Source organism: Camelus bactrianus, chromosome 2 (genome assembly GCF_048773025.1).
Source record: "Camelus bactrianus isolate YW-2024 breed Bactrian camel chromosome 2, ASM4877302v1, whole genome shotgun sequence".
In the NCBI taxonomy this organism is placed as follows: domain Eukaryota; kingdom Metazoa; phylum Chordata; class Mammalia; order Artiodactyla; family Camelidae; genus Camelus; species Camelus bactrianus.
In genome coordinates this window covers 135,511,371-135,620,554 of record NC_133540.1, presented here as the reverse complement: position 1 = coordinate 135,620,554, position 109,184 = coordinate 135,511,371, and the positions used below count along the sequence as shown (strand labels likewise).

The 109,184-nt window shown below is 54.0% G+C and overlaps 2 protein-coding genes, 2 long non-coding RNA genes and 2 other non-coding genes across 12 annotated transcripts; 3 read left to right on the top strand and 3 right to left on the bottom strand.

The window, feature by feature from the left end:
• Positions 1-11,104: 11,104 nt before the first annotated feature.
• On the top strand, positions 11,105-81,682 carry NSD2 (nuclear receptor binding SET domain protein 2). 5 transcript variants are annotated; one of them, XM_074351877.1, is made up of 22 exons: positions 11,105-11,251; positions 32,056-32,681; positions 33,496-33,658; positions 41,725-41,891; positions 42,347-42,832; positions 49,317-49,461; positions 52,024-52,142; positions 54,061-54,142; positions 55,204-55,328; positions 64,670-64,801; positions 65,240-65,363; positions 66,140-66,340; positions 67,101-67,280; positions 67,585-67,741; positions 67,872-68,077; positions 69,072-69,175; positions 70,246-70,515; positions 71,325-71,441; positions 77,116-77,257; positions 77,497-77,603; positions 78,096-78,297; positions 78,728-81,682. In XM_074351877.1, the coding sequence occupies exons 2-22, from the start codon at positions 32,145-32,147 to the stop codon at positions 78,997-78,999; spliced, it is 4,038 nt and encodes a 1,345-aa protein (XP_074207978.1). In that variant the 5' UTR covers positions 11,105-11,251; positions 32,056-32,144; the 3' UTR covers positions 79,000-81,682. The 5 variants fall into 5 exon arrangements, with proteins under 5 accessions (XP_074207978.1, XP_074207992.1, XP_074208006.1 ...); XM_074351886.1 differs by lacking the exon at positions 11,105-11,251 and adding an exon at positions 28,688-30,592; XM_074351891.1 differs by lacking the exon at positions 71,325-71,441.
• LOC123618286 (U6 spliceosomal RNA) lies at positions 13,582-13,687 on the bottom strand. Its single transcript, XR_006726698.1, has one exon. It is a non-coding gene; the product is annotated as a U6 spliceosomal RNA (small nuclear RNA).
• LOC141574775 (uncharacterized) lies at positions 75,011-75,445 on the bottom strand. The gene is made up of 2 exons (XR_012501883.1): positions 75,308-75,445; positions 75,011-75,197 (listed from the first exon to the last, which is right to left on the bottom strand). It is a non-coding gene; the product is annotated as an uncharacterized LOC141574775 (long non-coding RNA).
• Positions 76,881-77,005, top strand: LOC123618287 (small Cajal body-specific RNA 23). Its single transcript, XR_006726700.1, has one exon.
• A 364-nt stretch (positions 81,683-82,046) lies between the features above and the next one.
• NELFA (negative elongation factor complex member A) lies at positions 82,047-107,846 on the bottom strand. Of its 3 annotated transcripts, none has more exons than XM_074351906.1 (11): positions 106,796-107,846; positions 88,501-88,672; positions 87,142-87,303; positions 85,866-85,955; positions 84,921-85,051; positions 84,760-84,829; positions 84,425-84,516; positions 83,683-83,794; positions 82,969-83,246; positions 82,783-82,882; positions 82,047-82,677 (listed from the first exon to the last, which is right to left on the bottom strand). In XM_074351906.1, exons 1-11 carry the CDS (start codon positions 107,003-107,005, stop codon positions 82,493-82,495), a joined length of 1,602 nt encoding a protein of 533 aa, XP_074208007.1. In that variant the 5' UTR covers positions 107,006-107,846; the 3' UTR covers positions 82,047-82,492. The 3 variants fall into 3 exon arrangements, with proteins under 3 accessions (XP_074208007.1, XP_074208013.1, XP_074208020.1); XM_074351912.1 differs by having other exon boundaries at positions 84,425-84,513; positions 106,796-107,680; XM_074351919.1 differs by lacking the exon at positions 106,796-107,846 and adding an exon at positions 106,382-106,658.
• On the top strand, positions 85,045-86,936 carry LOC141574774 (uncharacterized). Its single transcript, XR_012501882.1, has 2 exons — positions 85,045-86,116; positions 86,364-86,936. It is a non-coding gene; the product is annotated as an uncharacterized LOC141574774 (long non-coding RNA).
• Positions 107,847-109,184: the final 1,338 nt, after the last annotated feature.

Sequence of the window (109,184 nt, the reverse complement as noted above, 5' to 3'; positions counted from 1 at the left end):
TGAGGGACGCCAGCGGCCGGGTTCGTCTGGCCCGGGGCCGCCGCCCGCAGCCCCGAGGGCCCCCGGTCCAGGGCGGCGCCCGCTGGGGCTGGGCCGAGCGCGCAGGTCCGCCCCGCTGACCCCTCAAGCGCTTGCCCTCGGGAGGGAGAGACCGGGCAGTCGTGGCCTTCGAGCTCCACCTTCCCTTCCCTAAGACGCGGTTGTGTTGGCGGTGGTCGTGGGGAGATCGTTGAGGTGGTGCCCGGAAAGCAGGCCGGGGGAGTTGGGGATCCGCGGCTCTGGGGCCCAGGGAACACGGCCTTCCCCAGCAGCTCGCTCCCACCGGCCTGTGCCTCAGCCCGTCCCCGGACTCCCCACCCTGCTTCCCACTCGCCAGCCTGTGCTCCTCTCAGGTCCTCTGCCTGGACGGTCTTTGCAGTCCTTCCCGCCCATCTGCTTGTCTGTCTTGTTCACTGCTGTAACCCCAGCAGTTTCCTGCAGTGCACACTCAGTGCGTGCCTGTCCTCTGACGTGCAGGAGCGTGGAAATCCTGATTACAGCAGGCTCCCGTCTTCAGGGCTGGTTGAATAGCACTTCTCCCTAGGAGGCTCCCCCAGCACGCAGCCTTCTCCATCTGGAAGAAGTAGCCTGCCTGTGGTGGTTTTCCTGAACCTCCCTGAGCCAGAACCACCAGGTGCTGGACTGGGATGGGGCTGGAGTCCCCATCACAGGTGGGGAGGGTGGCATTCGTTAGTGCAGGGCACTTTGTAGATGATGTGAAGCGCTTATATTGGCACTGGGCAGTCAGTGCCATAGACATCAAGTGCAGGGTTCATTGAAGCTCTCCATATGCCTGAAACTGAGATTCCACTGCCCACAAACTGTAAAGCCATGTTCCTTCCCTGCCCATCCCCCAGGAGACAATGGGGGAGGGACAAGGAAGGATAGTCCTTGTCCCCTGGCCCTGGGCCAGGCCTGAGGCAGGGTCCACAGGTGCTCAGGGTTGGACAGGACTGGCCTTTTAATACCCAAAGTGTAGGAGTACACTTGTCTAAGTACTAGTAGCTGACATTGGCCCTGAGCGCCTTAGGGCCCTGTCCCAAAGCTGTTGAGGGGCAGAGAGGGAGACCCTAGAGATGGGAAAGAATCAAAGTTGGTCCCTGATGATGCTTCAGGGTCCCAGCTGGCCAGAGACAGGGCCGAGCAGGAGGCAGTGACCAACCAATGGGCATGAATGTCTGTTTGTAACAGGACTTTGAAGGACACTGCAGGGGTTGGGTAGCAACACTGCTCACCTGCACTTGGGATGCCTCACCCCTGGGCCAGCCAGGTCGGTGGAAGGGAGAAGCCAAATTAGGGTCTTCATAGAGGAACAGGGATGCTGCGTCAGGAGATTCTGGACACCACCTCTGATGCTCTCTGCAGCCTGGGCAGGGTCAAGTTTTAGAGAAACTCATTTTCAACCATCAGTAACTTTACTGGGTTTTCTGATTATCTGAAGAACATGTGCTAATTGTAGCCATTTCAAGTTTATAAAAATAAGTAAAGAAACAAGTGGACATCTGGTACAAGGCAACTTACAGGGCAAGTTTTATTTCTACCCCAATTTTGCAAATAAGTAACAAACTCAGAAAGGCTAATACCAGATGTGTGGCCGCCTTCCTCCCGCACATCTGTCTCTTCATGAAGCAGTCTGAGAACACACAATTGTGGTGCAGCAGGTTGTTTTAAAGTCGTGGACTCCTTCTGCCTCTTTCTTTTTTCTCTCCTTTGGCAAGGCTCCCTTTTCCTCTTCCCTGTGCTTCCACATACTGTACATAACCTTCCACAGTCACTGTGCATTTACACAGATGACAGAGTCTAGAGTAACAGGGTGGGATGTCCAGGCAGCGGAAACGCCCCAGTTAGGGAGGTTAGAGAATCAGGTTAGGAATCAGGTTAAGGAGTCAGGTTAGAGATCATGCTAAAGAATCAGTCAATCAGAAATTAGGGTCTGATTAGGGGGTCAGATTAGAGATTGGCTTAGGGAATCAGCTAAGGCGTCAGGTTAGAGGTTGGGTTAGGGGTAAGGGTACCAGAGGAAGACTGGGCAGAACTGTGTGCTATACTCCGGCCACGCTCAGGTGCAGGACAGGCAGGAATGGATAGGACCAGGTTAGAGTTTTACCCAGAAGTGTGAAGAAGGAAGAGAGGGACCATGGAGTCAGGGTGTGCACAAGGGAGCGGCTTTACATAAGTCTTGACTGGGAAGTTTGAACTGGGGAAGAGGTGGGGGGGGGCTTGGGATAGTGGAAGGTGGCAAGATCACTGACCTGTGGGGCCTGCTAGGACTAAAGGGAGTTTGGAGTTGGGTACCAGAGCAAGTAAGCTGGCAACAGAGGGATGCTTACAACGGGGGTGGTGGGCATGGCTTGTGCTCTGGGCCATGGCAAGGGCAAGGGTGTGAGCCCAGGAGAGGGGCCTGAGGCAGGGCTGGAGGGTAAGGTCCTTGGGGAGAGGCGCCAGGTGCCTTTGAGCACCATGGGGAAAGGTATGTCTTCCTCCAGCAGCCTTATGTATGCACAGGCATGGAACAACCTGCACAACCAAGATGGTGGCTGTGGGCTGTGATATGGGAGGGACATGCGTTTGATTCTTGAGACCCCAAGGATGGGGTCTATGGGACTGAGGTTGTGCCTCCTGGCTTCCTGTTGCAACCCACCTCTCTCATTGCTTCTTCATAACAGAACCCTGGGTTTGCTGGAAAACCTTTTTGTAAACCTTTCAAATTAAAAGTTTTAATTTTAAAATTAACTTTCACTTTTACTTCAGTGTATGTGAGGTGAAGTGGCCAAGTCCCAAGTATACAGTGTGAAACATTTTTCCATTATGCACACACCTATGCAGCCCCCACTCCAACCAAAGCAAAAGGCTTACAGAGGAGGAAGAGGGAGGCAGAAGAGAGAGGCAGAGGGAGATGTGACTACAGAGGAGGTGGTCAGAGTGATTCCGTGTGAGAGGGGCTCAGGCAGCTGTGGCTGTCTTCGAAGACTGAGGAAGGGGCCTTGTGCCAAGGGATGCAAGCAGCCTCTAGAGGCTGGAAAAGACAAGGAAATTAATTCTCTCCCAGAGCCTCCGGACGGGAATGCATCCCTGGCAACACCTTGATTTTAGACCAGCGAGACCTGTGTCAGATTTCCGACCTACAAAACTTTAAGATGATAAATTTGGGAGGTTTTAAGCCACTGAGTTTACAAGAATTTGTTGCAGAAGCAAATAACATATCCCATTAACTGCAGCAGTGCTTTTGTTGGAAGTCAGGTGGCCAGGTGTGCATGGGACTCTCTTCTGTTGCTTGTTCTTTTTGTTTATACTTGAGCCAATAGTGAGCGGTTTTAATGACTGCAGCTTGTAATTGCACTTGGAACGCGGCACCGTCAGGCCTGCAGCTTGCTCTCCTTCAGGCTCGTTCTGGGTGCTCTTAGTGTCTTTCGACGAACAGAAGGTTTACATTTTAGTGCAAACAGATCTTCCCTTTGACAGCTAACAGGTTTCCCCTGGCCTTTTTAGCAAGGTCTTCCCTAACATAAGGTCAGGAAGGTATTCATTTATGTCTTATACCAAAGGAGTTAAATATTTTCTTTCACTGTTTAAGACTTCGATCCATCTAGAGTTTCCAGGAATTTTTGCATGTAGTGTGAGGTACAAGCCCAGATTCATTTTTTGTGTTTACTTTGTTTTTGTTTTTTACCTTATGGATAACCCAGCATCCCAGGCCTCCTTATTGAATTGTCTCTCTTTCCCCCCAATCTGCCATGTCCCTCTGTCACATGTCAAAGTTTCATCCATCCTCTTCTTTCATTGGTCAGCTGTTCCCTATTCCATGACCCCCCTCATGGTGGGTCCCAATCAGAGGCATAGTTGCTTTGAAGCTAAGGAGACCCCTGCATGAGACCTGGGCAAGTTAGTGTATTCACAGGACTGTTTTCTTTTGAGGGTAAGTTTGTAAAAGAGTGATATTTGGATTGCCATTGTTTATGACCACTGTCTCTGTCCTTACTGCCTGCCCCTCTGGTTTGATGATATGGGGTGCTTACGTGTGGTTTGCATCCAAGCAGGATTCAGCCTGCTTGGGTTTGCTGAGCTTCTTAGATGTGTAGATTAATGTTTTTGTCAACTGTGGACAAATTTTGGCCATCATTTTGGCAAATATTTTTTATCAGTTGCCTTTTCTCTGCGTGCCTCATGACTTTTTTTTTTTTTTTTTGTATATTGGTTGTTCTAGATGATATGTTACAACCTCTAGATTCTGTTATCATCCTCTGAAAATGACCACGTGTGCTTTTGAAGGCCAGATCACAAAAGACTGCTATTTCTGCCTTCCTCCTTTTTGGATTCCTGCTCTGAGGGAAGGCAGCCCCCATGTTAGGGGAACACTTGAGCAGCCCCTGGAGAGGCCCAAATGGGGAAGAACTGAGGCCTTCTGCCAATGAGCAGCACCACCTGAGTAAACCACCTTGGCGGTCCATCCACAGCCCCAGGCAAGCCTTTAGATGCCAGCAGCCCTGGGTGTCATCTTGTCTGCAAGCTCATGGGAGACCTTGAGCCTTGAGCCAGAACTATCCAGCTCCCCCACTTCCGAATTCCTGACAAAGAAATTGCATGTGATAAGCAGTGTTGACAGCTGTTCTGAATCACTAAGCTTCGGGGCTCTATGACCTCAGCAATAGGTGGCTGAGACGATATGTCCGGAGAGTGTTCTGCTCCAGGGTGCAGCATCAGTTCCCAGGGCGTGCACCTTAGGGTCTCAGCTGCATGTCCAGGGACGTTCATGGGACTCCATGAGGCCTCCACTCTGGCCAGGCCAGAGTCCCACAGAAGTTGTTTTCTGGTCAGTCCAGGATCCTCACCCTAAGCACGTCCTCAGCCAAGGACAGTGGGACTCCCCTCTACACCTGGCCTCTTCTCCAGGGCCCTCCCCACAGCTTCCAGCCGCATCGCTGCCCTGTTGGACTCCATCTCCCTGTGCCATGGGAGGAGGCTGCCCACAGGTAGAGAGCCGGGCTGCACGGTGTCCAGGAGTGCCTCTGGGAGGCCCCTTCCCTCGGGATCGCAGTCCTGTGCTTGCCTTTCCTCACCACCTGAGAACCATCATCTCAGCTGTTTTGTGCATGTAATGGTGCTTACGGTGGGAGGCTGGTCTTGTCCCAACTTCTCTGTTACAGCCCACAGCAGCAGCCTTGGTTAGAGTTTCCTTTTAAAAGAGATTCTTCTACATTTGTGGGAAAACTGGCAAGCTCTGAATCAAGTCTGGGGTTTAGTCACATTGGTTTCTTAGTTTTGACAAAGCTACTATGGAAATGTAAGGTCAGTTGACATTAGGGGAAACAGTTGGGGGCAACTCTGCTATATTTGCCTTTTTTTCCCCTGTAAATTTAAGTTTATTCCAGTGAAAAAAGTAATAAAAAGGATCTGTCTGGCTGGGAGCAGGAAGTGGCTCCTAGTGGCCATTCCTCCTGTCCCTGGTCAGTCCCCAACTTAGGTCAGTGAAGCTGGTCACCTATCCAGAACAGCAGTGGTCCACAGCACTCCCCAAGCTCTTAACAGCGCTTACATCTCGCTGCAGGCCCAGGGCTTAGGAAGAACTTTTATTTTCTTCTTTCTGCTGTCCTGGGTTTTAATTTCCTGAAATTTTCACAATTAGAAAAAGAAGCGCTACTGTAGCACAAAACAATGTTTCTTTAGCCGAAGCCTGAGTGAGTGGGCAGCGCTGGCCGCGGGCCCTGCCCAGGCTGGTCCTGGATCTGGGCAGTCTCGGTGAAGAGGGGGGGGTGCAGGGGCTGCAGGAGGGGTGCGGGTGGCATGGTGGAGGTCGCCCGTCTTCTCACCACTGCTGTCCGTTCTCAGGCATCGCTTGCCTCCCTCCAAGAGAGCCAGAGCGGCAAAAACCAAACAGCCTTGACGCGGGGCGGAGAGCCGACATGACCGGTGCGAGCGAGAGCAGAGCGCGGGCACAGGGCGGGGCCGCTAGGGGGCGGGGCTTTGAGGAGCGTGACCAATGAGCGGCGGGACTGTGTGGGGCTGGGCTCGGAGGCGGGGTCAGGGCGGAGGGAGACCTGCGGCCGGCTCTCCCCGCGGGTCCCTAACCTTGGGAGCCCCGCCGCCCGGCCAGGCCAGGCCAGGCCAGGGCTCCTCATCGTGTGAGCCTCCCTGTCCCAGTCGCTCCGCCGCGCCTGGCTCGCACCGTCCCCACCCTGCGCTTTCTGGAGGGCGGGCGGCCCCGCAGGTGCGCGCTCGCTCCCTCAGCGGAGGCGGGCTCTGACTTGACACAGCCATTCCTGCCTCGCAGCCGCTCCCAAAGCAAGTAATGAGCTATTCTTGTCACCCTTTCACATACAGAGGCCTCACAACCTGCCCAAGGTCATGCAACTAGGAAGAGAGGTGTTGTGGGTTGAATTGTGACACCTCCCGCCAAAAAAGAGATGTGTTTAAGTACCAACTCCGGTGCATGGGAATGCGACCTTAACTGGAAACAGGGTCTTTGCAGATGTCATTAACTTAAGACGGGGTCATTAGGTGGGCCCTAATCCAATGACTAGTGACCTTATAGGAAGAGAAAACAGACAGGTGGAGACGCAGGGAGAGGGCCCTGTGAAGACAGAGCCTGGGAGTGAAGAGATGCTGATAGAAACCAAAGACCACCATGGACTGCCAGCCACCACCAGAAGCTAGGGAGAGCCTTTGGAGGGAACGAGCCCCTACATGCATTTTGGTTTCAGGCTTCTGGCCTCCGGAACTGTGAGAGAAAGACTTTGCATTGTCCTGTGGTACTCTATCAGCAGCCTGAAGCTGCTAGAACAAGGGGAAACCAAACCTGGAAGCCTGGCACTCAGTCCATCATGAGGTCGCACGGGCACCTGGAGATAAACGTGGGCTGCGTGTGCCCCCAGGGGGACTCAGCCAGCCTGAGAGGGGGTAGAGGAAGGCTTCTGGAGAAAGTCACATCCCAGCTAAGACCTGGCATGGGGAGAGGAAGGGAAGAAGTCCAGTCTGGTACCCTGCCCAGGGGTAGGTGCACGTGTCTGTCCAAGGGGTGTAGTCCAGTGAGGAGTGAGCTTTATTGACTGGGAGCACTGGGGAGAGGGCTGGTGGAAGAGGCAGAGTGTGATGGCCTCCTCATTCCTGCAAGTCTGATGCAAGGCTCGCCAAGAAGTGGGCTTTGTGAGGGGGCACTGGGGAGCCATAGCAGGATTTCTAGCAGGTGGGTGACATGATCAGTTTTGTGGTTTAGGAAACTTCCCTTGGCTGGGTGCAGAGAATGAACTAAAGGGGGAGAAAGTGGTGGGGAACCAGTGAGGAGAAAACTGCTGCCCAATTCCAGATAGGAAGCCGAACTAAGACCCTGGTAGGAGCGGGGCAGGGTGGCAGGAGAGCAGAGGCTGGCTTAGAGGAGGTTTTAGGAAGTGGAATCCTGGGGAGGGGTGAGCCCCAGGCTGGCTGGGGTGGAATCTCCAGGACGCAGCCCATGGCGGGGTGGGGAGGTGGGGAAGATGGCTCTGAGGTTGCCCTTAGGAGGGGACTATGGTCCGGGGCTGTGGTTTGTTCCTGCAGGTGACCACTGAGATTCTGATGACGGGCACCTCAGGCCTCCGGGGCTCCTGTAGGTCAATCTTGAGGCTGATGGAGAGAGGGGCGGGCAGAGAAGGTGGGGAGGCCTCCTGTTCAGGCCTCTCACCTGGGATTTGGGTGGGGGTGCGTGGTTTTTCAGCAAAGCTTCAGTCTCCACGTCATCTCCCTGACAGGGACCCTTGCTCAATGGAGGGTTGGCCCATGTGACCCTGAGAGGCCTCACAGTACTGCCGCTAACTCCTGTGGGCTGGCCCAGTGAACGGAAGTGGTCCTTGGGCTAGGCAAGAACTGAGGAAGAATTGAGCCTTTAGAAAGGCAAACTTCCAGCCTGGGGAGCAGAGCGGTCAGGGCTGGGAAGGGGCTGCCAAGAAGGTCTGGGGGTGTGAGGCTTTGGCCACTGCTTGGCTTGGGCTCTGGGCCTCCCCCACTCCCCTCCTTGGAGGCAGGGGCCACCTGGGGCATGGGAGGAGGGGCGGCTTGAGACCACTGGTTTCCACTTGGAAGCTCTCTTTATTTGGCCAGGGATGGAGAAAGGCTGGGGTCAGAGTGCATGCATCCCCATGGAAACAGCAATGAGCCTGGCCCCTGGGGGACCCTGGCCCTGGTGGGGGATGGGGAGGCCAAACCGGGGCTCAGGGGCTCCTTTGGTTAAGGGGCCTGGGCTTTGCCTTTGGCAGCAGCTCTTGCAGGGAGGTCTCAGCCATGAGCTGCAGGGCCTGTGTGGAGGAGGAGCAGGGAGGCAGAGTGGGCTTTGGCTAGGACCACACAGAGAACATGGAGTGGACTGTGCCCCCTAGAACTGTATGCCCTGAGTGAGCGGTTAATGGCTGCAGACTTTGAGACCAGGGGACTCCCAGCTCCACTTGACCCCTTGTTCTGTGGCTGCATGGCTGGCCTTAGAGCTAGCAGGCAGGCCTGGGGTTCTCTGATTCTAAATGCCTTACCTAGTTCGGCCTCAGCCTGAGAGGCTGATGGGGGCGGGGCAGCAGGGGGGAGCTGAGATGGAGAGCAACTGAACCCCAATAGGCCAGAGCAGGGCAGCCATTGCCCTTGGAATGCCTCTCCTCTGTGGTTGCTACTTGATATCAGTAGATTTCCAGTCCCTCGGTTTCCTGCAATCTCCTCTCTAAGTATAGTTTTCATTCTGAGAAATGTTAAGACTCTCAAAGAGACCCAAACAAGGTTCGGCCCCAGCTGCTGATATCCTTGAGTGCCCTGCACCTCTCTGTGCCCACCAGGCTTGGGTCTTCCACCATCATGGCCCTCCCCCATCTGCAAGGGGGCAAAGGGGCAGATGAGAGTCTCCTCACCCAGGAATCTACCTGTCCACGGCTTCCTTCAGTCCTGTGAGGGGCTCCTGTTCCTTGCACTGATGGAGGGAGTCCTGATCATCAGAAATATGGTCTCCACAGGGTGAGGACCCTGGTGTGTGCAGGGCTGAGGCTGCCCAAATGGCCAGACTGGATGAAAAGGGCTTAGGGCCCAGGGAGGCCTGCACTCAGCGGGAAAATATCAGCCAGCACCAAATAACTTTCTTCAAGAAAATTTAAACACACACTTGCATGTTTTGAATAAATTTACATGTTGATTGCACTATTCTAGAGTTTTTTTTTTTTTTTTTTTTTTGAAGAGGAGCCTAATTCTAAATCTGTGAAATCAAATGAGATCTGGTGGTACTTGTCTTGTACTGCAGGGATTTAAAGATACTGGGGAGATGGGCAGTTTTCAGGCTTGTGCTGCAGAGGGATCCAGGGCCCAGAAAGAGTACCTACTCTCCCTACAGCCAAGAGATGTGGCAAAATGCAAATGTGAATGGACCACCACCCAGCTAGACACCTTCCAGTGGCACCTGGTGGCCGGAGGTGAGTCCTGGCAGTGACTGATAGGGGAAGGGCTTCTCTTCTGGTCGCTCAGGCTCCAGTACCCTGCAAGGGTGCAGCACACACAGTAGGATCTCACCATATAGCCTTGGATGGGAGGGTGAGCAAGTCTGTAATCCTTTTCCCCTGGGACACTGCGGAGGGCCTCTCATGCTCTGGGGAAGCAGAAGCTTGCCCTGCTGGAGGTAGGGAGTCTGAAGTGCCAACTTCTCTTAAGTGAGTGTGGCCTACCAGAGTCCTGCACTGGCAGAGCTGACCAGGCCTTTGTATTCCATCCCTTCAGTTACCAGATGTGGCTGCCCCAGGAAAGAGAGACCAGCAGGGAGGTGGCTCTCTGCAGCTGGCGTAGACCTTGTAGGAGCTGGCAGCTGGAAGCTGGGCAGGAAGACCTTCCTTGAATGGGCACTTGAGGGGCACATCTCTGTGTCCACCGTAATAGTCCACTGTCCTCACCATAAGCCAGGGTGATCTTCTCAAAGCTAGACCCTGACCACTGGTTGGCACTCCTAGGCCTGCCCTGGGCCTCTTCCCCACCCCAGCCTCACAAGAATGGCATGAACCCTAGCAGTTTCAGGGGCTGGAAGTTCTGCCTCTGACCACGGACTCCCCACTGCACCGAGACCCAGGCCAGATCCCAGCTTGCGAGGTGCGGGGAAGGCTGAATCCACGCCCTGCAGATATTCTGCAGGAAGACCTCACTACCATCGCGACGGCCAGCCTCTCTCCGGCCTGCTTTCCCCTCTCCCACTTGGTGTTTGTGATGCAGGTTCCGGGAGCGCAGGTATGGGGGCCGCTGCACCCTTTTCGGCAGTCCTGGGAGCTCCCCCAATATTGCTTTCCTGCGAGTTCCAGCTGTTTCGCGTCCAGGGGCGGTTGGAACCTGACCTCCGCCTTCCCGGACTGGGGACCCGCGCCAGAGAGCCTCCTGACCTGGGAGCCCTCTTCACGCACCGAGGCAGGGGCGTGTGGGTGACCAAGTGGGTGACCACTTGGGTGTCGGCCTGCGGCTAGCACAGGCCTAGCCCGCGCGCGGCCTTGCGGGCGTAGGCCACGCGGGGAGCCAGGGCGGGAGCGGCGCCGCTGGCCCCCTATCCCGGCTCCACGGCCGCGCGCCCCGAGCTGGGGCCGCGATCGCGCGGGCGGCCTCGCTGGCGACGATTGGGCGCGCGACAGTGACGTCACCACCCCGCGCGCGCGCGCTCCGGACTCTGGCTCCGGGCTTTCGGTTGAGCCGCCTCCTGTCGCGCGCCTGGCCGAGTAGCGGGAGCGGGGCGCGCGCCCGGAGCCGGTCTGAGGCGGCTCGCGGGGTCCCGCGCTCCCCGCCCCGGCCCGCGCCCTCGACCCTAGGCCCCGGCCAGCGCCCCCGACCCCAGGCCAGCGGTCCCCGCCCGCGTCCCCGGCCGCCGCCCGCAGCCGCCCCGCCCCGCGCGGATTTGAAAAGCCCGGCCGCAGCCCCGCGAGCGCGGCAGCCAATCAGCGGCGCTCACTTTCCCGCGGCTTCTGCGAGGCGGCGGCGGCCCGGCGGCGGCGGCGGCGGGCGGGAGGCGCGGGGGCGGGGTCGGCGCCGCGCGCGGAGAGCCTCGGCCTGGCCGCGCTGCGCCCGCCGCCGCCGCCGCCGCCGCCGCCGCCGCCGCCGCCGCCCCCTCCCCTCCCTCGGCCCTCCCTCCCTCCCTCCCCCGCGGCCCCGGCCCCGGCCCCCTCCCCGGCCGCCGCCGCCGGAGCCGCCGCGCCGGAGAGCCGCCGCCGCCGCCGCCGCCGTCGCCAGAGGATGCGCCGCACAACAGGTCACTGGCGCCGCCGGCCCAACCGCCGCGGGTTGGAGGGGCGGAGGGGCGGAGGGGCCGGGGCCGGGCCGGGCCGGGCGGGCTAACGGGGCCGGGCGGCGGGCGGGCGCGGCCATGTTGGGCCCGGGGCCGGCGGCTGCACCTGTGCCGGCCTCCGGGCCGGCGGCCTTTGTTCGCGGCGGCGCCGAGCGGGCCGGGGCCGGGGCCGGGGCCGGGCCGGGCCGGGCCGGGCCGGGTGGCGGTGGGAGGGGCGGCCGGGGCCGGGGGCGCTTTTTGTCTGCGGAGGGTCCGCGCTGACACCCGGACGCCGGCCGTTGGTCAGCGCGGGCGCCCGAGCCGCCTGGCCTTGGCAGGTGGAGGCGCGGGGACCCCGCCCGGGGCTGCGGGCCCTCGGCGCCCGCGCTGGGCGCAGACAGCGGCCCGAGGCCCCCGGGCGCGCAGCGGTGCGTCCCCGGGCCGAGCGGCCGGCTCTGCCCGACTCGTGAGAAGGGCGGTTTAAAATCTCGGCTTTTAAAAAAACTAGTCCGAGTTTCGGCCGAAGGAACAGGACCCGGTGCAGCGTTAGTGTTTTTCTCCTTGTGTGCCAAGACGCGAGTAGATTTGACATGCGAGTGGAAACTTAGTATCACCACGGCGTTAATCACTCCTGGGCTGGTGGTTAGAGCGCGTGTGTGTGCGTGTGTGTCACAGAACCTGTGAAAGGAAGACCAAGTCGGTGAGGGTGAGTGCAGAGCTAGGGTAGGGAAGTTCTTCAGTCCTGACAACCGCGCTCAGACGTTCAAGGCCTTGACTTTTGAATGACTTAAGCGCCAAGATGTGTGTTCCCTAATCACTAAACAACTTAAAAACCTCACGTGGGTACCACGCGTTGAGTATACTGACTCTTCTTTTATGTACTTTAAAATAAGATTATTAAGATGGAAAATAAGTTAGACACCATCCCATCTCATTTATGTAACCAGGACTTTAACTTTTTTATTTTCTCAGCTGTTTTAAAGGTCCTGTTACATATTTAAATATGAGAGCAACAATGAAAAAGCACAGCTCTGATATGCAACGTGAAGGAAACAAGTCCTGAGAGCACAGGCTCTTGGCGGTGTGCTTGCTGTGCGCTCCTGCACCCCACAACCGCCCTTAGTTCAAATCTAAACTGCCGACTGGAAGTGCAGAGGACTCATGCCCTAAGCACGATTACTTTGAGTCATTTCCTTTTCTTTTCTTTCATTTTCTCAGACGCCCAGCAGCCTTCAGTCTTGGGCCGATGGTTGGTAAAGTGGTACAAAAGTCCTCCCCCCGAGACTGCATGACTACCGTTGAGGCTGGCCTCTGATTCCAGTGGTAAACATTCCAATTTAGGAAAATCAGATAAATAACTTTATGAATTTCAGAAAATCATGAGCTTATTATTCTTGTGTGTGCACATGTATGATAAATGCAATGTGGTTTGTAAATTAACATAATTTGAAGTTATGTGGAGAAACATAGAACAAAACAGTAAGGTAAACAGGCTGCCACATGTGGCTACTAAGGCTCATGGTTTTTATTTAGCTGATTTACACTGGGCTGTTAAAATAGCATTTACTTAAATGTGAGGAATCAGATGAAGATTATGTCAGAATTGCAGGAATTAGAAATGAGAAATTAGAGACCCGTGGCTTAGTTTCGGAGGAGTGAATGGAGCCTTCCACCTGTGTGGGACCTCTCCTACAAGTAGTCCAGTGTTAAAAAGTTTACTCAAAAAAAAGTTAACTCACATGGCAGAATGTAAACTAATTAGTTACTCCCTTTTTTATGGTTTGCTGCTTCAGTGTAAATCATGTAAAAGTAGGTGGGATTAGACTCACTGAGAAGTGCTGGTGAGAGGGTAGAAGACACCAATAGAACGTGTGCTATAGGAGACATGGGATTGTCACTGAGCATGCGTCAAAGGGTGTGCGAAGATGATGCTGAAGTTCATAATCCACATTTATTTTGCCCTGGTCTTTAAATCTGGCAAATAACCTTTCTCAGTAAGTACTATAATTAATCAGCGGGAACTGAAGATGCAAGGCTTTCTACTCACGTATTCTGGTACGCAGGTTTGCTTTGTTTTGATGAACTTCCTGGCTGCAGAGTGTATGCAGTTTGGGATAAGCGTCTTAGTGCTCTGAGCTTCACTCTTCTCCGCCAGACTGAATAAACGTGCCCTTGTCCCTGAATATGTGGTGCCCTGTCCTGGCCCGAGCCTCTGCGTGGACTTTTTTTTTTTAACAGTTCTAAAAGTTTTATTCCTGGAGATTTGACTCTCAAAGCTTTCAAAAAAGAATTCACTGCTTTTAACTAAAGTAATAAAATGTACGGACCGCTTTGCAAATTTGCGTGTCACCTTGTACAGGGGCCGTGCTGCTCTTCTCTGTGGCGGTCCAGTTTTGGTATTTGTGCTGCCGGAGCGAGCACTGTGTGGACTCTTGTTGGGTGTGGACCAGCTGTCTCCCTTTTTGAGCGCAGAGGACCCAGCCTTTGATGGCTGTAAGTGACCTTTCTCCCCTGTTGTATGAGCTTTTGGAGGTAGGATTCGCAAAACCTTGGGCAGCCTGGCCTGCACTGGTGCCTCCTCAGGGCAGGCCTCCAGTGAATGCTGAATAAATGGGCGTATGATTTAGGATAAACAACACATTCTAATACCAGCATCTGGCCTGTTTGTGTTTCTTTTCCTTAAGTCATGTTTGAGGGGAAAGGGACCCCCTGGAAGAAGCTGAGTGTGAAAAGTCAGGGGCTGGCTGTGGCCACTTTACCTGGGGGAGCCAAGACCCTGTTGGCCAGGCAGGGCTATTTCCTTCCTTTTCCTTTTTCCATCATAGTCAACTCAAAGGTTAAATAAAAATTAATGATGAAAAATTGCAAGCATATGAGTACAACAAATAATTGAACAGACCTGTACCTACCACTGAGATGTTTCTGCTGAACCTCTCTGCGTCACTGGGCAAAGTAAAAAGAGTGTAAAATATACAAAATACAAGAGCAGGCAACATGGAAGTTGTAAAGGATTATGTTTATATTTTACAAAGTGTTTTTATGTGATCTGTTAATTTCCTTTTCAGGAACTGTTATTACGGTAAGCACTTTGGGGAGAAAAAGACTTAAATTGGTTACCCCGGGGACTTGTCAGCATTTTGCATTTGTCTCTTGGTTTCAGTATACAAAGGAGCTGATTGATTTGATGAGATTTGGTTGCTAGTTAAATAATTCAAGACAGACCTCAAATTAGTTTTGTTCTTGAGTCTGCCTTCCAAAAAGCAAACGGCCAAAGCTCAATTTTCAAAGCATCTTAATTTTTTTTAATACTTATTGGTTTCAACAAGGTATATGATGATAGAAACTGCTAAATGCTGGCTGAGCTGAGTGCTGGCCTACAGCTCAAAAACCCTAGTAGTGAGACTTCCCTAGTGGGTTTGTAGAGAGACAATGTTTGGTCTTACTGGAAGGAGTTGGGAGCTCAACTTTTAACTTGACTGGTTGTCATTGAAAGAGTTGATGATATGAATTGTTTGTTGTGCTGTTAAGGGTGTATTATATCAGCCGTGTTTTCACATTTTGATTAATTTTTCACGTGTGTTTGCTGTTGTGTTATGGAGGCTGGCAGGTCGGAAAGTGTGTTTCTGTCTCCGGCTTTACTAACCTCAGTCAGTACTCCACACCCTGCCTGGTCTTTCTAGAATGTAGCTGTGATCATGTGAGGCCCCACTCTTCAGGGATCTCTGCTGTCCTTTGGGGTTCAAGACCAGTCTGTCATTGGGCTTCTTGTTTTGACCTCCCCTGACCTCTTCAGCCCGTCTTGCTGCTGAGCTCTTCCCTTGGGCCTCTGCGTAGTCAGATTTTGTCCCTGCTTCCCACTCCTCCCCTCCAGTGCATGTGTGGGCTCAGCTGGCTTTTCCTGTTAATTCCTTCTCATTCAGCTCTCGGCTTGGACCTCCCTGCTAGAAAGCAACCCCAGACTCCCTGCCTGTCTGGAGAGCCCTCATAGGTATGTCTTGAGCACATTGTGTTTCGCCTGCTCCATTCTCACTCTGCTCCGGCCACCCTGGCCTCTGGCCTCCTGGAGCACCGAGGCCATTCCAGGCCCCAGGCAACTGCACCTGCTGTGCCTTCTGCCGGGACACCTGCCTGGCTTGCTCTTTACTGCCTGTAAGGCTTTACTCAAACTTCCCCTTCTCGGCCCCTTCCCTGACACTGATTTAAGACACCCTGCTGCGTCTGGCCCTGCCCATCTGCCTTAGCTTCTATTCCACAGCACTTATCCTCTGACATTCCAGGCATTTTCCTTTTTTGTCTCTCTGCCTGGCTTCATCGAGGTGTCTGTAAAGGCAGGAATTGCTCTTCTTTTGGCTTTGATTACTGTCATATGCCTCGTACCTGGAACAGTAGGTGAGTGACTGTCAGTCAGAGACTGTTTGAGTGAACAGACTCTCAGCCCTCTAGTGTGATGTCTGGCATGGCACAGTGTGTCTCAGCGGTGGTGTGGATGAAGGGAGTGGCATGAGGGTGCTTCCCTGGAGTGAGGTTGGAAAGGTGGAGGGCCATGGGTAGTGACAGGTCAGCGAGGAGAGCTGTGGACCAGTGCTAGAGAACAGTGTCCTTCCCAAGGCACAGGAGATGGGGTAGGAAGAGTGGACAGATGCAGGAGGTGGGGACCGAAGTCTCTTCGGTGGGCTGGGGCCCACGTGGGGCCCAGAATAAGAGGGGAGGGTGGCCCAGGTGCCCCTGCTGTTCACAGGGTGTGAATAGTATGTGAGGAGACTGGGTGGAGAGGGGACCATTTTATCTCACCGTGAACCAGTGGAAGGGAAGGTAGGCCTTGTTTCTGATCTGCCTCTCTTCCTTCCAGAAAGAAACTCTGATCTCACCTGCCAGCTGAAAATGTGTCTGTGGTGCATTCCTCTTCACCCAGAAGAGGAAGCCCTAGGTCCTGAGCATGGCGTGTGGTCCCTTGTGTTTTTCCAGCATCTTCACTGGCCAGCCCCTTGCGGCTGCTCTGTGATCTCATTGTCATGCCGCTGCCGCTCTGGTGAGGAGCTGCGCTGGCCCCACGGGTCTTCCCTGAGCCGTGGCTTCTTCCCAAGCTGCCCTGCTCCCCTTGAGCCCGGCCTTCGTCTCTGTCTCTGCCAGCGTTACCGCCCCTGCACTGTGGCGCTCAACGTGTTGGTTTTCTCTCCCCGGCGCTAGGCCCTGCCTCGGGCATGGGGCTCAGGCTCCTGCCCCTCTGTGGACTGTGGGTGTTTCAAGGCAGCAGCCCTCTGGGCTTTGGGCAGTGCCTGGTATTCACTGAGAGTTAACACATGGAAGAGATACTTTGGAGTCCTCAGTATTCCTAAAGAATTTCGGTTTGTAAAAATTGAATTCCTAGATTTTCAAAGTTAAAATATATCTTAGAAATAAGAGCCTTCTGTGTTGCTTCCCCCAGAAGATTTGGAGTGGGTGCCGTCTGTGCAGAGCTGCTCCCTCTGTGGCTTTGAGGAAGAATCCTCCTTCCCTCGCCTCATGGAGTCCTCACAGCAGGGAACTGATCCCTGAGATGCGAAGTGCTGACCCAACTCACAAGGCTGTAAGCCCTGGGGCTCCTGCAGGGCCTGACCTCTGCTTCTGTGCTCTGGGGACTGACTGCTTGTCCTCTTGGGGGGCGTTTGAACATACACTGTCCACATGTGAATAGGATGGTGTGCCGTTATATTTTTGTTCATCAGTATGGCTTCTGGTCACATTTCTTTGTTCCTTGGGAATTAGCTGTGTGCCAGCGATGGGCCATAACCTGTGTCCTTGGTCCCAGGGACTTTACAGACCTGAGTGGGTGAAACAGGAGAGACAGCAGATGAAAGACTGCATCTCTGAAAAGCCCGTGAGTAGTCTTGCCAAAGGGTTGACCTGAAACTGATCAAGCCTTTATGCCCCATAACCAGTTTACAGGAAACGCAGGGGGAAAGGAACACATGAACCTACCCTGCAGGATGGCCGTTGGCAGAACTTAGGATTTGGGCAGTAACCAGGTCTCTTCAGCAAGTAAAACAGGGAGTCTCTGGATGATGGGAGGTTGGAGGCACATGGACTGACCACACTATGTAGGGCTTATTTGCATCCAAGGCAGGCCAGCTAGGTAGAGATGTAAGTAAACATCACTTCCACTATTTGAGACAGTTAGAAATTGGAACACTGGCCGGATTTGTTATTAAGGAATTCTTTATTATGCTTTTTAACTGCTATAGTGGTTTTAAGAAAAGCATTTATACTGTGTAGAGCTGCGTACAGAATTTGTCAGTGAGCGGGGAGGGTGTAAGTTCAGTGGTACACAGAGCGCACAAGGTCCGGGGTTCAATCCCCAGTGCTGGCATTCTAACTAGCTAACTAAAACCTAATTACCCCCACCAAGAAAAAGAATGAAAGTAAAAGAATTTGCCAATGAGATGATACAGCAGCTGGGATTTGCTCCACAGTTCTATGAAGAAGGGGCAGCGAGGGTGTGACTGGATCAGGACTGGCCTAGGTGGACGCCGGGCTCTACCTTTACGTGTATTCAGAATTCTCATGACAAGAAGCGAAAAGAAAGTCGTGAAGGCAAGGCTGGGCACAGCCAGCAGCATCTGTAGGGAGGTCAGACCTAACTGGGGTCTGGTGTCGGGAAAGGCTTCCTGATGGGATCGCCTCGGGCGGGGCGCAGAAGAGGCCTGGCAGAGGGCGCGTGTGAGGATTCCGGACGAGGGCCTGAGACGGAGCGGACCTAAGGCTGAGTGGCTGGAGCAATGGGTGTAAAACAGGGTTGCGGGGCAGGGGCGGGTTGAGTTCTTTTAGCTGTATTGAGAATTGTCATCCTAAGAGCAGTGTGAGGCCCTTGAAGGGTTTTAAACAGGGGTGTGGGGTGTGTGTGTGTGCGGTGAATCTCTGCTCTGGGAAGTGCGCTTCTCTGTAAACTGGCGATGGGAGGATTAGGGGAGTGAGTGGTGGGCACAGGAGGCCAATCTGTGCTTGCTGTCTCTTTGGGTTAGGGTCTTCCCGGTTGTCCCTGCTTTGGGTGCCTGGGAGGCTGACCAGCCCTGCCCCCTTGAAATCTGGTGTGGCCATGTGACTTGCTTTGGACAATGAGGTGACATGTCGCTTCTGACGAAAGCTCCGAGAGAGACGTGTGCTTTATCACGTCCTCTTTTGCATCTGATTGCGGGAGCACACAGACACGTGCTGTGAGCGAGAAAGCAAGCTCTGGGTTGAGCCGTTACTGCTGCACAAGCTTGCCTAGGGGTTCTCGAGGTCCGGTCCCCAGAGTGGCAGCACTGGTCACCAGGAGCTCCTTAGAAATGCCCGCTCCCGGGCCCCCCCTTGAGCTGCTGAGTCAGGCTCTGGAGTGGGGTGCAGCGGCCTGTGTTCTCACAAGCCCGCGTGGTGCTGCTCCCTGATCAGCCAGTTAGGAGCCTGTGGCGTCAGTCCTTGTGGGGGGTGGGCCCGAGGGGAGAGGTGGTCCGCATATCAGCGGGAAGAGATTCTGGACAAAGCTGATAAAGCCTGTTGTTGGGATAGGAGGGAGGTGTCAGCGAGGCCCTGAGTTTTGTTGGACGAAACCAGATGGCGGAAGCACAGTTTGCTGTCCAGACTGTAGATTTTTGTGAGCGTTTGCATTTACTTCCCTTTCAAGTTTCAGAAACCAGGAAAAGCCGAGCAAGGAGATTTAAAACTCCCACTAACTCCTCCACTCAAGGATCAGGTCTCGGCAGAGCCCCCATTTGTGATGGTGCCCTCCCTGCGCTTCTGACCCTCACTTGCTGTCCCCACCTGCCCTCCCACGTGAGTGGAAGCATGACGCAGGCAGCACCCTTGCCTTGTCCCGGCCCCTGCCGCAGGTGTGCCTCTGAGGGTGAGCTGGTGGTGTGCTTGGGACTGGGGTGGCGGGCAGGGCCTGTGCCCGTCGGTGTGGCCTGGGTGCTGAGGACCCTGCTTCTCCAGGTTTGAAGTCCTCCGCGGTGCAGGCCGGAGCTGGCCGGAGAGGTGGAGGAGCTGTCTGACTTCACACAGCTTCCTCTTCCTCCTGGAGAGAAAAGGCGTGTTTTGGGGGGGAGCAGCTCTTCCCGGAATGAGAGCTGCAAGAACGCTGCTGTTAGGGTTCTCTCCTGTTGTTCTGTGTCTGAGATTGTGTACTTTATTTGTGGAAGAGGAGTTGAGATTAAGTGTCATATTAACAGTTTATTGGATTCTTTTCTGTTGAGTTCTGAAATCCGTATCAAGTATTTATTTCTTTAAAATTCAACTGCTTACAACTTCTTAGAGAAAACACTAGCAGTTCTTGTCAGTCCGGTGCCTACCTCTGGAGGCCAAGCTTGTGCGGTTCCTTGGACACCGTGTTAGGGCTCTCTGTGAGCGAGCAGGTGACACCAGTCAAGGGTCAGGACAAGTCACAGGTGATTACCCTCTCCACTTCCTTTGCAGAGGGCCCTGTTCATTTTTGCAGGCTGATAAACTTCTGAGACAGAGGAAACCTAGGTCTTGCTGGCCCACTAGAAATGAAATGTTTCAGCAAGATCTTGCCCTGGCTTCACTTTTCCGTCTCTTGAAGACTCCAAGGTGACTCCTTGGGGCCAGGCATAGCACTGGTGTGTGAAGGACACCCTGGGTGCTTGTGGGGAGCCTCTGCACTCTGTCTGGTCTGTCCCTGTCTTCCAGAAGCCACTGCTGCCTCCCCTGGTCGGTGCCGACTGCTCCTCTCGTTCTTGCTGTCGGTTTCAGAGCTGGTTCTCTGTCCTGACCGGATTCTGGCACCATCCCCACTGCCCTCCCTTTGTGAGTTCCCAGCACGAGGATGATGTAGCAGAAACTTAAGTTCTGAGCTTCAGCCTAGAGGCTGTAGAAATCTTACTTTTATATGTGTATATACTTTATTGAAGTATAATCAGTATACAATGTTGCGTTAATTTCTGGTGTACAGCACGATACTACAGTCATATAGGAACGTATATTCATTTTCATACTTTTTCACCATAAGTTATTGTAAGATTTTGAATGTAGTTCCCTCTGCTATACAATATAAACTTGTTTGTCTGTTTTATATATATTAGTTAGTATCTGCAAATCTCGAACTCCCAGTTTATCCCTTCCCACCCCCTTCTCCCCTGGTAACCATGAGTTTGTCTGTGGGTCTGTTTCTGTTTTGTAAATAAGTGCATTTGTGTGTGTTTTTAAGATTTCACAGAAAAGTAATATCATACGGTATTTTTCTTTCTCTTTCTGGCTTACTTCACTTAGACAGTGATGATCTCCAGGTCCATCTATGTTGCTGCAAATGGTATTATTTTATTGTTTTTTATGGCTGACTAGTATTCCATCGTATAAATATACCACAGCTTCTTTATCCATTCATCTATCGATGGACATTTAGGTTGTTTCCATGTCTTAGCTATTGTAAATAGTGCTGTTATGAACATTGGTGTGCAGGTGTCTTTTTGAATTAAGGTTCTCTCTGGATATATGCCCAGAAGTGGGATTGCTGGATCATATGGTAAGTCTATTTTTAGTTTTTTGAGGAATCTCCAAACTGTTTTCCATAGTGGCTGCACCAAACTGCATTCCCACCAGCAGTGTAGGAAGGTTCCCTTTTCTCCACACCCTCTCCAGCATTTATCGTTTGTGGAGTTTTGAATGATGGCCATTCCAACAGGTGTGAGGTGATACTTCAATGTAGTTTTGATTTGCATTTCTCTGATAATTAGTGATATTGAGCATTTTTTCATGTGCCTATTGGCCATTCTTATGTCTTCATTGGAGAATTGCTTGTTTAGGTCTTCTGCCCATTTTTGGATGGGTTTATTTTTTTCTTATTAAGCTGTATGAGCTGTTTATATGTTCTGGAAATTAAGCCCTTGTCAGTCTCACCTTTTGCAAATATTTTCTCCCATTCCATAGGTTGTCTTTTTGTTTTGCTTATGGTTTCCTTTGTTGTGCAAAACCTTATAAGTGTAATTAGGTCCTATTTGTTTCTTTTGCTTTTATTTTTATTGCTTGGGTAGACTGCCCTAGGAGAACATTGCTGAGATGTATGTCAGATAATGTTTTGCCTATGTTTCCTTGTAAGAGATTTATAGTGTCTTGTCTTACGTTTAAGTCTAAGCCATTTTGAGTTTATTTTTGTGTATGGTGTGAGGGAGTGTTCTAACTTCATTGATTTACATGCACCTGTCTAGTTTTCCCAACACCACTTGCTGAAGAGGCTGTCTTTACTCCATTGTATGTTTTTGCCTCGTTTGTCAGAAATTAATTAACCAAATGTTTGTGGATTTATTTCTGGGCTCTCTGCTGTTCCATTGACCTATATGTCTGTTTCTGTATCAATACCATGCTGTTTTGATTACTGTAGCTATGTAGTATTGTCTAAAGTTTGGGGGGGTTAGAAATCTTATTTTCAAGGGTGTGTAGTTTTTTTGACACATCATTAAGGCAAAATAGAAAGCTTGATTATTATTAATAATTTTATAATCAGAAAATACATTTTGTGAAAAATTTGTCTGAATCAGAAAAGTAGAAGGCAACTGACGACTCTGATCTTGCCAATCTAACAGTTAGGTCTATTTCCGGTTGACGCTTTCCGTCATCAGACTGGGCCATGCGCCCTGAAGACAGCCCCTCTGCACGGCCGCGGCAGAAGGTGGCCGGCCAGGCTCTGCTCTCGCAGCTGTTGCTCGTGGCGACTGTCTGTGTTTTTAAATAACTTGCTTAGTTTGCTGAGTTGAGGACTTTGAGGTTTATATACTATGTGTCAAGTTCTGTTGGCGGGAGATACGGATTTAGCTTTCTCATCCCCTGGCCTCCCACTTCCCCCTCCCCACTTCCAGGTACTGTGGCGTCTGGGTTGTCTCTTCCTACCTAATAAGCTATTCCAGAACTTAGTGGTTGAAAACCTGACATTTGTTTACAGCTTGAAGTTTGGACACGGTGTGCCTGCGTTAGCTTGTTGCTGCTCTCTGCTGCCGAGAGCCAGGTGGTTTCATTTGTGCTGCCCGCTGGTATTGGCCACAGCCCACCAGTTCCCTGCCCAGGGCCTCCTGTGAGGCTGCCTGGGCCCCCTCCCAGCATGGTGGTGGCTTCCCGAGGGAGGAGGAGAAGATGCCAGCGCTCTTTAGGGCAAGACTGGCTGCGGCCAGTCATTGCGTTTGCCGTATCTGCTGGTGAGCGTGGTCACGGGCCCAGGCCAGCCTCAGGGTGGAGACATAGACTTTATCTCTTGGTGGGGGAGTGGCAGAGTGTTTTTGGCTGCCTTTAGTCTACCACAGTTTTAAAAGAATTTTTGGTTTAAATGAATATTAATTGTTCTATTATTCAGCTAAACCAAACACTGAGTGCTCTGCAGGATGAATGCAAGAGACCACATGGTTTCGAATGAGGGTGGATAACAGGTCACTTGCAAAGAATCAGAAACCCTGACAGCATCAGCTCTCTTAAATAGACAAAATGTACACAGAAAACCCCAAAGTAATGAAGCAATGCCTTCAGATTTTTGAGAAAAATCATTTCCAACCTAAATTATACCCAGCCAAGCTATCAATCCAGTGCAGGTACAGAGCAGACCATTTTGGCATGCAAGTTTGCAGAAAAGCGCTGCCTCCCACACCTTCTCCAGTAACTTCCACCCCCACTAGAAACCATGTGGGTCTCTTGCATTCATCCTGCAGAGCACTCTTTGAGTCTCTTCTACCTTTTGATTCTGGGATGTCTTGAGTAATTTCTTTCACAATTTAAAAAATCTTGACTCCAGTTGTTTACATTTCTCCCCAGTTTTATTGAGGTGTAATTGACAAATAAGATTGTACATATTTAAAGTGTACCATGTCTAGAGACCTAATGCACAACATGATAAATATAATTAGCACTGCTGTACGTTACATATGAAAGTTAAGAGAGTACATCCTAAGAATTCTCCTCACGAGGAAAAAATATTGTTTCTGTTTCTTTAATGTTGCGTCTGTGTGAGGTGATAGGTGTTCATTAGACTTCCTGTGACAATCACTGCATGAAGTGAGTCAGATCATGGTGTGTGCACCTTTAGCCTGCAGTGCTCTGTGTCGGTCGTGTCTCAGTAAAACTAGGGGAAAAGGCATTAGGAAAACTGGAAGAATGGAGTGCGCAGTGTAACGATTGGACGTGTTGTGAAACAGTCTCCACAGGCGGGTTGATTAACACGTCAGTCCTCTTGCCCAGCTGCCTTCCAGTGGGAGTGTGAGCACGTGCAGGAGTCACCCTCTTGGTTTGTTTCAAGTGTGTTATTAATTGCAGTGACTCTACAGTGTATTTTTAGAACTTACTTTGTCTTAGAGATGAAAGTCTGTATCCTTTGGCCAACAGCTCCCCGTTTCCCCTCCCCCCAGCCTCTGGCAACTACCCGCTGTACCCTCTGCTTCTGTGGGGTGGACTTTCTATTTTATATTCCTCTCTCTGTCTAGCTAATGTCATGTAACATAATGTTCTCTGGGTTCGTCCATGCCTCAGATGCCAGGACTTCCTTTTTGATGACTGAATCATGTCCTTCGTGTGTATAAACGACATCATTTTCATCTGTTCGTGCACTGACGGACACCTAGGTTGTTTCAGTGTGTTGGTTCTTGGGAGTCGTGCTGCGGCGAACACAAGTGTGCAGATACCTCTTCAATACCCTGTTTCTTCTCCACTGATGTGTCCCCATGGGTGGGGTTACTGCATCACCTGTAGTTGTTTTTAATGTTTTGAGGAACCTGCACACCGCCTCCCACAGTGACTGCACCGTTGTGTCCCCACCGGCAGGGCAGGAGGGCTCCTTTTCGCCGCGTCCTCACCAGTGCTTGCTGTTTCTCGTCTTCTTGACGACAGTCCTTCTGGCAGGTGTGAGGTGGTGGCTCACCTTGGTTTCCACTTGTGTTGCTTGAGGCAGCAATGAGCATCTTTGCGTGTGCCTGTCGGCCGTCTGCATGTCTTCGGTGGAAAAATGGTCAGGTCTTTTCCATAATTTTTTAAATCTTCCGTTTCTGGAACTCCTATTATGTGGATATTTTGTTGGCATGATTTTCAGATTTTCTTCCTTTTTCTCTCCTGTGTTTCTCCTTTCCTTTCCCCTTCCTCACTTCTCTTCCCGTCTCCCGTGTCTCCCCCCTCCTTCCTGCCCTGCCCCTCCTTTCTTTTCTCCTTTTGGCAGGACTGTAGTAACGTATGGTATCTGGTTTTCTTTTTGTCCCCTTGGCAGCTGTGGAATGGAGTTACAGAGAGTGCAGGGATTTTTAATTATTTTGGAAATATTTTTACAGTTTCACAATATTCCTTTGAAAATTTGAAGAACTTTAATTAGATACTATATTCACATGCTTCAGAATTAAAACCTTTGGTGTCAAAAGCTCTCTACTTACCTCAGCCCCGGCCGCCGGTTCCCCTCCTGGAGGCGGCGGTGAGGCAGGGGCAGCCCGAGCCCTGTGCGGAGCGCGTGTGGAGCTTCCCTGCTGGTGGGCATGCGCCTGGAAGCTTCTCTCACTCCCTGTGCTGTGTGTTCCTCTAAGCTCCTAGTTCTCTTTTGCTTTAAAATTTTTGCCTCTTACAGTAAGTTTTCCTTGGATGCCTGATGGCCCTCAAGTGCAGCCTCATTGTTAAGCTTGGGTCTTGGAGCTGATGGCTGTGTCTGGGGGGGTCTCCACTGAGGGCCCAGGGCTCGGGACCACCATCAGTGTCAGCAGGTGTTTCCCCGAATCTGGGTGGAGGTCCTCTGGCCGGCGTGTCTGGCAGTTCACTGCCTTGAGTGGCCCTGCCTGGAGTGTACCCTGTCCTTGAACTGGACCCGTCTTGCTGTTGCTGGGGCGGGCTGGCCACCAGGCCGTGCGGAGGGCCAGGCCTGGGACTGCACGTTAGTGGACTGCAGTCCCGGCTCGTAGGCTTCACGTCCCCAGTGTTTGCTGTATGCGGTGACTTATCGTGCTTTTGTGCATGTCTTAGAGGGAAAATAGGAAAACACTCTATAGATACAGGAAAGATATGATTTAATATGTTTAATACCTTTTCATTCAACAAAAGATTTGGTATTTTTAAAATTGAGATAAAATTAGTATCAAATTCGCAAGTTAAACCATTTAACAGTGCGTAGTTCAGTGGCTTTTTGGTACGTGCCTGGTGTTCGTGCAGCCATTGCCACCACCCAATTCCTGAGTGTGTTCGTCCTCCCAGGGAGAAGTCCCCCTGCTCCCCTCAGCCCCTGGCGCCCCTGTTCTATGTTCTGCCTCCGGTTCGCCTGTCCCGGACCCTTCGTGTAAACAGCGTCACATAGGACGCAGCCCTTGAGACTGGCTGCTGTCACTCGGCCTGTTTTCCTGGCCCACCCACGTTGCAGTGTGTTCCTTTTTGCAGCTGAATGCCCTGCTGTATGGATGGATCCCATTTCTTTTGTCCAGTTAGCAGTTGTTGGATGTTGAGTTTGTTTTGCTTTTTTGAATAATTCTGTGAAAATTCTGGTACAAGTTTTTGTGTGAACTTAATGTTTTCAAATCTGTGCTGGGAAGATCCTTAGGAGTGGAGCTGCTGGGTTGTGTGGCAGCATGTGTGCGTGTGGCTTTCTGAGGAGCTGCTAGGTGGTTTCCCGCTGCATCTGCATCATTTTAGACCCCCATCCCCACCGTGTGAGACGCGTTGGAAGATTCGACACATTACACTAAGAAGACAGGGAGCGACGGGTCATGGGGCCAGGGACGATACCAGCTCCTGTGTCATCGTAAGGTTAAGGCTGGGACTGTGGGGGGCTGGCCTGGAGTGTGCCTGTGGCTCTAAGCTTCTTTGCAGGGAAAACGAAACAAGAGATAGGTCAGTTATTAAGTCCTTACTGTCACAGGTGCATTTCTGCAGGAGAAGCAAAACTTCGTGAGTAAATTCCAGATTCTAGAAAATGAAGCTTCTCAGGGAATTCTTGTGGAGGAAGGGGGCCCTCAGCGCCCTCAGCCCCTGTTCTTAGCACGCTCTGTCCTCTGTCACTGTTGTTCACAGACTTCCTTGATTCAGTCATCATCCGGGAAGGCAGGACCAAAATATATTCGAGGTGGACGAGTGTGACACATTAGAAAGCAAGGGGACAGTAGAGAATGTGTGTTTAAACCGTATTTGCAGACTTGACTTTTCCATTGTAAGCCTCTCTTCTGCTGCTGGAAGGACGACTTGGAGCTTGGTTCCCTCCTGGTGTGGCTCTGGGCGATATCCTGAAGTCATTACTTCAGTGTCCCGGCATTGAGACTTCTCCACAGGGACTCTCCTCAGTTTGGTTTACAGGGCGGGCCCCGCAGCCTGCGGCTGGACATCTCGGCAGCCTGGAGAGCGGGGCAGTGGGCAGCATGTGCCTGCGGTCGGAGCCTGGGGAGGAGGGCTTTGGGGCTTGCTCAGCTGGGCCAGGAGGGACATTCTTCCCACCAACTTCCCATCCTCCACCCCATCTTTCTCTTTCCTCTAGAATGAAGCTGCTGTAAACATCTGTGTGCAGGTCTCTGTATGGATGGCAGTTTTCAATTTGGGTAAACACCAAGGAGTGGGATCGCCGAATCATACGGTGAAAGTGTGTTTACTTCTGTAAGAAGCCGCCACACTGTCGTCCAAAGTGCCTGCACCAGTCTGCGTTCCTGTGCACAGTGGTGAGGGTTCTGTTGCTCCACATCCTCACCAGCACTTGGTGTTGTCAGTCTTCTGGATTTTGGCCATTCTGATGGGTGTGGAGTGGTGTCTCACTTTAATTTGCATTTTCCTGATGACATGATGTGGAGCGTCTTTTTATATGCTCATTTGCCGTTTGTGTATCTTCTTTGGTGTCTGTTAAGATTTTTGGCCGGTTTTGTTTGGGTGGTTTATTTTCATACTGTGTTTTAAGAGTTCTTTGTATATTTTGGATAACAGTCCTTTGTCACATAATGCCTTTTGCAGATATTCTCTCCCCATCTGTGACTTGTCTCCTCATCCTTTTGACATTGTCTTTCATAAAGCAGAAGGTGTTTTTTTTTGTTCGTTTTTTTACTGAAGTCCAGCATATTAATGATCTCTTTCATGGATTTTTGCTTTGGTGTTTTATCTAGAAGGTCTAAAAGGTTGCTGCTAGACCCAAGGTTCAGGTTTTCTCTGGAGGCTTTGTGCTTTTGCATTTTACGTTTAGATTTATGATCCATTTTGAGTTAATTTTTGTGAAGGGTGTAAAGTCTGTGTAGATTCATTTCTTCTTGCATGTAGATGTCCCATTGTTACAGCACCATTTGTAGAAAAGACTGTCTTTTTCTTGAGGGAACGTTGGCTTATAGTACGTTTCGTGTGTGAATCATTATAATCCTACTTCTGTCTGCCACAGTGTGCTCACCACCAGAAAGTCAGTTTCCATCTGTCACCATACAGCTGGCCCCTTTACCCGTGTCACCCTCCCCACCTCACCTTTTCTCTGATAACCACTACTCTTCTCTGTATCTACATGTTTGGTGTGTTTATTTATTTTGTCTTTAAAAAAGACTTATTTTTGCTCCAGTGTGTCGTCTTTGCTCCTTTGTCAAAGATGAGTTGCCTCTATTTGAGGGTCTGCTTCTGGTTTCTCTGGCCTGCTTTGCTGACCTTTTTTTCTGCCTGTCATCTTGCCGACATGACACCGGCTCCGTCACCTTCACGGTGCCTGGAGGCCCAGCGTGCCAGTGCTCCAGCTTGTCCTTCTCCAGTGCTACATCGGCTGTTCTTGGTCTTCTGGTTCCCCACCTGAACTTCAGGGGCAGTTTTGGTATCTACAGGACAGCTTGTTGGGATTCTGAACGGGGTTGCGCTTGACCTGCAGATCAAGTTAGGACGAACGGACATCATGATGGTACTGAGCCATCCTGTCTGTGAATGTGGAACGTCTTTCCGTTTGTTTAGCTTTTCTTTGCTCCCCCTCACCAGGGGTTTGTAGTTTTCCGCACTGGGGTCTTGTACGTGTTTTGCTGGGTTTATTCTCAAGTGTTCCACTTTTTTGAGTGCAGATTGTACCCGTTCACCACTGTCGTGTGGGGAAGTGGTTGCCTCTTGTGTGTCATTAGCCTTGTCTCCCGAAGCCTTGCTACGGTTGCTTGTAGGTTCCAGGAGTTGTTCTGTTCTTTCAGATTTTGCACACAGATGCTGATGTCATCTGTGAACAAAAGACAGTTTTAGTTCTCCCTTTCCAATTTATATACCTTTTATTCCCTTTTCTTGTCTTATTGTATTAGCTAGGATGGCAGAGTATGTTTTATCTCATTTTGACCAATGCTGTAACTCTAACACCTAAAATTTAGTGTCTGGCACTTTTTAGGTGCATTATAAATTTTTGAAAGAATGAAGTATGAATGTTATGTCTCTTAATCGCTCAAATACTTTTCCTCTCTTTACCAGTCATAGGCCTTGGTGATTTGTTCAGATTTATCTTTTACTCTATTAATTATACATTTAGTTGTATTTAGTCTGCTATATTCAACTCAGCTGTTGAATTTTTTTTATTTCAGTAACTAGTTTTCTTTTTCAAATCTGCGAGTAATGAAAAACTTCCTATGTTATTCTGTGGAAGACCTTGCGTATCGCTCTATGCCTAGCTCTGTGGGCGGCCCTCCCGGGTGGTGGCGGCTGTGTGCAATGTCACCTCTGTCTCCTGGCTCACCTCGGCAGGGAGCGCACCCAGGCTCTGGGCTGTAGAACACCCCCTGAGCAGCTTCCCAGCTGCCATGCAGGGCCTGCCAGCGCCACTCATTTTAGGCCCGTTTTTATCTGGGTTTCTTGGCTCAGGATTTGGGGCACCACGGCCTTGTGAGGCAAGAGTTCTCTAGGGTGATTCTGTCTCCCCAGGGGCGTCGGGTGGATGTTGCTGTGGCCCAGCCACCCGTGGGCTGGCCAGTGGTGAGGCTCTGGTGACAGTGCTGTGACAGCCGACACTCTGGTCTTCTCTGGGCGGTGCCTGTGGGCTGGCCCTCGGTCCCCAGGAACCGGAGTGCAGGTGAGAGGGTGCAGTCCTATGCCACCGTGAGTGGCGGCGGGGCCAGATTCAAGCGCGGGCTGTGGCCTTCATGCTGTGCTCCGAACCGCGGCAGCCGTGCTCCGCCCTGCCGACCGGCCGCCGCCGCGCAGGGGCCCTCAGCTCCGCACTGGCCGCCGAGCACAGCCTTGAATCCTGTGGTCCTGTCCTGGGCAGCCCGTGCCCTGTGAGGCTCAGTGCTGTTCCTTCTTCGTTTCTGGACCTGAAGATTTCCCCTTTCTTGTTTTGAATTAGGCGATACAGCTAACCTCTTTTTTGTTTAAAAAAATAATTTGGCCGCCTTCACCAGAAATCTCCTGCGATGTGTTAACAGGTGACAGAACGTTAATGGAGTTCCTGACGTTGAGTCGTCATTTCTGGGTAAACCCTCTTTAGTCTTAGTGTCTTACCACGTAGCGCCTGGTGCTGGCAGTCACGCTGCTCCTGGTCTGTGGCTCTTTTCTGCGTTCATTTTCCTGGTTTTGGTGTGAAAGCTGTGCCAGCCTCATGCATCATTTTGGGAAACTCCATCGTTGTCTGTGTTCTGGAAAGACTTAAACAGTAGGAATGGTATGTTTGCGTGCTGGATGGTACACAGCAGCTGGAGAGACCGAGCTGCCCCGTGTGTTGACGAGGGGGATGCGAGGACAGGGCCGTCGAGCCACTGCTGTGAGGGGCAGGAGTGGCAGTGGGTGTGACGTGACTTGTGCGGGGACTTTCCGCCGGGGTCTCACCCTGGTGCCGGGATGACCCGCTGCAGACGTTCTTTGTTCTGCTCAGTGGCATTAAGTACACTCACACTGTGCAGCCGTCACCACCACCCGTCCCAGAACTCTTTACATCTTGCAAATCTGAAAGGCTGTCCCCACGAAAGCCACAGCTCCCCATCCTCCCCTCCCCTGGCTCCTGGAGCCGCCGTTCTGCCATCTGTCTTTATGGACTTGATCACTCACACAGGTGCAGTCACACAGTATTTGTCCTGTTGTGACTGTCTTATTTCACTCGGAATGTCCTCAGAACTCATCCAGGTTGTAGCAGGCGTCCAGAGTGTCCTTCCTGTTTAGGGCTGAGGCGTGTCCTTTGTGTGCATGGACACTTGGGCTGCTTCCGCCTTTGCCTGTTGTGGACGGTGCTGTTCTGTACACGGGGTTCAGATATCTTTGAAACCCTGCTTTCAGTTCTTCTGGGTAAGTATCCAGAAGTGGAATTGCTGGGTCATATTAATTTTTTGAGGAACTTCCGTAGTGTTTTCCACAGCAGCCGCGCCATTTTACATCCTATCAGCAGTGCACAGGGGTTCAAGTTTCTCCACAGCGTCACAGGCACCTGCTTTCTGTCTGTCTGACGGTGGCCGTCCTCGGGTGAGAGTGTTGCTTTGGTTTGTTTTTGTCTAGCAGCTGAGTCTTGCTTCTGGTATTCCCTAAGCTAGGCTGTTTGGACTCTGCCCTGTGCGTGTGGAGACCTGGATTTATTTGGGCGGGGCTCCCCTTCCCCCGCACACCCACTGCGCTTGCCTCCCGCCCGCTCAGGGGCCGGCCCAGCCGCTCCCCCAGCTCGCTCTCTCCCTAGTGCCTTTAGGTGCTCGTCTCCTACTTTTGTCCAGTTAGGCTGATGTGAGCCAGAATAGGAAGCCGCACCGATTTACCTGCAGAAACAGTTCTGCGGAGTCAGAGCTCTCGTGTGTGTGCGGCTAAGCTGGACTTAGGGTGCTAAGTGGGCTCCTCTCCCCGGGCCCCCCTCAGCTGCGCGGCTGCCACCCTGGCTGTTTCCGTGGGCACCGGGGGTCGCAGCCCGGACAGCTCCTCACTGCTGCACATTGCACGCCAGCGTTCTCTGCCGGATAGCTCTTTGCTGGGAGGCCGCCATGTGTGCTGAGGATGCTTAGCTGCACCCTTGACCCTCCCCAGTAGGTGTCACTGGCAGCCCCGAGGCAACGCCACACGTCTCTGGGGGCAGAGCTGTCCCCACGTGCGGCCCGGCTGCTCCCCGGGTCTGATGCGCCCGCGTGCCGCCTTCTTGGAGGAGTTTCGTTGGTGGCTGTCGTGCACTTGGTGGGTGTCATCCCAGCTGGAACGGTGCCTGCCTGTTACTGTTCCAGGCTGCCCACCGGGTGTCCCCAGCTAGGGCTGTAGCTGTGCCGGGAAGATCCCATGCCCCCGGGCCTCCCTCATCACTTGGTGAGTTGTGCAAAGTAAGGCCCTGTGGTGCCGCCCCGGACCAATTCGTCGTCACAGGAACGGTAACTGGACTTCACTGTTGACGTGGTGCTCCTTGTCAGGGCACTGACTTTGGGCCTGGTGTGGTGGGGGTCTGGGAGGGATTGGCCAGACTGAGCCGTCTCACCGTCCCCGCCAGGGGTGGGAGATGGGTCTTTGAGCTTTGCCGACTGGTTATCTCGGGTGTATCCTGGTCCCCCTCAGCTGTGACATGAGGAGCTGTGTTTGGTCTTCAGTGCCTCCCGTTAATCCTTCTCACGGGCCTGGCTTTGTGGTCGCTGCCTCAGGCACTGTCCCTGTGGCAGGCGGCCTGCCACAGGTGATCTGGTCTCCCAGGTGAGGGAGCAGATGGGTGGGCATCCATGGCCCACTGCTGGTCAGGATGGCAGCCTGGCCTGGTGTCCGTCCCTTTCCTTTCACTGCACCGTTTTGTGATTCTTGTCATTTTTGTGATATTTGAGTTGCCTCCTGTGACCTAACTCATTATACAAAACACCATAAATTGCCTCGATAAACCCCACAAAGTGGTGGAGAGCTTTGTTGGCATGCTCATTTCGGGATTTAAATGTAGTATGTTTCTCTTTCTTTTTGTGTTCCTGATACCGCAGTGTTCCAAGAACGGGAGCATCTGGGCTGAGTGGCGTTTAGCCTCGGAAACAGTTGTCTTTCTGCTGGGAAGGCGGTCAGGGGCGTGAAGATGAAGCAGGCCCCGGAGGTCGTTGGCGGCACAAATGGGAAGACGCAGAGCTGTGAAGTGAGCCGTGAGTGTTCCGTGTTCCTCGGCAAAGGCCCGCTCTCCGCAGGCCTGCAGGAGGGGGTGGTGCCCAAGTTCAACGGCCACGAGGCGCTGCCCTTCATCCCGACTGAGAAGCTGAAAGATCTCACTTCCCGCGTCTTTAACGGAGAGCCCGGTGCTCACGATGCCAGGTTGCGTTTTGAGTCCCCGGAAATGAAGGGACTTGGGACACCGCCTAACACTACCCCTGTCAAAAATGGCTCTCCGGAAATCAAGCTGAAAATCACTAAGACGTACATGAATGGGAAACCTCTCTTTGAATCTTCCATCTGTGGCGACGGTGCTGCTGCTGGGCCCCCATCAGAAGAGAACAGACACGGTCCAGAAAGTAAGGCGCGGAGGAGCAGGAAGAGAAGCATGAAGTACGACTCCTTGCTGGAGCAGGGCCTTGTGGAGGCAGCCCTGGTGTCCCGGATTTCGAGTCCCTCGGATAAAAAGGTATTTGAGACGAGGTCTGCCTGGGGCGGGGTGGTGAGCCTGGGGAGCCACGAGGGGACACTCTGGGTATGGAGCACTCCTGGCGGGAGGCCCGAGGTCACGCTGACCGTGCTTGTGCCCCTGGATAGGAATGGGGCCTGGTGTGCGGAGGGCCCCTCGTCAGGCCTCCAGCCTCCTGGTTGGCCTGGGCTGTCAGTGGAGGCTGAGGCTCCTAGAGCCTCGAGACTCGGATGGTGGAGCCGAGACTCGCTGCCAGGTCCCGCCACGTCCTCGCCACCCGGGTCCTCTCTCCAGAGGAGCTTCAGCAGACTGGGGCTCAGAAGGGGTGGGAGGGTCAGAGTACGGATTCTTTGGCCGGTGGATGAAGACACCCACCAGGCCAAAGGAAATAGGTTTATGTAGAGATCTTTGCAGTGTTGGGCACCTGCCCTGTGCCTTTTAGCTGAGGGCAGGAGACAGTTTCGATGCAGTGGTATCGAGGCTGCCACCTAAGAGCCAGTGAGGAAAAGCACCCTTTGTCAGAGGTGTGTGCGTGTGCGTGTGCGTGTCGGACCCCAGCCTGAGTGAGCCTCTGTCTTCTGTGGACGGAGGGCTGGTGTAGGGGCGGGCACTGGATGTGTCTTTTTTTAAGGTTATTTTTGTTGTTTGTTTTTTGGGAGGGGTGGGCAAGGGAGCCGGTAATTAGGTTTATTTATTTATTTACTTTTTAACAGGTACTAGGGCTTGAACCCAGGACCTCATGCGCGCTAAGCACACACTCTGCCACTGAGCTGTACCCTTCCCCCTGGATGTGTCTTTTGTTGTTCATTGTCAGGTTCCAGCTAAGAAAGAATCCTGTGCAAACACGGGCAGAGACAAAGACCACCAGCTGAAATACACCGTGGGCGATCTGGTGTGGTCCAAGGTGTCCGGGTACCCATGGTGGCCGTGCATGGTCTCGGCGGACCCCCTCCTGCACAGCTACACCAAGCTGAAAGGTACTGCGTGGGCTGCCCTTCCAGCGCTCTGCTCGGCCTCAGTTGTCTGCGTCTCTAGACTTCTCTTAAGTAGCCTTCCTTAAATAGCCCTGCTTTGGTTCTTTCTTTCCTTTTTTTTTGGTGTTAAAATACACAAACATAAAATTTACCATCTTAACCATTTTGAGTGCACAGTTGAGTGGTGTGAAATGCGTTCCCATTGCTGTGCAGCCATTCCCGCCATCCATCACCAGGTTTCTTTTCGTCCTGGGACTCTGAAATCCTGCCCTGTGAAGTGGGGAGCCCTCAGTCCCCCCACCCAGCCCTGGCAGCTGCTCTGCTTTGCACCCGCTGCCTTTCCCTTAAGACTGGTGATGTTGGACGTCTTTTCATGTGTTTACTGGCCATTCATACATCATGGTAACCAGGTTGTTTGGGGCTTTTGTTGTTAAGTTTATTGTGGTTCATCTCGCAACTTTGCCTAAGGTTGGTGATTCAGATGTGACACGTTGCCCTTTCTTTTTATGTCCAAGTCAGGTATGTACCTTATCTGACTGAGTACTGATGGGGTAGCAGTCTTTGCCTTGTATTGCTCCTCAGGTTTTATGATAAGTTTACTATTATTTAGATAGCCTGTGATTGCTTATGTCAGCATGACTTTCAGAAATAGTATTTTATACTAAGTTTGAGTTATAAAGATGTCCCAGTTTATTTTATTAGGTCTGTGGGATGAAGGAAAAAAACTTGAAATAGTCATCTTTGGTGTCAAGGAAACTTGGGAATGTAAACCAGTACAGGACACAGCTGAATAGTATATTGAGAATGTGATACGTTATTGACACAGATTAGAGCAGACACCAATTTAAATGGTAATTAGACAGGTCATGAAGCACATAAAAGCTCACGTGTGTTTGCAGGAGAAAAACAAGAGGTGGTGTGAGATTCTTGTGGAAAGTTCTTCTAGAGGAAAGTTTGCATTTGGTTTGAGGAAGGTGAGATGGGCTGACCCAGTTGGAGCCGACCCGTCACTGCCCAGGGGACCCGTGCCCCCAGAGCCGTGGTGAGCAGAGCTGTTGGTCGGCCCAGTGCTGCCAGCCGGTCAGCCTTGCTTGGCTCTCGCCGTGAGTGCGTGTCCCCTCTTGATCTCGGGCTAGAGGCCTGAGCTCTTACAGGGGCAGTGCTGCTGGGAGTGAGGTACGGCGGTGCCTCTCCTGTAAACAGACCTGTTGGGCATGGATTCAGGAGGAAGAGGACCTTGCCTGGGTCCTAGGGGCCCCTCCCTGAGTCCTGGCCTGGCCTCCTGCCCCTGGGGGCGTTGGGTTCTGCCCGCAGACCCAGGCATGTGCCTGTGGGCCGGCTTCAGCTCTCACTCCATGGAGGACCCCAGAATCATGGGAGTTCTGTCCCAGGGCCTCAGGGACCCCGGGATGCACCCCAAGGTCTAGACTTGGTTGGAGCATTAGAAATACCCGCTGGGACTGAAGCGGGGCTGCTCTGGTGTGGTTGGCGTGGGCCTCTGCCTGCGCAGCAGGGCTGTGCGAGGGGGGCCCTTGGAACCGGGCGTGGGCCGCACTCAGCCAACACAGGTGGAAGCTAAGTGGGTTTCGGGCTTCTCACCACTTGTTCACGTAGCACATCGCAAGCAACCTCTTGTGACTCTTCTAGTGTCTGGGATTTCTGCTCTGTGCATGTGGACCTCTGAGCATCTCAGACCCCTGTGACTGAAGGAGGCCCTGACATCTCTTTGCTCCAGCTACTGAGATTAGTTACCTAGCTGATTGCATTGTGTGTGTCCCCCTGCTTTGGGGTCAGATGAGTCCTGTGGTCTACGCCAGCTGCTCCGAGTGATGTCCACACGACCACCACTCTTACCCAGCTCTCACTTCCCGTTTCTCCCCGCCAGCCCTCACTCTGGCTAAGTGCCTTCACACTTCGGCTTACGGCCTTGCAGCAGTGGCCTCTGAGTGGAGGCGCGGGCTCTGGGCCAGCTTGTTTGGGGCCAGCTCAGCCGGCTGCTCTGGTCGTGAACTGCTTAATGTTTTTAAACCTCAGTTTCCCTTTGTCCGAAGAATGAAGATACTAACATTACTTTTTTGAAACGACCTTAGCGCGGTGACCAGTGAGAGTCAACCATTGTCATTATCGTCCTTTTTTTTTTTTTTTTTTAACTTTTAAAGCCTGAATTTTTATTGTGTCCACCCCTCTGCCCTGGTCACCTGTAAGGCTTTTTCCTGTGAACACTGCTGTTTGAGCAGGTGTTTCCCCTGCAGGAGCCTGGTCTTTGGTGATTTAATTTTAATAATTTTGGATCTATTTTTAGTGCTAACGTAAAGTTACCGGGTGCTCTCCCAGTTTTCATAATGCCAAGTGGTTACACCTGGGGTCTGTCTTTTTAAAAAATATTTTATTTATTGTTTGCTTGTTTTTTCACTTAAGAACTTTTCAAGCCCACTGTTCAAAGTGGACAGTGCGTGGACACCTGTCTAGCCTCAGCTGGGTTGCCAGCCTTAAACCCTTGACCTGCCCCATCGCTGTCTTTCCGCACATGAACACCCCCCACTCTGCCAGCCCGTCTGAACGCAGGCTGCAGACGTCGCAGCGCTTTACCTCTACACGTCAGCGAGAGTCCGCTAAGAACAGGGGCAGCAGCCCGACCACACGTGGGAAGCGTCGCGTCGGCAGCTTGGTCCCTTGTGGGGTCCTGGCTTAGGCGTCCCAGGAGTCTTCAGTGTGTCCTCAGGCCTGCTCGCTCCTCCCTGCAGGACCGAGTCGGGGCTGCATCGCGTTTGGCTGTCACGCCTTTTCCAGCCTCTGCGGCCCAGAGCGGCGCTCCCACCCCAGCCCCGCTCTTTGTGGCCACACTGGCCTTCTGAGCAGACTTGAGGCCACCCGGCCTGGCAGGTGCCTTGTGGGAAGGGCTCAGACTTGGCCCCTCACGGAAGCCCTTGCAGGAAGAAGGGGTGCGGCTCCACAGCGTGCTTCGCTAGGAATGGTGTCAGGGCGCCAGCTAGGGCGCCCGTGTGATCACAGTAAGATCAACTGCAGAAGACTGATAATGTGCATCTGAAAAGCAATTCGAAAGGAAGAGAGCCAGGGTAAGCACCTTCCAGGCGAAGGAGGTTCAGATGACCTTTGAAAAGAAAAGGGGTCCGAGGAGCCTATGAGAACAGGGCGGTGGCAGAGGACATGTGGGCCGCCGCACCCCAGGAGGTGGGGGCAGCAGGGCTCTCCGGCCCCTTTTGTCCTCCATGAGCCATCTGTGGCCGCGCTGGGAGACAGGCTCCCTGACTGCCCTGCTGCGGTTGTGGCTCTTCGTGACGACCTGCTGGCTTATCAGGTGGCCATTGTTTGCTTTATCATGTTCTGTGTTGAAGGAGCATTTCTCTTGGAAGGTGAGCTCCCCCTAGAAAGTAGCTCATGCATCACAGTTCTCACTCCTTTTAATGCTCAGATTGTCCCAGGTTTGGCCGGGGCAGCCCATGAAGCCCCTTTCACCTGCGTCCTTTCTGTGCGTCTCCATCCCTCTTTGAGCAGTTCCTTACGTGGGACCCAGCTGAAGACGTTCTGGGCTTCTGTGGCACTTTCTTTGTCTCAGTCCTGGAATTGGCCATTTCTCAGAGGACACCTGGATCCTCTGAGTGGAGAATGGCATGTAGAAGCCCAGGTCTGGGCTCCGGTTGCGTCCACGGCCATGGGAGACGGAGCAGTCACAGGGGTGTGTGAGGCAGGTCTCCGGCAGCGCTGAGCCCGGCTCCCGGGGTGCTCTCAGCCCAGGTCTGATTGCCCAGCCCGTGGTGTGCCGCGCCTCTGGGGAGTGGGAGTGAGGCTGGCCGTGCTGGGGAAGAATGGGGACCTGAGGACAGTTTGCCCCTGGCATGGAGCTGGCTCGTTGTGGGCTCCCTTAAAGCGGGGACTTTTTTCCTCCTCACCCCAACCCAGATTTTCTCCCTCTTCCTTCCTTCCTTCCTTCCTTCCTTCCTTCCTTCCTTCCTTCCTTCCTTCCTTCCTTCCTTCCTCAGTTCCTCCCTCCCTCCCTTCTTTCCTTCCTCTCTCTCTCTCTCTCTTGCGGTGTATGGCTACTTATTATTTTTCATACTTGGGATTGTAGACAAGCTTGAATCTGGATCAGTAAAAGCGCACTTAAATTTAAAAATTGAAGTATAATCTACATGCAGAAGGGAGCACAGCCCAGCCGCTGCGGCTCAGGCAGGGCCCTTTGGAGAGGGCAGCTCTCCTAGTGGCGTTTTTTGCGACCAGTGGCGGCAGAACTCGCCCCGGCTGCTGTCCACCAGGCGTTGAGGTGGGTGCGCCAGCGGCTTGGAGGCCTGACCCTGTAGCTGGGAACAGAAGGTCAGTGTGTGTTTCGGATGTTAGGCTGTGAAGAAAACTGGGTTCTCTCACAGCTGGGAACGTCCCTGTCTCCCTGGCGCCCTGGGTCCTCCCAGTCTTCTCCGTAGATACTGGCGTCTGGAAGCAGATCATTTTGTGTTGTGGAGATTTCTGTTTTCACCTTTTCTGTGTTGTGGAAGGGAACCTTTATTGCTTTATTTTTAAATTCCAGAATTTTCTAAAAATATTAGAGGTGATCTGGCTTTCTCATGTTCTGGGTTGTTTGATCATGTAATCTGATTGTTCTTCTTCTCTGCTTGTTACATCAGCTACGAAGAGAGATGTGTTAGCATCTCCCCTGTGATCATGGACGCGCCTTTCCCCCTGCTTGACGTTCTGTCAGTTTCTGCTTTGCCTGCCTGGGGGCTCTGCTGACCCCCCCGGGACTGAACCAGGAGACTCGGGCGTGGCGGTGCTTGTTCTCTGTTCTGGGGAGCTCTGGGACTTACCTTCTTGTGGTTTCGTCCCTGTGCTCTACTCTATCTAGTCTTGCTTCTGTAGACCCCTGGCCTCGGCCAGGTCCTCGCGGCTTCTATTCCTTCCTGGAGCTTCAGCTCTGAGGTAGCCTTGTCTCTCTGTGGGTCCCATTCTGCATGTGTGAATGGCTGTTGTCAACTGAAAAGCCCCACAGAATCTGGAGAGAGACTCTGGCCCAGTCTGGCCCAGAGGGTCAGAGCCACCTTGAGTCCAGTGGGCCACGATGGGGGGGAAGGGAACATAGCACAAAGTTAGGGCCCCGGGCTGCTGGTGGAGGCCAGGTTCTCCTAGAAAGGAGCGTGGTGGGGCACCAGTGATGAGGGTTTCCTGCCAACCATGATTGATGGACATCAGAAATCAGCACAGGAAGGAAGAATTACTAATAAATGGTGCTGGGACAGTTGGTTACTTATGGTGGGGAAATAAAATGAGTAATTCACCTCTCAACTTGGGCCAAGATAAAATTCATATGGATTAGAAAAAGCCTTAAAAATGTGAGAAAATTGGGTTTTATATGTATATTTTTTGTTTTGAAAATGGGGTTATATTGTTACCAAATTTCTGGGCAGGAAAGAACTTCAAAAATGTTAAATTAATTTTATAAAGTTGGGTTCAGACTGTCATATTCTCTTCTGCTGTTTTCCAGCTGACATGTGAGGAGCATTTTTCTGTGTTATTACCTGTTTATTTTAAAAAGTGATGTGAGTTTGTATTACTTTATCATACGTACTGTGACAGATTCTCTTCGTTACCCAAACGTTATGACATATCTGCATTCACTTTTACGAAGACGGGAAGTTCTCTCAGGGTGTGAAAGTAGTGAAAGAAGGCACAAATCTCTGGACGTGGTTTTGAATCTTAGCTGTTTTCGAATCAAAGAAGTGAACACACTCACAAACAAATCGAGTTGCATGAGAGGTTACCAGTAAGGAAGAGGCCCCTCCTCCCCCTGGAGGTAATTATTTTTGACTCTTTCAACGTTTTCTCCAGCTTTCACTAGTATTTTCTGATTTATGCTTTAGATGCTTTCTGTTGACTTTCTGTTATGGAAAATGAAGACTGAGCTCTCCGATCAGTTCCTGTTTCCTTCCCTCCCGTCTGACCCGTGTGACTAACTCATTGCCTTTGCTGCATCAGACGCGTGTTCACGTAGTTCTGACTGTGGACGTCGCTCCGTGAGAGCTAAGCTGTGCTCTGTGCCTGTGTTTTCTTTCCTGTTCACCCTTTCATTTCACCTCCAGTTAATTATTGCCTTTCTTCTGAAACTGTGCACCTTGCTATTCATACAGCTTGAAGTTTTTTCAAGACTTTATTTCTCTGTCCTTTGAACTCATCCTATTATATAGTTTGTTTCTCCTGTTGGGCAAGAAAAGGAAAACCTGTGCTTGATTCCCGTTTCCCTTCTCTGCTTCTTGGGTCTCCCTGTCCACCCCTTCTTCCTGGCTGCCTAGACCTTCTCTCGGCATAGGAGGCCCTCCCCGCTCCTCCTACTTGTCCTAATCTGTGCTGCCGGCGCGCTCGACCTTCTGCGTGGCAGCGGCCGCAGCCTTTCTTTAAGGTGCTCTCCGAGTTATGTGACGTTTTCTGTGGGTGCGCAGTGCTCTCTTCCTGCATCAGACTTCCTTTTTTGCTAGAGTGCATTTTTGTCACCCTAAGAAGGCGTGTGGGAGACAGACTTGAGTCCCTGGATTTGGAGGACGCTGCTTCTCTGTGCTCACATTTGATAAATGGTTTGGCTGGGTATCAAATTTTATGTTGAAAATCACCCTTCTCAGAATTTTGAAGATATGAATCCATTTCCTTCCAGCAGCCAGAGTTACTCCTGGAGCACCCTGCATTCTGTTTCTCGTTTCATCGACGTGGAAGCTGTCCCCTTCCCCTCCGCCAGCAGCTGGAATATCACCAGTGTGCCCTGATGGGGGAGTGGGATGAGGCGCTGGGGGGCTCAGTTCTGAGGCGTGTCCTCGTGGGAATTCTCTGATGAGCGTCTCTGCTTCTCCCTCGAGGAGGCTACTTACCTGGGAATTGTACATTCTGGACGGACCCTGTGGCCCTTGTGGAAGTGGATGTTGTTCCTTGTAATCTTTTTCTTCTTTCTGGAAGATTTCTTAACTTTTCATCCTTGCTTTCTTACTGAGTTTTATTTTCATGGTGTATTTTAAACTTTCTGACAGCCCTGCTTTTTCTTTGTTCTCTCTTCCTAGCAGACTAGAGCGCCGTCTGTGGGGTGCCATTCCTTCCGGCATCGTGTCTGTGGCCCTGCAGAGACGCGACTCTGTATTTTGGAATTGCTGCGTAGACGCCTTTCTGGGCCTTGCGGGTCCTGGGCGCCGGGTCCTCAGAGCTGCCTGCAGCCCGTGTTGGGGGGCTGTTAGCTTCTTTCAGAGGGTCTGGTTGGCCGTTGGCTGCTTACCTGGGAGTGTCTCCTCAAGACTCAGTGGACAGGTCTCTCCTCCGGGCGCCTTGCTTCTCTAGGAAGTGTCTTGACTCCTCATGGCCGGTGCTCTGGGTGAGGGAGCAGGGACTGGCAGTTCCCCACTGGGGCTCCTCTTCTCTCCCCTAGCTCTGGCCTGTGACCAGCTGTCTTTAACCTCACTCCATACCGGCCGAGTCTGGCTCCCCCTTCTGTGGGTTTTGGGACCAAGCAGACACTTTCCTCACTCAGATTCCCCCCCCAACCCTTGTCGGATGCGGCAGAGTGACAGCAGTGGACATCTGGGGGTTACTCTGTGGCCTCATGGCTGCCCTTGGAGGCCATCGGTGCTCTTCCCCCTCTTCTGGGCACTGTGAGTGAGTGGCTGGCTCAGGCTGCCCAGCTGGTGGTGGGGGGCTGGGATTTGAAGCCAGACTGGCGACAGCAGCCTGCCCCTCGCTGCTGGGCCCCTCTGTCCAGTGGACCTCCTGCCGACGCCCTCTTGTCTTACTTGTTGGGCGCCTTCTCCAGTGGACCTTGGAAGGGGGGAGACGAGGGCTGCATCTGGCCAGCTTCCTCTCCCGGTCAGTTTTGAACCTTATCTAAGTCTTATGAGCGTGTGTCCCTTTCTGGCGTGGAGCGTGGTGGGGAGAAAGTGCAGGCTGTGTTCCGAGGCTAACAGATTCTGCCGCACCAAGTAAAACAGCCTGAGAGCACTCCCCACTTTGTGCTGTGATGATGAGTACAGTTGCCTAATCTCGCCCTAGGTTCTGACTTTCAAGTTCTAATGTTTTATTTTGAAAACTAGGTCAGAGAAAGAGTGCGCGCCAATATCACGTCCAGTTCTTCGGGGACGCCCCGGAAAGGGCGTGGGTGTTTGAGAAGAGCCTTGTCGCTTTTGAAGGGGAAGGACAGTTCGAAAAATTACGCCAGGAAAGTGCCAAGCAGGCACCCACGAAAGCTGAGAAAATCAAGGTGATAGATGTTCCTTAAGTACGATTTTAGAGGCGCGCTTTTACTGTTGCTCATCACGTGTCTTGTCTGAAGCGCTGTGACGCGTCTCCCGCCTGCCGCTGCCTCTCTGCCGAGGGCGCCGTGCCGCGCAGCAGGACGGGCTTCTGTGGAGACGCAGCTTATCCTTTTTATCCTTTGATAACTTGCAGAGATAATTTGTTTTATAATTTTGTTTTCCCTTGTACATATACAAATGTGTATAATGTATATGTGTCTTAGTTAAATGTGATTGGAATTGATTTTTAAAGAAACAGGAGGGTTATATTGGGCTGGACTTCATCTAAAGCCTTCAAGTTAACTCTTTTTTATAGTTTTTGATTTCTGAACGTATCTGAAATTCTGAAAGGATCCTTCTTTAACATGGGTTAACGTTTATGTTTGTCATGAAACTTAGAATGTCTTATGTCTCTTTCCAGCTGCTGAAGCCCATCCCAGGGAAGCTGAGGGCCCAGTGGGAGAGGGGCCTTGCGCAGGCGGGAGCGGCCGCGGGCATGCCTGCCGAGGAGCGCAAGGCCAAGTTCACCTTCCTCTACGCGGGGGGCCAGCTGCGCCTCAACCCCCACGTGGCGAGGGAGGCGGGCCTTGCCACGGAGTGTGTGGGGCCAGCGCTGGAGGCCTCGGGAGTCGTGGACGACAACGACACTGCTGCCCCCGCGTCCACAGGGGACCAGGGTGTTCCCGTCAAGCGGAGGCGGGGGCCCCGACTGTGTGGCCCTGCCGAGGGCCGGGCTAGCGACCCTGGGGCCGTGAGGAGCAGCCCGCAGAAGGCGGCGGAGGCCGGCCCCAGGAGAGGGCTGGGCTCGCCACCGGGGAGGAAGAAGGCAGCGGCCTCCACGCCCAGGGGCCGGAAGGGCGACGCGGCCTCGCAGTTCCTGGTCTTCTGCCAGAAGCACAGGGACGAGGTTGGTGTTGCGAGGGCTTGAGGGGTGGTGTTTTCACGGGTGGGGCTTCTGTGCTTGAGGAGTGTCAGTGCAGGGCCTCCTGTTTCCCGGCGGTGCCCGCACAGCTCACAGTGGGGAGCCTCGTAGACTGGAGGTGTGATCAGCGTTGGGGAGCAGCCCCTTAAACCCTTGGGGGCAAAGCTGCTTGCCTGTACCCTCTGGGTGACCGAAGTGTTCCTCCCAGCGCCGGGAAGAGGGTGGGGTGCAGGTCGGCGGGGTGGGCGTCGGCGGGCCGCTCTTTGCTTGAGGCTCGGCCTGGTCCTGAACACCGGGCCCGGGTAGCGCCTTCTCCAGGGGGCGGTTCTGAAGCGGCCCGTAGACGGTACCCTCATTTACAAACCTAACGTGGCCACCAGCACTGAGTATGTTGAGCATTTATTTCTAAGATGTTTGAAGGACAATAATAAGAAAATTACTCAAATGACTAAAGCATTTGAATAATATTCTTAATCGTTTTCGTAGAATAAATGATCTCTTCAGACTCAAAGGCTTGATTCCGGTGTAAGAGCTGAAGGGGTCAGGGCCCCGTTTTCGGTCTTGTTCGCTGTCACTTGGAGCGAGTGGGCTGGGGGACTTTTCTCAGGAGTGCAAGACGTGTGACGTCAGAAGATCTGACACTGCGATTCGCTGTCGCAGGTTAAGTGATCATCTCAGTAGGCAGGGAGAAGGCATTTGATAAAAGTCATTGCGTTTTGGTACAAAGTGAGCAAGCTAGGATTAGAAGGGAGCTTCCTTAAGTCTGCCGAAGGATGTCTGTTGGAAACTTGAAGCAGCATCACACTTACTCATGCAGCGTAGAGGCTTCCTTTCTAGACTTGTGAGCAAGGCGGGTTGCCCTGTGTCACCACGCACACGTGTGGTAGGGAAGCGCCCGCAGCGCCGTGCGAGGAGGGAACCGCAGAGGCCTGGCTGCAGCAGGGCAGGAGGCCCACGTGGGAACTGGAGGGTCCACACGAGATCCCCCCGGTTAGGAGAAGTCCGCAGCGCTGGTGGAGAGCAGCAGTGACGTGGAGGGCGGGCGGTGTTACCAAGGCCCTGCCTGTCACAGCAGCGAAGCACGAGGCGCTGAGGAACAGGTGCAGCCGCAGAGAAGAATGGCTGCTCTGGCTGTCGCCCCGTGCAGACGGGTGCGTTCATGTGATAGGAAGGCCCGGTGGTCTGAGGTCCCCCTGCATTAAACTGCGAATCCAGTATCATCTTAATAAAATCCTAGTAAAACTCCACCAGGAGTTTTGGCCCTGGGCCCCAGTGGTGACTTCAGAACTCAGCCGCTGAGGGAGAAGAGTGTTGTCACTTTGGGGGAGGGGAGGGTTCCTTGAGCTAAGCTGGTCACAGAACATGTGGGGACTGTGTTAACACGAAAGGACGAGCTGTGTGCTCAGCTCAGACAGAGCTGAAGGGAAGCGGGGGAAGTCTGTGAACATGACGGCCCAGAGGAGCCTGGTGGCCAGTGAGTCCACAGAGAGAGGCTGCTGAGCCAGCCCAGGAGAGCCCAGGAGTCGCCGTCCTGGCGAGGCGAGCAGCCAGCCCCAGTGCCTTTGGGGTCGGGGGTGAGCGACAGTGGGCGTCCTGCCTGGGCAGGCGGGGGGTCATCCCGTACACTTTGCTTCAAGAGAAAAATGCAATATCCAATGAGACTGAAGGCGCACGTTGTTATAACTTCACTCCTAGGTGTTCACCCTAGAGAAATTTCAGCCCTGCACCCAAAAAGACAACACAGTGTTCAACACCAAGAAGTTAGAGGAGTGACAGGCTTGTATGTTCCCACGGAGTGACTAGACGGCAGTCAGGGTGGACTCACTGCATGTTCAGGAGGCGAGCAAGTTGCTGAAGGACGTGCAGGTCCTATTGCTTAAAGTTTGAAAAGTGCAACATACCTACTATTGGCTTTACCTACCTGTCTACCTGTCCATCCAGAAAGGGTCCCTGTGTAGCTCCAGGTATGTACCTCCGCCCAGGAACTGAACTGTCCGGGGTACCGAGCAGGGCGCGGCCACCCTGTTGGGCCTGCTGTGCACAAGGGCACGAGGGGTCAGCTCGGCGCGTGCACTACGTGTGTCTGAGCAGGACGGCGGTCACGTGTGGGGAGGAGCACCTGCGCTCAGACTTCGGAAGTGGGGCAAGGCTGTGACAGCAGAGAACCACAGCCAGCCGCACTCAGCCTCATCCTCGTCTGTCTCCGTGGCCTTCCACTTGTTTGAAACTATGAAGGAGAGTGGGTACCTGAGAAGTCACACCTTTTTCCAGGGCCACCCTTTTTGCTTTTGGGGACCCAAATTGCTCCCCATCAGTCCTTCTAGCACTAAGAAATGTGCCCAGAGCAGACAGAAGCGTATCGCCCCCAAGGTCGCCAACACTGTGGGCCAAGGGCGCCCTGGTGGGGGCCGTGCACCCAGAGCCCCCGGCTCGCAGCATGGCCTCTCTCTGGCTCCGAGTCCCTGCCAGATCCCGTCCTGCACAGTTCTGCTGTGGGCGTTAGGCTGCATGCAAACTGGCTGGAAGGCCACGATGAGCCCAGTTCCACGTTAGAGACCAGCGCCCCTGCCCGCCCCAGTCTCTGTTGGGTGAGGCCCTCGAGCCCCTCGCTCTCATCTGGTTTGGTGCTGGTTGCGTTTGGTAGTTATGTGTTGTCCGAGAGTGTTGGCACCAGGACGCCTTCTGACCGTCACGGCCAGTGGGCTCCTGCTCCCAGTTCCTCCCTGAAGGATGAGCTCGGTCTTTCTAGATGGTTTCCTTTTGGGCTGGTGCACGCAGGAATGGTTTTTGTTTGGGTGTTAACTGGTGAATCAGTGGCTAGCCCTTGAGGGACGGAGTGGACGGAGCCTCCTTTTCTGGGGACACTCCATGGATAGAAGACCGGGACTCTCAAGGGCATTTGGTTTCCACTTGCTGACTTTTTTTTGAGGTCAGTTTCCAGCTTTTGTCTTGCAAGTGAAGAAGAGTATTGTGCTTCGTGAAATGGTTGAGTTCTTCACTAATGTTCTTTGCTTGTTGGTCTTTGTCCAGCAGACTTACCTTAGACAGGCAGCTCACAGCTGTATTTTGTGATGCTCCTGGAAAACCACGAGAGGGGTGGGGGGCACACTGGGAGCCAGAGTCTGCCGGGGGTGGGGATGGTGGCAGTCCTGGTTTGTGTGCGAGGAAGTGAGAGCAGCTGGGGGTGGTCCACTCGGAGAGTTTACTGAAAGCACCAGTGTTCGTAGCAGTTTTATTGGATGTTTTTCGCTTCAGTTTCCAAATTTTAAAGAATCTTTCCCACCTTCTGTGATCCTGACGTTTGTGGCTCCATGAGAGTTGAACCAGTGTTTCACGACTCGCGTTTGCACTAGGTGTCTGCTGTTGCCTGACAAGTCACTGCACAGCTTAGTGGCTTAAAGCAACAGCTGCATTGACCGCCTCAGTGCCTGTGGGTCAGGAACGCTGGAGCAGCTTCATTGGGTGGTTCTGCCTCAGGGCCTCACGAGGTCGCAGTTAAGGTGTCCCCTGGGGCTGCAACGTCTGAAGCTTGACTGGAGGGTCTTCCTCCAGGGGGCCTCTCCACGGGCTGCCCGGCCGTCCTCACGGCATGGAGGCCCGCGTCCCCCGAAGCAAGTGGTCTGCGAGAGGGCAGGGCGAGGCCTTTTACACCCTCGACTTGGAAGACCTGGACTGTCCAGAGGCTGCACCAGCCAGCGCTGTTCAGGAGGGAGGCGCGAGGACCAGGCGGCCGGGCTCCGTGGAGGCCGCCTGAGGGCGCTCTTCCCGAAAGCTCGCTGTGGGGGGTGCCAAGCGATCTCTGAGGAGCACACGGAGTCTTAGATTGTGCTGGTGACGTTTTAGCCAGCTGTGTGGGCTTGTGGGTATTTGATTCTCCATATTTTTGTCTGAAGTGGTTGATGAAAATAGAGAGGTAGCCACTGTTGAGTGCTTACCACACGTGAGAGACGTTGCCAGTATGTTATCGTGGAAAATCGCGTTCAGTTCTCACAGTAGCCTTTTAAGGCTGGCGTATCCCTGTCTCCCAGCTGGCTGCACCGAGCTTGAGGCTGACAGCCACAGAGGCGGCACAGGCAGGAGGTAGTGCTGGGCCCTGCCCCTTGGCCGGCGCCCTCACGCTGCGTGGCGGCGTTATGAGACCTGCAGACTTGAGCGAATGGTCGTTGCTTTATTAACCTGGGATGGTGATGAAGCCACTTCCTCTGCCCCACGTGGGGGGCACGGTGTGGGTGAGGGGCGGAATCAGCTGCTGTTACAGATCTATCTCCTGTCCCACGGCAGAGCCCTCCTTGAACAAGGGCACGCAAGCAGCGTTGTAGCTGGAACCTAACAGGTGCCCGGAAGTCAGCCTGGCGGAGGAGAGTGTCTCAGGGAGCGTGCGGCCTGTGCAGGTGTCGGGAGGTGGAGCCCGCCGTGTCTGCAGCCTGCGGGGAACTGTCCGGTGTGTGGCTCGAGTGCAGAGGTGCCCAGGGTGACGCGAGTGGGGAGAGAGTCTGTGCCGGCTAAAGAGGAGCAGCGGGGGGTCTCAGCCCAGGCGGGGATGGGCCGTGGTTCCCTGGTCACACGAGCGAGACCTTTTGGTGTGGGAACGTCAGCAGGTGGACAGACTGGAGAGCCGGGGGAGTGGGTGAGCACAGATGAGCAGATGCAAGGGGAAGGGTGCCTCCAGGGGCGTTTGGCAGTCCTGCTCGAGGAAGCAGCCATGGACATGGTTACACTTTGTTCTGATCCACAACGTCATCGTGCAGGCTGGCTGCCTGAGGGCAGCAGGCCCACAAACGTGCTGTGCTTGGGGGCCTCCGGTGGGAGTTCCGGGAGGCACGTGCTCTGTGTGTCTGAAGCTTTGCACAGAAGCCTTTGCTGCCAGGGTTTCAGACCCTCCATGCTGGAAGTGTAGGGGCCAGGGCAGGGCGGCAGGATAGCCTGCGGGGCTGAGCGTGGAGGGAGCCCTGGGTTGAGGGGAGAAAGCAGGTGTGCGCAGGGCTGGAAACACCCAGGCGGGCACGGGTGGGAAAGAGCACGTTTTCACGTGGCAACTCTCAAGGGACATGGGTGAGGATGCCCCGTGGAGGGTCGGATGTGGAGCCGGACCGCGCACTGCAGAGTTGGTGGGATGCTGGCGTCCAGCAGGGCCAAGGAGGACGTGGTGGAGGTGGGGCACCGGAGGCTGCACGAAGCTGTCCAGGTGACTGAGATGTGAGCTGAGGCAGAGGCTACCTGTGTCACAGGCAGGAGGCAGGTCTCGGTGGTCGTGGTGACCACTGACTCCTTCCCACCGCCAGGCAAGTGTTGACTGTCGCCATCACAGAGCGAGTGGACGCCCCCCCACTGCCCCGAGTTCTCAAAGCTGCCAGGTGGACGAGCCACATTCAAACCTGGGTCTGGCCCCCATGCCGGCAGCCAGCGCGCTGCCCGGTGGGCAGGCCTCTTCTGCAAGGGCCTGGGGCACTGGGGCCCCTGCTGTGGCAGCGTGAGTGAACGCCTGTGGCCGAGTTCCAAGAGACCTCTACTGTGGACACCAGTGCTGGAATTCCCTTTGATTTTTATGGGCTGTGAAATAGTTTTCCTCTGATTTTTTCAACATTTAAAAACAGGAGATCAGTTTTTAGTTCATCGGGTTGTGCGAATGCGGGAGGCGGGTCAGGTCTGTTTTGCTGCCGTGCCTTGTTGACCCACAGCCCCGCTACCGGTGGTTCTCAATCGTGGGGCGCATTGGAAGCCCCTGGGGAGCCTTCAGAGCAGTGCTGCCGGGCCCGCCGGGCTGGAGTGGTCGCGACCCCAGGTCACTGCGGTGGGCAGTGGAGGCCCAGCCCTCAGCCCTGCGCACACGCACGTCCCTTGGGGCCCTTGTGAGGGCGTGGCTCCTGGTTGTCGGCGGGCTCCTCGGGGGAGCGGCGTGCTGCGTTTCTAGCGCTCCGGGCCTGGTGCTGGCAGCCCTGCTGTGCTGCAGGGCCAGGGCTCCCTGTGTCGCGGCCGCGCAGGGCGGCTGTCTCCGGGCCGGGCCGGGCCAGCAGTCAGGGCGTGCTCGCTGGCACAGCGCCTTGCTGTCTTTCTGGAGCAAGTGCCTGAAGGTGGGGTTGTTGCGAGGCCGACAAGGAGGCCAGCCGAGGCTTCGCCTCTGGGTCTAGAGGTGGCGCTCTCAGGGCCCGGCCCCGCGCGGGTCTCTCAGGGCGCCTAGGAGGTGTCAGTGAAGGGACTTAGTGGTCGGGCGGGAAGTGTGTTTCCTCTTACACTTGTCGTTTCCTGCATTTACACAAGTGCAGTTGGATTGTTTTCACCAGCACTGCTTCCAACCGTGAGTTTTCAAGGAGTTTTCACATCAGTTTACACTATTTTCTTTGAAGCTTTTATGGGGCATAGTTTGACAGGTAGGAGAGAAAATGCCACGGGCTGAGTTCTCAGGGCTGGGCACTGGGTCCTGTGAGTTGAGGTGTTCATCCCCTAGAGGCCCTCCTGTGTCTTCCCGCAGGTTGTGGCCGAGCACCCGGACGCACCCGCCGAGGAGATCGAGGAGCTGCTGGGGTCCCAGTGGGACCTGCTCACCGAGAAGCAGAAGGCGCGCTACCACACCAAGTTCGCCCTGCCGGCCCCTTCCCAGGCGGAAGAAGAGTCTGGTAAGCGCAGCGCTGCACCGTGTCCCTGCCTGGGTGTGGCGTGGGCGGTGGCTGCTTGGTGCCCCGCCCTTCCTAGCCCCGACCAGCCGCCAGAGTTGGGGGTCACAGGAAAGCCCTTCTGCCGGCCTTTCCTTATTCGTGGTTCCCCAGAGCCATTCCGGGCGATCCTCCCGTGTCCTGTGGACCCTCGCTTGTGCCTACTGGGCGGGCACTCCAGCCTCTGCAGCCAGTGGGGGTGTGAGGGAGCAGGAGGAAGGTGGGACCCCAGGGGGCCTCCGGGGCTGCGGGCTCACATGCTGGGCCAGGGCCAGACCAGGCCAGTGTCTCGTGGCCAGGCTGCCCTCACTCACGGGGGCCTCGCCCCCGTGGGCAGCGGCCTTGAATCCGGGGCTGTCCTGTAGGCTCAAGAGCTCGCACGGAGGAGGGCACCGTGGGCTGACCTTCAGTGTGGCTGTCCTCTGCTGCTCCTTTGCTTTGGGCCATGGCCAGAGGAGGGGCTCCACACTGTGAGCTTCAGGGAGACACGTCCCCACAGTCAGGGCGTCATCTGTGCATGCTCGGACACTGTGCTCCGGAAAATGGACCCTTCATGTAAAAACAAGTGTGACATATTTGGGTATCAGCTTAAAATACAGAAAAATTCTGCGTCTCTCAAGGTTGAAGAGTTCTGGAGAGGCCAAAAGTAAAGTGTTTCCAGACTCACCTAACAGGAGGCCGAGGCCCGGAAGTAACTGCGTTTGCTTTGTGTGCATGAGGCCGTGCTTCTGAATCAGCGCCGTGTGTCCTGGCTCTTGTGGCCGCGCACCCAAGAGCCTGCCAGTCGTGTTCACGGATGTTTCCATTTTGACTTCAGGGCTTTCTAGATTTCCACATTGACTGTCTAATTATATTAACATAGAGTTTCATCTAACTGGTTCAGTATTTGTTTCAAATACTACAATTCAGAATGGGGGTGCATCTAGGGTTTGTGATTTCTTTAAAAGGCGGAAGTTCACCAGACTCTTCATCAGTGTGCCAAGTGTCCCTTGTCAGTGACTGTTGACTTCAGAGTAGTCAGGTTTTCTTGAAGCCAGATTCAGTTTGCCCCTGAAGAGTCACTATGACTTGACCGTGTCCCGTTGTGTCCTCTGGGCCGTCCTGAGTGCTCAGTAGACTGGGCACAGTGGTCCCTGCCCTGTGTGTGTCAGGTGTGTGCCGGTCGTGGGAGCATGGTGCTTAGGACGGGACGGCAGGCTGGCCCCGTGTTGGGGATTCAGACAGATGCCCATCTTGCTTCCTGTGAGAAGCAAGCACTGCCTTATCCTGGTGCAGGAGGAGGTCCTTACATAAGGACCACAACTTCGCCTCCGCTGGGGGGTGTCTGTCTGTCGTGCACGTGTGCTGTGGGGCAGGCTCACCAGGTCCCACTGGCCGCCGCTCTGCAGGCCTCTTCCTGGTGCTCCCTCGAGGCCAGCCTGGCGCAGTGGCCAGGGGCAGAGCTTGTTGAGGGCTGCCCTTGGGCTGCTTATGCCAGACTGGGACTGGTAGCTGGTGAGGCCGGCACCCCAGCTATGACTCTTCTCCAAGACACCAGGCCTGGACCTGAGACGGGGCCTGTGCTTGCCTCTGCCTTGGGCTGCTGGATGCCAAGGAGCTCAGTGGCCCTGGCTGGTGTGCTGCGCCCCAGCCTGTGGTGCCCTCCCGCAAGGGGTGTGGTGAGCATCCAGGAGGGAGCCAGGAGTCTCTGCAAAGCAGTCTTGCCGGGGGGGTCCTGGATTGGTGTTAGATTAACATCGGTGTGTGCAGATTCACCGTATCTCTGGAATCTGCAGTCTTACCTTAGGTCTTGCTGTTCGAGGGTAGTACTGTTGGGATTAAGTGATATTCCTGGTGCATGGCACAGTTAATCAAACATGTGGAAAGCCCTTAGTTTGCAGATGTAAATGGGGTGTTACTCCTTCAGATGCTTCTTTAAGGAAATGCAAAAAAAGTAGCAAGTTGTTTAAATTTTTGAAGTTGAACATAAATTCCACTAGCCTTTGCTCCTTTCCTTTTTTTTTAAAATTGAAGTGCAGTCAGTTACAGTGTGTCAGTCTCTGGTGCGCAGCCCAGTGTCCCAGTCATGCTCGTACGCACACATACTTGTTTTCGTATTCTTTTTCATGAAAGGTTATTACAAGATATTGAATATAGTTCCCTGTGCTCTACAGAAGAAACTTATTTTTAAACATCTATTTTTGTATATTAAATTCCACTTACATTACTAAGTAAAGGATTTTGTCAGGAATACTGGGTTATATTTAAATTTAATGCTAATTTATTGGACATTAAATGTAACAGATACCAGTATGATAATCTCTAGATCAGATAAAGATTTCCTACTGTTCGATGTCGCAGGAAGCAGCCCCTGCAACTGGGAAGACGTGGAGACATTCGATCGGTGACACTTAGGCCCTGGAGCGGCAGGTGCTTCAGGAGGCCTGGCAGGGCCAGGCCTGCGCTGGCCGCCCAGGGTCGTGCCCGTGCTTTGCGGGGCGGCTTGTGGGGTGTTTCTCACATCAGTTTCCCCCGTCCCATTTCAAGGTCACTTAAATGGGAAAAAAAGAAACCACACAAAGAGGAGACAGGACCCTACAGAAAACGTCGAAGTGGAGGACGCACCCAGGAAAAGACTCAGGACTGACAGGCACAGTCTTCGGAAGGTAATCACGTCCCAGACTGGCATGGCTGGAGGCCCCGGGTCCCTCCCAGGGGTGCTCAGCCGGCACTGGTCAGCCTCCCTCAGGGACCCTTGGAGAAGGCCGCGGGGGAGAGCACGTTCTCCTCTGCGGGGGCCTTAGTGCCTCCAGACACCCTGAATAATGCTTGAAGTTTAGATTCAACAACGGTGCACGTGAAGTGAGTCCCGCCTGGGGGCGTGCCATTCAGGGTGCAAATGACGAGCTGACAGGAGCAGACCAGAACCCATTGAGTAGCTGACTTTTCAGTAAGAAGCTGAGGAAAAGCCACTAAAGGCATTGAGCACAGATTTTATGAACTCACTCGGTTTATTAGTAATTCACGTTACTGTTCACTTCCGGGAACGCTGATCAAGCTGTGTAGGCCTGTTTGGTGCGTTGAACAAAGCGTAGGTGTAAAGGCCCAGTTCTCTATAAAGGCAGCCCAGGGCCCTGCAGTTCTGGCAGTGCCCGCGGGGTCAAGGGTCAGAGGCTGCCCGGTACCTGGAGGAGAGAGAGACTGACCGAGGTTCCCACGTTGGAGGAGCTGGTGTGGGGCTGGTGCCCGTGGAGGGCGCGGGGCCTGCCCTGTGCCTGTGTGACGCGGCTCCGTCTGTTTAAACCTTCTCAGACACCCACCTAAATAACTCCGTCTGAACTGACTCTGTACCCAGCCTTTGAGTTTATGTTTATTTGATAATAGTTCTGACAAAGGAGTTGTACTCTGATTTATGGTTTTGAGTACAACCTCCATCTGTCTTTTACTGATCTAAATTAAGAAGTTCTTTCATTGTTTGATTTTGAAGGATGGAAAATAAATCTCACGTATTGCTCAAGACCTGGCCACCACATGGTTGGTCTGATTTCTTTGAAGCCATGCCTGCAGTTCAGGAGAGCAGGCAGGCCGCCCCCTTTCCCTGAGGACCTGCAGGTGGGGCTGTCAGTGACCAGGTGTCAGACAGCAGCCTGTTAGCTGAGGTTCACCTTGAGTTACTCACATGCTCATTCCCTGGAAACACATGCTCGCTTGCTCCTCTGGCGCCTGCTGTTGGACTGGCCTCATCGACGGTCACACTGGCTGGTCGCTTTGGAGTCTCTATGTAGAGGGTTTACCAAAAAAGCGTAGTTTTGAAACACCAGAATTCACACGAAGTAGCTAAATAGAAATACTTTATAAACAGCTCAGGAAATAGCACGTGATTTTAAAAAGAATCAAGGTGTCTTGTTGCTTCGTACAAAGCTGGGTGAGCCCTGTCGCGTGCAGTTCCCCACCTGCGCTGAGTACATGGCTGGGCCGGGAGCATCCCAAGTGCGGTGCCCACCCCACTGGGGTCCGGCAGGTCAGGGTGGGGTGCAGACATAGGAACTCGGCCTCCGGGCTGCAGGTTGACCGAGGTGGCAGTGCTGCCCCCGGGAGGTTTATTTCAACCACATTACTCGCCTTCTGAGCACTAGATAAATGCTCATGATCCCTCTTTTTTTTTTCCTGCTATTTTTCTCTTTTGAAATGTGCTTTTTGATGACTTTGTGAGGTTTACCTGGAGCTTGTCTCAGAATTGGGAATTGTCTGTGGTGGCTCCCCGTGTAGTTGACTGGGCACCCAGGGGAGAAGGGGGCTGCCTCTGGCCCATGTCCACGCGTGCTCAGCATCTGCGTGGCCGCGCCTGCCCCCCGCCGACGTCCGCGGGAAGCGGGGTCAGCTCCGCTCAGGCAGAGACGTCCGCGGGAAGCGGGGTCAGCTCCGCTCAGGCAGAGAGTCCGCGCCGGCGGCGCTGATGGCTCGCGTGCAGAACACACGCTCTTCAGTCGCCTGTGTCAGTTCACGTTCGGAGATTTCTTTCCCTTTCCTCCCTTTCTCTTTTTCTCTGTTCCTCCCTCCTCTCCATCCCTTTTTTAATAACAGAGAGAGACTGTCGCTGACAAGACCGCCCGAGCAAGCTCTTGCAAGGCCACGGAGGCCGCCTCCTCTCTGAAGAGCCAGGCAGGTAATGTGGACAGCACTCCTGCCCGGGCCCTGCGCTGGGGAGACGCCCTCGGGCGGGGGCGGGGCCGGGGCCGGGGCGGGGGCGGGAGGGGCTCTGGCGGTTGGAAACAGACCGCTTTAACTAACAACTAACGTAGAAGTCGCGCCGTGCCTCGGCTGGCTTCACTGACGCCGCCCTTCTGCGGACTTCTCGGCTTTATTGTTTTCAGTTTAAGTTTATATTGGAGAAGTGATTTAAACCAGAAATGTCCAGGTTTCTGATTGACGGTACCAGTTGTTGCTGTAAATCCACCCCCCCCCTTAGTACCCAGTCCTCCATGTGTATCAGCTAAAAGTCAAAGTAGTGACTGTTTATTGTTACTTCACGTGGTGAAGAACTAGCTTTTTAAAGTGCTTGTGAAAAAGAACTGTCAAAACAATGAAAGGGGGACTCAGGCGGCCTTTTCATTCATGGTCTTTTTGACGTATCTATCTGGTTGGTCATTAAAGCAAGCTTACCATCTCCACATCTTAATTAGAAAGGAAAATAAAATTCGGGGGAGAAAATTAGTGAAGAATGGAAATGGCTCTGTTTTCCTTATTTTGCATGAAGTGCTATACTGGTTTTTAAAAATCAGTTGAACCGACTATTAAAACAAAAGACATTTGTGAGAGTTTGAGCACTGAGTGGACATTTAACAATACAAAGTGTTGTTACTTTAAGGTGATAGAGGCATGTGGTTGTATTTGAAACCTTACGTTTTAGAAGTTCAGACGTTCTAAACCCCTCGTGGGTGGGATGCTGTGTCTGGGGTTTGCTGCAGAGGAACCGGTAAGGGATGTGGAGCCCGGTGTGGGGGAGCTGGTGTTGGCCCAGCTTGAGGTCTGGGTCAGGCGGGGGCCGCTGCAGTTCACCGTCCAGTTCCTCACCTTGATTTTTCCACAACAAAAAGTTAACCCTTTGGCATGACAGCCCAGAAAATTCATCTTTAGGAGTTCATTTTTTAGATGGGTACTTTTAGAGCAGGAGAGAGATTGAGCCACGATTTCAAACTTTACTTTACAAACCAAATTATTTCACAGCCACGAAGCATCTGTCTGACGCGTGCAAGCCCCTGAAGAAGCGGAACCGGGCCCCCCCAGCGGCACCCGTGTCTCTCGCGTTTAGCAAGAGTTCGTCTCCTTCTGCCTCCTTCACTGAGAATGAGGTAAAATAATAATAATAGTGACCAGGGCACTCATGTGAGGGCCACTTAGTTACCCGGGGTGAAGCACCACATGGTGTTCTCCACAGGCCTAGGGAGGGTGAGGTGCTCCAAGCTGGGCGACGTCACCAGCTGGGAGCGAGTCACTCCCATAGCCTTTTCCAGTCACAGATGCACACGGCGTCTTTGCAAACGTGCGTGGCTGTACTTCAGTAGCGGTGCATTTGATCATGCTTGAAATTGTGTTTAAAACCTTGGTTCTGTGATTTCTCACACGGTCCCCCCAACTCTGCGACAGCCGGGCTGCCGTGGGCCATCTGTACCCCGGCGGGACAGAGAGGCCCACACGCCGTGAACGTGCTCGAGACCTCCTGGGCCAGGTGCACGGACGGCCTTCCCTGTGCGTCCCAGGGCTGTGGGACCCGGCTTTGGCCCTGTAAATTCTGCCATGTTCTTAGGTCCTTAGAGGCAGAGCTCCCTGGGTGATGTGACTCCTATTTTCTGAACTTGCAGCGTGCTCTTTGCCATTCCTAAAAACGCAGCGAACGGCAGCCTCGGGATGTGGGTCTGACACCTTGTCCAGAGGGAGTTTGGGATTCTGGCTTTAGAGACTATCTGAGGAACTTACTTTCAAGTTTCAGTTTCTTGCTGTGCTGTTCGCTGTGGCCCTTCTTCTCACCGCAGACACGAGTCCTTGTTTAGAGCTTTCTGTGGGAGAGGCTGAGCTTGGGTTTTTTAGGAGTGAGACAGAGTGGGAGAGCCCTCACCCTGTGGGGTCAGAAGGTGGCACTTCTGACATGGTGTCCACCGTGGTCCCTGGGGGGCCCTGTGCTGCTCTGCTTTCTCCCCGTCTCTGGTGTCCCCGCCTGTTGGAGGGGGGCTTCCAGGCGGTGGGGTGTCTGAGCACTGAGGCCAGGGTCCCAGGCAGCCGACGAGGCACGCACACAGAGAGCTGCTCTGCACGGGGCTGCTCCAGGGGCTGGGCCGCCCGGCAGTGGTGCGTGCGGGGCTGTGGCTCCCCGAGAGCTGTAGTGCGTGCAGGCGACCAGATGTGTCTCACGTGTGGGCACACGTGAGAAGACGCAGAGATAATTCTTCACACTTCTGGGAGCTTACTGACACACAGAGAGGCCGGTTCTAATTCTGTGCAACGTAGTTGTCCTTTTCCTTTTTTTTCTTGTCTGAGTGCAGATTAGTGTCCTAGCAAGTTAACTGAAAGGTGGTGAATACTGAAAACAAAGTTGCAGTTCCTTCGCTTAAGTTGACTTTTTTGTTTAGATTTTTTGATGGGTTCTTCTTGCATCCTATTTTGGCCCACTTCCCGGCAGAGCTTCACTTGTCCTGTTGTCAGACACAATGAGGAGAAAAGCGCTGAGGGCTGAGGTCGGGCCTGCTGTCCCCAGCTGGCTGCCTGGGCTGGAGGCTGGGACAGAGCAGCGCCCGGGCGGGGGTGGCAGGGAGGCGGCGGCCTGCTCTGTCAGGTGTGCCTGGCGGTGTGACGTTGATTGTAACCAGGGTGCGGGGTACGTCTTGTGTTTCTGGCGCAGACGTTTGTTCTGAGCTTGGGAAGACTTAGGTGAAGCGTTCCTCAGTCATTAGACTTGATGGATGTTTAATTCTTTAGAACCTCAGCAGTGTATAGTTTATTAAGTACATTACAGTCACGCGCTCTTCTGCGTTGTGGTGGTGACACTTAGATCCCGCAGTGTGCACTAGGCTTTTCCATCAGGCCACTTCTGTGCGGTGCATACGCCGCTCACGTTAGGTTCCTTTACGCAGGGTTGTACTGCCCGCTGAAAGCACCGTGGCTGAGCAGGACAAGTGTGTCTGTGTTAACACAGCGCAGCGCCCCCCACGCTAGTTCCTTTCTGCCGAGAGGCGGTGCAGTGTTAGGGAGAAACGCCCTAGACGCCTTGGGCCCTGTCTGGTGGGCACGGGGTGACTGTGGAGCTGATGTGTGGGGGGCCCACCCTGGCCCCTCATTTGGGTCACGTTTTCTCTTTTCATCACCATTGACTAAGGAATTTTAAAAAAAAAAAAGGAATTTTCATAGGGTTGGTTTTTCAAGATGTTTCAGTCATGTCTAAAGTCCCCTTAAACAAGGTGTGTGTGATAAATAAAACTTACATCAAAACAGTTATTACGTAGAAGGAGCTGCGTCACGCTGAGGAGGACAGGTCACAGCCCCACACCTGCATGACAGGCCTGGGAAGGAGCTAATGTGGTTTAAGTGTTCTGTAACTTCATTTCTTATTCCCTTAGTAGAGCGAATTCTTACTTTTTTCGCCTTCACTGGTAACAGCTTTTATGGGAGCCCACATCAGCCAAGCTGGACTTGAACTCAGCTGCTCTGTGCTGCACTTAAGTGGTGCAATATTCCAGGATGTCTGCTGCCGGCGGCGCCCGTGGGCACACTCAGTGGCATTCCTAGCACTTTCTCTCATGGAAGATGTGTGTGATCTGTTTTTTCTGGTCTTGACACACACACAATGAAGAAAACAGATAACAAATTGTAAGACCAAGGTAAGACTCCTGATCAAGGCCATTGAACCGACCACATTCATCTCATAGCAGAGACACATTCACATTCCGGTCAGCAAGGCAGATGTCACCTCGAAGGAAGGCTCTTCCACCAGGGCATCTCGGGCCCGTGATCAGGACTCCGAACAGAAGGGTTTATCCTGTCAGAAGTCATTTTCCTCCTCTAGTTCATAGTTCACTGGATTTTTATTGAAACAGTGTCAGCATCTGTACCTTCAAAAACAAAGAGCGAACCGCACACGTTGAAAGGAGTCCCCTCACCTGTTCGTTGCTGATGGGACGTATTCAGTCCTGTAGGTAGAAACGAATTTCCAACATGAAAGGCAGGAAGACTTTTGATTCTTTTTTTTACTAAACAGTTTTACTATGACACTAGCTGCAGTAAATTTGTAGGAAAAAATGTCACTTCCAGTCTCATTGTGAACACTGAACTGCAGTCCTCTGATTCAGCAGCCGGTCTCTGGGGGACACAGTGACCAGGGTGTTCACTGGCCACTTCACGAACTGCGTCTGTAGCGCCAGCCCTTGTAGTAGGTGTCGGCCCTGGGTGACCACCCGGGGCGCTTGCAGGCAGGAAGGGCCTCTGTCCCTCTGCTCACGGGGCGGGGGCTCTCCCAGCTGACCCCTCAGACGTGTGTTACTTTTGATGAGTTTCTCATGAACACTGTGTCCTAAGCCGGAAAGCAGTGTGGCGCACGTGAAGTGCCAGGTGCCTGGCCCCTTGCAAGGACTTAGTGGTTCATTACTGTGACAATATTGGTTATAACAATAAAGTAATAAAGTCATCATCATTCCACTTTATCCGTGAGTATACATCGTGCTCTGGCATGAGAAGTGGTCCCCGGGTGGCACTGTGCACGCGGGGCGAGGTAACCCTAGTGGCAGACGCTTTGGGGCTCTGGACTGTGGCTGAGGGCTGGCGGGTGGCTCTGCTCCAGTGCAGGGGAACAGGAAGAGCTTGGCAGAGAAGTAGGAGTCTCAAGACACTAGTCACTAAATGTTAAAATGTGAAAAAAAAAAGTTCTTGTAAAACTGACCCTAGTTCAGGAAACCAGCACCCAAAGTAAAGACTCTAGCCTGAAAGGCCTTTGACGAGAATTACAAGACTGCATCTGCAGTCATAGCATGTGGATCTTGAGCGGATGCACTAGAAGTCAGCCAGGAAGCAGGCGCTTTCCTCTCCACCAAGGGTGAGACCGCGGCTGGAGGAGCAGCAGGGTTCGTGCGGGAGCGGCAGGGAGGGGCCTGTGCAGGGTCTCCCAGCTGGCGTGGGCAGCTGTCTTGGCATCCTGCAGTGGTGTCCAGCAGGGGCGGGTTGTCCCGTGCCCGGTGCGCCAGTAGAGGTCTTGCTGAGGAACAGCGTGTGGGAGCAGAGTTCCTGAGGCCCCGGGGCTTCCTGGAGGAGGTGAGTGGACACGGGCCCCTGTTGGATGAGCTCGGTCGTCCGTCCGCCTGAGCTCACTGGGCTGCATCCCGCCCCCCTGCCACGCACATGCCCGCCGTCCAGCGTCTGGGCACTGCTGCTCGTTCTCATCCTGCGGCCTCTGGGCAGCCTTTGGTTGAGGCACATTTTGCTTCCAGCGTACGTGGATTGACCCCTCCTTCCCACCATGCCTGTGCCCGGCAGGGAGGCGGCTGTGAGAGGGGACTCGAGACCCAAACATGAGGCCAGAGGTGAGAGCTCGCCCGAATTTGCAACTGTTGTGCAGATGAGAGGGCACGTGCGGGCCGTGGAGCTGCCGCCACCCGCCGCCTGGAGACCCTTGTCCTCTTGTGAGCCGCTCCCCAGTGTCCAGTGCGGATGACTTCAGGTCAGGTTGCATCTCAGGACTCTGTGCGATCTGTTCGATCTGTGTCTCCCCACTGAAAATAACCCCAGTACATTAAAGAGGATGCTCCTAAAAACCAACAAGAAACCCAAAGTTTTACTACAAGAAAGCAAAGTTTCAGAAGCATAAGGCAAAGGTGGCTTTCCCAGTGCGCGAGGGGCCGCCTGCCTGCCCGCCCTTCAGGGAGGGGTGCACTGCTTCGGGGGCATCTCTGAGGGCCCCTCCCCAGCTTTAGATGTGCCCGACTCCGTGGTTTTCGTGGGACATTCACACTGAGGCACAGGAATGTTCCAGATGGAGCGCTCAGGGACAGAGGCGCGGGGCAGGGAGAGACCCTTTCCAGAGGTTCCCGTAGTCGTGACATCAGTGCTGAGTACACCCGAGGAAAGGATGGAGAGGTGCGGGGTGTGTCACTCCCTCGGTCTCCTGGCCCCGGCCTGTTCTCCAACTTCGGACCAGAGAGGTGTGAGCCTGGCCACAGCAGGGCCAGTGCCTGCCTGATGGGGCAACTCTCACATCTACTGAGAGTCTTAGAAACGTTCTAAGGAAGAAGAGTCAGACTGTGAGTTAGCGTCTACTTCTAAAAACAAAAACGTGCTCGCATGTGGGTGTGAAGTTAGGGGTTTCGCCCTGAGGCCTGCTGTGAGTGGCAGGCGAGGGCTGTGGGTTTGCTCGTTCTGGGTGCAGTGTAGTCGTCTTTACGTAAAGGATCATTCCAGGAGCGAGAGCAGCACTTGGTGGGTGATCCTCGGATGACTTGGGTGAGGCCGCAGACAGGTGGGCGAGGAGTGGCTCCTATCTGAAAAGGATGACAGAAAATACTGCCACTGTCACTTTGGCAAGTTTACTTGACTTCTTTTCCATTTGATTTCTAACTTAACACGCTTCTGAAGCAAATCTAGCACTTTTAGTAAATTAATTCACTTTTAAGGTAGTTCTGGTCGGGTGGACGTCTACGTGGGCTGGATGAGAGCTGCCCTTACATCGTGTGAAACTGTGGACTTTGTGCTTTCACATCAGTGGTGAGGTAAGCCAGCACCTCGGCCCTTCAAAGTCTACAGACAGAAGGAGTCGTCACTGAGGACCCATTTATCTCTCAGATCGTGGGTCTGAACTAGGGTCTTTGCTGGAAGAATCGAAACATCACTTTTTTTATTTAAAAGATTTCCCAGAATGTTCCCAGATCTGTTACTGGCTTCTTATTGACTTTTTATTTAAAAGAAATATGCTGACTCCTGTATACTTTAGGATTTTTGGTCAGTGAAATTGATTTTCACCCCTTTGTGTATTGTTTTTGTTGTTTTACGTAGAATATTAGAAATTACTACTGACTTACATGCCAGTGACAGAAAGTTGACTGTGCTTAGCAGCTAGAAAACACATACCTGGTACCCCCCTCACTGCTTGTACCACCAGGTCTGGGCACCTCCACCGGCGCGGGCATCCCGAGGGAGACCCCCAGTGGTGCTTGGGTGTTCAGGAACCGGACAGGCCTCCTCTTGTCTGGTGCCTCTGCAGCTCTGTGGTTGTCTTTTCTGGCCGGCATGTAGGTGTTGGGTTTTTGCATATAATTATTTGGCATCTGTTCTGAAGCGTGTGCTACCCACTCAGGGCGTGTTGCACCTTCCGGAAATGACCGCGGTTTGGGAGGGTGGCCCTGCCCAGCGGGTGGGTGGGCCTGGGTCGCTGAGCCTCGAGTGCTCCGGGCAGACACGGCTGTCCCTGCGGCCGCCAGCCGGGTCCCTCCCCAGCCTGTGCTCCACAGACGGCCACAGCTGGGACACAGCTGGGTTGATAGGAAATTTTAGACTCATTTTACCTGTGACGAGGACTGGCCTTGAATCTGGAACAGCAGAGCCACACGGCCCGACTGGCCATCACTTGGTTCTCACTGGCAGCTTCCAGGGCTGTTGGATCACACAGGAGCGACTGAGGTTAGAGGTGGGTTTGAGGACAGGGAGTGTTCTAGAATTTAGGGGCAGCTTGCGTCATCTGGAAGGGCTGGTTTAATAAAAGTTGCTATGAATGCAGTGTTTCAGGTGATGAATGACTAATTTCAAAGTTATTTGAATTCCACCCTAATGTTTCACTGTGATATTAACTTGGAAGACCTGTCTGAGATTAGTCTGTGGATTTTAAGCTCATTAAACCTCCTAAACACAGGCTTCTTACCACCTGTCAATCCACAGTTCTGTGTGAAGGTACTTCTGGTTCTCTGTTTCCTCCTCTGCTTTGCGTAACTTAAACATGAAAGTAATGTTGATTTATAGAAATATTTGTTGTGCAAGGTCTGTAATTGTATTTCACAAATGATGTAGAATTCAACTTGTGAAGGGATGTTTGTTAAAAGGCCTGACATCCACTGTGTGACACCGGCTGAGGTAGGAGACTGCTTTCCGGTCACAGCAGGGAGGACCTGCTGGGGAGTCACATAGTCGCTTCTAGAAGTTGTTGCACTGTGTTCCTTACTGTCACCTGGAAAAACCCCTGTAATATCACGGAGACTGCATTCTCTGCCCGTAGAGGAATGAGTCTCTAAGGCAAGCAGGAGACTCAGTGCTGTCCCAGACTGAGTAGAGAGGAGAGTGTTTTCAGACTGGAGAAAACTGGAAGTGGGGACTAAGCTGCGGGGTCACCGGCCACGGGCGTGGCTCTGGTGGATCTGGGGCGACGGGAAGCGCTTGACAGTCCGTGCCCCTCGGGCTCCGCTTTCTCTTTCCAATGCACCCCGCTGGACGAGGAGTAGACCGTAGATGTCCCAGACTGGGACTGGGATGGTGCTGGGACCATGCGGGTGAGCGTGTCGCTTTCATGGCCGCATCTCGCAGTCAGTGCCGCTGGTGCCCGCGGAGGTGGAGCCTGCAGCCGGAGCGAGGCCCCGCTCTGCCCCAGGCGGGCGGCCGTGGGGGCTTCCGAGCGAGCGGCGCTGGACCCCGCCTGTGTGCTGGCTGCGCGCTGGGCGCGGGGAGGGGCGCGGTGGGCTGGGAGTCGGGCCCCCCGCACCGTGTCATGGACTGTACTGTTGTTAAGTCCTGTATTCTGTATGTGTACCTCCAACCCCAACCAGGAAACGAGCCTCCTGTGTGTCCTTAACATTTATATTTCATTCAAAATATGTATTCAGTGTTTATTTCCTCAAAAAAGACTTTGTTAATTTAGGAAATATCTCTAAGTGGAAACGTGCTAACTTTTTCTGTAAATCTTAAATAAAAGGTGCTGTTCCTTCCTTTGACCCAGGACTGGTCTGTGTTTTCTGTCTTTCTCTCCATGCATTTTTTTCTTTCCTTTTTTTTTTTTTCCTCCAGCTTTTAACTTTGTCCCAGCCATGCTGAGGGAAGATCATGGGTTGGCGGGTCGGGCACGGGCTCCCTCCCCTGGAGCCCACTTCCAAAGCTCTTTCTTTGGGCTTCCGAGTGGCTCCTCTTCCAGTGGGGCCGGGCTGGCGGGGTCGCTCTCTCCCCATGCCCAGCTCTCCCGGCGCTGGCCACCGACTCGCTGAGACACGCAGTCCCACCTGTGACCCCGTATCTGACCCACAGGTCTGGGGCTTCACCTTCTTTCTGGGTGGTCCCTGTGGAGGAGCGGGAGGTGAGCAGGTGGAGAGGTCTCTATCCGGGCAGGCTGCCGAGCCTGAGGACCAGACCTGTAACTCAGTCCCGTTCCCACGGCTTCCTGGGGAGGGTGAGGGAGTCAAGTCTAAACGGCTACCTCTTAAGAGTGTTGAGGTCGGAAAGGTGGCCCACACAGCTGTCACCCGCCACAGACACCAGCATGGCCCACAGCTCCCTTGTAAGGAGTCAGCCGGCTCTGAGACCAGTCTAAGTCAGCAAAATCCCTCTGTTTACCAGGCTTTCTCCTTTCTGCTGCTTCCTGTAGTTTCAGCGAGCAGAATCTGGGGAAAGCTCACTCAGAAGGCTGCGGAATGGGTTGGATGGCCTGCGGGAGTTGTTTTGTTTTGTCGGTTTTTGTTTTAAATATGGCCCGATTCAATTTCTAGCTTTGTGCTCATTGGCAAACGACAAGCCTGTATCATCTTTCCTCGTTGCTGTGATTATCGGGGCGCACAGGAAACGTAGCTCATGCTTTTGCTCTACTTAAAAACTCAGTTTTCAACATTTGTTTGCCTGACAGCAGATGAATACAAATGTGTTTTTAGGGTTTTAAAAAGGTCTGAATTGATATATAAGAAAATTTTCTGATTACAGATTTATAGACTTCTATTTAAAGATTTATTACTGCTGGTCAGGGAGGGGAAGTGCTAAACCCAGTGGTAAGGGAGGGGTTAGCTGTCTTACTGACCGCCGACGAACCAGGGCGAGAGGCGAACGTGAGCTGTGAGTCACCTTGTTTGCTCCAAGATTCAGCCTTTCTCCCAGCCTCTCACTCAGATTGACGAGTGGGCAATTCCCTGCCTCTCCCGCTGCCCCCGCCCCGGTGGGGAGACAGGCCGAGGGAGGCGCGGAGTCACCGCGGTGGGTGGGTCGGGATGGTGTGCGGAGCCTGGCCCCTGCTGTGAGCCTGCGCCCGGAGCGCGGAGGCCCTGCCGCTGCGGCACGGAGGCCTGCATTTGATACAGCGCTTGGGTCTAGTAAAAACTCACTTGGTGTCAGCGGGTTTCCCTTGCCTTGAGATAGTTGAACCTAGCAGACTGGGTAAGAAAAGTCCAGATTCTTGGTTCCAAGCCCACCTTAGGTCACTTGTCTGAGCAGACTGGTTTTTATAAGTCACTTCATTCTTAAGGATTATTGAGAGGATGTTCTCGCATCCTCTGCACACACACACACACACACACACACACGGGAACTAAAGCTAAGTCAATCAAAGTCCATTTCTGAGTTTCTGCGCAGCTCACGGACAGGTGTGTGTACCGGGAAGCAGCTGGTGTGGGTGGGGCGCCGAGAGGCCAAGCAGGACTGGGGCCGCGGGGCAGCTCGCTGCCACTCGTGGACTGTCGTCCGCCCCCTTCTTCCTCAGGTCTCGGACGGCCCGGGAGATGAGCCCTTGGAGTCCCCGTACGAAAGTGCGGACGAAACACAGACTGAAGTGTCCGTCTCGTCTAAAAAGTCTGAACGAGGAGTGACCGCCAAAAAGGAGCACGTATGTCAGGTGAGGGGCAGCGGGCTAGCCTCGGGCACCCCCTCCCGGCCCTCCAGCCGCCAGCAGAGTTCTGGGGTCCAGGACCCGCGAGGATGTGTCTCTTGTGGCTCACGTGCAGCGTGCCTTGCTTGCGTGTGTGTGCTTCGGTGTGTGTGCACGTGTGACGGGGGCGGCCCTCCCTCCATTAGAGCTGAGATACGTGGTCAGCGAGTGTGCGTGAGCTTCCTTGTTTGTCACGTGTGACGTCGCACCTCCCGAGCGTGTCCTCCAGGGTTTCGATCCGTTTGTTTCCTTTGCGGTTCCTGGGGCGCCCCTTTCCATTTGAACCTGACGCCGGCTGTGCTGCGGCTCCCTCGCCGGCCCCTCCGAGCAGACTCTGTCCCTCTGGGGGGTGCGGGGCCCCCTGTGGCGGGCTGTGAGGGCCTCACATGCCCCTTCCGCCTGCAGCTGTGCGAGAAGACTGGCAGTCTCCTGCTCTGCGAAGGGCCGTGCTGCGGCGCCTTCCACCTTGCCTGCCTGGGCCTCTCCCGGAGGCCGGAGGGGAGGTTCACCTGCACCGAGTGTGCTTCAGGTACGTCCGCGCGGCCCTTCCCCTCCAGCGTGGGATCCTCCCCCCGGGCTCTGCGTCCACCTGTCCCTTCCTGCCGGCCTCCTTCGGGAGCCAGCAGCCCTGCCCCCAGACGTGTCCCCTCGGTGCCTCCCATCACGGGTAGAAAGAGCGTCCCTCGTCCCTCCGAAGCTAGTTCGGGATCAGGTGAGGGCGGGGTGATGGGGAGCGGCTGGGCCGGCGCGAATCAGAATGTCTCCCAGCTTGTTGGCGAGTTGTCGCTGCTTCAAGGTTGTTTCCGAGTCTCCCCAGCATGGTCTGGGGAGGTGGACGCTTGGTGGCACGGCACGGCTGTGGTCACACTCCACCTCCTGTCCGCTGGCCAGGCCAAGGGTCTCCTGACTCGTGAAGACATGTCCCAGGTGCAGAGGACACCTGGAGACTTCCGGGGAGCCACCCAGGTCCAGGCCACCCCACACAGCACCTCCCCCGGGCGCCTGTCCTCCGCCGTCATTGCTGTTCTTTCCCGCAGCCGGCCGACTGCCCGGGCGAGAGTAGAGGCCTTTCTTTGCAGGAGCCCCTTCCCTCGAGCTTCTCGCTCATTCGTGGGGATGGCCTCGCCCGGGCTGCCCGGCCAGACTGCCCTGGCTTGTCCTCCCATGATGCTGGGGCTCGGGGCCTGGCTGCTGCCCCTGTCGCGAGGTTGGACAGGTGCTCGGCCGCGGGGGGCTGCTCAGTCCCGCGGCCTCCGGGCTGCCGCTGAGGTCTCGTGCGTGCCCTCTCCCCCCGCCCGCCGTCAGGGATCCACTCTTGCTTCGTGTGCAAGGAGGGCGACGCGGACGTCAAGCGCTGCGTGGTGTCGCAGTGTGGGAAGTTCTACCACGAGGCCTGCGTGCGCAGGTACCCGCTGACGGTGTTCGAGAGCCGCGGCTTCCGCTGCCCGCTGCACAGCTGTCTGAGCTGCCACGCCTCCAACCCCTCCAACCCGAGGCCGTCCAAAGGTGCGGGCGCGTGGGGGGATGGCGGGGCGCGCGGTGAGGGGCGGGGGCGGGGCGCGCGGGCTGCGGGCCGGGACGCGGGCTCCTCACCCGGGGCTTTCTCCCCTCTGTGGTTGGAGTCACAGTGTTCTTGCCGCTGGCTCAGTGCGGGGGCGGGGTGGGGGTCAGAGCTTTCCCTGACATTCTCCCTTCTTCCTGCCCTAATCGCCATCTTAAAGGGTCCTGATTTTAGGAGGGGAGGCTTTGAGTCGTTCATGGTCCGCCGTGTAGGAGGAAGCGTTCTGAAATCAGACGGTATCTGCTCTGGGCCGCGTTAGGTCTGCGGGACCAGCCGGGGTGGGTGTCCCTACATCCTGACACCCGCGGTTCTCAGCCAGGGTGGTTTGGTCCTCCTGGGATGTTTGGCCGTGTCTGGAGCTACTTGGAGGCATCTGCAGGCACCCCGGGGGAGGCCGCTAAGCATGGCCCCGCGCCCGGGACAGCCGCCCACGGGCCCGCAGCGCCCGGGCGGCGAAACCCGGGTGTGCACTGTTTCAGAGTACAGCATTTTAGCGCTCGGTCGTTTTCTGACGGCGTCTTGAGCCACCTTTGCCTTGAGGAAATGTGTCTCCGTGTCGTCGACTGTGTTCTCACGCTCCCTTCTCTTGACCTTCTCACCAAATGTCAGCTTTATTTCAGCACCAGTGTTAGGAGCCTCTGGAGGCTTGGTGGTTTCTGGCTCCTGTTTGCTGTGTGGGGTCTTCAGGTGTGTCTCTGCCTCCAGGTAAAATGATGCGCTGCGTCCGGTGCCCGGTCGCCTACCACGGCGGGGACGCTTGTCTGGCAGCCGGCTGCTTGGTGGTCGCTTCCCACAGCATCGTCTGCACGGGCCACTTCACCGCCCGGAAGGGGAAGAGGCACCACGCCCACGTCAACGTGAGCTGGTGCTTCGTGTGCTCCAAAGGTGAGGGCCTGCCGCCTCCACGCCCCGATCTGTGGGATCCGTCAGCGAGGGTGGAGTGCGCTGCTCCCGGGCTCCCCACGCACGAAGCCCTCGTGGGCCTGCTTCGGGGGCCTTGTGTCTCCGTCCTCCTGTCATGCCCGCGTCCCCTGTTGTCTCTAAGTTACCTGTGATCACTTCCCGGACTTAGGGGATATCGTTAGCGGTGGCAGTAAGATCCGCTCTTCTGTGTACAGGCCAGGTTAGACTGTGAGAGCTGCGGGTGGCGGGGCTGTGGCGGCCGGCTGAGCACTGCCCTCCTTTGCAGGGGGGAGCCTGTTGTGCTGCGAGTCCTGCCCCGCGGCCTTCCACCCCGACTGCCTGAACATCGAGATGCCAGATGGCAGCTGGTTCTGCAATGACTGCAGGGCTGGGAAGAAGCTGCACTTCCAGGACATCATCTGGGTGAAGCTGGGGAACTACAGGTGCGGGGCGTGGACGCCTGTGCTCGGGCTGCCTGTCAAATGTGTTCTTACTTTGCAGTACTTACAGTGTTGAAATGATTGTCACTCTCTCTGAAGACTCTGTGAACCCTGTTTTTAATATTTATAATAGATGGTGGCCGGCAGAAGTTTGCCATCCCAAAAATGTTCCCCCAAATATTCAGAAAATGAAGCACGAGATTGGAGAATTCCCTGTGTTTTTCTTTGGGTCTAAAGATTATTACTGGACGCATCAGGCGCGAGTGTTCCCGTACGTGGAGGGGGACCGGGGCAGCCGCCACCAGGGGGTCAGAGGGATCGGAAGAGTCTTCAAAAACGGTACGGAGGTTCCCGGGCGGATGGAGGCAGGGAACTCGGGTGCCCTTGCTAAACCTGATTCGTGCTTTCGAAAGTTTGATTTCTGTGAAAAACACTGGATTCTGCATCCTGGCTGTATTTTAAGTAAGAAAACAGCAGGTTTACAGACTAATGTATCGAGGCATAAGACAAGACATGATGTTTAGTAACTTTTCTAACGCTGGTTTGTGACGGCTTTCACTAACACACTTTAGAGCTTTCAGGAGGTTACTCTAGTGCTGACTGAGAGACATCTCTTGTGGTTGCGTGTGCGCAGTTGGAGATGTGGAGGAGGCTTGCTGCTGTCGGGCCTTGTGCTCGGGCTGGCAGGATCCCTCCACCCGTCAGCAGACGCTGGGTGCCAGGTGGCCCAGCTGCAGGCGTGGGCAGGGAGCTAGGATGCCCCGCCCTGGTCCTACAGCCCGGTTGGGGGACAGAGGCTGGTGTGTGTTGTGTTCAGGTGACAGCCGGGGATGGGGGAGGACGGGGAAGGTGGTGCCCACGCACAGGGCAGCCCCGGGAGTTGTTCTTCCCTAAGGGCAGTTCAGGCAGGCAGCGCTGCGCTGCCTGGCCTTCTCCCGTTGGGGTTCTTAGCAGCGGGGCACTCAGATCTGAGTGGGAGTGGGCCGTCAGAAGATTTTCAAAAATTATTACGAAAGAGAGGATGGAAGCAAGAGGTCGTGGACTGCATTCAGGTTAGGGTCAGCTGGCGAGGGGTGAGTTGGGGACGGTGAGTGGGGTCCTGAGTGCGAGACCCAGCAGGAGACCTGACTGTGTCGGGCAGGCCCAGGGCCTGCGCCCAGCACTTCCCAGAGCATCCCAGCCCCTTCTGTTCAGGACACTGCTACCACTATGTGTGCCTCTAGTTTTACAGAAACCAGAAACGTTGCTTAGCAGAGCGATGACAAATTAGAGTAAACCATTAAAACACAGAGCTTTCCAAGAGTCTCTCACTCACACTTTGTTGACTTCTTAGCACTGCAAGAAGCTGAAGCTCGTTTTCGTGAAATCAAACTTCAAAGGGAGGCCCGAGAAACGCAGGAGAGTGCGCGCAAGCCCCCGCCGTACAAGCACATCAAGGTGACGCAGGGCCGGGGGCACGTGCAGCCAGGGGTCGTGCTGGGCCAGGGGGTTGCGTGAGGCCGAGTCCAAGGGCCCTTCCTCTGGGGCTGGGGCTGCGGGGGGTGGGAGGCTTGTCCCGAGCGAGCGTCTCCCAGGTGGACAGCAGCAGGGACATGCTGGGTGGGTAGCAGCGCTGTCACCACCCAGCCTGTGTCCTGTGACAGGAAGGGGATGGCTGCGGGCCAGCAATTCTGCACAGAGTTTCGGCTTTGCCTTGGAGTGTGAGGCTCAGCCTGATGGTCAGCAGGGGCCTGACTGCAGTCCTGGCCAGACCAAGGGGCCAGCTGACCTGGGCCTCCCAGTGTCGCCAGATGCTGGAGACCAGCTCAAATGAGAGGAGGTCAGCCCAGCCCGAGGTTGGCCGGAGCCCGTGACACACAGACACCTTCAGCCTCACAGGGTGTGTGAGCAAAGAGGGTGGGTGGCGTGTTCCTGGCCGGGCCGGAGCCCTGTGTCCCGGAGGGTCGATGGGGGGACCCTGGCGTGTGCTGGCGCCGGGTGGCTGGTCGAGGGCTTGTCCTGGCTGCTGCGATCCAAGTGTGAAGGGTGCAGTCTCTGTGCTGACTTGTAGTCTCTTCTCTGGGGTGAACCCAGAGCTGGAATTACTGGGTCAGAGTGACCCTGGGCTTCCCGAGCCTGCTCCAGGTCAACTTCCGACTTGCTGCACGGCGTCTCCCACGTCTTCCCTGGACTCACTCGTTCCTTTTCCATCCTCTCTGCTGCCTCTTGTCCACGTGGCCTGGTTCCTTAACAAGGAACTGAGTGTGTGAGGGCAGAGGCTGCCCTGTGCCCACACGTCAGGCAGCCCCGCCAGCTGGGGTTGGGTCTCGTGGGCGTCACGCTGAACGGTCCACATGGTTCTCTGTGTGACCGCGGCCCGGCTTCCGGAAGATAATGGGGCGGGGGTGGGGTGTGTGTGGCCACACTGCAGCCCCCTTGTGAAGCCCCGGGCAGGGTCCCCGGAGGCGGAGTGGGACTCGGGAAGCTGGCGGGCAGCTCGGGGCTGAGGTGGCTGGTGCTCCCTGCAGGTGAATAAGCCGTACGGGAAAGTGCAGGTGCACACGGCCGACATCTCTGAGATCCCCAAGTGCAACTGCCGGCCCAGCGACGAGAACCCCTGCGGCTCCGACTCACAGTGCCTCAACAGGATGCTCATGTTCGAGTGCCACCCGCAGGTGTGCCCCGCCGGCGAGGCCTGCCAGAACCAGTGCTTCACCAAGCGCCAGTACCCTGAGACCAAGATCGTCAGGACAGACGGCAAGGGCTGGGGCCTGGTGGCCAAGAGGGACATTAGAAAGGTGCGTGTGTATGCCTGTGCACGTGAGTGGGCCCGTCCACCCCGGCCCCGCCCCCAGCCCCCTCGCCGCCCCCTGGGGGGGCTTTGCTGGTGGTGCGCCCGACCTCCTGTGAGTCCAGAATTTCAGAAACAGTCTCTGAGTTGTTGGCGCTGGAGTACAAACCGTTGAAGGAAAGATTGCTCTCAGACTAGGACTCGTGAATTCCTCGAAACCTGCCTCCCCTCAGACCCTGATGGCTGCTGTTAGAAGTGAAAGATTTGTGAAGGAGCCAGTTTGCTTGGCCGGGCAGCTGGGAGGGCTGCTGTCCTGGGACAATGTGGGACCCCATTGTCTGGAGGGGAACGCACCCAGACTGAGCGTGGAACTGCCCTCTTGTCGCAGGCGGCCTCAGACCCGGGCTGTGCTCCCAGTGGCGTTGAGAAGGCTGCTTTGAAGCACGCAAAACCCCAGCAGCCCCACTGCCCTGTGCACTTTGACCCCTGGTTCATCCAGGCTCTTGCAAGGGAGTGTGTCATTCTTTCCACCCCTTGCTCTGCTGGGGAAATGGCTGGTGATGGTGGCTTATGCAGAAGCCAGCGATCACCACAGGGTCCTAAGACACAGAGCTGCGGGAAGAAGGCTTGGGGTGCGGTCACTTCAGGAATTTTCGGGTCGAGTCTTCACCGACGGCCTTTGTAAAGCGCACATCAAGGCACGGACTTGACGAACCTGTAGAGCTTTGCAGCACCCCCCACCCCCACCCCGAAGGTGTTGCAGTCCGCCCGGCGTGCCCGGAGCCGGCCTCGCATCCCGCGCTCTTCTGTCCGCAGGGCGAGTTTGTGATCGAGTACGTGGGCGAGCTGATTGACGAGGAGGAGTGCATGGCTAGGATCAGGCGTGCCCATGAGAACGACATCACGCACTTCTACATGCTCACCATAGACAAGGTAGCGCGGCCGCTCACCAGACAGGGCAGCGCGGCCGCGGCCGCTCACCAGACAGGGCAGCGCGGCCGCGGCCGTGCCGGCGCTGCGTCTGCCTGGTCGCTTTGTTTCCAACACCTGCACTCTTCTCCTGGAGTGCATGTGCCTTCTGGCCATTGCCTGAGGCCAGGGCGGCTGTCCTGGGGGCGCACTGACCAGCCTTACCAAGGAGAGAAGCGCCGGTTGGGGGAGTCACGCTTCCTTTCAGGTACATAGTGCAGTTTTTCTGGTTGGTTGGTGCTTCTCTGCAGCCCAGGTTTGTCCACAGTTTGGAACATTTGTCTGCTGGGGGGTCCGCGTTCTCAGAAGGTGGGAGAGACCACGTGTCACGAGTTGGGTGGGTGAAAGAAGGGACACTGGGCGCCAACTGACAGGCCCTCTCGGGCGGTGCCTTTGGTGACAGCCACGCCAGGAGGTGGCAAATTTATGCTCCCCTCTGCCGCCGCCCCTCCTTTTTGGGGGTGTTGGTAAGGGAGGTGGTTTTGCTGGAAATGGAAACTCTCGGCCTGTGCCCTACTGTGTTTTGAGCCTAGATTTGAACTGCTCGTGTGTTGTGGAAAATGCTGGGTTGATCACAACACTGAAATTGACCCCTGAAATGATGATTCACCAAAGCAAAACAGTCCGTGCCACGTGGGACACTGAGCACGCCACACCCCGCCCACTTCCTGTCAGAGCAGAACCGAAATGAAACGAGAAGCCCCACCCACCCAGAAGTGTCCAAACACAGCGGGACGGGGTCCCCGTGAGCAGGCCTCCAAAGCTGAGCTCAGCTCTTGATAAGAACAAATCTGAAAACCTCGAGTGAGCGGGTGAGAAATGGTTAAAGCCATAAAAGGAAATTCAGAGACACAAGAAAAGAACAAGGCATCGAGGGGTAAATCAGGCAGACTTGAACAAACAGTTAAAACTGGGAGTTTACATACAGTCCTTGCACCTGGCCCAGGGGCCAGGCTGAGAAGAGTCAGACAGCTGCAGAGCAGGTTCCCGAGGTGGCAGACGTGCCTCGAAGCCACCTGCACTGCGGCTCAGAAGGTGAAGCAGTGAAGCTGTGGAGACAAACGTGCAGTGGGTGTCCCAGGAGGAAAGACGGAGACCCGGGGGGACACCATGCGGACAGAGACTTCTGGCGTCTGTGTGACACGGGTCATTGACTGGTGAAACTGACTACGTTTTGGGCAGGATAACGTAAAAATAAGTCTATACCTAGATAAGATGCATTAGAAACACCTGTAAGATCCAAAACGCTACAAAGATTAAAAGCAGGGAAGGTGGCGCACACTCTCGGGAGTGACGGATGGCAGACGCCTCCACGTGCAGCGGAGCCCGGAGCCCGAAGCCCGAGCTGGCTGACCGTCTGCGTAGCGCTGCTGCAGGGGCTGATGGAGGAGGCTCTTCAGGGACCTGAGAGGCCCCGCGTGAGCGCCTCGGGGGTCGCCAAGGGACTGGCCAGCGTGGACGGCTGGTGCCGCGTGTGGACGGGGAGAGATTTTGCTCACTTTATACTTCGTCAAGCGTGTGTTCAGTCCACCTGGGAAATCAGTAAGTGGGTGGAAATGGAAAGTGTAACTTCCACATCATCAAAGAGGGGAGAAGGCATACGGAAAAGTCAGTCTCTAGAGAGGGAGGGGGGGGGGAAGAGGCGGCGTTCAGAAGCACAAGGTGACAGAGCAGGTGTGTCTGTGGCCACAGTCAGTGTAAGTGGCTGAGTTTGTGAGATAAGGTTTAGGTTGGCTGAAGTTTAGGAATTTAACCTGAAGCTGTGACTTACGTAATTAAAATGAACCAGAAAGGCTGTTACGAAAGATTACTTAAGAAATAAAAACTTAGCAAATCCTACTCCAAACAAGGGTGCTGTTGGCTCTGTTAACATCAGATAAGGAAGACTGAAGGAAGCACGGCCCCCACAGCCCGGCTGCCTGCCCGGTGGCGGTGCACATGAGCGTGAGCTCGTGGATGTGTGTCCAGCAGCTCGGAAAGATCTTAAAAAGTGCAGAAACTTTAGTCTACGAAAAGTAAAAATCTGTACATAGGATTTTGGTAGAAGATGGTGGTGCTGGATTCCAAAGCAACAAGGAAAAAGTACAGCTTCGGTGGAACCCCGGGACCTCCATGAGCAGAGCAGGCGGGGCCCCTTCCCGTGCCGGCTCCCAGGAGGGGAAGGAGGGCCCTGGGGAGCGGCGGGAGCGGCGGAGATGGTTCCTGGAGATGGTGGTCTTCCCCGTGTAAGGCAGTTTGCCACAGGGAAGCAGAAGGGCCACAGGCTGACCTCCGGCCCCTTGGCCGCCCCGGATCTGGCCAGTAAAGCTCCGGCAACTCCAGCGCGTCTCGAGAGTGATAGTGAAAGGTTACAGGAGAGAAAAGCCCGATGAAGAACAGCAGGGTCCCCGCGGGTGGGAAACAGGCCCCAGAGCAGAGGCGTCCACCCAGCAGGCAGCGCGTTCCTGCAACGGGGCTGGGGTGGCAGGGCCGAGCAGAGCGGCCCCGAGCCCGGGAGCTGCGCGGGGGCGGGGGCCCGGGTACGCCTGGCCAAGGGTCTGAAGCTGGAGGGACGTTGGAGGAGGCCGGAGTGTGGGTGTTGAAGGAGCACCTTGGGCTCCAGGGGAGATCCACCTGGATGGCCGACGTCAAGTGTCTCATACAGAGTCCTCTGGCCACCCGGGCCAGAGAGCCGGAAGACTTGTTCCAGGAGGGGAGTGAGGCTGTCTGGAGGCTTCTCCCAGCAGGACCCAGTGCCCAAGGACAGGATTTTCAGGAAGAGAGTGGACTGAGGACTTTGTACTCAGCCCGCAGTTCCTCAGGTGTAGATGCGGGATGGACGTGAGAGGAGGCCGCATAGCGTGGACCCAGAGAGCCCAGGGGCCGGCTGCAGCCCGGTGACGGTTCAGAGCAGTGCAGGGGTGAGGACGAGGGGGTCCTTCCTAGCACTGCGGATACGGGAGGAGGGCAGGGAGTGGAGGCGTCCGCCCCAGACACCCAGGCGTCGGAGCTGGTCAGCCCCAGGACAGCAGTGCCCGCATCTCCGAGGATAAAGGGCAGTGTTACAGAGATGCTCCTGATGAAGACAGGGCTGGAGGCTGGGTGGCGGCGGAGCCCAGCTGTTTATTACTGGCCCTGGATGGGGCCAGCGGTGACCAGCCCAAGAGGAGGTCGGGGGTGTCACTTCACCTGCAGGCGCCCGTGCCCTTCTCTAACGGGCAGCCGGTGGGGAAACTGAAACGAAGTTCCCAACGTTAACAGGAAAATTAAAGCTTAAAAAAACCCGCTGCTTCATAGTGAAAGGCTTAAGACCCACGTAAGCAAACAGAATAGACTAATGTGTTAGAATTGTGCCCAACATGTCAGCCACATCTGTGGAAAGGAATTGGATTAACTCATTAAAAGAAAAAATTTCCAGGTTGGTTCATAAAGCAAAGCCTAATTCTCTGATGTATAGGAGAAGAAGACCGATCCTGAGAGGCTGAAAACAAAATCGTGTGCAAAGTGCCAGACGGAGTCGGGTTTTCTTAAACCTGTGTTCAGACAAGGTAGCATTCAGGCACCAGGGCGATCAGTAACACAGGGGAAGGCCTTTTAAAGCTGAAGATGCCACCAGGGACCGAGGTGCACTCTGCCAGGTGTCCCACAGAACCCGCAGCTGCCCCCGGAGCGATGTGGGGGTCTGCCGGGCCTTCCCCCGCCGGAGCTGGAGACCCTGGGCAGACAGCCCGAGTTCAGCGCCTGAAAAAGAAGAACGAATTAACAAGGAGGAATTAAAGACAAAGCAGAAGCTAGAAGTTAGAAAGCAGAAACCGTCCAAGTCGTGGGTAAATCACTTTTTACAAACATACAAGGGGGCGCCTGTGTTCCCTGGACTCTCATGTGTTCCAGGGACGTCCGAGCCGGTGGGGCGTGGGGGCACTGGGCGGCGGGCACCTCACAGGAAGCCCAGCTGGGCTCGCTCCAGGAGTGCAGGGGTGGCTGAGCACCCCAGTAGTTTCCTGAAGGAGGAAAACAAATCCACGATTGTAATGAATGTGGAAAACTCGTTGAAGAATATTTAAGTCTGTTCCTGATTAAAACCCCCCGGGAGTTACGAATAGACAGAAACGTCCTCAGCTTGATAAAGGCTGTCAAAACCTGCAGACCTCCCGCTTCGGGTGGAGTGAGCGCTCCAGCTCGATTCAGAACCCGGGGTAGACTCGGGCCGCTGCTCCCGGCCCTGGGGGGCTGGGCGGGCGCATGGGAGCAGCGGGTTCCTGGTCGAGACAAAACGCCGTGAAGACGAGTGTTCCGAGATGTAGATTCACTGTGATCGCAGTGTAGGTACCAACGCCGTAAAAATCAGCCAGGACAGCATCCCGAGGCCCGGGCACAGTGATGCGTCTGCGAGACCGGCCTGTGCTGTCCCAGATGGGGTGGGGGCCGGGGCACCCCCGTGGCAGTCCCGTGACGGCGGCAGCAGGTGACGGGGCGGCGGGCAGGCTTGGTGGCCGTCGTTCTTAGCAAGCTCGCTCCACTGACAGAACTGTATTCCAGAAGGATTAACGAGCTGGGAAGACGGGGACACCGTTTACAGCTTAGGGAAGGGAAGGCTGTGCTGGGCTCGAACCCTGAATGCAGAAAGCAAGTGATAAAACTGAAAGTTTGGAGTGAGAAAAGCTTCCGTGAAGTTGAAATTCAAGTGTTACCCCGTAAGAAGGTTGTGGGCACGCAGTTATCATGGGCCTGGTATTCAGAGTGAGTGGCGAGAACATCTCACCAGAGAGAGACCGGGTGACAACACGGGGTGAAGACCCGAGTGGGCCGGGCCAGCTGGAGCAGCGCAGCGCCCGGGCACCAGAGCGGCCAGTGGCCCTGAGGCAGCACGTTCCGTTGGGTGCGGGTGCGGGCGCGGGCGCGGCACCGTCACCGTGAAGTCGGGAGCAGCGGGAGGTTCCAGCAGAGCGTCGCCAGTCTGGTGGCTGGGTGTGGACTGGACTGTGGAGGAGACACTGGGGCGGCCTGTCCAGGCAGGGGCGCCTGGGTGCCCTGGGGGGGGTCCCCACGCACAGACACCAGCTGGCCTCCAGGAGTGCTCCCTGTGGGGTTCCCTCCCGCTCGTGCTGTGGATGGAGAGGCTTCCAGGGTGAGGTCAGCCTGTCCTGGTGGGGCCCGTCCGGGGTCTGGCCCAGTAGCCGAGCATCCCGCCGGGCGAGGCCCCGCTGTGGGCTGCCTGTGGCCCTCCCTGACCCCTCCCATCGGTCTGCCAGCCTGGTCCGCCTGGACTTGCTCGTGTGTTTGTGTCATAACCGAGGCGTCTTGTTCTGGGTGGCGTTTTCTGTGGGCTGTTAGCGTTGACCACGGCATCTTTCCCCGGCCCCCTTGGTCGCTGGCCATCTGCTGGGTGGGGTTGGGTGGGAGCAGGGGTCCCTGCCCCCAGCCCCGCTCACCAGCGCTCGGTCTTCTCCACATGGTCCTGACCTGCCCTCTGTGAGCCAGAGAAACAGCACTGGTTTGGGGGTGTCCCATTCGAGTGAACGTGGGAGACCACAGTTTCCAGGACAACACTAGCTATCCTGCGTGTCTCGGCTGGTGAAAAGCCCCTTTAAGTGAGCAGGTGCCGGCCGCGGGGTGGCCGAGCCTCGCTGCCCCTTGACCGCCGAGCTGTGCCTTGCAGGACCGCATAATTGACGCCGGCCCCAAGGGGAACTACTCGCGGTTTATGAATCACAGCTGCCAGCCCAACTGTGAGACCCTCAAGTGGACAGTGAACGGGGACACGCGTGTGGGCCTGTTTGCTGTGTGTGACATTCCCGCAGGTACGGTGCCGCTTGGGCAGGCGAGGGCCGTGGTCAACGCAGCCCTTGGCCGCGGGGCTCCGGGGGGGGTGGCAGGTGGCCTGGAAGTTCCATGTTGTCCAGAATGCACACTGGACAGTGGGGTGGCCGGGGTAGGGGGGTGAGGACGGTGGGGACAGGACGTCCCGTGAGCTCACACAGGCTCCCCTGGCAGGCTCGGGGGGGTCAGTGTTTCCAGTGCGTTTGTCTCCCTTCACCAGGGACGGAGCTGACCTTCAACTACAACCTCGACTGTTTGGGGAATGAGAAGACGGTCTGTCGGTGCGGAGCCTCCAACTGCAGTGGGTTCCTCGGGGACCGACCAAAGGCGAGTCTTCGCCGGGGGGGCCGGGGTGAGGCTGCCTCGGCGGGTCGCCCCAGACTGGGGACTTGGCAGGCGGACCTGAGTCTCCCACAGCCTGGGGACCAGAATTCTGTCAGTGCCACACATCCCCCGACGGCCCCTGGGGGCGTGGTCTCCGGCATGTCGCTGCCTCACTCCCGTCCAGCACGCCCCCGATCCCAACTGTCACGCCTGCAACAGCCCTGTCCCCACATTCAGAGGTTCCTGGAAGGACCTGGATGGGGGGACACTCCCTCCCTCTCTGTGCTGCCTGGACTTGGGCCTGAAGTCTCTGGACAGCCGCAGGCACCCAAGCCCAGAGCCGGTCTCGGACGGGAGGAGGTGTCGTTGGGTTGTCCTGTGCTCAGCTCGTGCCTTTCCCCGGGGCTCCTGCAGCCCCGACCGTACCCTGGCCTCGTCCCCTCCCATCTGCTTCGTCCGTGCGGCTGAGTGCACGCGTTTGCCTCTTCACTGCAGGCCTCAGCAGCCCTTTCTTCAGAGGAAAAGGGCAAAAAGACCAAGAAGAAAACCAGGCGGCGGCGCACGAGAGGCGAAGGGAAGAAGTCGGAGGACGAGTGCTTTCGCTGCGGCGACGGCGGCCAGCTGGTGCTGTGTGACCGCAAGTCCTGCACCAAGGCCTACCACCTGGCCTGCCTGGGCCTGGGCAAGCGGCCCTTCGGTGCGTGCGGGCGGGTGCGGGCGGGCCCCGGGCATCGGTGCCAACTGTCATCTCGGCAGGAGAGTGGAGGCCCTTACCAAGCAGGGGACCCAAGAGCTGTAAAAAGAAAGGCCAAACACGTTTGACTGTGAAACAAAAATGCTTTTTATGGCAAAAGATGACAAAACTGGGTTAACAGACAAAGGTAGAAACTCTTGCGTGAGTGTGATCAGACCGGACACAGGCAGCCAGGAAGAGCAGCTGCCCCAGGACACGTGCGGCGCCGGTGCCTGAGCGCCTGCCTCTGCTCCTCCTGGCTTTGGCAGCTGCCTGCGGTTGGTCTGTAGTCATCTGACTAAACTAAGTTTTAAAATTGGTTTCCAAGCACGAAGATGTTAAAAGTTGTTGTGGTTCCATCACTTCTGTCTGGTGATCCTTTCTTTCGTTGCAGGGAAGTGGGAATGTCCGTGGCATCACTGTGACGTGTGCGGCAAACCTTCTACTTCATTTTGCCACTTTTGCCCCAATTCGTTTTGCAAGGAACACCAGGACGGGACAGCCTTCAGCTCGACTCAGGATGGGCAGCCCTACTGCTGCGAGCATGACTGGAGGGCAGAGCCCGCGAGAGGTGCAAAGACTGAGTCGCCCTGCGCGGAGCCCGCCAAGACGAAGGGGAGGAGGAAGCGGAGGCGGTGTTGGCGGAGGGTCACAGAAGGCAAATAGCGCCCGCGTGGGGCTTGGTCTTGGTCAGATCAGGGGCGGCCTCGGGCGGCTGGCCCGCCTGGCGGGCAGGGGGCCGGGCGTGGGCCTGGCCCAGAGGACGCAGCCCGCAGCCGCCAGGACAGACAGACAGACAGGCCTCCCAGGGAGGGAGCGCTTCCCTACACTGAGCCATCGCTGCAGCGCCCGCTGCGCCCGCACTGACGCCGTCTGAGGACAGACCAGCCAGCGACCCGCATTCCAGCCACACTTGAATCTGAGCGCCAGGCCTCCCTCCCGCTCTGTTTTTTTAGGTTGAAGTTATGATTGGAAGTTAATTGGCATATGAAATGTTATCTTACCTGGAATATATAGATTAGTGTCTTTTCTAAGGATCACTCTCCTCCCTGATCTTAACGACGGCCCTCGGCCTGCCTGCCTGTCGTCCGCACTCAGGGGAGACCAGGGTGGGGCCTGGGCAAGGACTCAGACCCTGAACGCCTTGGAAACCATGATTTTGATCATTATTTTGCTCTTATGAAACAGCCGTATGATTTTTTTTTGTACTAATGTGAAATTTTTCCTCGAAATGCTTCCTCCCGTCCTGTTGAGAAGCCGGCCCCAGGATGGGTGACAGCGCTAGTGTCCGGCCTCCTCGGAGGCTGCTCCCCACGGATTTGACCCAGACGCTGCCACCGTGCTGGCCTTCACTGCACAGGCCCGCGGAGCAGCCTCCCCCTGGGGTTCTCACCAGTGCTTGGGGGAAGAGTTTGTATATTTTTTCAGTTGGCTTTTTACCAGTTTCTGGCTTTTATTCTCAGTATATTTTTGCTAAACTTGTTTCACAAATTACCACCGACTGATATGCGTGTTTACTGATGCGTCCTGAGTTCTCACTGCAGAAGGAGTGAGGTTTGCGGGGCACGGCCCCCCTGCTGACTCCCGTGCCCAGCGACAATGTAGGGAAACGGTCTGTCCGGGACCAGAGCCCGTGGGACACATGCAGTTCCAGAAAGTACTCCTTTCAGGCTGAGGAGGGACCCAGAGGTCAGAACCACTGCCACCTGAAGTGACTTTCCGCACTCGTGGGTCTGCTCCTGGGAAACGTGAGCTGCGCTGGGCACGGGCGCTGGTCTCCTGACCGCGGGCCGCCGCTGACCCCCGAGGTTTCCACCAGCTCTTCCTTGTTGAGAGGCCCTGCCGCACGAAGCGAGCCACCCCGTGAGCACTGCGTTCAAGGTGGAGACCAGGCTCCTCTCCTCCTGACCCAGGAAGTTGGGAGCGTCCCCACAGTCGCGAGGGAGGGACGGGATGGTGGCGGCAGGTGCTTCTCTCTGGCCTCTTCTTAAAATAACCTAAGGAGAACGTCTGTCCTGCAGAAGTCCACACAACTGTTCTCGGAAACTCCTGAGGCCTCCGGTTTGTCTCTCACTGTTTGTGCCTCGTAGAACTGACTGCAGGACGTACTTGGACTTAAGTTCACGACCTCTCCGTGGTTTTGTGACGTGAGTTTTTGGGGGTGGGGTGGGCTCTGCCAGGCCAAGGCCGCAGGGTCACAGGAGACGGGCTTGGTCCTCCGCTGGGGCTTCTGCACGTGAGGCTTAGCTGTGTCTGGACACATGCCGCCGGTGGGACGCAGGGACCGCAGAGCATCTCAGTTGAGAACTGCGGCTTCTCCCCGGTGGTCGGGGGAGGTACTGGACTGACTCACAGGTCGACGCCCCAGGCCCCCCCCCCCCCCGGCCTGCACTGCTGTCACCCGTCCTCCCTCCAGGGACCGCCTTCAGCCCAAGTCACAACACCGGACTGGTTTTACAGTGCACTTTGGGGAGCAGATTAACTTATTTTTGTGTTGACAGTCATAAAACTTTGTGGCTTTTGAGTCACTCTGACATTATTTCCAAATTCTTCTATGATCTTTCTCAAGGAAATACTGGAAAATCTATTTTTGACATGGCTGCCTGCTTTCCAAAAACTGCTAAACTAATGAGCAAATAACACTAACTTTGAGAATCTCCAGAAAACCAGTTTACGGGCCGGAGGGGCCTTCCCGACGGGGCTGCACTGGGGCCTTGGCTTGCATGAGGGCAGCTTGCGCTGGGGGGCCAGTGTCAGGCCCGTGTCACCAATGTGCAGTGGAAGCGAGGAACACCTCCCGGGTGCCTCTGGGCCCCCCACCCAGACGCGAGCGGACGCCCTGCCTCACCCTCAGGTCTGCACTCCCAGCGCCCTCCACACACTTACCACGACAGCCAGACCGCAGCGCACGGTGCCCTTCTAGAACTACCTTATTTTCAGGAACTGAAGATAAGCCTGTTTTAATGAAAGTCCATGCAAACGACTGTCAGTTGCCAAATTCTTGACCCTATGAGATGTGTAGCGTTTGATGAAGGTTTGAGCAGAACGCCGAGTCCACGGGCGTCACATCCCCGGACCCTGCCGAGATGTGAAACCACACGCGACACTGCCCGCCGGGGTCTGCGCTCCGGGCAGCAGGTCGGGCGCCTCCTCTCAGGGTGCCAGGTGCTACCGCCAGTTCTGACAGACGACCGAAAAACTTGAAGTTCACTTCTGGGGAGAATATACTAAAATGTAGATTTGAGAATTGCCAAAATAGCAGTGAAAGCATTTAAAATGGGAAGTTGTATCTGGAAAACTGTGTGTGAGTATTTTTGTATTAAAAGATTTTAAAGGCTTTTTTCTTAAACTTGTTTTGTGTGGGAGTGCGTTCTTCAGTCTGGGGCTTCCTTCCACTTCCCTGGTCGGCGGCTGTCATTCCGGGGGGCACAGTCCTCGGACGTCCTTGGAAGTTATCCTGCTTTTGACTTTCGGGGCGAGGCCGACATGGCCTTGGACGTGCAACAAACACCAGAAACAGTGTTGTTCTGATTTTGGAAAAAAGCTTTTTTCCCTATCATAAATAACTTGGCTCCCAGACTCCCCGTAAGAGTGAAGCGGCCAGGAGAGGAATCGCGGACGCCCCTCACCCTGCAGTGGGCTGGCCCCTCCCCCAGCGCCGACCCCCCCGAGCAGAGCGGAGGGTGAGCTGGCCAGAAACACAGCTCTGGTGCTTTCTTTAGAAAAGCTGAACTTTAATTACTCAGTTTTTACAGTGGAAACAAGTACCCAAGGCCTGGTCTTAAATGCGCACGTCCGTACGAGAGGCACGAGACTGCGGGCGGGGAGCGCAGCCTGGCGTCCCTGGCGCCGCCCCCACCTGTCCTCAGCCACGCTGGGCGCCACCCACGGCGCCTCATGAGGCAGGGGCTGCACGAGCAAGGAAGAGCCCTCCCTCAAGGCCAGTGGAATTTAAGAAGAAAATTAAAAAAAGAAGTCGAACTGTCAGAGCTGTCCCTAAGATTAGGAAATTACAGCTTTCTGGGCTAAGTTTGACATTCAAAAATGTAATATTGAATCCAAAAAAGTGTCTTAAATCACACAAAAGGGAGCCCATACTAAAACTTAGAAAACAAGTCCGAACCCCGAGACAGGGCCTGCAGCGCGGGCGGCCGCGGCCTCAGGACACGTTGGCCATGGGCTTGTACTTCTTGAAGCGCGTCCACTGGCCCGTGGCGTAGTTCATCTCGAAGACGGTGTCCACCAGCATGGTGGTGCTGCCCTGGCCGTCCGACTTGGGCAGGTCCTCTGTGTGCTCGCTCAGCTTGATCTGGATCACGTCGCCCTGCTCCTGGCAGGGATTCTCTGCAGGGGAAGAGGCTGCTGGGCGGAAAGGGTTGGGGGCCAACCCCCGACCCCTCACCGGAGGACCCGCAGCCCCAAGCCCACCAGGCTGGCCACCAGACCCACCTCGGGAGCCGGCCATGAAGCCCAAGATGAGGGCCTTCTCGGGCCGCGTGACCTTATTGGCTGTCTTGAACATCTCCTGCGCGGCAAACATCTGCTCCCTCTGCAGTGGGAAGAGGGTGTGGGTGCCCGGGCCCCGCTGCAGTGCTGGGGGGCCAGGCCATGTGCCCCCCCGCCGCCTACACCTACCGTGAGTGACAGGTTCTTCTTGGGCTGCTGCTGGGCGGGGGGCTGGGCCTGGGGGGCCACCATGGCCACCGGAGGTGTCTGGGCGGCGGGGGTGACAGCTGGGGGCGTGGTGGGTGTCAGGGGCGAGGTGGGCGCAGTGGGTGTGGGTGCAGCAGGGCTCGGGCCGCTGTTGTACAAGGGCGCCCTCTGCTTGAACTGCGCGGGCAGCGCCGGGCTCGCAGCGCTGGGCTCCTCAGGCGGCCGGCTGGCCTGCAGGCTGGCTTCCCGGGAAGATGGGGCTGCAAGCGGAGTGAGGCCTGGTGAGGGGCCGGGGGGCAGGGACCCCGCCCTGGGCTCTGCGCCCAGCCTGCGGCTCCTAGAGATGTGGACGGGGTCTGCTCCGCTGCCCGCTGACCCCGTGCCACCCCAGAACCCAAATGCTGCCCGGCTTCTGTGACCCTGCACTTCCCGGAGGGTAGGGAGATTGTAGGGGTGGGCCCTGGCCCCAGGAAGGGAAAAGCAGGGGAGAACTTTGGGTTCGTTTCTTCAAGTTCACGCCGGCCAGGAGGGTCTTGGGTCTCCGGCCGGCTCCACTGAAGGAGAGGGACGAGGGACAGAGATGTCCTGACCCCCAAGGAAGCACCACATGGGCAAGTCCTGGGGAGATGCTGCTCCTTCCTGGCGAGCAGGGGTCACCCAGACCACGGAACACCGCCCGCGTGCGGCGCCCCTCACCTGGCGGGGCCTCGGAGCTGGGGGCATAGGACGAGGCCGGGACGACACTGGGCGTGGCGGGTAGGTAGCTCGTGGAGGGCAGCGCAGGCTCATTGTTCAAAGACCCGAGTTTCTGGAAGAAAGAGTCTGTGGTTCCTCCCAGAAGAGGCCGGGGGCTCAGCACGTGCTTCCCCCAGACACTGGGCGGGTGGCTCTTCCATGGCCTCAGTGCCTCACCCCACTGGAGGGGCCCCAGCCCTGGAGCAGGACAAGGACACTGCTGTCCCCAGGGTTGGGGAGGGGACCTCTCTGGGCCCCACACTGGGCAGTGTGGGACCCCAAGTGTCCAACCCTGGCCCCCGGCCTGGAGCTGCTGCAGCAGAGGGGCAGGGGCCAGACGGTTCCCATTTGGTGAAGGAGCCTCTCGAACAGCTGTCTGAGGAAAGGAGAAAGCTCGACCGTGTCTTCCCTTCCAGGAAAGCACACGATACAGGATGCGAGAAAACAGCTCTGCAAGAGGAAGAGTCACCTGCTGCCCAGAGACGGGCCTTCCCAGGCCACCTGCAGCCACGCCTCCACAAGGCGCACATTCGCCGTGCCCGGCGGCCCGGCCTCCCCACCAGCAGAGGCCTCTGAGCGGGGACACCGCCAAGGAGCCCCCCGCACAAGATCTGCGCAAACACGTGTGCACACGCACCCTCCAGCAGCCACAACGCGAACAGGAGGGACCCCGCTCCGGCTGCTGGAGGCGCTGAAGTCCTACCTGAGTGGATACCAGGCCGGCTGCATAGTCGGGGGTGGCGTTCTCGATGACCGTCTCCTCCTTGGCCGGCTTTTCTGCCACTTCTGCGTCTGCTGAGAAATCGGAGCCCTCAGTGGCCCGGCCACCATCCTGGCCCCAGCTCAGAGCAGGTCACCCGGGGGCACGCAGTCTCCAGGCGAAGCCGGCAACGAGCCCCCAGGGAAGGGCCGTGCGCGGGGCTGACTCTCTCCAGCCAGAGATGAGGGAGACACAGGCCTCCACGAGCAGAGGAAGCGGGGCCCCTGGGCAGCCAGCGCCCCCTCCGCAGACCTTGCCCGGAGGCCCCGCACACGCACCCAGCGTCTTCCTCCTCCTCTTCGCCTCCCGGCCGGCACCAACCATATCCAGCTCAGAAATGTCAAGAAGCTGCCAACACAGACAGAAGGCCACCCTCAGCCACAGCGAAGGCGTGCTGGACCGGTCCTGGGGGCCACAGAAGCCAGAGGGGCATGCTCACCTTCACGCCCCTCTCCTTCCGCAGGGGCGTCCTGGAAGGCGGGATGGGAGTCCGGTTCCCGGTGGGGCTGAAGACACTGGGCGCGGTGGGGCTCCGGAAGGGCGCCTGCTTCGGGATGCCTTTGAGCGGGGCTGCAAAGAGGACGGTGGCTGTCAGGGCTTCAGACACTGTGACCAGCAGAGATGGCCCAGGGCGAGCTGCCCTAGGGGAGGACCACAGGGACCGCTCATCTGCCAACTCCACAGCCCCCGCCCAGGGCTCCCATGGACAGACTGCATCTCAGGGCAGGGGCAGGTGGCACCCCCGGGACGCCTGTGACCAAGGGCCTGTCCTGTCCCCCTCCCATGAACTTGGACACCAAGCTGGCCTGCCCAGAAGGGCAAGGCTTGGAAATCAATGATGCCACAGCCAAAACGTGGCATTTTCAAAGACACTGAACAAAGGCCACCTCTGCAGCCATCAACCCAATACATGGACTCCATCAGCTCTGACAACTGTGGGTGCTACTCCTTTCCTGTGCCTCTTGGTGAATGGACCTGTTACAGGCTGGACAGCCAGAACTACCCACCCTCCGTCCCCACGCCTGATCCCCATCTCCCACAGAGGACGCAGAGACCGCACCCGGCCAGTGACCCGAGCTGCATGGCAGCCCGCGCCCGCCGGCTGCTGAAGACGTGTGAGAAACCAAAACAGGCGTCTCCCTCTGCTGTCCTTCCTTGTCTCGTGGGTTCACATGCAACCTTCCAGATCCTACATGGAAAAGCTTCTGAAACTAACCCCGAGCTCGCCCCTCGTTCCACACTCACAGGCCCGAAAGCACCCTCAGGCCTGTCGCCACCAGATCCCAACCCTAGAGGACTCTGCTGACGAGGGAAGAGTGTCTTTAGGGCAGACACACGAGGCAGCCGGGGCTGGCAGGCAGGGGTGGTGGGGGCGCGGCCTTACTCGTGGTGTCCATCTTCCGGAGCAGCCCCCGGCCCTTGGCGTGGAAGGGTACCCCCGCGCTCCTCTTCAGCTGCTGGGCAGTCTCGGTGGCTGCAAGGACAAGGGTGGCGGGTCAGCGCTCAGCTGCATGGCACCACGGAGCGAGCCCGCCTCAGTCTGATTACAAGGAAGGCCGAAGTGCGAGTGTTCGAGCATAAACACGGGTCTGCCCCCTCACGAAGCGTCATCTGTCGGCTGAGAAACCCAACAGGGTACGTACAACTACGTTCTCCACCTTCTGTAAGTACAGCCGCTAAGGCCGCACCTCCCAGGGGATGGCGGGCAAGCTGGGCACAGGAGGAGGCACAGCCAGGCCGGGGTCTGGGAGGGGCCTCCCCTCTCCCCAGGCAGCTGCAGGGAGGCCTTGTGGGGACCTGGGCGAGGGCCCGAGGCGGGCGAAGGTTCCTGGTGAAGTGTCCTCACTGGTGGTCCTCGCTAACTGAGCATTTCTCTTCACAGAAGCATAAAGACAAGGGGTTTTCCTGACACAGCTCAGGGAGGACCAGAGCCCCGCGCCCAGCACCAGGTTCTGCTGCCAGAGGGTGCGTGGAAGGGTCTGAGGCCCAGGCTGCATGCTGCCAGCTCCACAAAGCCACACAGCAGTGCTGACCCGGACACTGTCCATCTGCAGCCAAGGGTCATGATGCCTGCTGTGTTTCATCTGGATTCTTTGAAAACCGGGCATTAAGATCAGTATCATAACTATTTACAAAAGAAGTTTTGCTGCCACCGGCCAGAGGAATCAACTTCCTTGCCTTCTTCCCAGCAAGTATCCCTGCACAGACACATTACAGGGCACCGTCCGAGAAAACATCACGTGAAATGACCCAGCATCTTTAGGGTCAAACTGAGACCGTGTACAACTGAAGGGGTGAGGAGCTCCGGAGTGAGGCCCAGCCTGTGGGAAGTCCCTCCCAGGCTGCCAGTCTCATCGCCAGTGTGACACAACCGGTACAGAGGTCACTTTTGTATCAAAGATTATAAATACCGTAACCTGGAAATTGGGAAGTTTCTAAAGCAGATTTTTAAACACACAGTTTAGCCCGGCGTCAATAAATTTCAAATAAAAGAAACAGCAACTACGTAGGATTCTGTCTTTAAAAGACAGTTTAGGTACCAAAAACCTAGAGGAAATTAAACAACTGCAGACATAAGACAAAAGCACAGTTTGCTGGGCAGTCGGCGCTCCCCAGTCCGCGGGCCCCTGGCGGAGCGGCCCGGCAGGACAGGCACTCACACTTCTGCAGGAGCTCCGCCCTCAGCGTGGCGCTCTTCGGCTTCCTCTTCAGCTGGAAGTGCTTCACTGGGGGGGTGAGGGGCCCCGCGAGGGTCGTCAGGGCGTTCTTGTTCAGGTACTGGCACTCCAGCGGGAGCATGGCCGACGCCTCACACTCGCTCACTGCTCGTTCAAGAACCAACATGTTAGGGGGGTGTCCCTGCCTGGGCCTCGGCTCTCACCGCTGATGCTAAGAGGACCCAAAATGCAGCTTCCTGTGTACAGTCTTGGAGCTGCTGCTTTGATTGCAACGCAGAAAACAGGGGTCCACAAACTGTCTGCCATCACTCAGCCATCAAGGCCACTGACCTGGGCAAGGATGGAAGGGGCCCATCGGAATCCCCAGGGAGCTTTTAAAGGCAGAGGTGCCTGGGCCCCACCCCAGACTTGCTGGGCGGGAAGGCTGGGGCCGCAGGTTCCCATCAGTACAGCTATTTCTGGAGGGCGTTTCAGGCACCCCAAGAGCAAGCGGCGGGAAGGGAAGGTCTGCGGCCAGCACGGTTTCTCCCCCGCAGTCGTCCCTGCTGCCCAGGTTGGTTAATGGGCTGACCCGGAGGGGAGGGGAAGCACAGATCAGCCCCAACCCTGCCCTTCCTGCCCCAAGAGGACCAACCTCCCACCTAAGAGATGACACCCAGGTGGGCGTGGACCTGTCTGGACCCTCGTCAAGGTAATCATCAGCACAGAGACATCTTGGGTTTGCTCTGGAAGAATCTATGTAGTTCGTGGGCAGTTACAAAGCAAGTGAAAATCCACAGAGTAGAGTGAGTTCTTGTGGTTGAGAAGAAGCTTCAGAAGCGACAGGGGGGTGGGGGTGGCCCCGCAGGGCAGCTTCCATCTTTAAGGGCTGCCAATTCCAGTCTCCAAACCAGGAGAAGAGCAGTCCTTCTCAACTCTGTCCTCTCAGACCACCTGCAGGCGTCTGCTAAGTGGGCTTCCAGTTCACGTCCTAAACAAGGGGCCTACTGCTACTTCCAACACACGTCTACTCTGCGCCAGGGCGTGTCCCAGCGCCCGTGTCCTCGTGGGGCTGCGTGCGGAGAGGGGGCGTGTGAACATGAAACGAAGTCAGTGATCCATGAGACAAAGGAAGTGCAGTGAGGGGGCAGCTGGGGGCAGCTGCTTTTTGCAGATCGGCAACAACCCAGACAGCAGCAGCGGGCGCAGGGGAGACGTGTGCACACAGTCAGCGTTTCAGGAACCACAGCGCACCACACAGTACACACATAGCCCCTCAAAGTCACATCCGTTAGAGAAAAGGTGCTCTAAAGGAAGGCGTGTCTCCCCCGTCCCAGCATAAACCAAGCACATGCAACCTACCCTTTTCTCTAAGTTCTCCTAAAATATCCTGAACGTTGGGATTCTGCTCTTCAAGATCAAGGTTCAGCGATCCGGTGTCAGGAAAGGACTTCAGAATGTCAGCTACCATGAGAACCCAGGGGTCCGAATCCAGGGTGGCAAGCTGGATGATCTCCGTGAGGGCGCCCTTCATCTGCCGAGAGGGAGGTGACAGTCCTGGGCGCCTAGCCCCCACCGCCACCCGGAGCCCCACGTGCACTCTGGGCGGCACCAGCCCGGGGCTGAGCAGGGCCTCTGAGCACCTTTGCTTTTCAACTGCCCCCATACCCGGCCCCACCCCCGGAGGAACCTACCCCAGGGCCACCCCACATCCCCAGGCTGCCACAGTCTCTTCCGGGTTGCAGCGCCATCTACATCCAGTGCCCCGACCTGGGCCCATGGCTCGCCCTCCCCTGGAGCGGTTGTCTCTCCCCACTGCCCCCACCCGGCTCCCAGCAGCACACAGCCTCCGGTGGGCGGACACTGGAGGAAACTGGTCTCGCTCTGGCCCCTCCGAGAGCCACCAGTGCCCCTTAGGAAGCCTGCTGAGGGGGCCAATGGGGTGTGGAGAGGTGGGCCCGGTCGTATGGGGGGCCCCGAGGAGGCAGGTGGCCCCAGCATACTCAGCAGAGCAGAGGCTGCAGGCGTGCAGGGCAGGGACCATCTCTCACGCCACGGCCAGAATTTAAGATGAAGGCGACGCCCCGTGTGGCCGAGGCCAGGAAAACTGGGGAGGGGGTGCGGAAAACAGGAAAACTGCCTGGCGGCTCCTCAGAGAGACAAGCACCGATCGATCACCACACAGCCCAGCAGCCCAGGCCGAGGTGCTGACCCGGGGGACAGAGACACACGCCCCCCAGGCCTCGTGGGTGAAGGGCTGCATTCAGCAGAGCCGAAGAGCAGAGGCAGCCAGCTCCATCGTCTGCTGGATGGACAGACAGAGCGCTGCTCACTACCCTGCGGAGCAGCGCCTGGGACAGGCGGCAGCACTGGCACCCGTGACAATGCGGAGGAGCTGCCAGCACAAAGTTCGGAAAGAAGCTGAACACCACAGAGCACGGCCGGGGGGGGGGGGAGGTCCCCGTACACATGCAATGTCCACCACAGAGAAATCCACAGACGTACAAAGGGGGATGGACGGTGGTCTCGGAGCTGGAGGCAGGGGGAGCAGGGAGTGACTGGCGAAAATGTCCCGGTATCAGATGGTGGCAATGATCGCACAGTATTGTAAACATACTAAAAACACAGAACTGTACACTTTAAAAGAATGAATCCTCTGTGAATATTTCAATCTGAAAAATTGTTATGAAGCCAAAAAATGTGGGGTCCCCGGAGCACCTGAGCCAAAGCCCACAGATGTCTCCACAGTTGGCATCAGCCTACGCTCCGCCTGGAACCAAAAGAACCCATCCTGGAGGCGGGAGTGCCCCTGCCCGGGCTGGGTGCCACGTCCCCAGGTGCCAGAAGCTGGATGCCCAGGAAGCACAGCCCAGCCGTCTCCAGAGGCAGCCTGGCAGCAGAGACAGGAACTGGGCAGGACAAGGACAGGCCTCTGTCCGAGGGGCAGTCCCTGTCACCTGGAACAGCTCTGGCCTCCTTGACACGAAGCATCTCCTCAGCCCAGGGGAGCCATGGTCCCAGAGGGACCGGCGGAGGAGCAGCCCAAGGGCCACACAGGACGAGCAGACAGACGCCTCCGCTGGGCACAGGACCCCTCTGACCAGGCACAGCGCCGTGAGGTTTTAAAACTCTCCAAAGCAAGGGGGAGCGATGAGTTCAAGATACAGCAGGACAACAGGAGGTGGCCCAAGCGACACAAGAGCCCAAACCTAGAAACAGACCTGAGACGTCACGAAACCTCTGAGAACACGTTACAGGGTGTGAGTGGACGACGAGCTGTGGTGCTTTCCACACCATCCAGAGGTCACTGCCCTCAGTTCACCTGCAAGTCTGGGGTGACCCCACTCAAAGCGGAGAAATGTTTCCTTCACAGAACTGGACCTGATTCTGCACTTTCTATGAGAAAATCAATAAACAAAAATAATAAGAAAAATGTAAAAGGTAAGAGGAAGATAGGTTTTACCAGACGTTAAAATGATAAATGCTGCATGATCAAGTATGTTCCTCCCGTCACTTTATCGCCAGGTAGACTTCAAGTGGACCAGACGTCAACCTGAGGCGTGAGGCCGTGCGGCTCTAGGAGAAACCACAGACAGCCTTCCTTCGTGGACTAAGGAGGCCTCTGTAGTTGTGACTCCAACCAAGGAGCCATAAGAGAGCAGAATCTGACTTCTGCTACTCAGGCACTTCTTGCCTGGAAAACCACACACAGTAAATGAGGGGAAACACACCTGCAACCCCTATCACGGGCGGCTAGCGCGACACGCAAATACAGACCTAGAGGCTGGTCCTACAGGGCAGGTTTAAACGTTTACCGTTACAAAAAAATGTCTTAAAACTCTTAAAACAGAAAGGCTACTCAGCCTCGTCTGCCTTAAGAGAAGTGCAGAGTAACCGCTCGCAATGCCAGCCACGGGCGTGCGTTCATGGCGGTGGCGCCGGGTCTCCCTGGGCTGCAGCACCCGGGACAGAGTCGTGAAGACGGCCAGGGAGCACGTGACTACACGCACGACTGGAACTCAAAACGGGCATCGCCTCCACTCAGTTTATTTTGGTGACACTCATCTCAATTTATAACGTATGTGCTGTCTGCCTGAGCAATTAGTACTTCCAAGAATTTATCCTCTGGTTACCTTGCACACCTGAGAGAATTCTCTGAAGCAAAAGGCAGGAAACAGCTCCACGCCCACCAGTGTAAACGGGAGCCCAGGTATAAAGCAGGCCCTGCCAGGCAGTGGCAGACACGGCGACCACACGTGCGCTGCGCACGAGCATCCCGAGGTGGCCTCACAGCTACGCCAACCTCTAGGCATGCATCCTACGGGCACCATGAGGGGCCAGGCCAAGTGAGGAGTGGGGGACACAGAGACAAACAAGACACAGGGCCTGGTCTCAGAAAAGCTCACGGGTGAGCACCAAATAAACTGAGAATTCACCTGTGTTCACAGAAACCTGCCGCCACAGGTTGAACTGTGCCAGTCGGAGGATGCTGGCGTCCTAGCCCAGGGCTCAGGCGCGCCCTCCTCTGCACAGACGGGGCACCCACGTGTGCCAACCCAGCACAACTCATGTCCTGGTCAAGAGGGAGATCCGGACAGAGACCACCGCATACGGGGGAAGACGCTGTGCGGACACGAGGAGCAGACGGCCGCGGCCCAGGCGACGCCCCACAGGCTACAGGTCAGCAGAAGCCACCCAGAGCCGGAAGACAGCACGCTTCTGTCATCCCAAGACACAGGCTCTAGAGTGCAGTGACCCCAGCAAACTACTACAACCACCACTGGACGACCCTTTACAGAAGTATTTAAGGGGAAAGAAAAGGAAGGGAAGGGGGTTAAAGACGAAAAAACCACTGTTATGAACTGAACGTCTGTGCCAAATTCATCCGCTGAACCCCTGATCTCTGGGAGGGGACCGGTCACAGGGCAGGGCCGTCCAGCGCAGACCAGCATCCTTACAGAAGAGCCCCCAAGGCTCCCTCCGCCGGAAGGCTGCAGCCAGGAAGGGCCTCCCCGGACCGCAGCCAGCCTGCCCAGAGGAACGGTGCGTCCCGGACGTCCCCTCAACCACAACCGCAAGAAAGTGAAAGTCTGCTGTTTAATCACCAGGTCTCCAGTGTTTTTGTGATGGCAGCTCATAGACCGGGACAGCCGCCTTCATGTTAAAGACAGTGCCTCAGCCGCGCCCCCGTGCTAAGCTTCTACCACGTCTCTGGGGGAGACAGCTGCAGAGCAAGGAAGGGGTTTCCAGTGCTCGCCAACACCGCACGCACACACACACACGGCACCGCACACACACACCCTACACACGCACCCCCCCATGCCTCACACACGACACCGCACACACACCCCACGCACGCACGCACCCCCCACGCCTCACACACACAGCACTGCACCCCCCCCCACATGCACGCACACCCCCCACACGCATGCACACACACAGCACCGCACACCCATGAGGAAAGAAGAGCCAGCTTGCATTCAGGTGCACGGCTGAGGGCCCCGGGCTCAGAACTCAGAGAAAAACAAGCTCCCAGTCCAACAGCACTAACCAGCGAGTCCTCCTGACGTGTCAGAGACCCACCTGCGCACAGGGAACCAAGGTGAAGAGAAACCAGAGAAGCATAGCTAATGACTACTTAGACAAAACTTCAAAAGCACAAACTATAAACTGAAAAATGTACTGCTCTGTATTAAGACGCATTTTTTTGTTCAGCGAAGGGCAAATGGAAAATTTAACAGGCGGGTAACAAAATGGCAGATACAACCCATAATGTTCAAAACCAGCAGTGCTTAATACCAAAATATACAAAGAGCCCCCACAAATCAACAAGAGGACAGCCACCCCAATAAGAGACAAGCAGATGCTATTAACAGGCAGCGTACATAGGGGGAATTTGAGAAGGCAAGGACAAAGTGACCGATGTCCCAGAGGAGCCAGAAAAACCCAAAGGAACACAAGCTGGCACCTTCCAAGCACCTGATATGCAAAAACAGCAAAGTGGGCAAAGCCAAGTGCTGGCTGGGGCAGGGGAGACGGCGCAGGTGCTCAGGCCCTGCGTGTGGGAGTGTGGCCACCACTTAAGCACATAGTCTATGACCCAACTATCCCACCTCGGGCAAAGATTCCAAATAAATGTTCACAGTGATTTGTGCATAAGCAGCTCTGTGTCACAGCGCTACTGTGGGGGCCGAGCGGGAGGCAGCCTGCCACCCAGCACGGGAGAGTGATGGGGATGGGGACAGTGCCCGTGGGCCCCTCGGTCTCCGTCTCGCTTTTTATCAACAACCGTTTACCAACATTCAAAACATTCTTAGTCAGCAGGTCTTACAAAAACAAGTCATAGACCTCCGTTTTCCAACCCCAAGATTGCACCCACAACAGCAACATGGGTTAACATGTTTTGTTAAAACTGATCAAGGTGCAAGACGATAAAACTTGTATCACTTAAAAATATATGCCCCCGGTGGGGAGGGTACAGCTCAGCAGTAGAGCGTGTGCCTGGTGTGCATGAGGTCCTGGGTTCAGTCCCCAGCACCGCCATTAAAAAAACAAGTAAATAAATAAATAAACAAACCAGATTACCCCGCCCCCCAAATAATATATACACCCCCCCCCCCCCAGTCTGAGCGACCCTAACCAGAAAGACTCAGGACGACAGGACAGGCCAGAAGTGGCGCCGACAGTCACCACGGGCACGGACTCTGGGACCTACTAGAGCGCCCGGCGCCCACAACCACCACGGGCGCCGACTCTGGGACCTACTAGAATGTTTTCAACTAACAAGACTATTGTCAAACGTTATCCAGAACACCTGGGACCTCCGTGCTCCTGGTGGGAAAGCAGGGTGGTGCCGGCCCCACAGAAAGCAGCCCTGCAGTTTCTTACAGGTAAACACATGCCTAGCACGGGCCTGGCCATCCCTCTCCCAGGTGTCTCCTCCGGAGAAACAGAAACAACGGTGCGCACAAGGACATGTCCACTCCGTGAACACGTCCAGACAGAGCAGCGTCACTCAGCAGTAAGCTGCGAGCTACTGATAAACAGAACACACGGGTGAGCCTCAACATGAGGATGCTGAGCGAAAAAAGCCAGACCAAAAAAGCACTCTTTTTCTAAAAAAAAAAAACCCTGATACCTTCTTCAGTTTTTTAAACTGTGATTCGATTAATATTCTGGAAAATGCCAATTAATGTGTGGTGACAGAAAGCACATCAGTGATCACCTTAGGGCAGGGAGAGGGCCAGGAGGGGCGGACCACAAAGAGGCAGGCAGAGATTTAGGCTGTGAGCCCTTTGCTATCTTCATCGTAACGGTTTTACAGGCGTGTACATGTCACACTGCGCACTTCACATGTGTGTAGTTTGAGACAACAGGCTTATGAAAAATGCTCACTATCACTGATACAGAAATGCAAATCAGAACTACAATGAGGCATCAGCTCATACAGGTCAGAATGGCCATTATTAAAAAGTCCACAAGCCATAAATGCTAGAGAGGCTGTGGAGAAAAGGGAGCCCTCCTGCACTGCTGGTGGGAATGCAGTTTGGTGCAGCCGTTATGGAAAACAGTATGGAGATTCCTCAAAAAACTAAAAATAGACTTACCCTATGATCCACCAATCCCACTTCTGGGTATGTATCTGGAGGGAACTCTAATGTGAAAAGATACATGCACCCCAGTGTTCACAGCAGCACTATTTACAACAGCCACCACCTGGAAACAACCCAAATGTCCACTGACAGATGACTGGATAAAGAAGATGTGGTATATTAATACAACGGAATACTACTCAGCCATAAAAAAGAATAAAATAATGCCATTTGCAGCAGTATTCTTACTTCATTAAGTATGATAATCTCTAGCCCCATCCCAGTGAAGTAAGTCAGACAGAGAAAGACAAATACCACATACCACTTATATGTGGAATATTTTTTAAAAGACACAAATGAACTTACTTACAAAACAAAAACAGACTCACAGACATAGACAACAAACCTACTGTTACCAGGGGGTAAAGTGGGATGGGAAGGGACAAATTGGGAGTTTGAGATTAGCAGATACAAACTACCATACACAAAATAAATATATAACAAGTTTCTACTGTACAGCACAGGGAACTATATTCAGTATCTTGCAGCAACCTATAACGAAAAAGAGTATGAGACTGAAACATGATGCTGTACACCAGAAATTAAGGCAACACTGTAAACTGACTATACTTCAATTAAAAAAAAGACATTTTTAAAATAAATATGGGTAGTTTATGTCAATTATACTTAATGTGAAAAAGAGCCCCTAAAAACAATATGTATCTTTGAAGGACACGTACCAAAGACACGCCAGAGACACGGAGGACGGGGACGATCCCACCCACGGGGAAAGCGGAGCGGGATGCAGGAGAGCAAGAGGCCAGGAGACAAGAGAGACCCCACAGAGACATCAGCGAGTAAGTTTAACAACAGGAGAAGGAAGGTAAAGAGTCAGACACTGCCCAGACTGTCACAAGGCGAGGAAGGGAGTCTCGAGAAAGCACCCCGGAGGCTGCACAGAAAGCAGCGGGAAGCCTCACTCGCCTGACCGGAGATTCGGAGAGAAAGGGAACAAAAACCGGGGCAAAGGCAATGTGTGAGGACATAATTGTTAAGAACGAGTAGATGAGAGATCATCATAATTTCAGGAAGCCCAACGAATTTTGTAGGATAAGTTAAAAAAAAATTTTCTTCACCAAAACATGTCATAGGAAACCGCAGAACTAGAATGAAGCCAGTCGCAGGCCAGTGGGCCTGGGGCCACCAGCGGCAATCCTCTGGAGTGACACCAGGTTACTCTCAGTGACGACAGTCGCACACCACAGGCACCTGACCACAGAAAGGAAACAGCTGAGGGACAGTGGTGTTTAGGTGAAATTTCAATGAAGCAGCCAGTCTATTATAAAAGGTCAGTGTGAGAACTGTCACCTGGACCTGGGACAGTTTCCTTGCAAGCAACAACAATGAGAGAGGCGGATGTCACGTGGACACTCTTATTGGATCCTCTGCACCTGGGCTGGAAATTGAGCCTACTTCTCTGTTTGTGTCTAAGTGTCTTAGAGCCTCCAAGCAAAAGTGGGAGGTTTCATTCCTACTGACGTGATTTCAAACAGCAAAGTTTCTGAGAGCCTGTGATTTTAGACAACAGAGTTCTCAGTGGGTAAGACAGCCACGTGATTAAAAGGCATTTATGACATGACGACCCACAATCGCGCTGTGCCCTTGGGAGAAACACTTTCCTGTTCGCTTGGCAGCTGGCCTCATTACCTGTTTGTTACTCAGGGTGATAAATACATAGCTATCCCGGTCACTGACTACTGGAGTCCCTAAGCTCTCCCATGGCAGTCTCACAGGTGGGTAATTTTACAAGCCACACAACTATCTCACAGTCACCCCTAACACCTCCTTTGGCAGCAGTGTCAAGGCCTTGGACCAGAGGGGTCACTGGTTTTACTCAGTAGCGGCATTTATTATTTTCTCAAAGCCCTTTCAAATAGAGCTGAAACATCAAAGTCAGCATCTGCATCTCACAACACTGTAGTTGTTACTCCCGATGTGACTCTTCCTTCCATAACCAAATGACACATTCTTAGAGAGCAAGGCTCTAAACCACCTCTGGTCCCGCACTGGACAGACCGCACTTCAGCTGTCCCGGGGCTCAGACTTGCTGGTGCAGATCCTCAGACTGTTTGGATTCCATCATCACGTGAGCCAATTCCTTTTAACGGAAACCAGTATCTCTTTCTCTGTACATACATGGCGTTTTTAGGTACATACCAGGTACACACACACGTCCTACTGGTTGTTTGTGCGGAAAGCTCTGTGTCACACAGTGTGGAACTTGTACAGCCCAGCCATCTAGTCCCCTGTACCCATGCTCCTACGTAAAAAAAATTGATCTGCAGAATAATATCCCCTAAGGTACCAGACCTGTAAACAACTGATGAAAGATACCGAAGACCGCTAGGCAGCCCGCTAGGCAAATCGGGATGTCCTGGGGAGTTTTTAATTATCAAAAATACACATAAAAATTCTTTTCAGAAAAGCGCAGTATCCAGAGTGACCCAGTCTTTTTGCATTCTAGCTAAGTAAGTTCTTTATTATAATTTCTTGTAATATGGGTAAAATCCAAGAACTACACATTTTGAAAAAAATCAATGAAAGAAAGCTGGTATACTTATGTCCGTGCTGGACAAGAACAGACAAGATGTTACCAGCTACAGAGCCGTCCGTATAAAGGTCCATGGCTCAGTCCCCAAGTCAGCAGCAACAACTCTAAACTTGCACACGCCTCAGAATGTATAAAGCAAAGTTGACTAAACTGTAAGGCCTGGACAAACCCATAATCTTAACACAGGTAAACATACACCTTCTCACTAGTTGATAAAATTTATGTTTTTTACATCATTAAGAACATAGTAGATCTCTACAACATGATTTAACAAATTTGACCTAATGAACATATACTAGGCAATGGATCACAAAACCAGAGAATAAACATTTTCTCAAGCTCACTTGCAATGTTTACAAAATCTGACCATGTATTTTGCCATTAAGCAAATCTTAAATTTCCAATGGCTTAAATAATATAGACTATATTCTCTGACAAACACTCAATCCAGCTAGAAATCACTAGAAAAACATAACTTAAACCTCTCCCCCTCCAATGTATGGGAAGAAACATTCCTAGATTACAAAATGGATCAGTGAAGAAATCATCACAGTAATTACAAAATATTGTGACCTGGTAATCATAATACTATCAAAATGTGTAGGATGCAACTAAAGTTGTGACTGAAAAAGAATACCTAGGACTTAATACGTATATTTTAGGGAAAAAAAGGCTGCAAAACAAGGTGAACGTCCATCATAGGAGATTACAAAAACAAAATAAACACAAAAAAATAGAAGGAAGAAAATAATTAAAGCACAAAAATCAGTAAGAGAACAAACACGTAACAGAATATCAACAAATTCAAAAGCTGGTACTTTGAAAGACTGACAATCATCTGGTGAGATAAAACAGAGAAAAAAAAAATGAAAAAGGGAACATCATAACATGTACTTCTAATACCAAAAAAGGTAAGAGGATGTTATTATCTACTCACTGCTAATAAGTTTGAAGTTTTAGTAGAAACAGCCAAATCACTAAAAAAAATACGTAATACCAAAATTTCACTTAAGAACATAAAACCAAACATCAATATTCAAAAATACACCCACAGAGAAAACCCAGGTCCCCCACACGGCTTCATTACTAAGTTCCAATTCCATTATTAAACAAGCTTTCCAAAGAGGAAAACAGAGGATACACTACCACACCTTTTATAAGGGTCGTATAAATTCAATAACCAATATGTAACAAAGACAGTCTGGGAAAGTAAAATTAGAGGTTAATCTCATCCATGACCATAGATATAAAATTCATACACAGAAGTATCAGGACAACATAATCCCACAATATAAAGTGACCAAGTTAGGTTTACTTCAGGAAAGCCAGGTTGCTTTACAATGAATGCTATTCTGTAAATGTGGTAAACAATGTGTCAATAGATATTTTAAGCATTTAATAAAATACAGTATTCATTCATGTTCACATCTACCATGATTACCACCAGAAAACTGGGTCTGCCTCTTGTTGGTGTCGAGCCAAAAGACACAACCAATTTAGAGTAATGATGGCAAAGATGTTCAGAGAACTCAAGAGAAGTATAGATGCACAGAGTGAAGTCTTTAGCAAGAGAGTTGGAAAATGTAAAGAATACCCAAACAGAGTTGAAGAATAAAATCACTGAAATGAGTAACACACTAGAAAGAATCAAGAATAGATTAAACAAGGCAGAAGATCAGCTCACTGGGCTAGAAGACAGATTGGTGGAAATTACTGCAGAACAGAAAAAAGGATGAAAAGAAATGAAAACAATTTAAGAGAACTCTGGAACAACATGAAGCACACTAATATTTGCATTATAAGGGTCTCATAAAGAGGAGAGAGAGAGAAAGGACCTGAGAAAATCTGGGGGGAGATGACCACTGAAAACCCCCCCAACTTGGGAAAGGAAACAGTCACCCAAGTCCAGGAAACGCAGAGAGTTCCACACAGGATCAGCCAAAAGAAACACACCGAGGCACACAATAATCAACTTACAAAAATTAAGGATAAGGAGAAAATATTAAAATCAGCAAGAAAAAAGCAACAAATAACATACAAGGATCCCACTCCTGGGCACATATCCAGAGGGAACTCTAATTCGAAAAGACACATGCACCCTAATGTTCACAGCAGCACTATTTACAATAGCCAAGACATGGAAACAAACTATATGTCCATCAACAGATTACTGAATAAAGAATTCGTAGTATATTTATACAATGGACTACTACTCAGCCATAAAAAATAAAATGCCATTTGCAGCAACGTGGATGGACTAGAGATCATTGTTCCTAAGTGAAGTCAGCCAGAAAGAGAAAGAAAAATACCCTATGATATCACTCATATGTGGAATCTAAAAAGAAAAAAAGAGGACACTAATGAACTCATCTACAAAACAGAAACACACCCATGGACATAGTAAACAATCTTATGATTACCAGGGGAAAGGCGGTGGGAAGGGATAAATTTGGGAGTTTGAGATTTGCAAATGTTAGCCATTATATATAAAAATAGATTAAAAAAAATTTCTGTAAAACACAGGGAACTATATCCAATATCTTTCAATAACCTTTAATGAAAAAGAATATGAAAACAAGTGTATGTATGTATATGCATGACTGGGACATTGTGCTGAACACCAGAAACTGACAGACTGTGTCTGACTATATTTCAATAAAAAAACTAACAAACAAACATACAAGGGAACGCCCATAAGGTTATCAGCTGATTTTTCAGCAGAAACTCTACAGGTCAGAAGGGAGTGGCACGATATATTTGAAGTGATGAAAGGGAAAAACTTACAACCAAGAACACTATCCAGCAAGGCTCTCATTCAGACTTGATGGAGGAATCAAAAGTTTGAAAGATAAACAAAGCTACAAGAATTCAGCACCACCAAACCAGGTTTACAACAAATGTTAAAGGAACTTCTCCAGTCATCAAACCATGAAAAGAGAACAAAAAGGGAAAAAAAAAAAAAAGATTGCTTTGGCAGTTCTGGGTCGTTTATGGTTCCACAGGAATTTTTGGAACTGTTTGCTCTAGTTCTGGGACGAATGTCGTGAGCAGTTTCACAGGGGGTGCACTGCTTTGGGCAGTGTGGGCACTTTGCTAATGTTGATTCTTCCAATCCAAGAGCACAGGATGTCTTTCCATTTCTTTGTATCATCTTCAATTTCCTGCAATTGTGTTTTATAGTTTTCAGAGTATAGGTAACCTACTTGGTTAAGTTTATTTCTAGGTATTTTGTTGTTTTTGATGTAATGGAAATGTTTATGTCAGTTATAAATTTCTGGTTTTTGAAGTGCAAAAAAAGTGAATAAAGGCCGCAGATGGCAAAATATCCTTTTTCGTGGGTGAGTTATATTCCATTGTGTATATGTGCTACATCTTCTTTACCCAATCATCTACTGATGTGCACTTAGGATGCTTCCATATCCTGGTAATTATAAATAATGCTGTTGTTAATAGCAGAGTGTATGTATCTTTCCGAGTTAATGTTTTTGTCTTTCTTGGATATATGCCCAGGAGTGGAGTTGCTGGGCCATATGGTGGTTCTATTTTTAGTTTTTTGAGAAACCTCCATATTGTTTTCCATAGTGGCTGCACCAATTTTCATTCCCACCACCAGTGTACAAGGCTTCCCTTTTCTCCACATCCTTGCCGACATTTGTTATTTGTGTTCTTTTTGATGATGGCCATTCTGACAGGTTTGAGATGACGTCTCACTGTGATTTTGATTTGAATTTCTGATATAAGTGATGTTGAGCAACTTTTCATGTTCCCGTTGGCCATCTGCATTTCTTCTTTTGGAAAAATGTCTGTTCAGTTCTTCTGCCCATATTTTAAATGGGTTGGTTTTTTGTTTGCTTTTTAATTGAAGTGCAGTTGATTTACAATGTTGTGTTTGCTTACGACGTACAGCATGGATGGACCTGGAGGGCATTATGCTTAGTGAAATAAGTCAGACAGAGAAAGACAAACACTGTAAGATATCACTTACATGTGGAGTCTAAAAAAATACAACAAACCAGTGAACATAACAGAAGAGAAAAGGACTCACAGATGCAGAGAAGGAGCGAGTGGTGCCCAGTGGGGAGAGGGAGGGGGAGGGGCAAGATGGAGGCGGAGCACTAAGAGGCACAAACTACCAGGTGTGAAATAAGCTGCCAGGGTGTACGCACAACGTGGGGAATACGGCCAACAGGGCGTAGTCGGTATAAATGGAGTATAGCCTTTAAAAAAAAAACCACAACCCAGCCAAAGAGCAGAAGGAGGAAGAATTTATTATTACTCGCAACAAGTAAAGAGAAGACCAGGAATCCTTCCTAAAAGCAGTGTCCCCTGGAACAGCAAAACTGGGAAGCTTTTAAGCTAAGGGTACATGCATATTCAGAAAGTGGCTTGACTGGTCGCCAGAGTCCCAGCTTTAATAGATTAAAGTAACCAGGGTCAACACCATCATCCCACCCTCCACCTGTGTGCGTGTTGGCGGGGGGGGGGGGCTCATTTCTTGCAGAACTCAAAGGCGTGTATCAGATTAGGTGTATCCCTTGAGGAGCAACCAGAACTCTGTTTCATCGCTGAACTATTGGTGCTTCACTGCTTTTCCTTTTTTTCTGCATCCCTCACTTCCCTTAAGATCATTAATTACTGAGCCCCGTTCAAGGGCAAGCACCGTGGCCAGGCTTAGACCACAACGGTGCCCCTTATGTCAAGAAAGCCATGCTTGGCTCTCTTTCTCCAGGGACCCCCTACCCTATCTGCTTACACAATGGCTATATCCAAGAACAAAAGCAAACACACACACACACACACACACACACACACACACACCCAAAAGAGCCCCATTACAGCAAAGGTCGGCAAGGACGTGAGGGACCGGGGCCGCGGCGAGGGCGTGAGGGACCGGGGCACTCAGAAGCCACTGGTGTAAAGAGCAGAAACGCTGCGGCCGCTGAGGAAAGTAGTTCGGGAGCCCCTGAAGTGGTAGCCGCACGGCCACTGCAGACCCAAGTAGCCCTCCTAGGTACACACCTGAGAACTGAAAATGCACGCTAATAAAAGCCTGCCGTGAATCTTCACAGCAGCGCTACTTACAATGGCCAAAAAGTGGAATCAACACAAATGGCCACCAAATGATGAATAACTGATGAATGAAATGTGGTGTATCAATAAAACAATTAGCGGTCACAAAAAAGGTACAAGTATTGACACAAACTACATGGATGACCTTTAAAAATATCATGCTAAGTGAAAGAAGCCAGTCAGAAAAGACCACATAGTGTATGATTCCATTCACATGAGATGTCCAGAACAGGCAAATTCACAGACACAGAAAGATTAGGCCTTGGGGGGGAGGGGGGATAGGGACAGGAATGCTAACCCAGAGTTTATTCTGGGGCTGATGAAAATGTCCTAAAGTCAACTAGGAAGATGGCTGTACAACTGTGTAAGAACCACTGAATTTTCATTTTAAATGGGCAGATTGTACGACATGTGAATTACACCTCAATAGAGCTGTTTAAAAACTTCATTCACTATTAAACCAGACAATACTCTGGAGGGTCCTGCTGAGTAAGGTTAGGCAAGACAAAGAAAAGCAATTGGAAAGTAAAACAAAATAGTTACCTACACAGAAAAATTAAGGAGTCTACAGGAAGATTATTGCAATTGGTAAGACTTCAGTACAGATGTCATTCACAAACTCATCTAAAAACAAAATTTTAAAAGACACCACTTACAACAGATTGAAAAAATAAAAATTATCTAAGAATATATCTAACAGAAGACAGAAGGACTCAATGGAGAAAATCATAAAACCCTACAACAAATATTAAAGATTTAAATAGAGAGATATGCCAATATTCCCAATTTGTAAGATTCAACATTAAGATGATTTCACCCCAGAATGAAGTGTAAATTCAACTCAGTCTTTTTTTTAATTGGTGATGTGATTTTGCTTTTATTTTTTTAAACTTCAAAAAATGTTATTGAAGAATAGTTGATTTATAGTGTTGTCTCTGGTGTACAGCATGATGATTCAGTTATAGATACACATATATAATTCCTCTTCACATTCTTTCCCATCACAAGTTACTACAAGATCTTGAATATAGTTCCCTGCGCTATACAGTAGGAACTTGTTGTTTATCTATATTATATATAGTAGTTTCTATCTGCTAATCACAAACTTCCAATTTATCCCTCCCCATCCCTTTTCCCTTTTGATAACTGTAAGTTTGTTTTCCATGTCTCTGTTTTGTAAGTTCATTTGCATCTTTTCTTCTTAGATTCCACATATAAGTGATGTGACTTTGACTTACTTCACTTCACTTAGCATGACGATCTTACTTTACTTAGTAGGACGATCTATGGTTAATTCATTTTGCTGCAAATGGCATTATTCTTTTTTTTTAATCACTGAGTAGTATTCCACTGTATGAATATACCACAACTTCTTTATCCAGTCATCTGTTGATGGACATTTAGGTGCTTCCATGTCTTGACTATTGTACACATTGCTGCTTTGAACACTGGGGTGCATGTGTCTTTTCGAATTAGTTTTCTCTAGATATCTGCCCAGGAGTGCGATTGCTGGATCATACGAAGAGTCTACTTTTAGTTTTTTCAGGAATTTCCATATGGGTTTCCATAGTGGCTGCACCAAACTACAGTCCCACCAGCAGTGTAGGAGGGTTCCCTTTTCTCCACAGCTTCTTTAGCATTTATTGTTTGCAGACTTTTCAATGACGGCCATTCTGACTGGTGTGAGCTGATACCTCATTGTACTTTTGATTTGCATTTCTCTGACAGTCAGCAAAACTGAGTATCTTTTCATGGGCCTACTGGCCACCTGTATGTCTTCACTGGAGAAATGTCTGTTTAGGTCTTCCGCCCATTTTTCATTTGGTTTTGTTGTTGTTGTTGTTACTGTGTTGTATAATATATTCCGGAAATTAAGCCCCTGTCTGTCACATCATTTGCAAATATTTTCTCCCATTCTGTAGGTTCTTTTTGTTTTGTTTATAGTTTCCGTTGCTGTGCAAAACCTTGTAAGCTTAATTAGGTCCCATTTGTTTATTTTTGCTTTTATTTTTATTGCCTGGGTAGACTGCCCTAGGAGAACACTGCTAAGATTTATGTCAGAGAATGTTTTGCCTGTGTTTTCTTCTAGGAGATTTATGATGCCTTGTCTTATGTTTAAGTCTAAGCCATTTTGAGTTGATTTCTGTGTATGGAGTGAGGGAGTGTCCTAGCTTCACTGATTTACACACGGCCGTCCAGCTTTCTCAGCACCACTTGCTGAAGAGATTGTCTTTTTCCATTGTATGTTCTTGCCTCCTTTGTCAAAGGTCAACTGACCATAGGTATGTGGGTTTAACTCAGGCCCCCTTTTTTTTTTTTTGAGGGGAACATAATTAAGTTTATTTATTTATTTTTAGAGGAGGTACTGGGGACTGAACCCAGGACCTCGTGTGAGCTAAGCATGCGCTCTACCACTGAGCTATGCCCTTCCCCCTCAACTCAGTCTTAAAGCCCCAAATAGTTCTATGTACATACATAGCTGAAAAGTGAAAATAAAGTACGGAGGCGCAAACGGCCAGGAATGGGCCAAGAAGATGCTCCTGAAGAATAAAAGCTGGAGGGTCTGCCCTCTTCGCTGTTACAACTTGCTACCTGTGAAGTAGCAGCAGTTAGCAAGTTACCAGTGATACACAAATAGCTGAAAGGCACAGAGCAGAGCCGAGAAACAGACACACACTAGAAATAACAATGCAGATCAATGGGAAAAGACATCTGTTTCAATAAATGGTTCTGGACTAATTAGACATTCATACAGAAAATAATAAAATTGGACTCCCAGCTTCACATAATTATCACTTTTGCGTAGACTGAAGACTCAGTAATAAAAATTTTTTTTCATTTCAGCTTACTTTTATTTCCTCATATAAATGGGTACAGCAGGAGATGTGATTAAAAAAAACCAAAAACCCTAACAATTTCTTCACAAGGCTGGGACAAGTGAGCACCCACAGCTGGGCGGGTGCCTCAGTCCCTTTTTCCAGTCTTTTTCCATCACTTTTTCTTATTTAAAGTTTTGGCCATGAACTTGGGACAAATACGGTTAATAAACAGGTTATTTGAGAGACAAACTTCCATCTACCCCATGCCAGATTCTCAGAGAGCTCTGTGCAGGTAAGAGGCAAAACTGTGCCCCTGTGACACACACAGGGAGTCCCCCCACCCCTCAAGCAGGGAAGCACATCCTAAACCAGACAAAATCGGCCCCACCCATAGGGGAAGACCAGAGGTGTACGCCTGTCTAGTTACAGCTAAGTTTCTGTGCATCCAGAGTCCGTGCAGAAAACTTAAGTCAAGCCACACCTGGAAGACATCTGCAACATATATAACTGAGAAGGGACTGCTAATCAACAACAAAAAATTCTGCAAAGCAATGGGGGAACAAAAGAGAATGGGGGAAAAATTTGAACAGACAATTCACAAAAAAGATCAAATAATAAACACAGGAAAGATGCTCAACCACGCGCATACTCAGAGTGGAAGACTTCAGCAGTGAAAACTAAAACCTCAGGGGCTGCAACTTGGATGACGCTGTCAAGGAAGGTGTCAACCGAAGACAACAGACACACCCACATCACTCACACGAAACACGACACGATACACAACATTAAATTCAAATCACGCAAAGCCAAACTGTTCTACTGAAAAATGCATACACACAACCGGTAAGTTATACAGAACGGCAGAGAAACGAACACCTCCCAAAGTGAGGGAGGGGCTGCGATGAGGAGGGGGAGGCGTTTTGTTCCACTTCTTGATCTGCATGGGAATCGCAGACGCCGGTGGCTCTGCTATTTTATTCGTCACACCGACAAACGTGCACGTTTGTACACGTTACCGACGGGAAGCAACTACAAACTGAAAAAATGTAACAGTAAACTGCAATGGTAGGCGGGTACCGTTTAAGCAAGCGTGGTGCCTCAACATTTAAAAAACACTTCGTTTATTTTGCGTGAAAAGCGATATAACTTACCGATCAGGAGAAAAACAGAAAACGGACCTCACGTGCCCACGGATTAGAAAGATGCAGAAACGCGCGTGGAAAGAAGCCTTTTAGAACACAGGGCGCCACCCCGGAGGGCACGAGTCCGCGGAAAACCGCGATCCCAGGCCGCGCCGAGCCGGACACAGCGACCGCGCAGCCCCGGGACCGCCAGCCCGCCCTCCGCGCCCCCGCACGGCCCGCCCGCCGCACGGGTGCCGGGGCCCGCGACTCCGCGCCTCCTCGGGAACGCCGGCGGGGGGAGGGCGAGGGCCGGGGGGCCCGAGCGTGGGGGAGGGGCGGGGGAGGGGAGGGCCGGGGCCGGGGCCTCGGGGCGCAGGGAGGCGCGGCCCCCAGTGGCAGGCCGGCCCCGCGCCCGCTCCGCCGCCCGCCCGCCCGCCTCACCTCGTCCACCGTGCGGCGCGGGAGGTGCAGCGTCCCGAGCAGCAGCTTGAGCTTCACGGCCGACGAGAGGCCGTGGAAGCAGAGGCGGATGTTGTCGATGACGGCGGCCGTGAGCAGGGACGCGATGCTGGGCGGCGCCCACAGCTCGTCCGTGGCCCCCAACTTGTTGTGCAGCCACAGGCCCGTGTCGCTTTCCCGCATGGACGCCATCTTGGGGGGGGGAAAGCCGGGCGCCGCCGAGCCGGCATCTTATGGAGACACCTACGCGCCTGCGGTGAGGACCTCCAACATGGCGGCGCCGGCCGGGCGCGCCGCGGTGACGTCACAGGAGGGGGCGGGGCCTCGGAGAGGCGCTTCGCAGGACGCCGAGGAAGGCCCGCCGGCCGCCGTAATGTAAAATGGCGGCGCCCATGGCCAGCTCTCGAGGACCACGGAAGATGACGTCATCAGAGGGCTGGGCGCGGCGGCTTGGGGTTCGCGCTTGAAGTCGCCAGTGGAGCGAGATGGTGCTCGCTCGGTCGACTGTCTCCTGGGTGTGCTTTCCCCTTCAGGCTCGATGAGGATGGGAGCCCGCCAGCGCCGGCTGCCACGGGACGGGCGCCTGGGAGCGGCCGGACCGCTGCCCGGTGGGGGCAGTGGCCGGGCTCTTGCGCGCCCTCCTCGCGGCGTCCGGGGCTGAGCAGCAGGCAGGGTCCGGTCGGCTTGCGCTCCGCTGAGTCCCAGAGGCGCAGGCCTTCCCGCCCGCGCCGCCAGGAGCGAGGTGGTCGGAGTCGACAGACAGGGAAATCTTTACCGGAGAGCCGGGTGGGGTCCAGCCTTCGTCCGCTCCCTCAGCGGTCCAGGCGCCCGGCACTGTTCCAGGTGCTGGGGACACGGCGGGGTCCCCACCCTCGCCCTCGCGGGGTCGGCGGTCAGAGGGAGTGGGCAGGCGGGCGGCGCGGTGCTCGCGGTGCGGCTCGCGCCGGGCGGGGCACGGAGGTGGGAGTGCAGGCTCGCGGTGCACATCATGCGTGGAGGCACTCGGGCGAGCCTCGCAAAGCTGGCCAGCCTCTCTGGTCCCCAGTGCCGCTGCTTTTGCCGTTTGCCAGGCCGCTGTCCCAACGGACTGACTGTGCCTGTAGCTGCTCCGCGTCCTCGGGGTCCGCTGCGGACGGCCTTCCTGCGGCCTGTGCCTGACAGCCGCACCTACCTTTCCCGGGGCCCAAAGCGGAGGTGAGCCGTCAGGCACCCCTTGGAAGGAAGTGAGCCCTGCTTTAGGGGGTTCTTACCACCCACAGGCTCCAGCCAGCCTCGGGCATAACCAAGGAAGGCACAGAAGCTGAGAGCCTCTCTGCCTAGAGGGGGTCCTCCCGCCCTGGCCAACCAACCCCCTTTTCCCCACCAGGCCAGCTTCCTTGCCTGCCTCTAGCAGTGTCTGTTCTGGTGCCCAGAGTCAGGGCTGGGCCTCTCCTGGGCCAGGACAGCAAGCTTAGAGGTGCCCCTGAGTACGGACTTGTTCATCACGGCATGGCCAGGGCCCCTGCGGGAGGGGACACTGCAGCTGTTTGAAGAGGCTGCATACAGTGAGCAGGAGGAAGGGTGACTGCACAGGGAGCAAGTCAGAGGCTCAGGAGGGGCCGCCAGCCCCAGCCTCCTGGTTCCTCACCTCCCTGCCATGTATCCCTTACCTCTGCCCCGCCACGGTCACAGCCTGGACCTCATCATCTCCGGGAAGAGTCCCTGTGTCTAAAGCTCCTCTTCAGACCTCACCCCCTGCCCATCAGGACCACAGGCTCCATCCTTTCCGCCTCTTTGAGACCACTGAGGGGAGAGGGTCAGGAAGCACCCACTGCCTCACCCTTCTCTGTGCACCTGGTCCTTGCAGAGGTCAGCCACCCAGACCCTTCAGATCAAGGCCTGCTCTCCTCACTGGGGCGAGGCCCAGCTCTGGTTTTATTTTACTTGAGTCAGTTTTTCTTCCTTCCACCACCCATCCCTTGGCTCACTTCTCTCCCCCAGCACCCCACCCCCTGCTATAACGTGCTGAGGATGTGTCCTGATGGGTGCGTCCTTGACAGAGTAGAGTGTTGTTACGAGTATGTGGGTGTCTTCACTGGACAGAGATCTTGCACCACATGGTAGCTTTCCATTCCCCTGGGAGGAGACCCTCACATGCTCCTAGTTGCCACCCCCTACAGACATCTACAAAGAGGACCCTCATTCCAGTCCGTCTAGAACTAGAGGGGTCTGGGTCTGGGAGGTGTGTGCCCCAGAGGAGGGGTGTTGGCCAAAGGGCACCCAGGTAGAGTTACAGAGGGCTGCCAGAAGGTTCTCTAGGGAACTGCACGAGTTACCGTCCCAGGGCTGTGTGCTGGGGCCAAATTACCAGGCTTGCAAGAGCCAGTTGTTC

Coding starts and splice junctions, on each gene's coding strand:
- NSD2 (XM_074351877.1), top strand. CDS start 32,145: ATGAAGCAGGCCCCGGAGGTCGTTGGCGGCACAAATGGGAAGACGCAG. Junction 67,742..67,871: donor GTGAAGCTGGGGAACTACAG/GTGCGGGGCGTG, acceptor TATTTATAATAG/ATGGTGGCCGGCAGAAGTTT. Junction 70,516..71,324: donor CCAAGAGGGACATTAGAAAG/GTGCGTGTGTAT, acceptor TTCTGTCCGCAG/GGCGAGTTTGTGATCGAGTA.
- NELFA (XM_074351906.1), bottom strand. CDS start 107,005: ATGGCGTCCATGCGGGAAAGCGACACGGGCCTGTGGCTGCACAACAAG. Junction 88,673..106,795: donor CGCGCCGCACGGTGGACGAG/GTGAGGCGGGCG, acceptor CCCTCTCGGCAG/ATGAAGGGCGCCCTCACGGA. Junction 83,795..84,424: donor CCGGCCTGGTATCCACTCAG/GTAGGACTTCAG, acceptor TCTTTCTTCCAG/AAACTCGGGTCTTTGAACAA.